Source organism: Orbicella franksi, chromosome 1 (genome assembly GCF_964199315.1).
Source record: "Orbicella franksi chromosome 1, jaOrbFran1.1, whole genome shotgun sequence".
NCBI lineage: Eukaryota > Metazoa > Cnidaria > Anthozoa > Scleractinia > Merulinidae > Orbicella > Orbicella franksi.
In genome coordinates this window covers 5,538,549-5,653,561 of record NC_138145.1, presented here as the reverse complement: position 1 = coordinate 5,653,561, position 115,013 = coordinate 5,538,549, and the positions used below count along the sequence as shown (strand labels likewise).

The 115,013-nt window shown below is 38.7% G+C and overlaps 4 protein-coding genes and 2 pseudogenes across 7 annotated transcripts in view; 2 read left to right on the top strand and 4 right to left on the bottom strand.

Annotated features, from left to right (window-relative positions):
* The window catches only part of LOC145468159 (neurexin-4-like), a 15,859-nt pseudogene extending 9,194 nt beyond the window's left edge, over positions 1–6,665 (bottom strand). Inside the window, exons 1-2 of the transcript XR_014042152.1 lie at positions 4,624–6,665; positions 664–917 (exon numbers count right to left, since the gene is read on the bottom strand). The product of XR_014042152.1 is annotated as a neurexin-4-like (transcript). The remainder of the gene's footprint in view (positions 1–663; positions 918–4,623) is intronic.
* A 5,312-nt stretch (positions 6,666–11,977) lies between these two features.
* Positions 11,978–15,220, bottom strand: LOC145468344 (neurexin-4-like). The gene is made up of 4 exons (XM_081452075.1): positions 14,520–15,220; positions 13,509–13,762; positions 12,952–13,066; positions 11,978–12,673 (listed from the first exon to the last, which is right to left on the bottom strand). The coding sequence occupies exons 1-4, from the start codon at positions 14,617–14,619 to the stop codon at positions 12,048–12,050; spliced, it is 1,095 nt and encodes a 364-aa protein (XP_081308201.1). The 5' UTR covers positions 14,620–15,220; the 3' UTR covers positions 11,978–12,047.
* A 1,413-nt stretch (positions 15,221–16,633) lies between these two features.
* On the bottom strand, positions 16,634–75,875 carry LOC145460859 (E3 ubiquitin-protein ligase UBR4-like). 3 transcript variants are annotated; one of them, XM_081445612.1, is made up of 109 exons: positions 75,483–75,875; positions 74,672–74,766; positions 74,109–74,212; positions 73,314–73,555; positions 72,519–72,722; positions 72,024–72,193; positions 71,653–71,801; positions 71,144–71,322; positions 70,188–70,431; positions 69,891–70,038; positions 69,098–69,270; positions 68,071–68,328; positions 67,430–67,661; positions 66,955–67,175; positions 66,418–66,663; positions 65,139–65,402; positions 64,696–64,788; positions 63,836–63,955; positions 63,099–63,325; positions 62,157–62,299; positions 60,949–61,189; positions 59,817–60,047; positions 59,138–59,343; positions 58,745–58,943; positions 58,047–58,253; positions 57,713–57,962; positions 56,998–57,216; positions 54,954–55,220; positions 54,419–54,616; positions 54,084–54,266; positions 53,022–53,333; positions 52,244–52,553; positions 51,637–51,851; positions 51,127–51,317; positions 49,723–49,936; positions 48,954–49,170; positions 48,385–48,580; positions 47,772–47,967; positions 47,183–47,462; positions 46,841–46,945; positions 46,079–46,200; positions 45,645–45,893; positions 45,255–45,546; positions 44,690–44,890; positions 44,044–44,240; positions 43,503–43,607; positions 43,073–43,189; positions 42,838–42,960; positions 42,166–42,261; positions 41,638–41,709; positions 41,068–41,145; positions 40,690–40,737; positions 39,640–39,725; positions 39,007–39,091; positions 37,923–38,001; positions 37,400–37,618; positions 37,099–37,125; positions 36,480–36,621; positions 35,941–36,085; positions 35,347–35,432; positions 34,873–34,960; positions 34,546–34,674; positions 34,264–34,328; positions 33,721–33,781; positions 33,549–33,620; positions 33,323–33,429; positions 32,804–32,942; positions 32,456–32,584; positions 32,006–32,173; positions 31,471–31,686; positions 31,068–31,250; positions 30,704–30,788; positions 30,287–30,414; positions 29,508–29,855; positions 29,077–29,117; positions 28,647–28,788; positions 28,482–28,563; positions 28,285–28,381; positions 28,077–28,153; positions 27,817–27,871; positions 27,576–27,642; positions 27,099–27,193; positions 26,648–26,706; positions 26,232–26,275; positions 26,039–26,119; positions 25,901–25,934; positions 25,117–25,170; positions 24,873–24,954; positions 24,541–24,625; positions 24,374–24,442; positions 23,949–24,125; positions 23,577–23,695; positions 23,197–23,269; positions 22,917–23,020; positions 22,264–22,375; positions 21,655–21,783; positions 21,351–21,440; positions 20,854–20,979; positions 20,513–20,584; positions 20,027–20,088; positions 19,727–19,817; positions 19,422–19,456; positions 18,935–19,129; positions 18,420–18,504; positions 17,971–18,110; positions 17,490–17,580; positions 17,216–17,308; positions 17,062–17,128; positions 16,634–16,886 (listed from the first exon to the last, which is right to left on the bottom strand). In XM_081445612.1, exons 1-109 carry the CDS (start codon positions 75,578–75,580, stop codon positions 16,819–16,821), a joined length of 15,627 nt encoding a protein of 5,208 aa, XP_081301738.1. In that variant the 5' UTR covers positions 75,581–75,875; the 3' UTR covers positions 16,634–16,818. The 3 variants fall into 3 exon arrangements, with proteins under 3 accessions (XP_081301738.1, XP_081301745.1, XP_081301755.1); XM_081445619.1 differs by having other exon boundaries at positions 43,073–43,186; XM_081445629.1 differs by lacking the exons at positions 16,634–16,886; positions 17,062–17,128; positions 17,216–17,308; ... (12 more) ...; positions 22,917–23,020; positions 23,197–23,269 and having other exon boundaries at positions 23,439–23,695.
* Positions 75,876–77,319: 1,444 nt separating this feature from the next.
* Positions 77,320–78,833, top strand: LOC145474715 (uncharacterized; annotated as a pseudogene).
* Positions 78,834–83,656: 4,823 nt separating this feature from the next.
* On the top strand, positions 83,657–85,213 carry LOC145472944 (uncharacterized). The gene is made up of 2 exons (XM_081455008.1): positions 83,657–83,984; positions 84,148–85,213. Exons 1-2 carry the CDS (start codon positions 83,657–83,659, stop codon positions 84,294–84,296), a joined length of 477 nt encoding a protein of 158 aa, XP_081311134.1. The 3' UTR covers positions 84,297–85,213.
* A 6,046-nt stretch (positions 85,214–91,259) lies between these two features.
* Positions 91,260–93,136, bottom strand: LOC145472791 (uncharacterized). Its single transcript, XM_081454992.1, has 2 exons — positions 92,715–93,136; positions 91,260–91,776 (listed from the first exon to the last, which is right to left on the bottom strand). Exons 1-2 carry the CDS (start codon positions 93,040–93,042, stop codon positions 91,625–91,627), a joined length of 480 nt encoding a protein of 159 aa, XP_081311118.1. The 5' UTR covers positions 93,043–93,136; the 3' UTR covers positions 91,260–91,624.
* Between the last annotated feature and the right edge of the window lie 21,877 nt (positions 93,137–115,013).

Genomic DNA, 115,013 nt, shown 5'->3' with positions numbered 1-115,013 from the left:
CACTCATTTGGGTTCCCTTTATCACTGATCGCACAAACGTTAATAAACTGTGCGATGGGTATTCTATGCAACTCCTCTATCTATTATTGTATGCACCACTAATTAGTAGAGGATTTGAACCAGTGGCTTCTGCGTAAGAAAATGGGGACGAAGCGAAGAATATAATCAAGTGGGGACACTTTTTATATCAATATGTTGACTTTAAATTATTCTTTTAAATAATGATGATAACAGTAATAATAAAAACACTTTGTCACTTTGTGTTGTATTTAGACTCGCTTGAAGGGGTTGTCGGTAGGTAGGGGAGGGGGGGGGGGAAGCAGACAGAGTAGCTTGAGTACATTTGTCCCCTCCCCTAAAAAATAAGCCTGAATGTACACAGGTTAGTACAGGCACAGTGAACATAGACGAAGTGAAAGTGGACCTCTGGACTATGTTTATTCTTTGAACTGATAGCTGCCTCTACTATTAATTTGATTTTGACTAATAGGTGATATCAAGTGATTAAAATGTTTGCACTGTTCACACTGGATAAAAATTTCCTTTTTAACTTTAAAATGTGAAAGTGGAAATCCGTAATGCCTGAATAACACATCTAATATAGCTACAATGACTAAACAAAACTAAGCTGTTAAAAAATAGCTGAGCCATGAAAATATTTACCTCGATAGCTAGAAAGGTAAAAGTTGACTTTTCTTCAAGGACGATCAAGTGATCTTCATCGGTGGCGCTGTTCAATTCACATCTGCATTTCCCGCCGTGTGAAGGTCCGAAATTAATGGAAACACAGTTAGGTTCCATATAACACAATACTCGGCAGCTCCCTTCGTTAATGACCTCTGCACTTCTGATGACATGATCCTTCATTACCTTGTTCTCTATTGGTTCCTTGAACTCGATGATACGGTATTCGTCATCTGTGAATGACGCAGAGAAAATTTGTACGAAAACGTTCACCATGCAGTAATCAAGTAAACTTATAACTTCAGTAAGAAAGATTTAAGTCCATATTAGTCGAAATATTTCCGAATTAGCAAAATTCTCAGCGAGCTACGACTCGCTTCAACGTTGACCGTTGAGGAAGAAGTCAAGGCATTAAGTCAAGTTACGTTTTATGTATGTAAGCTCAATTAAATGTGGCTGTTGGCAATAAAGAGATCATCAAATTCTCAAGTGTCTTCTGTGAGCAGTGAGTTTTCCCGGTTCAGCCTGGTGCTAGACTGTGAAAGAAGTGTCAGTTTCCCCCTGCAGCAGCTTTAAACAGTTTCCATCCAAACACTCGCGTTACCATCGACCAAACGTCGTAATCGACAAAAGAAATAGACGTCATTAACTGTTGACAGGAACACCTTTAAACACAGCAGGAGTTATCACAAAGAAAGAATGAATATTTTCCTCAGTATATAGTCTTCACTTTATTTTGACTTCAACTGCAGTAGCAGGTGATGTTTGAAAGAGTGTTCATGTCTCACTGTAGCAGTTAAATCGCAAACATTAAGCATTTTTGAAATTATAAATCAAGGACGGACTTCTTACAGTTTTTAATTTCATAGTCCATGACAAGGAAATATTTCTTCTTTCCTTTGCCCCAAACTGAACAGAAAAGAATGCAAAGCCATTACTATACATACACGCCGATATTTGCAAATTTGCTCCAGGCTACAAATGTTAAATATAACCTTAGCTGTTTTAAGAAGTTTGATTAAGACTTGCAAGAAAATATTAACAACAGAATTCCGGCTCTTGTTGAAAATTATGTCCTTTCTCCCTAAACCTTTTAAGCCGTTTACAATTGCAATGTAGGTTTTCTTTTTGCAATGAAGGAATTCAAATTTTATTGCACTCATATGTATGCAGACTGAATAACGTGAATCTACAGTCTGGCGCAAACGATTATACCATAATTAATGTACATAAATATCAGGCAATTGACAAATGACAGGAAAACAACATGACATTGATTGTTAAAGAAACTTAACATATTGACTTTTCTGAGTGGGTAATGTCGTCGACGCTGCGGAAATCTTTGGTAAAATTAGAACATAAGATAATGGTTATAAATAAAATATGAAGCTCGGAAGAAAAACATCCTTGTTTTGTTTTATAACTGCTCACAGTTAGCCTCGAACGCGAACAAAAGATGATAGGTTTTTAAATTGGGCGAGTGACTGCAGAACCAATAGAAACGAGTCGGTTCAGTTGTTTAACCACTCTGTGTGAGAGTAAAACAAACGATGCACAAACGTGGAGACCCAAAATAAATTTTGTTACTTGTTAACCTCGTTGGGGTTTGATGACCAGTCCCTGGAAAAATTGTCATTGAATTATGCATAAAACTTTATTTCAAGAGAAAAAAGTAAGTCAGGTCAGTGAAAAGCATTTATATATGCCGGGTCCGTTAGACTGAAGCGGTGAATATTTGCATCTGTGTTCATTACTGTTTTGAATTCATTATTTCATTTTTTACTTTTAGAACACGCGAGCGGTATCAAGCTGTTTTTAGTTGTGAAATATCTTGGAAGCAGATGACTGTCTCGATAATCCTCGAAACTTTATGTTATGCTAAGGGTATTTCATTCCAGTTTGTAATGTCTTTCCAGCAAACCTGTCATACAGTAGGCTCGATTTCCGCCGCTTTCTCGAGTCCAGTCTACGTTCCTCCCCGAGAAGGAAGGAAAGGGGAGGAACGCGGGCTCCTTTCCCGAACAGCGGCTGGTAATCGAGCCTAGTCATACAGCGTCCATTTTACATAGACAACGGTGTTGTTAGAACAGCCTTCCTTTATCGTTAGGGAAGGCAAGTACACCCGATCTGTCAAGCTGTTATCGTAAACGTTTTGAAGTTGATCTCCTGACCAGTTTTGTGAGTTAATCTGCTGACCAGTGGACTGCTAATTTTGCGGTAGCTTGAGCTTTCGCTTTCATCGATAAATGTAGCAAATGGCTGACATGCGCAATCCTTTTAGTAAGCCTAAATATCATTCACAATGTAAACTTTAAATACAAGCACTTTAAAATGTGTCGCTTCCCTTTTTTAAATCCAAGTTATAGTTTAACAGAAACTCCTAATTTTACTAATTTAAAACTTTTCAAGGTTAAACTTTCTTTGGTTGATTTAAAAATCAACTGAGACTGATCCTAAGTTAAGATATCTCGCTGCAGGCGCCTTTTGTGTCACGGTCTAGTTAAAAACGACAGTGAAAAACTTTAATGTATAGCGTTGTCTATTCAGGCAATTCCATAGCACTTGAACTTCCCCAGTGTAGGGTAGCCGCGTTCATTAAAGTCCTCTTGAACAGCATGATTCGTATCTCCTCAGCTCTTTAACTGGAGGATGTGTCAGTGAGGAGGCCACTGTCTTTACCCTATATTTCATCATTGGCATCACAGTTGCAAGGTCGTTCTGGCTTTGCACATGAGCTGCTCATCCTGCATGCGCACTTGTCACTGCCGGGTTCTGCTCCACCCCAACACGTCATTTTAGCACAATCACGTGAGACCCGCCAGGCATGATTGAGGAGCACTTTTCAGAAAGGAAAACAACGCTCGCGGAATTATGAGATAGAGAGTGACAAATGAACTCAAAGGAAAAATTCGAATAATTGATGAGCTAAACAGATTTTAAAATTTCGGACGATTTTCATTTCGGACAAAGAAGCTTGCGAAATTTTCAAGCGTCGGAAATTTCAAGCCTCTGAAATATTCGGTAGTGTATCAGCTCTCATAACCTGCTTTTGTTTGGTATCGTAAGCAGCTTCTATTGCTTTTAAGTCTAAGTCATTGTTTCAATTGTTTGGTCTTTTGTTTTTGGCTAGGTTAGCGAGTCAATCATATTATACGTTACTAGAGTTGCTACATCACCCGAAATATTTGTAGCACTGTATAAAACTTTTAATAGCTGCAAAGCCGCGCTCTAGTTTCCTTTACTTAACGGCTTGAGAGAATATTTTTTTATTTTCTGTCGGTGTATCTATAAAACTCCTGAGAGTGCAGTATAAAATATTATTTTCACAGATGTGGTTTCAGGCTAAAACGCGTTTTGTAGGTGTAAATTTTTGTTGGCTATGTTTCAGCAAAGTGTCCGAAATTTTTGTTCAAAAAAAGTGAGATATAGTGTCCGAAAATTAAACGTCCGAAATTTTTCTACAGGTAATGTACTCAGTCAAAGCGTTTAAAATTTTTATGAGCTGTAAGTTAAAAGAAGAATGCTTCAGCAAACTTCAACGTGCTTTAACGTGAGTTGGTAAAGCAGACTTAAGCCAGGAATTTTATGTCAATTTTGAATTAAGTTCTATATGTCATGTTAATTGAGCAAGAAAGCATTTGTAACTTTTGGCAGTATCTCTGAACGAAACGACAGCAAAAGGTTCAAGTGTCGCTGTTTGCTCAACTTCGTCTTTCCTGCACCGTAGGAATGTTTCCTCTTCGTCAGTTTTATTACTAATACTTGTTCAATTAACGAACAAGTTTCCTATCAAGGAATGAAGTAATCAACGGAACTCATGCCAATTGCAGGACAAATTTCATGTAGTAAAGAGCGTTAATGCCCGCGCAATGTTAAATAACTTAGAAAAACAATTCAGCAGATTCACAAACCGTTTAGTAACTCAAAAGTTACACTTACCTGTGCAATCAGGACCAAGTGCGAATATGCTTCCAAATGCAATGAGAAAGATGAAAGACACTACAATTGCACGTTTAAAACAACTGGAACGAGCCATTTTCTGCCCACCGTTTGACTATGCAGTTGACTCATACCATATGTAAAACGCCCGATGCAAAGATTCCACTTTTGACAGGAACAGCTCACATTTCAGCAGGTGTTTACAAAAAAATCGTAATGGATTTTATTCGGTTACGAAACCCGAGAGATTTCTAGTAGATGACATTTCAATTTCCACGCCAATTAACTGGAATACGACTCATTTAGATATGACGAGCGCAGCGAAAAGTTAAGAATTAAGATGCCTAGCAAAAGATACCATTTATTTTTAATATTTCTCCGAGAAAGGTACAGCCTTTATTCATTTATAATAACACTACTATTCGCTTTACTCAGGAATTTAATATCTGGAATCTACAAGGGAGGTTTAGACGTTATAATAAAATGTTATTTACCCGTGTGGAATGAATAAATATTACCGCAAACAGGATTAAAAGGAATTGAAAAAATACACAACCCATGAGCGAATAATATCCCTTCTAATCATTTCAATCATTTCTTGGCCATAATGCCCATCGGAGACACCAGAATATCGAATTTACAAATACTACACGGTAACCTCTTAAGGAAGAAAACCGCAAACTATATTTTATTTATATTTTCCTTGATAACCTAAAGAGGTAAAGGAAACAGCGGGATAGGTTTACGCGCAAGCTACGCAATAAATAAAGGTACCTGTATCCAATTGATTGACTGATGTCAATCTTTAAGCGACAGTCATAAATTATAAAACAACTATTTGGACTATAGCGGCTAAGAGGTTTACCTCTCGTTAACAAACACCAATAAACGTGACGAGGAAAGTGTTTTACTTCCAACGTTCTAACAACGGCCAAGTCTCTCTAAAACGGCAAAGAGGAGTTTTGGAGTTTAACGAGATGTCTCTGAATGCTAATGTGTTGTTTATTGTTGTAACGAGTTTCAGAGCTTGAACGATTTTATAGCCTATGTATTTAGATGGGGCATGTGAAAACTCGTATTTCGCTTTGGACAGTTTAGCGCGCAGTCGCTTTGTCATTATAGCTCTCTTAAATTATTATCAGCCGCAGTTTGCCTTCTCCTTTCTGACTTCGTTGCGGATAAGCTATTTAATCAGCTAGGATGCCATTTTTCTCCTTGACAAAAAGAGAAACTTCTGGTTTTGAGTGTTATACATTAAACAGACCGCAATAAGGTCTTGGCCTTTAACACTGGTGGCTCCTTAGGCGAAATCGGAGACTTGGGTAGTAGCATTTTTAATTGCGTCGCACTAGCGATGATGACCGCGGCTAAAACGAAGTCAGAAGTAAACAGTGTGCATAATGAGTGCAAAGTAAAGAACGGATCAATGTTGGCAATTTATAGTGAGCACGTTCACACAAGCCTGACAACACTTAGGGTTTAACTTGATCTGAGGTTAACATCTCTGCGTTACAGTCGCGATGCCCCGCTATACACTTAAGAACGTACTCGATTCGTACTAACTAAGAGCGATGCAGTTCAAGTGTACAACAGTGCAAAAAATGTAAAACAAGTGTAAATTACAACGAAGATTTTCGAGGTTAGTACGAAGACAGTCGAAGACTACAACGGTCATCCAAAGTATTTCAAAGGCGGTCTGTGGTCACCTCGAAGCTTTCCGAAGATAAGCGAAGATAACTAGACTTTTTTCCGAACACTTTCGAGGAGCATCCAAACCACTCCGAGTATGTACGTATTTATGAACATCACCCGAATCTTTTCTGAAAATCACCCGAACACTTCTGACGATCGCCGCACAATTCCGAAGGGTTCTGAAGATCATCAGACGATTAAGGAAGGTCATCCGAAGATATTCGAAGATTCTTCAACAGTTTTGGAGATTAATTGCGAATGTTTCGGTACTTTTCGAAGATATTTGGTGAAGCAAGGACACTACAGCCTGCCTATGTAAACAATTCATATTACGTCACAGTTAAAAGACCTTTAAGAATGGCTGACTGTTAGGATCGAGAAACGCCGGTCAACGACCCATTTGGCAAATCGCTCATATTTTGCCCAGAGATACCCTTAGGTGACCTAATTCTAAAAATCATATTTAAAGGTTCCAGCGAATTTTTATTTTTCAGAAATTCGCAACAATTTGAAAGCGCGGTCAAAGTGCGGTTTTTCGTGTAATAAAATGACAGAAATAAGGTGCGAGAACGAAGCGCTGCTTAAGTCTTAAAATAGTTTCAATTGACTTCAAACTTCACACAAATGTGGCACAACCACTCTAATTTATTCCTTGTTTTAAACTAATCTCAGAGATGTTGATATAGTGGTTTTCCGAATCATTTTAAAAACACCTATGAAGCGTGTGAAAAATAACGGCAAAATATAGGTCATGTTTAACAGCATCAAAATGCATCTGGTACCTCACTTTCCGATTATTTTACTTTACAGCCTTAAAATATCATTATTAAACATATACCATGCCAAGTTTCATGCTCGAACTCGCATTATTTCCCTTTGAGAAAATCGAAAATCTATGTCAATGTGTTGGGCGCAAATAACACAATAATTACACACGAACAAGAGACAAATCAATTTCAACGGCGAAAGTAAAAGGCTGTCACTAATTAAAATCCCGTCAATTCACTGCTATCAGTAGAAACATGATGTCCACTACATAAAAACTGTTTTTAGACGTTTTCGGAACATTGCGCGTTAACTTTGTTTGATTTCCTGTCCGCCGTCATGTCTAGTTTGTCATCGCGTGTATTTCCTTAATGTAAACAACACTGTGAATGGTTGTCATAACAAACGCAAGAGATTTCCTGGAACATTAATGTTTTCGATTCAGCAAAACGCTTTAAGTTCGTTAAGACAGAATAATGGGCCAACTTGGAATGCTGTTTAGCATTAAGGACGTTAAAGGACTGTAAATTAATCGAGTTGAAATATCTTGAAGCAAATCAAAATCGCGCCCTTATTCTAATTTGGTAAACAGCCGATCTCCGTTCAAGTTCAAGAAGTCGAGAGGTTAATCCGGCAATGTATCACCGGTGCAACAACAAAATCAAACCGAGGTCATCAAAAGTGTATGTTTAAAAGTGTAGTGGCAAGTTTCAAATAAATTTCACCTATATAAATTGGAAACAAGAAGTGAAACGATCTGACCCGAAACAAATAAACAAAATATTAATACGACTAATTTAATCCGAAAATGTTACAGAAAACATACCTAAAAGCCGTCGATTCCCCTCAATACCACTCCACATTGCCTTAAAGAGCCCAAGCTTTCTGCTGTAAGAATCAGGGGCCTCATGAATCTGTTTTTACTATATCGGCAACCATGCTGCGGGGCTGATATTCGAGACTTAGTAAATGTTGTCACACAACCGCACGTGCAGCCCAGTCACGCCTTTCACTGCTCTTGCGCAAATGTTCAACATTTCGCGATTTCCATAAACCGATTACAAGTTTAAAGTAGTGACAGTACATTGAAATGCGCTTTTTAAAGCTGTCCTATCCAGGAGCAATTATTTCTTGTTCTTGAATGGCTCTTAGCTGTAGCTACAGTCTGGCGGGGAGGGGGGAGGGGATACTCCGGGAAATTTCGGATATCTGTATGCCGTGGAAGATTAAGTGGTCTCCAGCTCTTAACGCCAACACTGAAACACCAGATGATTCTCGAAGTATCACAGGGATCACTAAGCTAAATAATTTTGAGTTTAGCTCCGCTGAGTCAATTACCTGTTGGCGCGCATATTGCATTGACCGTGGACAGGTGGGAAAACAGTTCAACCGGAAAAGCCTGTTGCACATTGTGTAATTTAGCATTGTCCAACACGCAATCGGTCTGGTTATAATGCTAATCGTATTTGATAAAATCTCAAGTTTTCTTTCGACACATGCTGGGGTGACATACTACTAGATGGGCGTGGCAGGGAGCCACGAGTCAAGTCAGTCAACTCCCAAAGCTTAACAGAAGAGTGATATTGAACCACTGGTGGAAGGACTGCAGATTGTCCCTACGCTTTACCCCGACAGACCTCTGTGTTATTCTAATGAACTGATGCTGTTACAATGATACTATGTAGCCTTATGAACACGCTAATGGTCAAGGGTTTCTTTTTGAGTATAAAAGAATCATAAATAAGTAGTTCTTCGTGAAAAACTATTTTAAGGAAAGTAGGCTGTTGGCAATATCTATGTTCTCCGATGTTCTAGAAAGATTAGTTTGTTAAGGCACTGTTGCGCTGGGTCTGCACGAAGGGTCGGAAACAAAGTTGATTAGATCATCTGTTTTTAAGTTGATAAAGGTAAATTAATCGCTTCAGCGAATTTGGAAAGGGTGACGATTCCAACCTCGTTCCCAGAGAGGTTGAGACGATTCGGGCGTTAGTTTTTCCTCTAAAGGGTCTTCCTCCTTTACTCCCTCTCCCTCTCTACAAAAATTTAACGATCCTCCTCTCCACCCCCCACCCCCCCCCCCCCCCCGCCGCAAGAAAGAAAAAACCAAACACCGAAAGTTCCTAAGAATACTTCAGGCAAGTGCAATTGTTAGTAAAATACTTCAGAAGCGCCGAGGATGGAGCTCTTCTGCGCACGAGTGAAGAGGTATATCTAGTTCCATGTCTTCGCAACCGCACCATAGCATAGTCAGTTTCAGGTTCTTTAGGCCAATGCGGAATTTTGCTATAAAATACGATTTCTGCTGGTCACTGACTGCCCTGAAAGCCTAACCCTCTTTTAAAGCAACAAGGACTTCTTGGTGACCCATTGTGGCTTTGAGTCAAGCGCCAACGCTTGCTCCAAGCAGGGTTTGTAGCACATTTTGGCTAAGGTCGTAAGGGAATGTCTCTCCACGGACTGAGTACATTTCTTCAGAGACTAGTGCCTCTCTAAAGTAGACAGTATATGAAAGACACGAATGCAGCCGCCTTGAAGACATTAAAACATCCCTGCCGTACATAGTTTCTATCCTCTATCCATGGAAACATCAGCAGACGCTTCCTCGGTCACACCCGTTGACAATGGCACTGATGTTAAGGTCGCAGTGTTCGTACCTTTTTAGAAAATGACCTTAAGTCTCCTTCAGAGAACGATGCTTCCAACAGAAATAAAGAAAGAGCGATGTCTGACTCAATAGCAAAAGAAACCCTTAACCATTAGCATGATCATAAAGCTAAACAGTATCATTGTAACAGTATCAGTTCATTAGAATAACATAGAGGCCTATCAGGGTAAAGCGTTGGGACAATCTGCAGTCCTTCCACCAGTGGTTCACTATCACTCTTCTGTTAAGCTTTGGGAGTTGACTGACTTGACTCGTGGCTCCCTGCCACGCCCATCTAGTAGTATGTCACCCCAGCATGTGTCGAAAGAAAACTTGAGATTTTATCAAATACGATTAGCATTATAACCAGACCGATTGCGAGACCACTTAATCTTCCACGGCATACAGATATCCGAAATTTCCCGGAGTATCCCCTCCCCCCTCCCCGCCAGACTGTAGCTACAGCTAAGAGCCATTCAAGAACAAGAAATAATTGCTCCTGGATAGGACAGCTTTAAAAAGCGCATTTCAATGTACTGTCACTACTTTAAACTTGTAATCGGTTTATGGAAATCGCGAAATGTTGAACATTTGCGCAAGAGCAGTGAAAGGCGTGACTGGGCTGCACGTGCGGTTGTGTGACAACATTTACTAAGTCTCGAATATCAGCCCCGCAGCATGGTTGCCGATATAGTAAAAACAGATTCATGAGGCCCCTGATTCTTACAGCAGAAAGCTTGGGCTCTTTAAGGCAATGTGGAGTGGTATTGAGGGGAATCGACGGCTTTTAGGTATGTTTTCTGTAACATTTTCGGATTAAATTAGTCGTATTAATATTTTGTTTATTTGTTTCGGGTCAGATCGTTTCACTTCTTGTTTCCAATTTATATAGGTGAAATTTATTTGAAACTTGCCACTACACTTTTAAACATACACTTTTGATGACCTCGGTTTGATTTTGTTGTTGCACCGGTGATACATTGCCGGATTAACCTCTCGACTTCTTGAACTTGAACGGAGATCGGCTGTTTACCAAATTAGAATAAGGGCGCGATTTTGATTTGCTTCAAGATATTTCAACTCGATTAATTTACAGTCCTTTAACGTCCTTAATGCTAAACAGCATTCCAAGTTGGCCCATTATTCTGTCTTAACGAACTTAAAGCGTTTTGCTGAATCGAAAACATTAATGTTCCAGGAAATCTCTTGCGTTTGTTATGACAACCATTCACAGTGTTGTTTACATTAAGGAAATACACGCGATGACAAACTAGACATGACGACGGACAGGAAATCAAACAAAGTTAACGCGCAATGTTCCGAAAACGTCTAAAAACAGTTTTTATGTAGTGGACATCATGTTTCTACTGATAGCAGTGAATTGACGGGATTTTAATTAGTGACAGCCTTTTACTTTCGCCGTTGAAATTGATTTGTCTCTTGTTCGTGTGTAATTATTGTGTTATTTGCGCCCAACACATTGACATAGATTTTCGATTTTCTCAAAGGGAAATAATGCGAGTTCGAGCATGAAACTTGGCATGGTTTAATAATGATATTTTAAGGCTGTAAAGTAAAATAATCGGAAAGTGAGGTACCAGATGCATTTTGATGCTGTTAAACATGACCTATATTTTGCCGTTATTTTTCACACGCTTCATAGGTGTTTTTAAAATGATTCGGAAAACCACTATATCAACATCTCTGAGATTAGTTTAAAACGAGGAATAAATCAGAGTGGTTGTTCCACATTTGTGTGAAGTTTGAAGTCAATTGAAACTATTTTAAGACTTAAGCAGCGCTTCGTTCTCGCACCTTATTTCTGTCATTTTATTACACGAAAAACCGCACTTTGACCGCGCTTTCAAATTGTTGCGAATTTCTGAAAAATAAAAATTCGCTGGAACCTTTAAATATGATTTTTAGAATTAGGTCACCTAAGGGTATCTCTGGGCAAAATATGAGCGATTTGCCAAATGGGTCGTTGACCGGCGTTTCTCGATCCTAACAGTCAGCCATTCTTAATAGTCCATTTTCAAGTATATTATTAAAAAGTAATCACATAATTAATCTCGTACAATGTGGAATAAATAAGCACTTGCAAATGTTTTAAGGACTAATATGCAAACGTGTCAGCCCCCAAGAATTTTATGCCATCACAAACACCAAATTTTACTTATTTAAAACTTCCCTGGTTAATCGTCCGGTGACTTTTTTTCACAACAGCAAAGATTTTCCCAATTTAACAAGCTAGCTGACCAGTTGGGAGCAAAGGCACTAAGAAAGAGGCTGGATGAAAAATATAATGGAATTCTGTATACAATCAGGCAATTCCATAGCACTTGAACTTTCCCAATGTATGGTAACCTTTCTCGGGGTCGCCTCCAGTATCTCCAAACCTCAGCTGTTTAACTGGAAGATGGGTCTTGTCAGTGAGGAGACCGCTGTCCTCTCGCCACTCATTGTCATTCTTATCACAGTTACAAACAAGGCCGGTGCGTGCGCAGGAATTATTCATCCCGCATGCGCAAATCTGCTTCCCATTACCAGGTGATGCTCCGCCCCAGTAATTCATAGCATCGCCATTGCGTGACACCCACCATCCGATTACTTTGTTCGATTCATTTTTAAACAGTTGAGAGTTTAGGCATTCATACTTGATGAACTGTTCACAGCGTGTGGAAACTCTAGCGAGCTTTGCCAGCTGCGGAAGACTTGCTTCTGTGTAGTTAATGTCACGTTTGTAACAACCTGGAGGTTCGCATCCATCCACCAGCGTTCTGTTTTCACTGTCGTGACTTATGACGGTCACGCCAACTCCATTCTTGTCAGTCATGTCACAGGTAACGTCATATAAAGGTGGCAAACCTCCTTTGCCGTCAGGATCAATGACGTAAGTGCCGCTTTTTAATGCTGGGTCGAGCTTCTTCAAGTCGCTACAAGACCTTCCTAACGATGGGAAAAAGAAAAGGTTTTTAAGGTCTCAAGTAATTCGTAGAAATTGCTATTATTATTTGACTGTTTTAAAGCATTTGAAATTTAATGATTCCAAACGAAAGAATCAAATAGTTTGAAAAGATAAACACGCTAATGCTACTTATCTCAACGATAAGAAATGACAAAGGAAAACAACAGGACAAGCGATATTCGATCGGTTTTAAACAATTAAAAGGAACATGTTTCATAAACAAGCCAATAAAACGGGATAGAAAGAAGAGTAATAATACCTGGACAGCAGTTTGTTCCCGGGAATCCAGTGCGACAGATGCAACGATAACCTTTACTGGTGAATCCAACTTGACAAATACCTCCGTTTAAACATGGGCTGCTACTACAAAGATTCTGTTGAAAGAGAAAGCTAATCATAAAGTTGGAAGTTCGAACGAAATTTTCTAAGATTAAAAAATTGTAGTCGTAATTATTTAACAGTTATTTTTTACACACTTGGAGTCAGTTTGATAAAAGGATAATAGGGCGAAGGGCCCGTGAATCCCTCAGTAAGATCGTTAGATCCGCCTCTTCAATACACCATTTCTGAATCATTTTTAACCTCTTTTTCAAAGCTAGTCTTGGTGCCCATCCTCTCATGTGAAAATGAAACTTCAATCACATGCACTGAATTAAATTCCTGGTCTTATGAATGACTGTGCGCCAGGCCTGGCTTTGATGGAGAGGCTTAGATCAACTCGGAAAAGAGCTATTGACCAGAATCATGCATGATTTACTCTGATGAAGACATTTATCTACACTACCCAAACATAACTTCATCATTAAAAAGGTTTACCTCGATGGCTAGGAAAGTGTAAGTGTCTTTATGCTCAAGGAATGACAATTGATCGTCATCACTGGCGCTATTCAACTCGCATCTGTATCTTCCGTTTTCAGAGGGTCCAAAATTAATGGAGACACAGTTGGGGTCCATATAACACATCACACGACAGCTCCCTTGATTATGGACTTCCGCACTTCTGATCGCGTGACCTCTCATGGCCTTGTTTTCTATTGGTTCCTTGAATATAATCATGCGGCATTCGTCGCCTGTGTAAGATTCCAAGAATTTTATATTGGCACGTCTTGATAATCATAGAACTCATCTTCTTATTGGTTGTACTGACCGTAGCTATGATATCATCAATATAAGTTCCCTGCTACCTACATATCAGGTGACTTTGCTTCAGCCATGTTTTTCTCGAGCCAAAATACCTATTGCGAGATCAAACCAGCCTTTTACACGGCTTAGGCCTACTAGAAAGGTACGATTAGGCATTTCGGTCATAAAGCCGGCCATATTTGGTCAATGCATTGATATCGCTGGATATCTGGACAGTAGACACGGCCTTTGATTTGCTAACTGCGAATCTGAGTACTTCAAAAAGTCATTCAGCCATTGATGCATGGAAATCTTTGGCGTGAAATCCTAACGACAACATCTCTGAAGAAACCATCGGTCATACTTTCCTTTACCCCGGATGAGTAGTGACTATAGCTGCCTGGGCCTCATGCCAAACTGTGATAGAAGGGTTCCCGCTTAAGCATTTTTAAAAAGTTTTCATGGAAACCCCACTCCCGCCCTTGACTGAACCAAGCTCCCTTTATCGATTAAACATAAAGATCCCGTCAACAATATACCTCTAGTGGGATTGAAGGACATAACCCCAGTTGCAATACAACATCGTTTAATCTCACTAATTTTAAATGGGTTACATTCAGAACTAATTAAACCGGTTTACGAAAAAACGAGCCATTTTCTTTGACCACGAAACTAAGAAGGAAGAGTAAACTGAATTCAACTTACCGGTGCAAGCAGACCCAAATGGAAATATGATTCCACATGTGCTGACAAGGATAAAACAAAGAATTGAAGTTTTATGTTCAAAGTGCTCGGAAGAAGTCATATTCTGTACCGCTTAGCACGCTCATTAGCACCGTATGTAAAACACTCTACGGTTCCGTCAAATATATAGTGTTCCCTTTAATACAAACAACGTCATCTTTAGCAGGTGTTTTTTTTCAACGAACATATGTATATGTCGTTGCAGAGTTACTGAAGTCTCTGGAAATCTTTAGTTAGTCAATGATCCACTTTTCACTATTTTAAATTTCAATATCCACCTCAATTAAGAGGAAGGAATACGGCCCAACAAGTTCAGCGAAAAGTTAAGACTTGTAATGTGATAGTTACGCGTGATGACCTTTCATAACTTGCCAGAGACTACTACTCTGAAATGCTTCCGTTCTTATTCTACGTTTCATGAAAAAACCAAAAGAAAATAGTATTTTTTTCGAATCCTGGTGCTATCGAAGCGTAGGTAATTTACCTAGTCAAGTATGGTTTGAACCAACCCTTCCTCAAACACGATAGAAAGTATAAAACAAAGACTAATGGCTTGTTTGGCGGACAAACCCATTAACTCCGTAACTCAATAACTTGACACACAAAGCATATTGGATATTGTAATCTCATATCGAAAAGGTTTTAAGCCTAAAAAAAAAACCTCTTTGTCCAGTTTGGAGAGCACGACAATAACATTAGAGTTCCTTGGGGCGCCAACTGCATTAAAAATAGATGATGGACAACCAAAAGCATGAATAAAAATGTTTTAAAACATTTTTAATGTAGATGAATTTTTCTCGCGAAGCGAAGATATCTTTGCTTAAGTCTTGAGCGCGCGTCATTATATTATGATGCACGCTTGCTATACTGACGTTGCCGGCTGTGCTATACAACAAGAATGGTTATCTCGTTAATTAATATTTTGTTTGACTACTTAAAGTGTTATCAACCTCGCTGACTCCTTGCGGGTTTCACTCACGCCTTAATCTTTTTTTTTCTCCAAACAGCTGCATATGGAAAACGGCAAACTGTGTTCCATGTACTATATTCTGTTTCCTGATTCTATTTTAGTTGAACCTACAGCTCTTACTTGGCAATTTATATTTTCAAACATTCGCAAAGCAGGTGGTGTAGTACATGGTAAACAGCGTTTACAGGAAGCTGAAGCAACGACCACGGCGACGCCGAGGACGATGCCTAGTCAAAATTGATTTTTTTTTTTTTACCTGCAAAATTAGAATTGTCTAGATCTGTTCAGTACGCCAATGGCTCCAAAAACTTGCCTAGGCTAAATATGCAATGACAGCGTTCAAATCCAAATGAAAATACGAAAAATTAGCGTCGTCGTTCGCGTTCCTCAGACCACGCAGAGCTCGGCAAAGAAATGCACAAAAATTTATCACGCACGCGCACAGCTACTATTTTGATCATTCACCGTTCGCTTGGTGACGTTCTCGTTGCCGTCGACGTCGACGTCGTGGTCTACTTAAGCTCCCTTGTGATAAGAAGTGAATTCATTTTCAAACAAGAGCTAGAAAACTATTCAAGTGTTAATGGTTTCGAGATGCAATTTGATAAGCAAAATGTGAGCTATTTTAATAGCTATTTGAAGCTTCAGTGTAGGTTGTAACCCGACTTTCTTTTCATGGTTTTCTTGGCGTTTTTGCTTTAGCCTCGGGCGTGATTAAATTGCAGAGGAAACAAGGAAGATCATTGCCCCTTTGAGGCTCCTTTTTTTTTTTTCGATATTTGCATATTCCGCCACTACGTTCAGGTAAATTGACCCAGCAGCCCTGTTTCTCGTCTTAAGTTTATCTGTTATGCAGCACCAGAGAAAAGCAGCGTTTGCCTCAAGGAGCCGTCCTCAAAGTTCCGCCTCCAGGGGGCATTTGAAGAAAGCAGGAAACGACTGTTTACGGTCAGTGCCTATTTTATAAACACTCGCGGAAACGGCACGACATTGTGTACTATTTTGACTTTTTCAAGGTGAAACTGCAGTTCCAAAAGGCTTATGCCACAGACAGTTTTTTAAACGCAAAATAAAAGAAAGGAAATTAGCAGAAACTACAACCTTCATGAATTACGTTTAATTGTGATCTCTCGTACTACATCACCTATTCTACATTAAATTTCTTCGCACCACCACTTTTGGAAATGGCTTAACTTAAAAACGATTCTATTCGCTATGTTTTCGGTAGTTATGTTAGAGTCAGTCACTTCATTCTTGTCTCTGAGTCTGCAAACTTTGACGCAGGGCGTTTCACTTTGGCAGCGAGGCAAGGGTCTCAGTAATAAACTTTTCCGGATCTGGGATGTCAGACAGCATTTCTGTAATTAAACAAAAAAGATAAGAGCTTAAAAACACGTCAAAAATCTCAAATATGAGGATTCTAAGTTCGTGGAATTGTGCACTAATGCCACACAGTCATTTAAAGCCTGCCGTTCTTACACTGAATCCAATCAATTGCTACTCCGTCACTCACAAATGCCACACACTACATACCTGCTACATCAAACAACTCGGAAAATGACTCCGATGGTAGAAGGTCCGTCTGGTAAAAGGATAAAATCTGCAAAGGAAAACACGACATCAGAACGTACACAAAAGAAAGAAGAAAGAAAGGTAAATTATGCGGTAAACAAAATAAAAATCTTGCCTTGTCACAACCCTTCAACACGGTCTCGTCACTGTTTCGAATATGATCCAGCATTCCCTGCGGCCAGCCATTGTCATCCGCAACCAAATGTTTCTGTAAAAGAAAAAAAGAATATAGACCAAGTGTTTACTGTTAAGATAAAACCTTGAAAATGAAGGTAACTGACTTTCAATCTTAGGGGCTTATCGTTCCATCTGGGAACGATGATGTGGTGAGATTTTATACAAATATGAAAGATAACGATTAATGTAGCTACTCTATCGCACTCACTTACCTTCAGTAGGTGGTGAAGTTTATCGATCAACACAAAAAACACAATATACGGCCGGTACACAGAGAATTCAGCTAGAGTCAGATCGGTGACCCTGTTTAACAAAACAGAGATGGAAGGGTCAGTTGTGAACGATAACTGTGTCATGTAACAGTGCTTAACGACCACTGAAAACTGGTTTCAGATCAGTTCTAACGTACGGGCTGCTAGAGCATTCAGTTGTTTAGTTTCTTTTTCACTGATAATTCTCAGAGATACCAAAAGAGTATTCACGTGTGATGTCTCCAGTGTTAATGCAGTCCAATCAGGTGAGGTAAGGCAGACAAGATAGGTAGATAGCTTTATTAATTGAGTGTTACAAGAGTAACACTTCAAATTCAATAACTGCGGCCCGGCGCAACGTAACTGTCTTATAATTAACTAGCTGTCGGACTTAATATTAAATCAAAAAAAAAAAATTCCAGGAAAGTAAAATAAGTCGTACTTGGTCGTCCCCGAGGGATTTGTATGACGTGCATGCGCAGTAACGAAAAGCCTTTTAAGGAAAGTGATCTTTGATTGGTTCCAGTGCTCCAGTGAATACACAAACAGCGACAGCACTGTCATGTACAGCGGGCTATCGACCTGAAATCAAAAAACGGAATCATATCCTTAGTCTCTTGATATAACTACTCGGCTAACCATTGGGACAACAGAAAAAAGAAAATTTACTTAGGAAAATTACAAAATATCTGCAGAGTGACCAAGGTAGCAGTCGTGTTCGAGCTGGTCGCTGTCAAATGCAAGGCTAATGGCGACTTACAAATAATATAATACTTGATTATAATTCAAAGAAGTTATACGGTTTTGATAAGTAGTGTGGCGCTTGTATTACGTGGAAATTTTATTAATACAAGAAATCACTTTGTACACTGCACATCAAAGGAAACAAACCTCGTAAGATGATTCAGCCCATTTGTCCGGGGCCATGTCCAAAAATGATTTCAGCGTCTTCTCCTCTCGACTCAGTTGGCGGGTCCTGCATGAGAAAATAACAAAGTTATTTCCAATTTGGACTGATATTAAGCCACGGTGACAAAGTACATTTAAGCGCTCATAAAAGAAGCTATGAAATTCTTTGAAAAAAGTCCTTTACTTCTCCCTCGCCCTCTTCGCGAGCAATGTTAAAATATACGTCTGGCCTCGTAGCCTGGTCGACAGAGCAACGATGAACTAATCCGAGGGTCCTGGGTTCGATTCCCATCGATGTGAAACAATTTTGTTCTTTACCTCTAGGATGTCCCATTGCCTTTCTCAGGCCAACACTCATAAGGAAACAGAAGGGTTGATTTCACCAATCCAAATTACATTAGACTTTTTTCACCACTTTCCAGCCTCTAATATCAATGCACTTGCATGTTTAACTATGTAGCATTAAGAAACTGGTATCAATAGTTCACGACTCTTACGTGTTTAAGACATAGAGTATCATGTGGATCGCATACGGCACAAATTTGATGTTCGAGTCTCGGCCCCCGCCACCGGTGTCCTCACTGAAGGATTTTTCAAATGCAAACCGCTGGAGCAGCAGACGCAGGTCGTGAATAGAAGCGTGATACGTAGGTTCCATATGACCCGTACACTCCTGAATGTAACTGTTGTGTCTGAAAGTAAAAAAAAAAAAACGATTGTAAATTTCTTTTTTGAAAGCGATAAAAGTGGAGTAAAATGGGAGTGCTACTTAAGCTGAAAGTAGTGTGTCATTCACATATTACAGAAATTCATACCCCATTCAAGAAATTACGCACCGCCTGTCAAAGGGCTTTGTGACGATATTACCAACTACATTCGATTGGCGGAAATACAATGACTACTAATGGACCTGAGAGCACTCAAGGCGAAACAAAGAGCTTCACCAACGCAACAAGAGCATTTGAGCAGTGGAAATACTCTTACCTTGCCAGACAACTTGCAAATGCAGACTCAGAAACCTGGTATGGTGATAGAAACATCAAGTTTAAACAGATATGAACTTCTTTAATTACCCCAGTCAGATGCGAAGAGTCGCCGACTTTTCCTAAACTAAATTCCATGCAGAAACCAAGTCTGCTTACTCCCAACCGACACACTTCAACAAACAGAGTTTTACAAACGAGTAGGTCTGCGTTAAACAATTTCTATTCTTTCCAAGGCGTCGAAAATGCCGGTGGTAGTTATTTGTCTCATCAAAAGAACAGCAGAAATCTCGTTCAATCGCTTACCTTTGAACCCCAGATAGGCAACAGACCATTGCACTTGGTGTTTGCATTCTGAAGGGCAGCACTTTCCCACTCATCACGACCTCGAGCAAGCCTAATAAGGAAAAACTTGACTTAGCAACTGCTGCAGACGTCACTAAGTGATCTAGATAGAGATTGATAGAGATATGAACAACTCAGCGGATAATGGCAGGATACAGAGTACACGTGTAGAGTCGTACTTAATCACGTGCATGGTAAGGAATCTTCGGAGTTTCCTTCCAACAGTCTTAAAGAGAGCAAAGAGGATGGTTGTTTTCTTACCTTACAGCCGCCATGTGGCAGTCATAATGCACGATATTAAAGTGGCTGACAGTGCAGTAACCCTGAGGAACACAACAAACATACATGCAAGAAATCATCAATTTAAAACAAGCTGAGCGTCCTGTATCAAAGCCTTACAAATCGGACGCTTAGCCTGATCAACAACACAAACCCTGTTAACGGCTGTTTTAAAGGTCTACAAGTCTCGCGGAAGTCTCACGGAGATTCCGAATCTTTTTGTTCAATCACAAAATAGCACAACCACCCCAGAGTGGTAACTCACGTTGCTTCATAGCTTCCAAACACCCTGCACAATCGTACTAACTTTGTGAAAGATCGAGAGCTGTATTAAACAATTGTTTCATCAGTCAACCACTCTATCACGTCAGGTAAGAAACGTGTCGTAACTCTCTCTAGCTACGCTATCACTCGTTAAAAGGAAATTCCAGACTTGATCATCACTTATCAACGAAACCCGGGAATTACCAGTGTTTTACGCTGTTTGTTTTCGTGTTCCTCCAGAATGCATCTCTTGGTGAACGTGTAGATACCCAGAACCTGTAAAGGGTTACAAAAAAACCTCCGTTAAAGCTTACCAAGGCAATTAAATAAACCACAGGAGACTTTGCTGTTACTAACAACAGCTTAAATGAAACCTGTTGAGAACGTGAAATGTTGCGATAGACTTAATAGAATGTAACGAGCCACGAATTCGACCGTAGGGTAGATGATGCAAGGGTGATGATACCACAAACAGGGAAAGAATGGAGCACTTGCTGAGTCGAAACACATGTTGTTCCTAGAAGTTATCATGAAAAACAACAAACCTTTTGAGGATGATATCTGTATCCTTCACGGCAAATACAACAAGCCAGTCCAGCCTCTTCATGAAGTTCTTCCATTTCGCGAAGTAAACTTGTCGGTTTGGCAATGATCTTTCCCCCGGATGTCGTCTGAAAATTATTTGTACATGATAACAAATTATAACACTAAACTTGAGAACCGTCACGGTTTTGTAAAATAGATTCTACAGATGTCATCACACTAAACTCTAGGAAAGTCATTTACTTCTTCAATTCCCAAAAATGATCAACACACAATTTCTCCGTACAAACGGAGGGCCCCTTTTGATACCAGCCAAGTGCTGATTGGGCCACCCTGCCTAAATAAAGTTGACCTTGACCTTGACGCGAGACATACTCAAGCACACCCGTGATGAGAATAAAGAAACAGATCAGTTATAGGATATTACGGATGAACCGCGCAATTCTCCTAACTCAAATGAAAAATAATGCGTGGAACATAGTAAGGAGAATACAAGCACCTGCATGCCAAGAGCTCCAAGCTGTTTTTCTCTCATAGCCATGGCCAGCTTCTTTTTTTCCATTCGTGTTGATCGGCGTACTTCTGACACCTGAGACGCAACACAACCACAAAACAAGGTAAGTAAGTTTGGTTGTGACTGACCAGATATGACAGGCCTGGATTCAGTTGGCACACAACACTAATAAGAAAACCTTTTCTCCTCGGCTACCGATACTCGACATGGCGGTATTAAATTGTTGGTAAACACTACTTCCATTAAGCTAGCTAGTAATAAGAGTGAACAATAAGACGCTTGAATTTACCTTTTTCTCGACATTAGGATGTTCTCTAAGTGCTTCCATAAGATTCTCTGCCAGCGAGCCAACTTTTTCCTCCGACGAGACTTGCTCCAGACGATGAATGGCTGGTACAGCTGTCTCACCGACCAGCACCTTTATCAACCAAGAAAAGTTTGTAATAACTTTTTAAAGTCACCTTAAGCATTGAAACGCGTACAACAGGGATGGACTTGCCTAGCTTTGTTGGCAAAATTACATTCTGGGTAAGAATATGCGTGAGGTACACAATTCCATAGTGACATACAGTTTTGAATTTTGAAGTTGGTAATGAGTTTATTGACTGTGTTAGTAAAGAGGTAAACTTTGTTGTAGATACTTCGTCGGGCTATTTATTTACATCAAAGACGCCTTTGAACGATGTAATTAGCGCGACTATCCAATACTGCGAAATTAAAGAAAGTGTTTGCCATGAATTTTAGGATTAAGAAACTTTCAAGAAATAAAAACAAGGTGAATCTTATTTGAAAAATACTTGCAAAGCTATAAGCTTTTGAAAATAGCTACGTTTGGTATTATGGAAAAGGAATATCTGCAAGTGCAAATTTGTAACCTTACATGCGAATCTAATCTCACCTGTGTATTGACATGTCCTTTACAAAGACCTGACAAAAGACGAAGAACATAAGGAAGAGACGGCCGGGCTAAAAACTCTTTCCACACGTCAGCTTCAAGCAGATTTGCTTTGCTGTTAAAGAACAAGAAATTTATTAACACTTTAAGTTCTACCTATCTTCCCAACCTTGAAGTTTAAAGACCAAGGCCGGTAGCACTTGTCTTAAAATCAATATCAGTATTGATATTCTGGAGCACAGAGTAAGCCTTGTCCAAGACAAAAACATTAAAAAATAGAAGGGCTGCAGCCAGAATGAATCGTAAAATTATAGATCTTACCAAAAAAAAAAAAGACATTTTCATTGTGTGAAGCAATAAAACACCCGATCAAACGGCTGTAATAGGCTGTAATAGGTGAGTTGCCCGAACGGCAGGAAAAAAAAAACACGTAAATGGAAATGGAAAAACGGGAGATTTTTCCAGTGACGATCATTGGGTTAATGTCGCTAAGATCACGTTGGATGCACGAGAAAGAAAATCTGATCAGCTTCCAAACACGTGTAATCTTGGGGATGGAACTGGTTTGAGACGTAGTTACATCCCTCACTTAAAAGAACTAATAAATAAACGAGTGCCTACAAATACCTAGTCACAAGCCGTATAACATTCGGTACCTGAAGGGTTTCTGAGGGGTTTGGTTTTCCAAGTATGTCAATGCTTTGGCTACAACTCCGTTCTCAATGATCATGTCCTTCAGCTTGAAACCATTGTGATTATTCTGTAAGATAATTGAGGATTATTGATCAAAAGGTTACAAGATCTAAAATAAGAGATGGGAGGCAAAACTACGAGGGGAAACAGACAGAGTAGAAAGTTGTCATCAGAGATCAACAAATACCCATAAGAACCACAGAGGCTTTGAACATGCAGATGAACTGCCTTTACGATGCTCACCTCGATTTTACTTGCTATACTACAGAAGCAATCAAAAAAGAGAGTTTCGTCACTTGAACGCTCGCGATCAAACCTGCGATGGAGAACAATCAAAGTTTGAAATAAAAATAACAGAGAAAGAAACCTTTGGTCATTTAAATTGTGTATTTAGATTTTACTACTACCTATCATCAGCAAATGACGGGTCAAGGAAATATTTGAAAAGGAGCACGACAACTTTTGCATTGTTAATATACAAAACGTTCGTCAAAGTCCTTTGAAACTGCACCAATATTTCACCCTTATTCTAGATACAAAAAGAGAACTTTCAATGGACATTTCCAGGAATCAGACACAGTGTAAACGGTTCAAGCGTTCGACAAAGTTGAGTGCCATCTTACTTTTCAAAGTCCAGGTAGGGCAGAAAGTGATTCACCAGCGTCCTCATGTTTTCTTCATCTCCAAACGTCAAGAAAGGAATTATACGCATCATAGCTTGAAGCACACTGCTGTGTGTCCTCTGCAATAAATACGATACAAGTCATTTAGCTCCAAGCTAAAAATATCAACTCTCTTTACTAGTTGCTACAGATTTCTTGTAATCGTAGTTCTGGGAATTCACTGGTTTAATCGAGACAAGATTGCTTGCTCAGTAGCAGTTGATGGATTTCACAATACTTCCCAGTAGTGTTCCTGATAGTGAATGGTTATTATAAGAGAAAGTTAGGTGCTGAACAGTGTTGGTAAGTAAAGTAAATACAAGCGTATTGTACCACATAAGGACTTGTTATTCTGTCCAGCAGCATGTCCAGTTGAGAGCTATCTCCCTGCTGGATGGGGATAGCAGGGGTTGGTGTACTTGTGGCCTCTTGTAGCACTGTCTCCATGATTCCTAACACGTCCTCTGCGATGCTGGCTCCACCTCCAGAGTCAGCCTCCAGACGCAAAGCCTACAACATAAAACAACAAGTTATATCTTAACGAACTGACCAAACTGACTCCTGAATAGTTTAGAACACTGCGCGACAAATTTTCCGTTGTAACCCAAGTATGGAAATATATTATTTGATATATTGACTCAAAATATGATTGTTGGAAATACGTTGAAAAAAGCGGCGAAACTGTAAAACAGTAACTCGTAAAACTATACTATGGAAGAAAGAGTAGTTAACCAATACAACAGGAAAAAGGTTCAAACCTGGTTCAGAGTTCCAAGAAGGACATTGAGTGTGTTAAGAGTAGGAAGGCAAAGGTATTGCCTGTTGACCTACAGAGAAATAACGAACTCTTTTAGTCTACAGTTCTAAATAATAACTTCAATACACGAGAAATGTTCAGAAAAGAGCGACGCCAGTAAAGCAATACCTTGAGTTTCACGCAATACCCCATGAGCTTCAGAATAACCGATACCAACTGCTTTCCACGTACAAGATCTTTTATTCCACTCAACCTTCAAATGAGCAGACGTATACATGTATGACTTGTCGTGAATCTCAGCTTTTATCACCAACCACAAATAGCATGATAAATCACACTTTCTGACAGTTTAAGGCCATCAAGCACACTTACCAAAATTGTCAAAATTGTGAACAGATACGTCATGTAGAGGTAAATTTCTAAGTACTAGTAAAAACGTTCTTTCAAAGAGTGGACTGAGTAGGAGCGCAAAGCACGAATAAGAGTGAAGTCTCAAATACCTGCTCAGCATGGCTTCCAGTCCACCGGAACTCGACATAATGGCAGCCATCTTATAAACCTCTTCCTCGTCCAATTCCTCCTCTTAAAAATTAATATGAAAACAAGTTAAAAGAAACACCTGGAAATGGAGTCTTACCAAAGGCACGCCATCAAAGGCAGTGAGGCACGCTTTGCCACACTCGTAAAGTTGCAGATATTAGATACAGTGAGTTCTTCAAACTTACAAACTGTCAGCAAACTAACCTTGTTGAGTATCCAGGTTCTCCACAAACTCCTCGGTAGCATCCCCTAACAGACCTGTGACAAAATGATGTAAGAAAAGATCAAGACTGGTAAAAAAGCTATATAAAAGTTTAAATATTGCACAAGATTACATAACTAAGTCCCCGGTTAGTTTGTTAAAAGCTAAATACCTTGACATCAATAATGTCCTACTACCACTACTACATAGAAGAACCCACTTGGGAGGTGAGAATTAATAACAGTGATCCAATATATCTTAAAGTGTATTGAGATCAACTTAAGCTTTTTACTACAATAAACGCGTGTTTATCCGTGTTAATCGTAATTGCTGTCTTTGCAATGCTGATATTATGAAGCGCTTGTGTCTCACATGAACTTCTCAAGAGTGGAAACATGTGCTGTAGAACGTTACCATGTGATTTCTCTTTACTCAAAATAAAGTCAACACCAGGCAGACATACTTTGATGTCTCAACAGATTTTCGGAAGTAAGATTTCAAGGATTGAATGTCACTCAGCCGCTAAGGAGAAGTGACAGCTGATCAATAAACAGAGAACCTCGTTCCTAAAGCTCCTGCGTTTTCGGTCAGTGGTGACCAAGCCTGGTTTCAGTTTGATAGCGCGCATGTGATAATGTTTCCTAACATGTGTGGAAGGCGTAAACACTGTCACGTATGCTGGGTCAGGTGCCCATATAAAAGGGGGCTAAGAATTCCTGTTGCCGAACAAGAGCATCGTGACCACTCGAAAAGAGATTGATCAGTAAACAGCCACGTGGTTCTTACCTCTCATTCTGTAGATGATCCTCATTGGTTCACCCTGTAAAAAAAGAATTGAACATATAAGAACTTAGTGTACTAATATAATAAGTAATCAAGAAAGCATAGTAGAAACATCTCTTTAATTTAAGAATATCTACAAACCTCTCCCTCTGGACACCATATTTTCTTGTAGACATCCTTGACTGGCAGGTCCAGACTGATGATCTTGCTGTTGACAAGCAACTGAAACAAAGAAAAGAACAAAACAATTAGTACCGCGTTGCCATAAAGTGTAATATAATGCGAATTAAACGTGTTTGAGTGCAAAAAAGAAATTGTAAATATCAAGCGTTACCTCCATGCCGCTGTCATCCTCGAGTAAAGCCACCAAGTCACAATCTTTTCAAATAGAAACAAAATAATGTTTACATACATGCTGCATTTGCATTAAAGTAAGCTAAGAATAATTATAATCGATGATACTGTAAACCTTAAGCACTGGTAATGAATTGCGTTGAAAGGATTCATGAATCACCGCCATGAGATACGTAATTTCAGGAAGCTCAGGACATGTTTTAATCAAATCAATCTCGGCAATAAAATGGTCTGAATCTCCACAGTAAGGTGCAAACAACGGGAACCCTCAAGGAGACTAACTATAACACCTTCTTGCCAACTTCATATCACACAGGGTCCGTTGGTTATCAAGACAGCTCATGACCCGCTTCAATGAGAACAGAGTACATTAGATTAACTTGGATGTTTTCTTACCAGTGCAGATTTTGTTCTTGACGTTTCGCATGAGTGGACCCATCCCGGGCTCGTTACAACTGTAAAAAGACAGAACATATGTACAACGTTACTAACTCTGTCCTGTAAAGCTTGTTAATCACTCACTTTTGGCTCGTCATTGACACACCCTCTCCCTGTCCCCGGTCCCAGGTAGCTATTGCGCCCTCAAACCATACTGCCAACAAACTATACAACTGCTGTTGTATCGTTTAATTCTATTTACCCTGCTACGTTTCCAGAAAAGATGCTCAAGTCTTATGTAGCTTCTATTCCCGGCACCAGTGAGTCAATTTAATGTATGAAGGTTTTTTTTACGATTTCATTCCCTTGTTCTAATCATTTTAAAACTAAGTACAACGAAGAATAAGGCAAATATAGAAATAATGATAATCCTGTGTATCAATTGCCCCATATTGTACTCTGTTCTGACCTGTAAGGATTTCCTTGCATGCGTCCTTGCAGGAAGTCTTCTTGTTGAGGGTCCTTCTCAAGTGTAAGGAAGAACTCACCAACATCATTCTCCTCCTTTAAAAACAAGTAAAGATGATGAGATATATAACACTGTTTGACATAAGCACATGGCAAGAAATTTAGGCTGTTGAACAAATACATAATCTTCAAAACTACAAAAGGATATTATTTTAGAAAACTGTTTTTGCATAGCTTGCACTCGACTTTGCTCGAATACAATACAAAACAAACGAGGATATCTTAGCTTTCAGATCATTACATTTCGAAAATTCTTTCATGAAAGAGTGCGTTTCAGACCTCCCACTGTCCAAGCTTTCCATGCAAGGACACTCATGGACCAACTGTCAGCTGTCCTCACGCTAGACGTGTCAAATTATCAAACTTAGCATAAAAAGGAACAACATGTCATAACAACCTCACTCTACACTTTACTTACTGGGAAGATCAGGTTGCAAAGCCGCTCAAAAATGAACACGGGGGTCCTGAGGTCATCCAGTCCATACCTGCAAACACGTGTTAACAAACATCGTACGTTAGCTGTTTCAACATCTAAATGTTATAAAAATGTAGTTTTTGATAAATATTTCATGCTCCAGGGAGGGGAGCATTTTGCTTTTGGTAGTAGCCAGCTTTAATCAGAATCCTGGAGACAAACAAACAGCTGCTGTCAAACAAACCTCTTGAGGGTCTCCACACAAATAGCCATGAATGCCTTGGTTTCTGTCTCGGTACCTATTAACAGAATCACAAGAGCAGTTAACTTTCTCTTGACTGGTGCAAATTATTTCGAATGAAAAACGTCGCAACCATCAGCAATGACCTGTTCTGCGGTTGGCATCACCTCTTGCACTGAATGGTTTAAGTTCTTCATGCGACAATGATTATTCTTTATCTAGCTAATGGAACATCAGCTCAGCTCTTGTTAAGTAACACCTACCTGTAGTCATCTCCTCCAGTAGTTCCAAAAGAATCTCCTGAGTCTCGTCAATCAGTTTTGTACGCTGAACTACCAGTCTGACAACAAACGAGTGCAGTTAGTTGACAACTTCCAACAATCAAAGATGATACAATACAAAACTGTATGTCACTTGGCTGTGGTAATTCACTACATTTACAGAAAATAAGTACGTAATAAACCAAGTCACCTTCGCAAGGACAGGTAACCATTAAGCACTGTGGCTACAAGCTTTCCCTTGAATTTCTGTTTGATTGCTTCATGCTCCAGGAAAGACGACATCAATTCTGTCAAGACAAAACAGTTGGTAGGATTCTTTTGGCTCTTTGGTTGTCTTACAATTGTTTAAGAGTTGGTAACAAAAAGTTCTCAACTTTGATCACTTACCAGCCAACATTTTCAGAGCATATCCCTGGGACAGATCCGAGCTGAGGGTGTACTGCTCCAGGTAAGTCAAATGCTCAATTTCCTACAGACACGCAAAGAAATGCTCTCACAAATTACATGATTCTAGAACAAAGTAGCACGGGAAGTTTGCATAACACTGTGTACCTTGGTTAAAAGCTGTCCGATCTGCATCAGAGCTCCTTGGAGAGCTAGGTAGAATTTCCAGTAAGTAGGCTGAGTCAATCGCTGGTACAACTGGAAGAACTCAGCTGCATTCTCTCCTGCAGTACGGACCTCCTCTAGATAACTGGACAAGTAGAGCAAACATAAAAACCAGCATCAATGCAAGGCCAGTTCTGTCTACAAGTTGCCGACTTCTCACTTAACCGGACACTGCATGTAATCATTAAAACATTAAAAACAAATCACAAAACCATTTTAGAGCGACCACTAAGTTTTCATTTACATTGGTGTAGACGTTTTATTTATTTAAGACAACAAAAATGTCATAACGGGTTTACTTATTATTATTAGTTAGCGTTTGCGTCATTGTTTTACATCACAGCTTCATGCTTACTATAAAAAAGACACCTACCTTGTGAGCAAGTCCAACATGTGTTGCTGTCGGCTGGGTATCTTAATAAGCGAACAAAGTAAAAATCTGTAATGAGCACCGACTAAGGAGGGTATTGTCTGGAAGTTAAGGCCGTAATCACTACAGTAATTGCAAATGAGACAGCCTTTGGCAAGAGAATGAAATCTCTTCTGGAAAAATCGTCACAATTTCAGAAGTTCAATGCAGAAGAGTTTGAAGGTTTGACCTTTATACACTTGAAAGTAATCACTAGATGATGCAACATACACATCCATCTCTATCCCACCAACTAATCAAGTATGTACGACACATCTCAGAACGGATAAAACAGTCTGTGATTACACCTCATTTCATTGCTCAGTGTACGTACACTCTGAATGAAAAGCGGCTGTTTGCACATGCACAACACACTTTTTTACTTGTAGGTATACCTGGCATAAGGACTCTATCATGGTACAGGCCATCTCGCGAGCTGCTCTGTTCGATGGAGTGAACAACACCTGCCTAAGCCACTCTTCCTCACGGAACTCTTGGTCTTCAGGCGACTCCCTCCTCTTGGTCCTCTCACGCCACTTTCGGCCATACTTCTCCATCAAGTGTCGTTTCCGTGCTTCAGTGCGACTCTCACCAGTCACGGATTTGGATGCAGCTGATTTTGTAGGAGCCATTGCTTTCCATTGAGAATACGTGTGGCTAGCATCACCATCCATCCACTGTTTGGCTTTAATACGCACATCACTGGAACCCTGAACAGAGCCTAATGACTTGCAGTCTTTGTCCTGTGAAGAACAACGTCAATCAATAGCTTTGTAAGCCGTCGCATAAAAAAGAAACAAAACATGTAGTGTTGAAAGATAATACGGCTGCATCTGGTAATGTAGTAGGACAAGAACACTTGTATTACAGTGTAACTTGTCCATGGGTTTTCGAAGTGCTTATAAGTTTGCCCCTCAGGTTCAATAAAATGTGACTTATAAGGAAAAATGTCAAAAAGTCCCAAAACTTAAATTTACAAAACAACAAACAGCATCAAATAAACATGCTGTTGAATCGTCATACACTCCACAGAAAAATATCAGACTCAAGGTTAAACTCAGAGTTGAAAGGGTGCTACTTGGTAGCTTTGTTCAGGGTAGAACGAAGCATTTCATCACCATAACGTGTAAAACAACCTCTATAGCAATCTTAGAAGAGCCACACGCTAACATACCTTGTTGGCTTTACTGCTGGGTGGGGGTGGTTTAACAAGTTTAAGCAGAATCTTCAGACATGGTAAAGTGATGCTCTCCATGATAAGTGGACTGCGTACCTCGACAGACATCATAAACAGTGTCATCACTGCGACAAAAACACAAACACGATTGGCGAGATAGTCGTTTAGACCAGTCAATAAGAAATCCTGAAATCTTGTATATACTTACATGGACAATAAACTATTTCTGAGTGCTTTCCTAAAATTTACCAGCTGGCTAGCAAACAAGAATAGTAAGTTTCTTTTCTTGATGCAAAATGCAAAATCATCTTTACCTCTGCAGCTAAAGGTTAACGAGTTCCAAAGACACTCAGTTCATTTTATTGATAACAACTACATGTCTGAATAGAGATTTCATACTATATAAAAACATACCACATCTCAGACGCATCTCCCAACAAGTGTCTTCCATCTCCACCGCATTACTCAAAAGTAACATTTCTCGACTGATACCCGAGACCTACAAGGAAAAAAAAATTTGAACTGATTTGATTGAAGTGTCCGTACAGAAGTATTTCCAGCAGTTTTGAGGTTCAAATTCAAAAACCACATCATATGAAAACGGATTTTCAAACCAAACAACAATACCAACACCACCCCATTACCAAAGCAGCCATAACAAACCACAAACGATGGCATTCAATAGAACATGGTCACAGAAAGACAGTTTGCAACTATTAAGGTGAAAACAGGGATGTGGATTTTCACAGATTTCAAAATATCACGTAGACATACTAACCACTGCAGGGTTGGACTTGTGACTGTTTACAGCCTCGCCCACTGCGCTGATCAGGATTTCATTGAGTTGTTTTGTGGCTTGTTCATTGTCCTTGGTCAACAAACACAACAGATGTCTTACATCACTTCTCATCTGCGGAGTACCTTCATGCAAGTTAAACTCCACCAACTCTTGTATCAGGCCCTAAAGAAACAATGAACAAAAGCACGAGTTCAAATATGCTTTATCTGTATTGGTTGTCTCTCAAAGCCTTGTTGGACTTTTCCATTATCAAAACGCTCAAAATACTTCAACTGAAACACTACTAGATGCTGTCCATGAACTATTCAAAGAGATGACTGCTTCATTAATGCTATTTATTTGACCTTTCTGACACAGTAATACCAAAGACAACCAGCCTCACCTCTTCCACCAGTTGCTTTCGAGTTCCGGGCACCATGGCTAATGCTCTCAAAAGTGTGACACAATGTTCTATGGCAGCAGAAGCACAGCCATAACATTCTCCAGGCAATCCCTTTGAACCAGACGTCAGCAGCAAGGAGCTGCTGCTAGAGCTTTCCGGACCTTTACATTCGCGGCAGTCATACTCCAGTAGCTCCTTTCTAGAGGCCAATACTTTCTGTTGAGCAAAGGAGAGAGCAGTTGAAATACTCAAGAACTGAAGATGCAGAGTGAAAAGTGCAGTTTCTCACGTGTGATCGTGCGGGTGTGGATAGCCCTGAGAAGGCCTGAAAAGGACTGTTGTTGGCGAGAAAAGTTTCGACAACCCCAGAGTAGGGGTCAAGTTTAATGTTGAAATAATGACGAAGCTTCACAAAATATCCACGAGACCACTGGTAGAGAATAAACGCAGCTTGTTTTTCTGTATCAAATAGTTTATCGAAATGCAGTGGCAGGTTAGTCTTTCAATAAATGGACAACAAGCTATTATTCCAAACCTGAGTGATCTTGCTGAGCTCATCAAAAGTTCCCTTGCACTCAACACAATAGCGGTGGGCTAAAGCCTGGATGGCCTTGTTGACTCCAGTGTTTGCAGAGGAACTGCTTGATGTTGAAGACCCTGCAACTGTAGAGGCCACTGGCTGTGTCGCACCATACGCACTCTCCTGTAACACAAGAGATACATGTAATGGATGATCAGTAATCTCCTTTGCAGTTACTTTACATTTACATCTCCTAAGAAAGAACAGACATTTCTACTTCGTCGTTCAAACATTAGCATACCTACTATTTGCGGAAATTAAAACAAAGGCAGCACTTTAGATGATGTACATAATAACTGTAAGTTTCTTTTCAATTGCACATCTATTCACGGCCTCGCAGTTTGACTCGAGCTAATCAAGCCAATGAATACCATTAACAAAGCCCAAATGGCAACGACCGTTCACCTGCAATGGTTCTTGCTGTCCATGTTCCAACAACCTGTTTAACAGCAGGTCCAAGGGCTGTCTGTGAGACACTAGCTGCCGATACACTCTGTCAGCTCGCTCCAAAAGAGAGTTGATGTTGGCAACCGCCTGTGGAATGAATGATTACACAAACATCAACGACGAAACCAAGCAAATCTGCATTCCTAGAAACACTAACCAACTGGATACCTTGTACAACAACTTTCCCGTCACTTTACCATGTTCCATCATCTCTCTGTAAACTTCCATTCATCCCAAAGCCTGGGCAAACAGATTTCCCCACCGTTACTTATTGTTTGAACACTATCTTTTAGGAATCATGACTACCTTCTTGCGATCCTCTTCATTCTCGATTGGATCAACAGCACAGCACGGTCTGGCTGTTAGAGTGTAGTCAAACTTGGCATATTTGCAAAAACCGCAAGCATTGCATAAGAATGGATCTCTCTCGTCATAGTTAATAGACCTGCCAAAAAGAAACATTGCACGTGTGTTAGACAGAGCAAGCAACGAGACAAGGTATCCATCGAATGACATCGGACTTTTTATATACGATTAGACGGTTCAGTTTAAAGATTATAACAGGAAGGGAGAAGCACTCATGAACAAACACATTTGGAGGACAAACAAAACAAGGATAAGTAAATGATTCATCAATTTAAAAACGTTTTGGTAAGACATTTTGAGTTTCGGCCAACTAAATTCTTTCTGATGTTTGTCCAAAGGACAAATGAATCGTTAATTTTCCCCCTTATCCTGGGTACTGTGCAGTGTGAATGAATAATACTTTAATATTGCAATGGATAAATGAAGCCATCTTGTAAACGGAAGAAGCAACAAACAAACCTGCACTTGTGGCACTGGTAGACATTCTCTCCACAGTTGCTGCAAACTCCAGGATTAGCATTCACAGAAGCACTACAACGAGGGCACTGAAGAGTTTCAGATGAGGCCTGCAGGACAAGCAAACAAAGAGAAAAAGAGAAGTTCCCTCCGTCAGAAAATTATTGTTATGAAAACGTGAAGTGGCAAAAGAAAAGCATTTTACTGAAAAAGATACTCAAGCATGTACCTGAAAGTTCTCGTAGAAATCAGCATACTCAATCATCAAGTTACAGGCTACTATCGGCAGTGGAAAATCAACCTGCAAATGATCGAAAAAGTCACAAACAAACAAACAAACAAACATCAGAAGAGATGCCTTGCATTAAAGAACTGGGAATAAAAATCTGAGTGAAACAAACCTTGAGTTCTGTTTGCCCAGGGGTGAGGTGGCATTTCTTTGCTTTGTGCCACAAGGATCTCCTGCAAAAGAACCATGCGTCACATGCTGTACAGTAAATACACTGAGCTCTAACAAAAGCTAATAAAAGAATACACCTCGTCCCAATTTCTGGGGGTTTAAATAGATGACTTCCTAATATAAACAAATTTACAAAGGGTCCTATACTCAAGGGAGGCGCGGTGGCCTCATGGTTAGTGCGCTCGTCTCCGGATCGAGTGGTCCGGGTTCAAGCCCTGGCCGGGGACATTGTTTTGTGTTCTTGGGCAAGACACTTTACTCTCACAGTGCCTCTCTCCACCCAGGTGTATAAATGGGTACTGGCGAACTTAATGCTGGGGGTAACCCTGTGATGGACTAGCATCCCATCCAGGGGGGAGTAGAAATACTCCTAGTCGCTTCATGCTACAGAAACCGGGATAAGCTCCGGCCTGATGGGCCACTTGGCTCGCATGCAGACTTTACCTTACCTATACTCAGCAATAGGACAGTAATCAACACTTACTTGTTCTTCAACTCTACGACTGCTTGCACGGTGCGATTGTTGTAGTACAAGTTAATGGTTCGAACCTGACAAAAACCAATAATTATAGTCTTATTATCGTCACTCTGTCACAATCTGTATATACATTGTAATCTAACACATAAATGGTTAGTGTGTGGTTTGCTAACAAAATTGCCTTAGTACCTCTGTCGTATAATCCAGTAGTAAATAAACTATAGCAGTTCTTAGACACTATTCCCTAGATGCTAATCATTCTTTGGAAAGCAGTTAGCAGCATACTACCATTTTCTGCCTTTTAAGATCTGCAATCCTGAGGGTAACTCTTGAAATTGTGTGACTCCCTATCAGCTTTACAAGTTGACATGTTGTGGTGAAGCGAGAGTCTCCTTTGATGGCAGATAGCTTCAGGTTCTGCAAAATACAAATTACATGATTCAAATCCAGATGACCTCTGCTACTAGTGCAACACAAAGAACTACTTGAAGTACCATATTATGATGATCTGAGCAGAGAAAACATTGTTGAGCTGTAATTTATTTCAGGAATCACACACTGAAAAGATTGTTCAACAAACCGGTAATTAAGAATTGTTAACGATTTGCCACTCACCTGGAATGGAACTTCTGGATTGTTGCAAACGAGGCAGGGATCACTCTCCAGGTAATATCCATCAAATTCAACAAACCCTGACAACATCCTAAAGCAAGAGACAAAAAAGGCCTTAGCTGTGATCAGTCAATTTACACGCCACTACATACAGTGCAGCCTGTTTATGCCTGTACATATGACTTTCGTTTCTCCAAAGAAAGAATAAGAGATATTATGAACCACCAGCCCCCCGCCACCCCCCCTCAAAAAAAAAGAAGTTCAAAAATGTTGTTGTTTAAAATGGACAATCCGCTAACCTACACCTAACCAGTTTACAGGCATGCCACTTAAACTGAAAGAAACAAAATTAATATATCGACTAAACATAACGGGCTTAAAAAACCCAACTGGTGGAAAGCACACCAGTTAAGAGCTGCGGAGGGATTAAGATTTTACATGAATCTAATTAACATGCACCAAAAGACATGTCCTGACCTGTACACGTTAGAATTCGGATGATTAGAGAGAACATTATTCTGAATCATCAGTACTTGAACTGCTTTCACACAATAATCCTGCAACTGTAGAAAATAAAATCCACCTATAAGTACTACTATTACTGCTGGGCTGTATCTTGTTGATTACTGTTTATCTGGTCAATTAATAAGTCATTATCGTACCACAAAGTTTCTTCTCTTGCATTTCATAAATATATTCCGTGTATTTAAAGTAAGAGAAATAGTATACATAAGTTTGTATTGCTGAGAGTAGGAGCTAACCAATTACTAATTTTGTTGAATTTCAACACTTCTTCAAGTGTAATGGTACTAATAATGGAAGAATGATGGGATTTCAATCAGGTCGGGGCGTTTTCTTCTTAGGCAAGCCTGTCAGATTGCCTCTGCCTCGAATGTGTATTTACTCCATCTTATATTTTATCCATATGAAGTGACTCTGTCCCAGGTGAAATAGTCAGTTGTTACAGATTTTCAATTTTTCAAACATACACGTTAAGTGTAGAGGGTCCATTGTACTCAACGAAGTAGATCAACATGTTATTTTGCAAAAAACAGTGCAAATAAAATGTACCTCTTCAGTATTTGATTCACACTTGATCGCAAAGTAACCCAGAAGATCAACAAACTGTGCAGCTCGTCGACCATAGTCTGGTAGATAAGGCCAGATTTTCCACATCATCCTTGATAGCTTCACTTGCTGGCTGCTGGTTGAATACCTACAGACACAAGCAAAACAACTTTTTAGGTATGAACCAGTACTTTTCCACTATGTGTGGTACAACAGAACTTATACAATACGTCTATAAAACATGACAAAACAGACAACTATCAAGGTGTGAATTTTCACTCTTCACCTCAGGACAATGAGGTGAAGACAAAATATAATGTATAGATATTCTTAGATGTTTTAGTTCATATTCTTTTTATATTTTATATTTCTCACTTTGTTGTTACTTTTATCCAGGTAATTTTTTTCAGGACCCTTCTGTGAACCACTCTACTGGGATGTTGGTATCCTCACTGAAGATTACTACTACTACTACTGATTTCCCCACATAACCACAGACCGGAGATTTTAAAATACAAGTGCAATGAGTGAAGTGGACATACTTATGCATGCTGTAAAGCAGCTCATGAGCCTGCCATCGCACAGCAGTAGAATTAGACTCCAAAAGGAAGGTCTGTACAAACTGACTCATCACCTCATCATCAACAGCTTCATGCAGCAACTGAACCAGACTTTGGGCAGCAGCTGTATGTACAACGTATAACAATCCAGATAAATTAAATTATATTTGATGCATTTTCTCCCACTTTTCATTGGCTGAGACACCACCACGTGACCTGTCTACTCATGCGTAGTACTGTCTAAAGGTGTTTTGATGCAAAAAAATATTCTGTCCAATATTGGTTAACTAATTTAATGGAACATTTACATAAATAAGCCACGTGGCCAACCGGAGCTAAGCGTGCATCTGAAGTTGTGTCAAGGATGATCAGTACAATAGAAGGACAAAAATGTAAAAAAAAGACTGTTTTCTGATAGGGTAAGGGTTTCAAATTTCTCTGACACCTTTAAACTGAAAGTTTGCATCAAATCAGCACTCTTTCAGCAACAAATCAACAAAATCGTCCAGGGAGCATTGTAATAATCTGGTTCGTGGGAATTCACAGGGTAAGGTACATGTAGAAAGATACATGTATAATGCAATATGAGTGTTAACTTTACCTTCACTCCTCCCAGTGTCTGCTGACCCTGTAACAATAAGAACAATTAGTTACAGACATTTGAATCACCTAATCTAATGTTATACATGATACCATAGAATATCTGAGACCACATGGCCCCGTGATGAGGCTTAGAACTCGAAAACATACTCACTAAAGAAACTATCTGTAGGACAGTACCCGCTGAGGCGATGCTACAGTGTAACTACTTCAGCTATAAACGAAACCCTACTGAAAGTTATTGACCAGTACTTCCATGTGGTGCTGGGTGTTTGGGAATACTTCGAAAAGCAAAACTATACCTGAAGTCTTCTCTTTGTCTTTGTGTTTTTCTTTCTCCTTTTCAGTGTCCTTGTCTTTGTTCTTTGATTTATCTTTGTCCTTGTCTTTCTTGTTCTTTTGCGGAGAACTTACTGCCTGTGACTTGAGCTCACAAATGGCATAACCCAACAACTGTAACATCAAGGGCGTCACTCCCTCTTCAAACAAGAAGCTGCTTCTCAAGAGGAACGGCAGAGTGTCTGCAACAAAATATATACCATCACTCTCCTCTCAATTGTGCCATATTATATAGATCATGTACCAACTGTTGTTTATTGTCCTACAGGATTCTTAAAAAGTAATATTTCATGGAGGTAAATGTGAAAGAAATTGTACCAAAAATTTACCAGTTCACTGCTATGTTATAACAATTATTGATTTCGAGATTACAAATTAAACAATCTTTGTGTTCAAATATGCGCTAATGCTGCAAGTATCAGGAATACGCTTCGACTCCAACTAAAGAACTATTATTTAAAATCAATGAAATCCGGCGGTAGTTACCAGTTTCTTGCAGGCAGAATTCCTGCCAGTTGCTGATACGACTTGATGCCACTTCAGAACAAGCTTTAAGGTGTTCAATCTGTGAGACATGGAAATCGTTAATCTTCTGTAAGCAAGTACCAACTCAACTGGGAACCCTAGCAGTTACTCTTACACAAAGTTCAACTGCGGTAACAGTAAACCATCTACTAGCGATATACAAGTATCAAGCCATTATTGGAGATGCACAAGGTTATGTTCAAATTGAAGGAAACCTTGCAAAAATATGTTTACATGATGTAGAAAACAAACACACTAAAGAGATATCAATAAACAAAACAGCAACAAGGATGCTTAGCTCCTTTATGATTACTGAAAACTCTGAATTTACAAGCGCATTAGTACCCCTGAATTAAGATTAATCAGCCAGCATCTCACTATAAAAGATAACAAACCAGTAACTCCGTATTACATGTTGACCACTGGCATTTACTGTTTCCAATCCACACAGTGTAGATAAATTTGGAGTACATATTAACTTAAAATATCTCTGATAAGGTAAATGAAATGCCAAAGCAAATTTGAAATGAAGGACGGTCCGTTGCGTATTCATTTATTTCAGTAATACATCGGAAAAAGCTTGGCACCGTAATATACACTGCAAAGTACCGATCTAAAACATATAGCTACGTTCTAAAATTTGAGTCTTTTTGGTATCGCTTTGATGAAAGGAAAGGTTTACAAACAACCACGTTTTCAGATGACCACTTTAAGACTACTTTCAACGGTTAACTCACGTACATAGCTAAGTTGAAAGAAACAGAGGTATAAGGTCTGTGATATCTTAATTGGGACTCCAACACATTGATACAACGTAGATGTACAAGAATAATAACCTCTCTGGTGTTCATTCTCTTTCTGACAAAAAGTGAGATAGAAAATGGACACCAAAAGGTCAATTACTACCAATAATAGATTTCCCAAACAACAGCGTTGATAGCTTTGTTCAATGTGTGGAAATTAACCAATGCTACCAAAGAGGCTTGAAATAATGTAAGGCATTTGCAAGTTATTTGCATTACATAACGATGTAGAGAGCACTTACCAGTGTGATAAGAGTGTCATATGGTAGATTGACTGGTGGATTGGTCACATCCTCGTACCTAAAACCACCCTGCTTGCTAAGTTCCCTGTTGATATTAAATACCGTCCATTAGAGAACATTAGATCGGACGACGAGTGGGGGATTGAGTACGACTTTTTCAATCTACCGCTCAAGTTTTCAATAGTCGTGTTTCACATCAACCTTCTAACGACAGTCTCCTATTCAACACGGGGAAGTAAAGGCTTTGGGAACTTAACTGGATTAAAAGTCAAAGTTCGTATTTGTCTTGCTACCTTATGATCCTAATTAACGAATCGTGCATAAAAGCTGATGCTTCTAGGTTACAATCCTAGTTTCTGAAGCCTCAGTCATTTTCCTAAACTTCAGAAGTTTGGAACGCTCCCTCACAATGCCAAACAATTTCATAAAGTCCATGCCATGTTTTTTTGAAAGGACGACGACAAAAACGATTACACGTAACAAGTGTTTTCAAGGAAATGCTTGGAAATGTTTCAAAATTATGTCTTCAGTCGTCCGCATTATTTTACCTGCTAAAAGTTATTTTCAATGCCATCTCATGTATAAACTCTGAAATTCGACTTGACAAACAAGAAGGTAATATCCGAACTGTACCTGACAGTCTTCATGTGTGATTTGAGGGCATGCAGGTCCCTCCGACTCCGATAGCTTTCCTTTGATCCACATAGGAACAGTAAAAGCTACAATGTACAAGAAAAATAATAAGGAGAAAGTTTTAGTTATCAGTCTCCTCTTTATCATCGCATTGATAATCAATATCATTCTTTTTTTAGCCTATACTACACACTTTTATTTCAATTTGGAGTTCAATACGATTTTTTACGATAACTGCAGAAATTCTCGCGCGCTCCTTGGATGATTTTTATTGTCAATAAGCAGACAGACACATGAATTTATAATTTATGCGATGCGTCAGCGAGCGAGGGCGGACAATTCGCCAATTTGTTATCGTAAATCGCCTCGTGGATCCACAGTTACTTTAAAAATGTTATGACGAAATTCATGATCAATAACAGGACAGACGCATGAAAAACTGACGTCAATTTGTTAAGTAGATTGTTCCGCATTCAATAACCTGCCTTTCAAGAAATTTTAGTTCTGCAGTTAACACCAGAACAGAATTTTCTGATTATAAAACCACTCATTTAAAGGAAATTTCCAGAACAACTACAGTGTACATGTATGCTACCACAAGCTTGAACGTTTTTTCCAACAGCAAACATTACTAAAAGGATAGTCAAACAATACCAGCCTCGTACTGAAACAAGCAGATAAATTCGGCCTCATTTTCCATTAACGGTAGTCAACATGGCTGCGCCTCGTTGTTGATTAGATAATAGGGGACTTTAGATTTGAGTACGAGTGCGAGATCGACTTTTCAATTCTAGTTTGCAGGCGTCACATTATCACATCAGATACCCATCTCATCGCATGAGCTACGCCCCCTACATAAAACATGAAGAACGAGAGCTCTGGAAACGTCACTGGTTTGAAAATCGAAAATCGTGTTCGTACTCAATCTCGCACTCGTAGTCCAATCTAAAGCTCCCTAATGACTCTTCACTATTAATAGTGCTTGTAAATTACAACGTTTCTGTAAAACGAAACTTGTTGCACTGAAGCAAAAGAGATTGGTTACTGTACCTTCCTGACTTGTCGTCGGACAAATGGGGTTTGTTGGATCAAAAGATACTGTAAAAAAAATATAAAATCTTACAATCAAACTGAAACTATAAACATGTTGTGTTGTCAAAGTGTTATGTTAGACTATAAAATAAGCCCTTCGTAACCACAAGGAGATTACTACTAAACTTAGTATTCTTTTCGTCAGACTCAAAGTAGTGAGCTTTTCTCGATTGTTAATTTCTACACCATATTGGAAAACAATGCCCTGCTTTAAAACGACAAATTTAAACCATTTGATCATGACCGCTACATAACCATAATGAAACTAAGAATATCACAAACAGCAAGTTTACAGGAGACTAAATCAAAACTTTGAAATAAACTTGTATTACAAACCTCACACAAGAAGTGATACCACTCGTCATCAAACCGTGGAGAATTGTCAAGATGAAGAGAATCTGCAATTTTCTTCACCTGCAAACAAAACTTTCACATCACAATACGATATATAGCCGTTGGTTAAAAGATCTTAAAACTACTGGTGTCTAGATCCACTAAATGTGCAGTTACTCCTCTCGGCTCTCTAGCCGATACATGATAAAAAGGATCCACTTCACGGACCGACAGTATTGGGGCAAGGGCCTAATACTAGATATGCAGGTAAATGTTCTAAAGTAAATCCGTGGCATGGTAATTAACCTAATAATAAGCTCCAAGTTGTTAAACTAAGAACTTTTGTTTGGTGGCTAAAACAAACTATTAGGGTATGTCAAATAAAGCAAACAACAAAAGGAATACTAATTAATAGCGCTAGCCAATAACATAAGCGTTTGAAAGAGCTGTTGAGTGAAAGAAAACTAGTTGCGGGCTTGTTGACGGCATTTCGTTCGCACAGTATGATCAAACATCTTCAGATTGAATCTATGGCCACAGGAACTTGAAAGGGGGCATGAATATCACATTCACCTGATAAGGAAGCCTCAAAGCCATTTCGGTAAGCAGTTGTGGATAAGCTTCAAATACATCTCCTGCATGGCCCTGTTTGCAAAACAACATTCACAGTTAAGCGATATCATAGATATTATTTGGTAAAACAACACACTAGGTTCATAACGAATATAAAGCCCACAGACAGTAGACACTGAATGGTGCATCCCACAGAACTAAACATATTGACAAGTCAAGAAAGCTTGAGAAACAAAGAGGCTTCAATGGGATTTGTTACATTGCCCTTTTGTGAATACTATTAGTAATCCTCTTTAAAAAAACATATCAAAGGTCGGTCAAAAGCGATGTCAACTAACGGTACACTGTACTTATCAGTATACAAGTCGCTTACATGCTTTTATCATGGGCTCCTAGTTTTTGGATTATATCATTTTTTGCAAAAACATTTTTTTTCAAAACCTCAAAGGATTTGATATTTACATTCTAGTTAGGAGAAAGTCCTCAAAGAATTATCACAAACCACAATTCTTAAGAAACACGACACACCTTGACATACTGTCTGAGAAAGAATGGTGACATATCTGGAGGAGGGCTGGTGGGGTGAGGTTTGAGCAGTGCACCGCCAATCCCTGACGGCTCCTCCTGGATAAATACAGGTAATTAGTAAATATTTACACACATTTAGGCAATTTCATTATCCTCCACGAATCAGCCAATTCTACACGTATACAGTCAACATCGGTGTCATTCTTTTTAATCATATGCAATTGTAAGCGCATTGAGAATTCTAAATGCGCAATAGGAATCTTATTATTATTATTATTATTATTATTATTATTATTATTATTTCTAATCATTATTGTATGGGTGGCTTGATTTATTACAGTTACTTTTCCTGTAGACATCTCTTTTAAACCAAAAAAGAATATTTACCCGTTAAGAATTTTAGCACAACTTACTGTTGAACATGCAAAAAACATAATGAAATACCTGAACAACTTGCCCATATTTTACCATTCACATTTTCTAGCAGGCGAAAATCAACGATTGCAATAAATGAAAACGTAAAAAAAAACAACATGTGCATATGTGGATGACAAACAACTTTCACACACAATGTTAAGCACAACGAATTTAACAGTGTAAGGAGAAATTCATACATGGAATTATGGTACAGCTTCTGGTTTGAATATACAGGGAAAGGAATGCAGAGCTTACTTCTTCATGGCTTGCAACCTCTCTCCAGTGCTCTAACAGGGTCTTGAGAATTTCTAGACAATTACTTGTGATGCCCACATCACATAACGTGGCTGCTGTCTGCCTACACACCAGCGAAGAGGCCTTGAGGAATAATACAAAAGCTCATTATGAGGTAGAGCTCGATACATAATGGACAACAATGCGCAAATATTTCACCACAGCTGCTGTAACATTTCTCAAAATCAATCTTTACCTCAGATCCACTCTTGGAATTAGTCTTGGTTCTTGACATCAGTACACTCAACAGCCTCATGATGATCAGCCAGACTTCATGTTGTTTGGTGCGTGATGAAATGTGCTTCACATCCTGCTGAAATACAAATAATTCTTTGTCAGTCCAAGGCAGTGAGAGTAACATGCGCAAGACATATGTTTTCTGTAACAATTCTGTTCCCTTCACGTGCTATACGGATTGCATACTTGATCTAGACAATGACCTAATATATTACCGACTGAGGTTAGTCTGTTATTGGCAAAAAAATGGTCATCAAAATTTCTGACGGGCGGATGCTACACATGTGTCCTATCTACTTTGATACATAAATTCAAGGAGTTTACATTCTGCTATTGTGCATTATTAAATTGGAATTATATTCCATCCAGCATGTTGAAAACAAAGTTACCATCTGATCCAGTTTCAGCTCTTCTAAGCACGTAGACAACACTTTACTTAACGCTGCCCTGTCTCTGTCATTGTCTTCCAGATCAGAACTCAACATCAGCAAGACCTGAAATATAGCCATATATCATATACATGTTGATCACTAATGGAAGTTTGCTGATAGATCATGATAAGAACACACTTGTGTGATTTTGCACTGAACGTTTCATCCAATTTGCTTGTAAAGAGGCCTTATGCATGTTGACATCAGACTGGCAAATTTCACCAAGCATCGCTTTGAAAATGCAAATGGTAAATTGTAGCATGCACACAAAGATGATTTGAATACCCACGAGTAGAGGTGCCAGACGTTTGAGAACATTTCATGCAAACAAGGCTAAGTGGTAAAATTTTGAGCATATGATGCAATCATGTACAAGACTTATTGTCAGCGGTATTGCATAAAACAAATCAACCACATTGTTCCACTGCTGCAGCAACACCACTCACTTAATTTATAGATCGAAGAAATCAATCTTAGGTATCAAAAAAGAGTGGCAAACCTGCATGAAAGGTATAGCCTGTACACCACCAACTTCTTTTAACTTTGGAAGATGAAGCAGCAGCTCATCCAGAAGAAGCAACTTTAAGGAATGCAACTTTTCTTGATCCATCAGCGATTCTTTGTCTCCTGCAGGATGGGCTCTTCCCTGCTCTTCATCTCCATTACTCCTACTACCAGGCTGGCTCTCTAAAGTAGCTACAAACAACAGCAGTCATTCAACCAACAACCAACTCAACCATTCAATGTGCACAAAATGTTCATCTGTCTGTCATGCCTAATACAATGATACACATAATGTAATTTCCCAGGAAGGTTGGTTTCCATGACATAGAGCGGAGTATAGCTTCTTCTCCAGGCCAGTATACTTCAGTCCACTACATCCCCCAACCCTGCATTTTGTCTCACTGATCATTCACACATTTTATTTACCTGGGTATAGAGAAACACCCTATGGGTGGCCATTAAAAGTGACCAGGCATCGCTAGATCTGGAATATAACTAAGTATATATTAAGCCATAAAAACTCCTCATTGTTTTAGCAGCTGAACGTAGTTGATGATTAACCAATTGGCATGAATCAAGGATTTAAGGAAAAAGATTTTATTAAGCAAGATTTTATTAAGTTTTTCTGTTATCATTCTAACCTGCCTGCTTGCTATCCATAACAACAGTTTCCATGCTGGTCCCAGTCTCAGCAGCAACAGAGTCTACACTACTTCCACTTTCAAACTCAGCTCCCCCATGCCCAGTATCAGGTGGCAGAGGAGACCTGGGGGCACTGTGACCTGCAGAGGAGCCCTGAGCACTACCGGGAGGTACTTCATACTCATCCTCACTCCCTTGACCTAAGGAAGAATTGCACATTGCTTATTCTTGACTCTGAAAAGGACAAGACACCTTCGAAAATTATCTTTTTAACCACAAATTTATGGAATTTATGTCCACTATTGTAACTACCGTGATAGCTAATTTGGTTTGAAATTTGCGCTATTCAAAAAAAGGTAATTTGGAAATGTCGTATGACAGAAAACATGTAGCATGTCAATTTGATGCAGGTCCTTGAAACAGAAACAATTCAATGTCAACGTCAATATAATACAGCCCTAGATCTAATTTTAGGTTCATGTACATGTGCATGTGATATGCAGTTTCTAGTTTTCAAGCCTGCATTGCATCCAAGTTTTAGTCAACCTACTTCCTTCATCATACCTGAAGCTGTATCTGAGGACACCCCAGCCTCGACAGGCAGTCCAAGTGCCTGAGCGCCAGGTAATGGCAAGCCCTGAAGGCTAAGACCTTGTGCACCAGCTTGTTCCTGAAGACTTAGAGCAATGGCAAGCTCCACCATGGCTTCATCGTCTGCATCAGGAGGAAGATCTAGCATACCTGGCAGACCACCAGCACCAAGTAGCAGAGCCTCAAGATGACTGGCAGCACTTGCTATAGAGGGTACTCCTACTGATGGCTGGCTCGGTTCTTGAGCAGGCACCTCTGGAGCAACCTAACGTAACATGAAGAAAGATTAGTTTGGATGATGTGGCCCATTTCTAATACTATATAGTAAAAAAAATAGGCATAGATACAATGTAGATGGGTTACCTCATTGACTTCAGCATCTTGCTGCCTCCCTGCCTGAGCTCCCTCTGCATCAGTTCCATTTGACTCTTCAGGGGGAGTTTCATTGGCTCTGTCCTGGTCTCCATCATCATCTTCACCATCAAAGTCATCTCCTCCAACTCCTTCCCCTGTGGGGGTGTTGCACCGAGGAGTGGAGTTGCCCATTCCATGCCAGTGTTTGTGTATCAGGCGCATGAGGGCTTGTTTACATGCAAAGCTCACTGACTGATCCTGAGAAAGCATAAAAGCAGCGATTTTGTGATCCAGAATAGTTAAATCCCACTTTCATAAACAAGTAGCGATTTCATTGACTATGGGAACCAGCCAGTGAATCTGGAGTAATGAGCAACAACCATTCCACGCTCTTCATTGCACTTCTAGAAAATCAATAAGTCACATTAAATGAACCCACATACCTCACAGAGAAGCATTTTCACATACTGCTTGACGGCTAGTCCAACTTTGGAGGGATCTGCTATTGCAAAGGCATGTATGATGTCCACAAGAGCTGTCACTGTAGACTCCACATGTTGGAACCCTAGGATAAAACTTTCCATTATCTTCAATACCACTTTTTGGAGGCAATTCAAACGAAGTTTAATAACAAAAATGCAACCTTATACAATATGTATTGTCTTCTTTGTCAATAAAAATTTTATCTTCAATCTATAATACTTGATGACCAATGATAATGATTACTTGTGGCAGAAACAACTATTTTGCCCAGGCATTGAGAGTAACGGTGTTTGCAATTGTCCAAAATGGTCGAACGGTACTCTGTGCTTACAATTCCTGAAACTGCCATATCCAGCATCTAATAGACCTCTTTAGCTTGGGCGGTTTGTTTTCCCATTGTAGACCACATGATATTGTCTAGAGAATTTTTCTTTTATCCATCTTAAAATTATTCATCCCTATACATGCGACTATTTAAAAATTTGAAAGCAGGAATTCTCAAGAGGATCATCATGTGGTCTTTAATGGGAAGACAAACCGCCCAAGCTAAAGAGGTCTATTTCTCTTTACTGCTTTAGATTCATCAATTATCACTATCCTTACTTGAATTTGCCAGAACATACTATATGTAATTATTGTTTGGGAAGTAAGAAATGAGAGCATAAAAACAGTTTTCCTCAAGGTTACATTTGAGTGTTCTGAGTTTATCAATCATCTCTCACCAGTGGAAGACAATGGGGATAGAACTGGGTTGACAGGCTGGCAACTGTGAAGCTTCCAAAATGCATTCATCAGGCACACAGCAAAATGATGTGTATCATCACTCTCTGGCAAAAAAATAGCAACAAACCTTTATTACTAGTCTCATGATGCACTTTCGGTTTACAGTATAGCAACAACACAGTTATGCCATATAATACATGGCATATTACATATTATGTAAGACATTTCTTGTATAACTTTGTCAAAAATTCTGAGGGTGCCAGAGTTCATGAGTAAAAAAAAATAATAAAAAACACACGGGATCCTTTACAAAAATTTCAGTGGCCGATTTACTGACTTACCCTCTGCTGTTTGCTGTCCAGGCAGGGTGGTATATTTTGCCAAATTACTGGGTCTTGTATTGGCCACAGATCTGGCACTCACCACAAGACGCTGAAAACTCTCAACATCAAGTTCACTAACATTTACTAAGATTTCTTCAGTTTCTTCTTTCTTCTGTCCCTCTGCTGCTTTCTCTTCATCTTCCTCTGCATCTTTTTCTTCTGATTTTGCTTCCTTTTCTTGGCATGGACCGACAATTTTACAAAGGAAGTTTACCACTTGAGAAAGCTGTGCCTGATCCTGAGTGAATGGAAACAAACATCAGTAATCATTTACAAGTTACTCGTCTAAGATATTATAAGAATGGCCTGGCACATTTACACAAACAATACACACCAGTTAAAGTGGCCCTTGGTGCAGAGAAGATTCTCGAAACATTTTGTCTTTCACCATTCTGTTCTATCAGTCTTACAGTCAGAGAATGCGCCAAAGATCTTTTAATTCATGGCCTTATTTCATTTAATTAGCTTCACCAAATATAGCAATTAGGATCAGAACACCCTTACAGGGTGGGTGCAACACCCACAGCCAATTGCTGCAAAACATCACCTTGTGGCTGTGGTAGGACATTTTGGATGGATGTAGTGTGGCAAGCAGTGCCTGTGCTTGATGCTGAACAGTGGATGGCATAGCACTGGTCATAAGTGATGTTGCAGCATCAAGTGCAGCCTGCCTTGAGACCTCTTCCTGAGATACAAATGTAGAAAAGCAACCATCTACGACCTCCAGCAGGTGGACTACCAGTCTACAAAGAAAACAAAATAATTATATGTTACATTTTTAAGCTACATTTTGTAAAGATAATGGACAACAGACACTTCATGTTTACACAGGTTGATTGAAAAACTCAAGTGAATTGAGCAGAGCTCAGATCTCCCCTAAACTCTGTCTTTTAGCAATAGTTCCTAAACATACTTTGTAAATTATGTACTTTATTAAACTTACATTGACAGAATAACAGCATACATGTTAGAAATAAACCGAGTCATACAACTGTATGTTAGACAAGAATAGAGCTAAGTGTAATATGGGATAGATGACATCAGAAAAAGAGCCAGTGGAAATCTAAATTGTCATACAAACTTGCTGTTGGTAATAGCTGAGAGGAAAACATGAAATTGAATAGCTTTTGTATTGCAGTAAGTGAAAAGTAACGACATACTTATCAACGGCTGTCAGTGGGGGAACAGAATTGACAATTTCTGTCTCTGTGTCCACAGCAGCTGCAGTTCCCAGACCAGGCGTAGAAGGTATCTCTTCCTGAGGATCATCAGGCCAACCAAATGCCTCTTTTGTCTTGGTATACACCTTCACTGAATCCAGCATGGTCACTCCTGATGGGTCTAAAGACTGGCCAACTGACAAAAATTTTAAACTAGTTGTTAATTACATCTATTATACATGTATGGCTTGTGTTTGTAGCCAACATAACGCACACTCTGATTGGCTAATTCTAGAGCATTATTCTCCCATTATTAGCCATCTTGTGACTAAGTGAAACACCCCTAAGCAATGCATAAAAATAATTGGCCGTGTCATTCCAATTGATGTGAAAGGTAGAACCTGACTCACTGATTTGTTGCCAGGTATGTTCATTTTAGGGGATGCTATACTAGACAAGTTTTTTCTTGCAACTTGTGCTGTAACAAAAATTTCCTTGTGCAACATTACCTTTTTATGAAATGTATTTGATGCATTGCATATGGTAAAAAACAAATGATGTGCACATACTGAACAAGGAGAATTTCTTGTCTGCAGTTAATGACTCCTCTCTTGTAAATGGAAGATCAAACCATCTGTTTCTTGTCAATGTCAGTTGAATTACTCTCCCAAAGATTTCCACAAAGGACGGGGCCTTTTCCACAGACTGACAGCCGATCTGAATTCTCACTCCAACCATGACAACACGAGGATTAGTGTTGGTGATCTCAATATTAAAGCCATTTGGCTGCAAATAATAATAATAATTAATAACAATTAGCCAACTGGTCTGCCTCCTGCCGGTTGAAATTTCTAACTATGTTACATTTATTTGAAATATGTTTCCTTTGTTTGAGTGTCATGCCTGTAAACTAGCTAAGCTTGGTGCTTGTATAGCTAAGTGCATGACCACTATAAACAAGATTTAAATTTTATAGTTACATTATTTTACATAATGGTTTATGAGCAAATTTTAGTGAGTTAGCTCTTCTATGCTAATGTACGCTAAAAAAATACAACTAGCTTACAATGAAAGACTAAAAATAAAATTAAAAGAGTTATACATGCTGAAAAACATTTAAAAAGAGCTAAAATTAAATAAAAAGTCCTTCTTCGGCTTTTCCTTTAAAATGTATGTTGGATCAGCAATTGAACTCATGCATAAAACAACAGAATAAAATACATCACACAATAACACCAAAATCTATCATTGTTACTACAAAAAACGAAAACAAAAAACAAAAGCAGCTCTTCTTAATGAGCAAAATACGCTATCCATGCATATATGCATACACTGTACCTTGGTACTTGCAATATACATTCCAGCAGTCATGAGTCTGTGCTTTGCTTGTTGCACATTATAGACTTGGAGAATGTCTCCACCTCCAAACTCTACCTCATTTAGAAGTGGTTGACAGTGCTCAAAGAAATCAACTGGGAAACTAACAGTGGTCGATTTTACTCTGGCTTTACTGGTTTTCTTCTTGCGAACTGGCTTCACTATACTTAGGGGCCTGTATATGGAAAACAAATGATTTAGGTTAGAATAATTATAATAATATCATAACAAGCAAATTTCTTTCCCAAGCTTTTTCTGATTCAATGGATTCATTTGCCACAACAAACACAAGGAATTCTTATAAGATTAAATTTGGAAATACAGTTAACAATAAAGATTAGCGAAAAAACTGAGCAACGACGTTTCGGTGTCATCCTGGCACCATTTTCAAGTTAAAAAATATTTGTGCAAAAAGTAAACTAATTTATACCAATGGTAGAGGTGCGAAATTGAATAAATTAAGATTAAGATAGCTGTTCAATGTTCATGTTCATTCCAATGAGGTGTCAAACACTGGTAATGAGTTCAGTGTCTGTTCAAAGCCTAAACAAATACTTTTGCGCGAATGGAGTCTGACTGTGTGTTAAGACTCGGTTTCTTCTTGCGAATCCACAACATTTCGTGGATCAAGCAATCGAACTTTCCCTGACATTTCTTTAGGATCTTAAAGTTGTTAGTCAGGTCACCAACTGTATCAACTCGGTGTTCATTTTGAAGGTGTTTTCCGATGGCGGTAAATCGGTGTTCCTCAGTGCGCTTGTAAAGATGACGGCTAGTGTAACCGACGTATTCTGCATCACACAGATCACATATATAGTTATAAACAACGCACTGTTGATTGATCAAAGGTGGTTTTGGCTCTTGTACTTTGAGATCATCGCCAATTTTACGGCTTCTGAACACCGGCTGTAGTTTGTGATCAAGTTTATTACTCAAGTCCGAGAGATGTTTCTTTACTATGTCCGCTGATTTCTGGTCTTTAAAAGGCAGGACAATGCAGTAGATATTCTCTGTTGGAGGCGTCGATCTTGTGTCTGGTGACATCACTGAATTAACGAAACGGGTGATGGTGGAGGAAAGGAAACTTCAACATTTTAATTAATTACCATAAACTGCCAGTTACAAGCCCTGGGCTTATACAACTTCGTAGGTCAATTAGGTTAATTTAATACCCAGATTCACGACGCTAAACTCTAAATTGTTACACATATGGTAGTTGTGATTTAAGACAAGCACTTAGCAGTCCTAAAATCTATGTTCTATATTAGTGTAGCAAACATAACAATTCAAGTTCTGATCAAACATGGAAACCAAATCATAGCAGATGCACATGCCTAAGCTTGTGTGTATAAGCAAGCCACTGACCTCACAGGTTGGAACTCGGGAGCCATCCAGTAACCAGTGTGTTCTGCACTGGCCATGAAAACACGGAGACTTCCATCTTCACAAAGAAGAATCATTGTAGTGCGTTGTTGGTCTGATGTGTTCACAGAATGCCGGATGGCCACCATATCCTGGGTTTTTGCTTTGGATGATGTGGCTTTAATCTCTTGAATCTGTTAAAACAACAAATAAAATAGTCTAGTTACCACAAACTCTCTGTTACTTGTTAATGCAGGAAGTGAAAGAGTTTTCAGAATACACAACAACACTGGTGGTAGCTTGTTTCCCTATTGTGATCGAAGATGTCCTGTGCAGTAAGAACGATGCTTAAGTCAGAACATTTCACCACTACAGTAATTCATTACCTCTAAAATAATAACCAACAATAACTGGCCTGTATCATTCCCTTTCAATACTCATATTGCTCCATGTGAGCCATGTAAATTTGATAACAACAAAAACAATTGAAACAGATAAAGGTTTTGGTTGTACCAATATTTGATGGGGCTTGATCATCAGCACAACGGGAACACCAGCTGTGTGTGTCAGACAACATACAAGACCAGGGTGCTGTGGCACCTCACTCCACTGACACAATGCAGCAGACTGCGAGTTCTTATTGCTGCCTGAGCTACTCTTTAAGGTCACTGGAAACATCTTCTTGATTTCCTTTTGGTCTTTACCCCATGGAGCAACGAATGTTTTACCTACAAGAAAAAAAAAAACGGTTAACTACACAGTCAACCTTTGTCATTAAGCAAGGTTTCCAATAAGAGCTAAAGGGTGGCAATGCACTTTACATTTTGCTTGATCTACTTTTAAAAATTAACTTAACCTGTACAGTCACCCTTTCTATCAACTTGATGTGTAATTTGTACTGAAAACCTTTGATCCATAATAATCACCAATGGTCAGGCAAAGTCCAAGACCACATTTGGACACAAAAGGTGCATCCCTTCTGATTAATAGCAACCATGGACTGTGGTTGAACATTACGCTGGTTGGATCCCACCGACTTGTTAGAGGTGCATGCACATGTCTAGCCCTTGCAGGGTCTGCTCCTTAATTCTATTATCTGCTATTGTTTCCATCACAGTACCTTGACTGTAACTGAAGAAGATCAACTGCAAAATGTGTGAGTAGTACACAGACACTCCACCACCAGCTACTTGGCCATTGGAGTCTTGTAGATCAGGATGTTCAATGGGTAATGTATTTGTCAAATAAAAAGGACCATTTATTGCACTGCTGGTGACGTCCATGGGCTGAAGATACAACTGTCCTGCTGAAGACATTAGTATCAAACTGTGATCTCCATCGCCAAAAATGAAACTGACATCTCGGATCTTTCCACTTGGAAGCAGGAAGTAATAGAGAGGACTCAAGGCATCTTGGGACAGGTCATAAATCTACAGCAAAGAGTACATTTAGTAATTAAACAGTGAAATATGTTGATTATCTCTTCAGAGAAAATGCAAAAGAGAACCAACTAGAACTGCAACAACTTGTATAAAGCCCAGGAAAAATGAAAGCAAGAGTTGCACATTATTTTCCAAGAGTTGAAGAATGAGAGCTAAATGAGTGTTTCCTCTATTGGCCTCTACCCAGACTCTCTTTGGGCTCATCACGCAATCTTCCTTCGCATGACGAATGGAAGGAGTGTCTGCATAGGAGACTAGGTTTCCTGTGACTTAAAATGAGTATAGCCCAAAAAAGACTCTTAAGATAAATAATATTCTAGCATATAATAATTGGATGAGAATACACAAGAGTTTATAAAGGTTGCCATGAGTTGACAAGAGTTTTAGTCCAAACAAGAGTGAGACTTTAAATATTTCTTGACCCTGGTCTTCATTTGGTTAGTCCCAAAATGTTACCTTGACAAAGTCAGCAGTGACAAGAGCCAGTTGTGTTTGTGATCCAGGAAGCCAGACAGCCTTAATGATAAAATTACCAGTCTCCAGTTGAGGATGAAGGGCAAGGTGATCCACCACAGACCCTGAACTGCTGAATGTCAACACATGACAATCCTTCAACCCGCACACTGCTAGGAAGTCCTCATTACAGGGGTTTCCTGCAATAGACAGAACTGTGAAGGGTACCTGTGCCGTGGCAAGGCGCGTCAGGGTTAGCTTTCTCTTGCTAGAGTCAGCTTGCTTTAAAAGTGCTGACAGCTGGAGCACTGTAATCTAAACGACAATTGAAAAAATGTTAGTATATATTACATTCAAAGTTAATAAGTACTGTTAATAACAGTTAATATTGTTTATTCAGTTGGACCATGGAATATGAACTTGGTTATTTTGAACTTCCTGTTATTTCAAAACTATTTCCCTTGGATTTGTCATTGGTTTTTCAGTCATTTACAAGAGTGTATTTAACTCCCTGCTACTAGACATGAATTTTTTAAGTGATCTCTGTTTCTGTTGGCCTTAAATCAGCCTGTTCGTGTAGATAATGTGACAACACAGCAAAAACACTTCAATTTGACCTGTTCATCGCATGTTATTCTTGTATTATGATTAACTGAATGTTCTCTTTCAGCCCTTGGTCAATAAAAAATTACAGGTAACCTTAACTATAAAAGTGCACTATAAGACATGTTTTGCCCTCATATTACTTCAAATAAAGACTGTACTTGTACAGTCTATAAGGCTTAATGCAATACTACATGTACATGTAGATATTAGTTTCTCCCAAGTGGGTTTTTCACACCTAATTTACATCAATAAATAACTGATGAAAACTTATCAAAATCACAACAAAGTATTAAGGCTAATAAAACAAGGCTTTTGCAGATGGCTGAAATACAATGCTTCAATGATGAAGTCATGTCAAATAATGGGAAGCATCGTGAGTCATTCAATCATGTCATGACCTGGTCATTTCAAACCCCAATATTTTGAAGCTTCAAAGGGTGTTAGGCCGCAGTCATTTACCTTGCCCTTTTCATGGCTAACAGCAAGATGTTGTCTGCGTCCCTTTGGTGATGCCAAGCAACACATGGCCACACGTCTCAGAACATGAGCACCAATCAACTGCCGGATGGTTTGACCCTGTTCTCCACTGAATGTCATTCGCACATTTTCAAATGCTCCTTCTTGAGATCCTAGAGTTGGAACCTGAAATGGAATAAACAATTTATTAGAAGTCTGCTGTTAGTAATGGTGAAAATATTATTTAATAAATTCTAACAAAAACACAAAAAAACAAAAAAACAAAAAGATACTTAAAAATACTTAAAGTGGGACACATGCACTAGTTGTGAACTTACCAGAAGCTGATCTGTGTTTTCCACAATTTTCTCCGACACATGTAGTTCAGTCAAAGCATCCTTGATAGCTTTAGATACTCCCATGCCAACACTACTGGATCCTCCAGCATCAGGCCCCATCAACCACTGAAGAAGATCCAGGGTTGTTGTTATCACTGATGACTTCTCCAATTGACTCACCAACTGCAGCTTGTGTTTCTGTCAAACATGGATTGTACCAAACATTTAATAGTGACATATGAATGTAAAAAGACAAATTTTATTAAACAGGTTATTACTTGGTTTACTGATACATCACATTCATGACAACATCAACTCTTAACATACAGTGTAATGATCAGTTTTTGGAAGAAAGGTAAGATTCAAAGCTAAGAAGCTCACTTTCACTCAGTAAACAAATTGTCAAGGTTAGTTAATCCCAGCTGTGCATTTTAATAGCTGACACTTCCAGTGTCTGCAAAACTGAGTTACTTTAACCCAGCACAGGATACCTACATGGAGACCTTCATTTGACAAGAACTAGCAGTCCTATTACCTCCAGTTGCTTGGCCAAGGCTTCCACAGACTTTGATGTAAGTGCTCCTGTGTCCTCTAATCCTCCTCCATTTCCAGTGCCACTTGACCCTGCTAACCCAGCTGCTGAAGCTGAAGAACTCGTTCCACCTGCTAATGATGATAGTTTACCAGCTGAGGATCCTTCTGTGTCATCCTGTCCTTCGTCCATCTCTCCTGTAGCAAAGGGTGATGGTGGAACAGCACTTTGACTTTCTGCCCCACTACTTGGTGTACGCTTAACTAAGGCCTGGCATAAAATAATAACATTGCACATTATATCTCACAAAATGATACAAAAACATATCAACTTTTAAGTTAAAATAACTTTGTGTCTTAAACTACCAACATTGTTCAGCAAAACAAATAGTTTCTTCTGTTTGCATTCGATGCTGCTAAGTAAACTAATGTTTTTGCGTATTTTGTATCTCAAAAACAAAGCAAAATCCACCCCCCCCCCAAAAAAAATACAGGACATTGCTTAAGTAACACACCAAAACATACCCACATGCAAAATTTGGAGCTGTTTTAGCAATGTTCAATTTGGGCAAAAATCGCTAATACCCTTTTTCCACCCAACCTTTCAATTTGTGGCCTAATATTCAAACACCAAACATATGGGATGTGTTTGGTGAAATAAAATAAAAAATTATGCTGGCTGCCATTTGGCACAAATGTCATTTGCCAGTGATTGACAGAAGCATAAAGCAGAATGTGCTGTATTTTGAAATATCAAAAAGATGTTCTGTTTTACTTGGTGGTTCCAGAAAATATCCATATCCACCCTAAGGGGGGTTATTGGAAATTCCAAGGAGGAGGGGGTTTCAAATGCGAAAATATTTAATGGAAAGTATGGTTAAAAACTAGAATTTCTAAGGGGATGGGGGGGGGGGGGGGGAGTCCAAACCAGAGACAGGGTATCAGGTATGGGTATGTCCAGGAACAACACATTATAGATTTAAAACAAGAAGAAAGCTGTGTTGCGCAAAGTTTGTTAGATAAAGAAACTTAGTAAATATTCATTATTGCACGAAAAGTACGTGAACATCCATACGTTTAGAGGCTGCTGCCTCTTCATCAGTGGATAAAAAGCTACTGTAAACTGTGCACGTGCGTATTTATAGATTTGTTCACTTTCAAGAATTAGTTTAAGACCCCAAGAGTTGAAAACTGTGGTACATTAAGGATGGCATTGTTCCTTTCTAGTGTACAGGAGGCCTTCCAAGGGTGGTAGCCGTGTTCCAATGTTGCATCCTTTCATTTACCGATGCCACCTAACCAGCGGAAGTAATTTCTTGGGGATGAAGTCATATGTCATTGTCGCTACAAGGTTAATTTTTTTAGAGTTTATTCAGTGGAAAAGCAGACAAGTTTCTGACATTTACCAGACATTGCAGAAGAATACAATTTCGAAATAGGCAAAAAGTCCAAACAGGTCAATGTTGCTCTCTTTTCCAGTGTTTCTCTGTGTCGCTGTCGAATTTTAACTGCACATTCGATTTGCTTGTTGCTGCTTAAAATTTCCCATGTCGCTGGGTTTCGGGGTTGTGTCGCTTGTCGCTTTTACCCTTTGGAAGGCCTCATACAGGTGGTTATTGTCAAGAGACCATGAGACTATGTCTGATATAATTTATACTGTGTATGTGGTCTAGGGGAGGTGCGGTGGCCTCATGGTTAGTGCGCTCGTCTCCGGATCGAGCGGTCCGGGTTCGAGCCCTGGCCGGGGACATTGTGTTGTGTTCTTGGGCAAGACACTTTACTCTCACAGTGCCTCTCTCCACCCAGGTGTATAAATGGGTACCGGCGAACTTAATGCTGGGGGTAACCCTGCGATGGACTAGCATCCCATCCAGGGGGGAGTAGAAATACTCCTAGTCGCTTCATGCTACAGAAACCGGGATAAGCTCCGGCCTGATGGGCCACTTGGCTCGCATGCAGACTTTACCTTACCTATGTGGTCTACACAAAATAATTTCCTTACTCAAAATAGCTATTAATGGTAAGTTTACATAATGTGATAAACTTACAATACAGCTGCCATCTTCTTTAGCTCCACAGTCACAAAAGAATGAACCATACTTGGCATATGAGATGTCATGGTCTTTGTGGCAAACCTTTGCACACACTGTACACACTCCTACCCCATCATTCATCTTGCAAGTGTGGCAGTGGTACCAGTGTTGGTTCATGAACTCTTTCTGTGTCATAGTGAATGTGCACAGTTTGTTGCAAAGAGAATCCTCATCCTGTAAGAGAAAATGACCACAAGAATAACATAATCGTACCTGTGCAGAGGGGGCGTGGTGGCCTCAGGGTTAGTGTGCGCATCTCTGGATCAAGCAGTCTGGGTTCGAGTCTGGGCTGTGGGTAATGTGTTGTGTTCTTGGGCAAGACACTTTACTCTCACAGTGCCTCTCTCCACCCAAGTGTATAAATGGCTACCAGTGAACAATGCTGGGGGTAACCCTGTGATCAACTAGCATCCCATCCAGGGCAGAGTAGAAATACTCGTAGTCGCTTCATGCTACGGAAAGCAGGAAAAGCTCTGCCCTGATGGGCCACTGGCTCGTATGCAGACTTTACCTGCCTGCTCGTATGCAGACTTTCACAAAGCAAGAGGGGAAGATCTCAGAGTGGAAGATACTTGGCAATACATGTATGAACCTGCTAGTTATAAAATTATGTGGAAATAGTGATTATTAAGCTCCAAAAATATTTACAACAAAACTTCCTTTCACTTACAGACTCTTCCCCACCAGAATCCTCATCATCTCCACCCATGTCATCCATCCAATCTGATTCTACATCTTGAAGCATTGAATCACCATCAACAGGGCACAGTGATGGGGAGGGAGGACACTCCTTATCTGAAGAGTATTTTAAAGCTGTCATCACCTCTGCTAAATAACGAAGAAGAGGCCCTGCTGCATCAACCATGCCACTCTCTTTTCCTTTCTCACCATTTTCGGCCACCAGGAGAAGTTGAGTTTTACTGAAAGAAAGATAGGCACAGTGTACACTTACATGTATGCGTGTTTTAAATGCTCTCATTGTAAAGCCAGTCTATTACAGTTACCATTTCTCAAGCCACTGGATAACAGCAGTACAAAGGGTAAGATGTCCTGATCCATCCCCTGCACCAGCCAATACTGCAGCGATATTCAAGAGGTCGCCAAACTTAGATCCAATGTTACTCCACTCTGCAGGAACATCTGGCAGTAGCTCATTTCCAAGGGGAATTAGGCACTCTAACAAGGCATGGCTGACTTCTTCACCAACAGGACTGTAAACAATACAGTGAAAATGATATCATTTGCGATCATAGCTGACTGCAAAATTTTCAGACAGTTTGGTATACTTGTTAATTTAAGTTTATATTTAAACAGTAAGTACAGTCAGAAGCATATCACCTTTTCAAGGTGATATGTTTCTGGTACAGTATAATAAGATTTTACTTCTTTTTGTTGCCTTTTTGGAAGGAGTGTGCATGTGGGTGTTGGGGGGGGGGGGGGGGGGGAGGATACCCCAACCTCCAAGTCAGTACACAGTCACACATAATATCACTATCGTATCAGCCATGTTCAATTCCAGTATCAATCCAGTGGTTTACAGCTTCACAAGAGTTTTCTGCAACATCTGATAAGGCTCTTAAAATGCAAGGACTCTATGAGGTGAAGCAATTAGGGACTTGCCATTTATGACAATAAGGACCCAAAGGGGCAGAGCTGAGTGGCCACAATATGAAGGCATCCATATCATCATTGAATACTGTACCTTGCTTCCTTAACAATGTAAGTGGCAAATGTCTGTAGAAGAAGTCTGTTATCTGCCATCTTTCCTGTGTTTCCTTTGTCATCTTCTACACCAAGCATAATCCTTCTCAGCCATCCCTCCAGGGTTGCATGGTCTAAATGGCAAAGCTCTGAGAAGCCAGAGCACAAGAAGTGCATCCCTAAGTTCAGAGGCTTCTCAGCTATGAAAGAGAACAAAAACAGTTACACATGTCACTACTGAACTCTTTAATATGAAGAAAATTTTTTTGCACTTGCCATTAGCTTAAAACTCCTCAAATTATGAACAATTGCATGTATCTTAAACCGTTCCTTTCAACTTTGTTCAATGATTACTATTCTTCATTGTACTTAACGATATATCAAAGACACTTACCAAGCTGCAAGAAACGGACTGACAGTTTCAAAGTCCTGTTAACATATCCCAAAGACAGTCTTTTGTTTGCAGACAGCACAATAACTTTACAGAGTTCTTTGTTCTTTGAGTACAACTGCTCCAGAAGGCGATGGTCAGATACTTTTTCCAACAAAGAGTCTATGTATTTCAGACAGTCTACTAGCACCTCTTCACCAATATCAGACCTGGAAAAAAGAAACACTATCTGCTATAATCATGTTTTGCAATTGAATATATGGGAATTAGCTGCATGTGTCACAATTATAAAATATAGATTAATAAACTACGATACACCATGATAGAATTGCCTGAAAGACATTTTCAACTTATTTGTCACCCTACACATACATCTGACATTTACCCAGTACACTGGAACAACTGTTGCAGCTTTTATAGTTTGCTTTCTATGGTGATGTGTAAGAGTAATTTGTTACTTCTTCTTAGCTGGGATTATATTTATACTCAATAAGTACATCTCAGTTTTCACCTGGAAAACAAGCAGTTACAGTGTAACTCATGGAAAATTTAGTTACTGCATGACATTTATTAATATACAGTGCCTAGAAGGGAGTACTTCCTGTATGTGTGGTACAGTACAAGTGTATAAGATATCAATAAACCATTTTGTTTAATATTCTGAAAAACACAAACACTGTACCTATCTGCTCCCAACTGGTCAACAAGAAGTTTGTGACATTTTGACAACACGTATGCCTGAACACAGTTGGCAAATTTGTCACTGTCTGCAGGACCAACAACTCGCTCTAAAATGGTGTTGCATTGCTCTGAGAGATACTCCATAGTGGCATCCACCATGACAGGTACTACATTATCACACAGTTGTTTACCCAGGGCAGTCTCCATGGAGTGTTCCTCTTTTGGACTCCACCTTAAGCATGATGGTGCAAAAAATTGTCTTAAAATAATGTATATGCAAAAGCCATGACACTTTATTTTACATAAATATTACAATATTTAGAGAGGAGGCCACATCAGCCTTAGCTGGTTTTCATGCGTGTCCTCTATCCTGGTCAAATGATGATGACGATAATGAGTATGTACAACTACAGTCACCATTACTCTGACATTTTGTGTTACTTAATAATTCTTTCAGACCCAAGCTAAGACAACAACAACAACAACAACAACAACAATCTTTATTTTGTGCCCAGAAAAATTTTACAATAAAAATAAATACATGCAATGTGAAAAAATAACAATGAAAAACAGAGCACGGCCACTTAGAAATAGCTAAGGCTAATCGAGCTAAGTGGCTGGGCCAAGCGGAAAAAAATATTGCAATAAAGTTACAGAATATATATATATAAAAAAAAAAAAACAGGACACGATTTCATTCACACACACACGCAGACACACACACACACACATACAGAGAACGAAAAAAGAAAAATATGAGTGTGCACACAAAAAAAAAAAAAAAAAAAATGAAAAATTAAAGTACATCAATGTACCAGTCAGTAGTTGGAGATAATCAATTCTTTTAAGAGATTTTTGAAGCAAGCACGACTCTTAGATTTAAGTGAGTCATCAATGCAATTCCAAACTTAATTTAATTTAATCTTAATTTACACAATTCTTCAATGGTAATGTAAGTCCTAAAGATTTACATGTAGCTTTAATTCATGAAGTTACATATTGACACTACACTATTATTTGAAGACTTTCTTGAGCTTTGTCAAAATAATGATCACACGTCCATCGAAAATCAGTGGCAGTAAAACATTTTCAGGAAGTGCATTACGAATGAAGTATTTATCGACATGACTTACGTTAGCAACTCTGCAGTTAGTTGAACTAGTGAATGAAGAGTGTGTTTAAGGGCTGGTGCTATCTCCATTGAGCCAGCACTGCACACAGCAGACAGATGTGCCGACACGAGAGAGTCCAAAAAGCTTTCTGCTCCAATTTCAATCAAACAAGCTGATGTTTTCCATGACGATGCTGAGGGAAAACTTGTCATCACAATATTGTTCCATTTTTCTAAAGCCTTCTTCACAGATGATGGAAGACCTGCAGTGAATATGTAATATGTACAGCATTGTGAACATGCATTAATTAGCATAGAAAGTTGACTTCAGACTCTGTTGATTCAGCTGTACATTCAGAGAAGAGAAGCATGGCTCCCTTTCCTGAACAGTGGCTGGTAGTGGAACCTACAGTAACTCTTCATTAACTATCCTCAGCTGATGTAATGATTTCCAGTACGTGTGAATAATCAGTGTTTGCACCAGCATAACAAAGGTCACATCTTTGACTCTTGCTGGAACCTTAAGTTTTTTTGGCATTCTATTCATCAGGTTATAAGTTGATATAAAACTGCTAAGACACCTTCTCCAAGGGTAACATGACCAACTAGTTATTTTTTAACCACTTTTTCTGCAGTCAGCAATTTTCTTTATTTAAAATGTACAATCCCTAAACATGGCAACCTTGTTAACCTAACTGGAATTTGGCGGCCCAATGTTGGTCAGATTACTATAAGGTTCTGAAGGTAACAACCCTGCAAAAGTTGAACACTAGAAAGTAGCAACAACTGGAATGCCGTGGTTGCAGGAAAATCCCGAAAGCAGCAACACTCATAAGAAGCAACATCAAAATGTACATTGACACTAATAAAAAACAAATGATCTGATATTGGTTTTAGATGGCCATTATTACAAACGCGACATATATTACTTCATTTAGTGTGACATAATTTCTTCTCAACAAGATTTATCTGTTCCTTCTTTCCTTCTATCACAAACATTTTTCTCTTGTTAGGATAGATCAGCCCACAAGCTGTAATTGTGTTAGCTGTATGTACCAAACAGTTGCAACCCTCTTGAAATCTGCAGCCCTTCAATAATAGCAAAATAAAAAGGCTCCTACATGTAAATCTGAAATGATGTGGGTCATTATTTTTATTGTAACAGTGCTCCACTCTAAACTTGCCAGTATTACTGCTTTAACATCTACAGTAACCAAAAACCATACACACCTGCCAGAAATGTTAAAGAAAGGCAGGGGTGCTTAGGTAATCGCATGTATCCAATTTTAATGACACTGGAATATGCCTGTAAAGATTCTGCACCCTCATTGTCACTGTTCTTTTGTTTCACAGCACCAGATAGCAAACAAAACCTGACAATCAACAGTTAACAATCACCTTAAACTTAGTAACAATACTTTTGAATAAGGAAAGTCAAGAACAATTGCTACTTGCAAACATGAAAAAGTAATAATCATTTGTGGGTACATTTAGTAGTATTCCTTCTAAACAATCGAAACCCAGATTTTGCTATTGGAATAGATTTCCTATTCCATTTATGGCCAAACTAGTCTTAGGATTGCAAAACAAACCACGTCTGAAGGAGGATCACACAGATTGCAAACCAAAGCTGGTTTTTGATTTTCGTTCCATTTAAGCAAACATTTCAGATTTTGTCTACATGTAATTTGTTTTGAAAAAGTCATTTCCAGACCCCTTGTGGCTGTGGCTCAGTTGTGGGCTCAATATTCATTTTTTTTTTAGATTTTTTGTTCCAGTTTCCATGCACATTCAAACTACATGTACAATGTATCTGAATAACCATAACTAAATCTAATACTGGATTGGTTAGAAGAAATACTACACACCTGTACCTCACTTTAATTTTGCTCTTCAAAACTAAATATGATGGTCTCATAGATGATTGTTCCATTAGTTCCCATATTCTTGACTTTCAGTCACTATTTTTCACAATTTGCTCTTCTGCACAAATAACATGAATATTAAGTAACATGTGCTTTGGAGACTTTTAGGAAAATCATGTTTTTCTGGGCAGATAAATACAGTAGACCACTTAGTCCAAAAGCAGTTGTCTTTTACTTTTAACAAAAATGTTTCCTGATTTCTAGAAAAGTGTTAATTATTACACCGCACTCCATATAAATCTCTTACCCAGCAAATTTCTGATACAGTGGAATCAAATCAACCAGCACAGGGAGAAGTTCATTTGCATTTTCCACGATCATTGTCAAATCAGGATCTTCATCTGAGTTTCCAAACAGTGAATTCAGAGCCACATGAGTTTTTCCTATCACAGCATCAAGGGTGCAAAGGCTCAACAGTCCTGGCAACTGGGAAGGGTTATCCTCCTCAAAAAGTTCAGTCTGAAGTTTGGTCATCTGCACAGAAATAATAATTATTACGATACATTATGGATTGCCTTCACCAATAGCACTCTTCGATTTCCTTCATTTTTCCTGTCTTTCTCGTTTCACACAATAATTTTGTAACAAATTGTTACAAACTGAGACTGGCAATTACGTTTTTACATATGCTAATGAGAAATTTGAGGTAACATTAATATTGCATGTAGATGATAGTATGAAAGCCAATAAGATGAGGTTTTTTATTCAAAACATCTGACAACATTCATTGTCATGAGGAATCTACAAAGCTTTCACAGATCTTTGCTACAAATCGTTTTACGCCACGTTGAAAGGAAAGTGTTTCGAGAAGTTTGCCTACTGATTCCAATATCTCACGGGGCAATTTCAGATGTACATGGTACTGCATGTGTACGTGTAGTTATTAAACAATTTATTCCTAAAGTGAAAAAGTTTTGAATTAATCTTGTTTCCTTCTGTTTCAGAGCTTATGACTTACATTCATTTTACCACTGTAACTGTTACCTCTTTCAAGAACTGTTTTGCCATCATGACACTGTGATGAAGATCTCCACTTAGTCTTGTGACGTTATCAATTATGCTATTAGAGTCCTCCTTGGACATTCCCTGATCAACAAGACTATTCTGTAGAGGTAAACAAGACTACACGTGAAGAAGGTAGAACATCTCAATATTGCTGTTCGTTGAAGGATGCTATGGTGCCTACATTTCAACTCAAAATTGCTTGGGAAAATGTTGCTAGAATTAGCTTTGGAGACCCTCTTGAGTTATTGTGGAGCATGCTGGAAAAAAATTCGATTGAGGACAAATTTTCATGGTACATGTTTTATTGCACATATCTCCTGACATGTGAAAATCTGTGCAGAACAGTTCGGCATTTTACAATTCTTGACCCTCCCAAGAACAACAAGCCATGATAATGTTGCGTGATGCTGGATCTAGATTCTTGGGTCTGTGAGAACTGGGTTTGAACATGCACAAGAGCTAGCAAATATGTGTAATACCACCATGCATTTAAGAACTTACAGAATTACAATACAAGTGTGGTATTGTATGGTCTCCTTGTGTGCATTAACAGATGATTTCATTAGTAGATTGCAGCATTTTGTATATTTGTTTTCTTGTTTTCCCAAGGCAGTTAAGACAACAGTACTCTCAAGCCTGTATTGTACTCAAATACTGTATGACAGATTGACACTCATTTAATCTTTTCCATGTGCATCTGATAATACAGTACTTCGCCCTGAAAATGAGTATCTGAGGCACAAAAATATCTCCAACACTAAGGATATTAAAATGGTTATGGGACCATACAATGGCAATACAATTAAAATTAACATTCTATACAATGGAAATTGACAAACCTTGAGTGTTTCACAGAATGTAGTGTCTGGACTTGAAGAGCCAAGTTTGGAAACAAATTTCAAACTACACAAGAGTTTGGCAAGGTCAGGATCCTTTCATATGGTGGAAGAAACAAATATTGTTATACATGTATTTTTGTCTTGAAACTAAGACTGGGTGAAACAACTAAACACGTATGCCCCGCACCCATAATTTTTAAGGGAGGTGTGTGAGATTATAAAACACAGCCATGTATACTGTACGGTACAAATTCAAGAATTCAACTGAGTTCAGGTCAGGAGGCTACCAAATAATGCAGAAATTGCTTAAATACAGGTTAATTGTCTAACTCTCAATGACTTTATGTGACAAACTAAATCTCCCTACCAAAGCTAGTAGCTGTGTGTCAAGCCACGTTTGTGTCTATCTGAGCTAACCTGGCTGTGCAATGTGTTCTACTCACTGCGACTTGGATGTGCTGCATCTCAAGATCCTGCTGTAGACTCTTGAAAAACTCAACTGATGGTGGTAAACAGTCTAATATCCGCCAAGCAAGGTTAAAGCTATGCTTCACCACTGCTCCATCCACAGGCATTGAAGGGTGGCTGTCGCGTGAGGAACTCTTCACTTCTTGCCGAGATCCCACCATCAGAAGTTTGATTACTGCAGAGTGAAAGTCTTTATAGCTCTGCCCTTCCTCAGACAAACTAAGTAGTGTAGAACAAGCCTAGAGACAAATTTATAATTATTATTTAACCACACGTCGCAAATCAAGTACAACTAACACTCAGAAATTATTTGCATAGAACTTAAAGGTTATTTTGCCAAGAGAATCTTTATTTTTCAGTGGGAAAAAAAGCACATACTTTTTAATTCATGTTATTTCAAGATCCAAAATCAGCAACTAGTAAATGGCACAATTATTGACCCCAGCTAAGTTTGTGTCAGGTTAATTTATTTAACCCATTGACTCCTGTGCCGGCCGTAACTGGCTGTGACGAGCCTTGGCCTTTCTTCCACTTCTGACGTCATCACCTTTGACCAAAATTGGCATCATCTACGCTCAACTTCTGCAGGAGGAAAAGATCTTTCCAATGATACCCAGATCAGAGTGATTGACCCAATGGAGCCTGCGATATGCACAAAAATGCTCAAAAAGTTGAGTGAAAAACTCAGAGCAAAATTTCTTGCCACTACACGTGGCTACTCCATGGCAAAAATTGCCCGTCTCAAAGATGCTTTCTCAGAATGTTTTAAACTTGAAACAAGCTCAGTAGAAGGTCAATCACTGCAGCAAAAAGAAAAGAAAAGGAGAAAAGGGAAAGGCGAAAACAAAAAATAATAAAATATATCAAAAAGCCTAAAGACATCTCAAAATTTTGATTTCTGCACATGCCCGAGCAAAAATGTCATAAAACGCGATGCTAGAGGAAAGAAAGGCATACTGTCATGTTGCAAATGTGTTTTCGGGTATGTTGGAGCTTATGTCCAAAAAATGCGTTTTTGGCAAAAAGCTCCAGGAGTCAATGGGTTAATCAACTACATTACAGGGTAATTAATTCAATGGTAAATGGAAACAAATTAATTTTCAAATATCATAAGTTGTGCAAGTTAGATTAAATCATGATCGTGCAAGTAAGAAACAATAGAAAAGGGTTATTGCAAACCCCACAATGCATATGCTCTAGGTCTCAATCAGGAAAAGAACAAACCAAATGTGGATGATTTTGTCACGAACACACCTCTTTGTCCAAGTTATCTTCTAGAAGAACAGGTCTTATCTCATAAAATCTGGGTCTAAAACTATGACACTTGGTTGTGACACATTCTTCAGCTAGCAAATGAACTTTTATGCTTGAGTGTGATAGGCCCTCATCTTCTTCACCATTAGCAGCATAATACAAAGGTTCATGATGGTCTGTAGAGCCTTTATCATCCAGCAATCTTGAGCTGGGTGCTGTACAACTCTGAAATAGGTTATGTTGAACCTAACAGGGAGAGTAAGGTCACAATAATAAGAGAGAGTACATGTAGGCTATTGAAAAGGGATGTTATCTGCATTGGTGTAATGAACTCTGACGCTAACAAAAAATTACCTTTGTCCTTAAAGACATTTTCTTGGTCTGCATGTACATGTACAACCATAACACAATATGCATCTTCCACTGCGTAACTTGACTATTATTAGTCAACCCAGAACTCATGTGTTACGGCACATATACATGATTTTCTACAGTGCTTGTTTAAGAGACAGTAGATAGATTATTTTAACCACAGACCTGTTTGAAGAGCTCTTCTGGTGGTGTTGACAAATGGTGAAGAAAGTAGTCCAACAGCAACAAAAGGTGATTCAGTGCCATGGGAGTGGAGTGTAGTACAGATGCTGAGTTAGCAACTGTTATGATTACCCTTGCACAATACGTCAGAAGTCTTTTACGCTGAGTCACAGGGAAGTTGTGAAAAATAAACAGCAAAAGCTGTAGATGTTCTACATTCAAATCTAAAAGAAAACAAATTAAAACAATTTAAAAAAAAATACCACCTTACATGTACAATGCATTTCCACTGAACCCACACACAAAAAATGATTACAACATGTAATCTTGGCCTTGTAATCACTACAAAGAAAATTTTTCACAAACAATTTCAACTCCCTTGATTGGTCAGAGCCATTCAAATCAAGCACAACAAAAATGTTAACTGGTGGTAAGACTGATATGACAATGATGCTAATAAAGATGAACTACTACAAACCTTGCGTGACAGGAACAGCCTCTTCCATGAGACAATGATCTCCAAGTGTGTCTATGAGCCTGTTCCACACTTTAACACATTCAGCAATGTCCATTCCTGTGTTTGTTTGTAACCCCTTCTGTTGGCGGGCCAGTAACACTCTGGCGAGGATGGAAAGACAACGCTGGCTTACCTTCAGTGGCCAAGGTCCATCATCCAGTGGGGCCAGGCTAAGATGACTCAGAAATACATCCTTAAGGTAATCAGAAGAGTCAAAAATAACATTTAACCCAAAAACTCTCAAGCACAACCAAAGTTTTAAATTTATTTAGACAGCATCCTGAAAAAAGAGTGCCCTAAGCTGTATTTCTACATTTGTACATTAAATACTGTATAAAATGATTAAATTGTGAGCTCAAGATTTATCATAGAAAAATCTAGTTGTTTTAGTATAAATCTATTAGTCATTCAGAACTTAAATCTAAATCCTCTAGTAGACACAGACACTTTGAAAATACAAAGAAGTGGCTGCCAGTTTGTTAATAAGCACACAACAGAGTAGATAGTGACTAGCATAGCCAACCAGAGAATGGCATTCACAAAAGAACACTAGTAGATTTATATTAAGACAGTAAGACAGTAATTTAAGCGATAGCCTTTACCTGTTGTTTATTTGATAATAAGTCTGAAACTAAGAGCAAGTGAACAGCCTGATCAACTGCACCACAGAGCTTATCCATATCAACATAACTGGACATGCTGGTGAAAGTAAGTTGGTCCAGATCTTTTACAACTCCCACAAGACCAGATATGTGTTCTTCTGTGAAGGAGCGGCTAATGTATTCTGTCATTTCTGGAACAGTGCTACTCAGAAGGTGCTTGGTTAAGAATTGTAGGGTACATGTTGCCAAGTAGATGTACTGCAAAGATAGAAACTTAAAATAAAGCATAATTCCTGGTTTCATTGTTACCAGCCTGCCTGTTGTAGGGAAATTTTGATTGCATGTGTGTCTACATAACTACCCTGCTACAATGTACTAATAAATCTACTCTGTGACAAGAGAAGGGGAAATACTTTTACACCAGAATATTTGATTATATTGTCTGACCCCATGCAGGTCTTCTTTATAATGATACCCAACTATAACATAGTTTGGCACATGGGTCTTCCCATCAGGGCTAAAAAAAAACTTGAATTCCAGCTTGCCTTTGGGACAGGTAGCTCTCAAACTCTCACGTCTTAGTTTTCCCTTTTAATGATTTAGTCTGGAGATGACTTGCCTGAGCCCTTGTCCATTGGGCAAGTGAGAAATAAAAAGCCACTTGCCCAGAAGGAAAATCTACTTGTCCAGGAGAATGGGACAGCACTTTTTTTAAGCCCTACCCATGAAGAGAAAGGGTGTGCCTATCCAGACCCTTGTAGTGGAATTTAACATGCATTTGCCAAATTAATCAACTGAGCTTTCATAGTCCATTATTGTAGTTGATCATTACAATTAAATTTGTCAGATGAATATATTCAGGACAGGTTGTTGACAGTAATTTACCTTTGGATTGTCATGAAATGCATTGTCTATAGACACACAATATAAAGCAGCTCAAGATTCCTTCTACCTCTCAAATGTAGTGGTCAATAATATGGTCAAGAGTGAATGTAAAATGAGTGTGTATGAGCATGTGTTTGCTGACCTCCTCTGGAGCCATCTGGAATGACCGTCCAGATGGGGTCGATTCTGTCCCACTGTCCCCCACATCTCCACTTTCTGACTTCTTCCTTGGTGGGACTTGAGGACTTGAGGTTGTGACAACTGGCATTGATGATAATGTGTCCTGAAACCACTGACCAAGCAATGACTCCTCATCTAAATCAAGGAATGGACAAAATTAATTATCTCTGATGTTAGTTTCTTGAAATTCTTGCATTCTGCTTAAGTGCAGTTTCAATGTAACTTAGCTATTTTATTGCCGGTATCTATAGATACAAGTACACTGTACACAAGAAGGAAAACTGGGGACTCATCTGATTAGTCTCACAAAATTTCAGTCAAAAAAATAGTCTATTGCCCCATATGTGTATCAAGTTTCAAGACAAGCTATTCACATTTGGAGGTGAACCATATAAGTTGACTTATTGTGCAGTTCCAGAAATTATCCAAACCCACCGCAAGGAAGACCATTTAAAATTTTGAGGGGGAGGGAGTCTCTAAGAGCCGAAGATTTTAAAGGATAGTATGGAGCTAAAATTGAAATTTCCAGAGAGATTGGAAGGAGGTGTGTAAGACCAAAAATCCTTCGTGAGGCTATGGATGACTTTCTAAGAGGAAGGTGCAGATATTTTCTGCAATAACAAATTCCTTCTAGTTCTTTTTGACTGGTAATGTACACATACAATTTCCTTCATAATTCAAATTTCTAAAGTGACCAAAATGATGTGATAGTACTAATTAAGTTAAAAACAGTTCCTTGTCAAGATACAATTTACCTTCACTACTCCCATCAGAGTAAGAGATGTATTCACTGTCCCCTTCATCTGATGATGTCGCTGGAGATTTTGAACTATCAGATTTTCCTGAACTGGGCCGGGGAGATTCTGGCCCAGCTGACACTGTGGGGGTGATCATGGCAGTTGCCTAGGAAAAGAATAGAGACTTCAGTGCGTAAAAACAGTACAATCTACACATAAGTGGTTATTTATGCGTGTTCCTGCCCTTACATATGTGAGCTTCCTTTTACAACCTTTACATGTTGTAGATGCTGAAAAAGAAAGTACAGGTCTTACCATTTTGTACAGTGTAGAGAACTGAGCAAACAAGTAATTCATGAGGGGCAAGTCATCCATCAGCTTCTTCACTCTCCTCCATGCCGAGCAGCGAGAATTGACAGAGAAGTCGGATCCCACAGAGGCTGGTTCATCTTCAGCATGAGTAAGGAGTCCTTCTACCTGAAGCTCTTCCAACAATGATGACAAAAGAGTGATTGCACGCGAGGCAAGTGCCACCACTAATGTGTTCACACCTTGCAACCTGCCACAAAGATGAACCGTAGGTCAGACTTAATTAAGTCAGCAACTGTTACAGCAGTGTTGTACATGTATAACAAGCACAAAACATTACCCATGTCTGCAACCATTATCCCACTTCTATGCAAACTTACAGTAGAAGTCTGTGCATAAGTCAAGGGATGACGAGGATACAGAAATTTATCATGAACTAAAAGAAAGGATTTTTTTCCTTGATGCACTATACCAATTGATATACAGAAAACATGTTTCACTCACTGAAAGTGGTGTGGTCATGGTGATCTGTATTCAATTCACAAGCATGTAGAATACCACTGAAAACTGATTGCAATTGAGTTCATAATTTAGTTGGTATCTCTACTACTACTACTACTACTACTACTACTACTACTACTACTACTACTACTACTACTGCTACTGCTACTGCTACTGCTACTGCTACTGCTACTGCTACTGCTACTGCTACTGCTACTGCTACTGCTACTGCTACTGCTACTGCTACTGCTACTGCTACTGCTACTGCTACTGCTACTGCTACTGCTACTGCTACTGCTACTGCTACTGCTACTGCTACTGCTACTGCTACCACTAATAATAATAATAATAATAATAATAATAACAATAATAATAAAGTTGTTTGGGCACATTTAAAAAAAACTCAATGCGCTTACATTACTATAAAAAATAATGTGACTGCATGGTTATATGGCACTAACCATTTAAACTTAAAAGCAGCACTCTCTCTGGACAAACTGTCCTCAGGAGTTAGTCCCAAGACTGGAAGCAGGCCGTGTATTATTCTGTGAGCTGCCAACATGTGAATGTTTTGTAACACCTGCCCTCCTGCTCTAGATGATGATTGTATCACTCCACAGATCACATCAAACACATTAATCTACCAAAAAAAAAATCAAACATTTAATTCCTTTTAGCACATCTATACACACTGCAGCTTTGGGTTAGCATGTACATGTCTATTGTTCTGCTTAGAATGGTGTTTTCTTTATTAACAAAGGTAAAATACACTTTTGAATGCATGTATTTATGCAAGGGCTGGAATTAAAACCTAATTCAATATGGAAAATTTATTAGGACTATACTGCTGATTTCAGGGCATATTCATGTACATGTACAGTATACTGCAGATTTCAACTCACTGAAAGTATATTAATTTGCAATGTGCAATTACAAACTCCACATCCACAAATGACACATTGCAACTTACACTGTTCTCTACAATACTTTGAGCACATTTTTCCAGGCTTTCCTCATCACCAGATATTTTGCTGACAGATTTAGCTCCTGAAGCCTTTGACAAGGAAGACCTTCCAAGCAATGTCTTCACTGACAGTGGACGACTCAACCCTGTTGTTCCTACAAAAACCATACATGTAGGTAACTGGGTTTAGCCAATCTTCTAAGATCATGCACTTCAACTGTATTACGTGTAATAAAGTAACATTTTACATGTACAACTATATCGCACAATATCTTACATTGTAAAACCTACAAGTACGGGTTGTCACAGTATCATTGTCACAAAGTCACTAGCCTGCCAGATATTTATTCTAAAGTAAATGGTGTGCTTGTGTTCACCTGCGGCACCTGCAATGTTGAAATTGCCAGTAGCAATTGTGAGGGCAACATCCAAACAGCCTAATGCCAGCTGACAGACCTTCTCCACCCGACTTGCTGAGAGTGGTTCCAATATTGGGATGGATATTATGCTTGAAACAACTAACAACTCAGAAGACAATCCCTGGACACTAAAACGAAAAAAGAAGTATACAGGATTAAGGATCTGATCCGCCATACATGTATATGTGTACTTGTAGAAGACTAATTTTAAACAGAATGCAAAATAATTTCAAAATTGTGACAGAGACAAACATGTCTGTTTAAAAGTCTACTAAATCTATGTTTACATTTTAATGTGAGTATCTAGAAAAACATTATACATGTACAAATAACAATGGCCTTGGATAATTTTATTTGTAAATACAATGGCAGGCTAGAATTTGCCTCTGAAGTAGACTGTAACAAAACAAACTCAAGAAAAGTTCATGTTAAAAAGGTTACTGCAATGCCCACCTTGAGGAAGTTAAACTCATCAATGAGGAAGATGTAGCTTGTTGAGGTGTAATAATCTTGGAAAATTCAGGCAAGGAAAGACACAGGTCTAACAAGACTCTTCCACCTCCAAGCTGTCTGAGGGCTGCAACATTGCAGTTGGAAAAGAAGCTCTTCACATCTGTGCTACTGGTATCAGAAGACAAAGTCTTCTCATTTTCTGCCCTGTAAATAGAGAAAGAAATGTAACAAGAAGTCTTAGACTAACAAGGATGGCAGATATTCTTTCAAAGGAGAGACAAATCTACCAGTAAGTCTTTCTTAAATTCCCGCAAGCTGATACTGAAATGAACAGGAACTTCAGAGGAACATTGCCACATGGACAGGAACATTGAAACCCTCGGATGGGAGGCTGGACAATTACACATTACCCTCTAACATCTTATCAGAGACTTTAATATTCATAGCTGGAGAGAGGGATTGTGGACTTAAACTGTCTTGTTCAAGAACAAAATACAAGAACCCTGCTGGGACTTGAATATGTACGTGTATCTCACAATCTTGGGTCTACCTAAACCACTAGGCCTGTACTCTTCTGGATCTCACAAAGCTGCACATCACTGTCATTTACACAAGTCTTGTTACAATGTAGAACCATAACTTGATTTTGTATCAAAACAAAACTCGGTCTAATATGCTAAAATAAAGTACAGTGCATCTCAGTTACATGTACAAAACAAAATTTGAAAAAAATAATTAACTGGGAACAATCGTTAAAATATTCCATATACGTGTACATAATGGAAATCAAAATACCTGGTTTTGTCTTTGATGAAGCTTGAAGAATCATCTCCAGTCTCAGTAAATGCTGTTTGAAGGCGTTGAAAGAAGTCCTCACCCTGACTGAGGGAGAGATCTTTCGGTTGTTCCGATGGCGCACTGACTGTATCCTTTAGCACACTAGCTGATTTCAAGATGGCTGTCAAAGTTATAATTTCTGTTCTTTTTAGACATCCATGTCCTTTGCAAAGTCCTTCAATTATGGATACCAGCTGTTTCTATGTATTTGAAAATTGAAATGACATGTATTTTAGTGTGTGAAGTGACATCACATTAATTTAGTACATAAATTGTATAAGTTCCCTCCCTCTTTGCTCTACAACTAAAATATCAAGCTTAAAAATTTCAGTCTGAAACCTTGACTTGTAGGTCACCAAGTAGGAGACCCTTCTTTGAGGGGAGACAAAATTTTGTCCTGGCAAAATGCAAGCCCCTATAAATATTCATACGTATCTACATAATGTGTATTCACCTCTATCGTGGTATGTACAGATGCCAAACCTTTTCTTGTCTCCATCAGAATTTTCAGGTCAAATTTGTTTAGGGACAGAACAATGTATATCGTTGTGCACACATGTAGGGGAGTGGAAACTACAGAATACTCGATTACCCATTGAAGGGAGGACTAGCTACATACACTGTCTTCAGTTGACTGTATCAGAGTGGATTCTTTTATATAAATAAAGAGAAACTCAGTTTCCAAATTTGCTTCCCAGAAATTTCAGGATTTATTCAAAAAGTTAAATGTAATTCAAGTTATTTTCAGAGTACCTTAACCAATGGTTCATTTGAATCTCTTTTCTTCTCTAATTCCAGAAGAGCAAATTTCAGGAGCACTTTACAGGCTTTCACAATTATTTGCAAGTTGGCACCACCTGTAAATGTGTTTCAAGTAAGTCAACAGACATTTTACAAAACCTGCAAATACAGAGTACACATGTACATGCGTGTGTATACCGGAAGATAAGGATTTCACTTCCATTCAATGATTGTGCAAGGGCAGAGCTTGAAATATATTATGCAACAGAGTCATTTCTAATAACAATTGTACAATTGATGGCCAAAGCTAGTCAATTGATTTTCACTTCAAGCAGTAATGTTTCACGGAATTGATTTTCAATTTCTTAGCAAAACGCTGAGTCATGATAACCAAAATGGTGATGGCAAGCATTTTCTTGGGAGCCATCTCTTACCTGATTCCAACATTATCCACATGGACTTTTTTAAAATCTTGGGGAGAACTCATAGACACAAAAGAATCCTATATTATTCCTTTGCATAGCCAAAGACTTGAAAGCTTGAGGAAAAGTAAATTGAGCAACAAGAGCACTTACACTGAGTAACATTTAATCCAATGTAATGAGCTGACAGAGCCACAAATGAACGAAAGAACCCATCACGATCCTCTCCTTCAAGTATAACATTTTCACTAGAAAATGAGAAAAAGTATAATTAAGGAGGAAGTCAGCCTCATTAGTCATTGATTTCTCGGTCCTACAATTATCATACTAAGTACATAGTGTAACTTACACTTCTTAATCTTTTTAATTATTAGAAACTAGTAAATACATTTTTGTGCAGATGTATGTTGACATTTTTGTGCAGATGCATGTTGACATTTTTGACACAGTCATCCTGACATCAACCTCCCATATCGAAAGTTTCCGATAAAATACTTATTAATTTATTTTACTTGCTGGACAAAAGAAGTTACAAAGCTTAAAAAAAAAGCTTAAGTGGCAAGGAGACCTACAAGAAATTAGAAGGTTCTCAGTTGCCATAAACAAGCGCAAAAGTACGGACTTCTCTTAATCGATAACAACAAGCTTTACTTCGTGTTGGCCTTGCATGTGCTACTGTACACTGTAAGCTCCTCGCTATTTGAGTTACACTCGCTATAAAATTACTTTACTGTGCTAAATAACCCTAACAACTACCGTGAATTGTCGAATACTAAAAGAATTGAAAGGCATGCAGTGATTAAGCCCAACGTAAGGACAGCTTACTCCAAAACATTGAAAGGCCAAGCTCAGCTGTTTGCAACCACTTTCGCTTTCAAAAAGTATTGACGATGCTTTATGTCACCGAATTTTCTAACACATGCCACCAACACTTGGCCAGTGAATAAGCAAATATATCACTTACCTTTTGGTAATAACTGTACATAACGGAGGAATATGTGTTTTGGAAAATGATGAGATTGTCGCAAGAAGGTGTTCGACACCTTCCTGTAACGCAGCCATCTTGGCTGCTAATTTCCTTCCCCTAATGCATTGCACAGCCTTATTAGTTACCAGTCCTAATACCTGGTGAAACGTGCGCGGCCAATAAATTAGTCCCACGATCTGAAGACGGCTACAAACAATTTGGGAGAAACTCCAAGCCGTTTTCGCTTGAAACAAACCTGGTTAATACCGACACCAAAGAGACATGCAAACGAATGAACGTCATAGACGTTTTCTTCTTTTCTATTTTTTAATCCATGTAAAGACTAAGGATAAGCACAGTAACTTTAACTTGAGTTCAAACTCAAGAATCAGTGCGCTCATTTAAATACGTGGCAGCTTAAACACTCCGAAAAAGGCAGTAATGCCGAAACGTCGGTTGATTTATACCGACATTAAGCGTTCTTTTAACAATACTTTTAACATTTACTCGCTCATTTAAATAGTCAAATATCTCGCACTAAAATTAATGTTGTCTTGAGGGTTCAAAAGTAGCAAAATCATAATTTATAGAGTCCGCAGCTTTAACAAAATCGGCACACTTTTTAATTTATAACCTGCAGAAAATTTTGTCTTCGAACAGGTACCGATTACAAAATGATCGAGAAAAATAGAAATCTACAGCCTGCAGGCAACTCGAGTCCGTAAAGCGAAAATTTAGTTTTTTTAGCACTCTTATCAGTACTAAAATTTTATATACGATAGAGAGCAAGAAAAGGTTTCTGATTCGCTTCCGTTAGAACTAGTGAGAAATTGCCAACTCTTTGACCAAAGCTTAGGCTGCTATCGTTTATGAACTGTACTGTATTCTTTACCTGACCTAACTTGGCTGAAAATTATGTCAAGTCGTGTGAAATTAATCTTATAGGTAGAGACAAGAAAGCTGACTTCTCTCGCGAAAGGATCGATTAACCTAAAATCTCTTGATTTTTTAAAGACAAAAATCAAATATTTGTTAATTTTTTCTTGTAACTTCGACTTGTAACAAAAAATTTCAACCATGCAAATTTATGAATGAATGAATGCGTGAATGCATGAATGCATGAATGCATGAATGCATGAATGAATGAATGAATGAATGAATGAATGAATGAATGAATGAAAGACTTTATCACAGTGTCAATGGTATTTGGCTTAAAGAAACTAATTAGGACACTAAAATATACCTTAACTATGCTGGTTTTTCTAATTATGCTCGCAGGTGGCTTCATTGCACTCGCGGTTAATTTGTATTGTTAATGCATGAACATAAGTATTGGGGGCTTTGAACAACAAGTTCGACCTCCGACTGAACTAGCCCCAAAACAGGAACTTTAGTGTAGGTTCTAAGCAAGGTCAGCACGGCAAACACAAGCATGACCCCCCATAATATGGAAGTTATTTTTTGATTATTGAGACCTATCAACCGTCAAGGACAAACAAGTTGAGGACAACTGAAAGCCATGAGACGAGCAAGCCACAATTGTAGACTTGCGGGCACGTGGATGACAAGACTCGTGCAATGACTACGAAGCCTAAAATTTTCGGTAAGAATTTTATGTCAGAAACACATTTATAATAATAATAATAATAATAATAATAATAATTTAATAATGATAATGATAATGATACTGATAATGACTTTGCTAACGTGTCAAGAAATATATCTAAAATACAAATGGGTCAATTCAAAATCGAGTAGTGACGTAACTTGTTCTTAGCTTTATATAATTTTTTTTAGGAACTCAATAGTTCTTGAATTAAATGAGGTCATGCACATGGCCTTGAGATTATCGACAGTAGCTGTTTATCTATACTTGATATCCTTATGTTAAAGCCGCTGGTCAATGCAAGTCGCAATCATCAAATTAAAGCAAAGCTCTTAAACGTCACACATTTGACAAGTTCATAGTTAACAACCCGGATGTTTGCGTCGAAAGATGTCAGAATGAGCCAATATGTCAGAGCATCAACTATGTCATGGAAGATAATATCTGCGAGCTTTATAACCCAAGTAAGGAAGTAAAACCTGAAGATTATGTGACAGACCCAGGAAGGATTTACATGACCGTTACCTTTAATAAAGGTGAGTGTTCACAACGAGAGTTCTGAGACAACATGAGTTAACATGAATCAGTTATGTCATTTTTGAGAATTTAGTTGTAATCAGGAGACCAGTCTTCTTGAAAAAAATTAAAGAACTGAGACGATCATTCCCGCAAATCAAAAGTTAATAGAGTTTTTATCATTATTATTCTGATTATTATTATTGCTATTATTGTTATTATTATTATTATTATTATTATTAACCATTACTATTATTTTCCTTATGGGTGTGCGATGTTAGCTGTAGAGAAGTGAAAGAATGATGAAAAATAATTACATTTTTTTCAAAAAAACTTTATTACACAATACTTTTTAAGTCTTAACACTCTTAAAAATGAAGTTTTTCTCGGTGTTTAATTTTTAAACATGAATTTGCTCATTAGCAAATGTAAGCTTAGTTTTTTAACGCCAGTTCTCACGGTTGTTTGTTACCCTGCAACTTAGTATTAGCAAGTGTTTTACTTCATCGCTTTATTTGCGCCTAGTCCCCTCGGATCTACACCTGAGGTGCCATCCGAATCTTGGCAGAAACCAAGACTGTCCAAGGAGAAGGAGCGGTCAGCGGTGATTACTGGTTGGACCTTCAAAACACTGGAAAGGCCATTCAGATCTTTTGTTTGGGGGCGAAAGGTCTTTTTAATTTTGCATTGGATTTTATATGTAATGAAAGGGAAGTAAATTTTGGCATACACCGGCAGACTTGACGCAAAGTTGATCCCGGTTTTCGGAGCATGAAGCGACCAGGAGTATTGCTACCCTTTCCCCCGGATGGGATGGTAGACTTCCCAGTATTCTGTCATTTATTTCCCTGGGTGGAAAGAGCAACTACGAGGTTGAAATGGCTTGTCCAAGCTACAAGGAAAACACAACAACTCCGAGCCACCTAAGCGTAGCCCTTCAAATTCATCAAACTCTGAATATTTTTGGTGCTAAGTTCTCCGTGGGCATGTTTGTCAACTGATGTATGTCCGCTTATTAAAGGTTCTACTGTACACTTAGAAATAAGTACAAACTTCCCATCATCAGCTTGAAATGTTCATTTTTGCAGGCTCTCCCTTTCACTGGGCGCTCAGTGGCTCGGACAAAGAGCTAAAGTAAGAAAATTATTTTCTTACATCTGTGTGACGACTACCCATAACTTGACTAAAGTAATTTTTGGCTGAAGCTCAGACATTTATACAGAATATCCGCCTCAAATGTCGCTAAAACTATCATTTTGTGTTCCCTCACGAGCTGAGCTAAGAGCAACTTTTGTTGTTTACAACTGTTATTTACAATTGTAATTTACACTTGCATCCTGAGTCGGGATGTATCTGTAATGAATTACGGAAATTTTTGTTTCTGAATTGTATTTACAACTGGGAACTTAACACGTGTAAATTACAAGTGTAAAAACTGCAAGTGTGATTGCTTTATTAAATTAACCCGTTATTTCGTGATGAAATTACAAAACAAGAGTGGTATTTGTAGCCCTAGTCTTCTCAATAATAGATCAATAATTAATTTTCGTCGTTTGACCTCTTCAATGCTGAGCGGTTTCCCCAACGTAACAGGTATTACAGCCCACACGCAAAAATATATCCACGACACACGAACGGAGCGCGCCAGCGAATCCTTTTTCGTGCCTCCTTTTCAAGCGCTATTGTAACAACTTAAATATCAAATTAGTCTTTTCGTCACCTGTTTTTAATTTCTCAAGCACTTGTATTAAAGATTCTAAACAATGCCTTACTGTATAATGTTCGCATACTTGTTTCATTTTCTGTTTTCAGCTAAAGATAAAGTAGGCCGATGAAGTATGATCTCTGAAAAAGATGTCTTTTAGTATCAAATCTGTCGTCGTTTTTCGTAAACTGATTAATCATTCATTATATGACTAAGAAAATTACGAAAGCGCCTGTGTTAATTTTCTCCGCAGCGTAAATTCAAAATTAGCGATGAATTTGCCTGCTTTCAGCCAATTACAATGTGGTGATTTCCCTGCCACATCGAGCTATTTCTTAAGCTTACTTAACGCGGTTGGATCGACGAAGATAAGAAACAGGTAAGAAGTTATGTCAAAGGACATTTTAAAATTAAATTTTTCACAGTAATGGAAAAGGAAAACTTTGAGAATCGTCCCCTGTCATAGAAAAAAAATTAGCAAGCCCGTTTCCCTGAAGAATGACTATTTGTTAATTAGTCGCTTCATCATGAATTTGATTCAAATTTGTTTTGCTACTATTCCAATCCTGTCAAATACTCCTTTGTTTCAAATTGACTGACATGGTAAAGTTAAAAAAGTTGACCTAACACAGTTAGATTTGGGACGGGGAGCAAAGTGGAATGGTAAAAATATATAGAATTTCGTCACAGTTTCATACAAACCTATAAGCTGGTCTTCGCCTCCTTCTATTGCAGGTGTTTTCATCCACTACCATCTATTTAACTCTTTTTTAACAAAGCGAAATCAAGACGAACATTATATCTGAAAGGTAATCAAGAAAACTGAGTGTGAATTATAACACGTACACTGGCCTACACAGGGAAACGTTGACTGAATATTTATTTGGATGACACCAAGAAACTTTGGTTTTAACATTAGGTGTGGAACTCAAATTTGCCTTGAAGATAATACAGAAGACAATAGTTGACACTTCGGCTACCACAGATGTTAAAAAACTTCTGGCTCTGCATTCTGTCCTCGACGCCCATTCTGTGACAGTGGTTCCAGCCTGTTTGAGCCTGTTTTCGTCAAGGTACTTTTGAATAGGTAACAAAGCGACGAGAACGAGGATGTTCTCGGCTAATTATTTTACATTGTAGCAAGCGCTAATTTTTACACTGTACGCGAATCAAAGCTAAGCACTTTATTTGATGCAGGTTTCCGGCATTACAAAAATCATTAAAAAAGTGTTAAGCAATATTTTGTGTAGTTTTTTTATTGAAATGCAAATAATAAGACTACTTTTGGTAAATTAATGGTATGGAATCCTTCGGAACTCTTCAAAGACCTTTTCTTGGATTCGGCCGGCTAAGTTTCAAATTCGAAATACAGGAAATGACATCTGCAAAAAATTGCCCTGTAACATGATAAGCCAACGGAATAAACAAACAAAAATTATTATTATTTGTTATCAGGAGCCATAATCGGGGACGGAGACCGTAAGTCGGGATCCACGCGCACCTATGATATGAGACAATTTTTCTATTTCTAGAGCAAATTACGCCACCCTGACGACATGTATCCGCGCGGATCCACGCACATGTCGCGGGCTCTCGCGTGGATGCTGTCACGTTGCGTGATCAAATGGTGAGAGTTGCGAGATTCTCTTGCAGATTTTTCACAGCGATGGCAGGGAATAAGAACCGGGGCTCTTATTTGTAGTTTTATTCTCTGAGCTAATGGAAAAGGTGAGTTTTTCAGGGTCGAAAAGATGACTTCAATTTCGCGCTGTGAATGAATAACATCTGCTCGCGCTAGTTGTACGCGTAAGCTTTTGCGTTTGTTCTGTAAAGAAAAGTTATGTACATGGAAAACTCTTGACTCCGGTATCGAGTTAATTTGTGAGTTTCCCAAACGATGAATCATAACCAAAACCTGTTTCTGATAGCTTCTAATTGTTTCTGCTTGTTTGGCGAGTTTGCAAAAGCTTTTGAAAGGAAAGTCTGACGCGTACATTAAGTAGCTCATTTGCATAGTGTAGCACGTGCACTTTCAAATCCAAGTCGGTGTTTTCAATTGACAAGAAATCTTGACAAAGATTTCAGTCTTTCGCTGTCTTTTGTGCCCAGATGCTGCAACAATTTTCACCAACACCAAAACGCTACTAACATCATGTGTGTTTCTTCAACACAGTAAAATTTTACACCGCGAAAATATGATAGACAAGGAATTTTGATAGCTCAACCAACAAAATCGAAATCGTTATTCCGCAGGTCACCCAAGCGTAGTATAAGTATGGGTTATTGACCAAGTGTGAGGTCAAGATGGTTGGATATTGACCAAGTTCTTTTTTTGCGTGTTTATGGACCGAGACGGAGTTGAGGTCCAAAAACACGCGAAAAAAGAACGAGGCCAATATCCAGCCATCTTGACCGAACAAGCTTGGTCAATAAAGGATTTATTATATGGCTTTCGGGGAAATTTTTCTTGCGGGACACTGCGGGTAGTCCCGAGCGGGCAAGATAGCTCCATCTTGCCCGCTCGGGTAGCCAATCACAGCGCAGGATTTGATTCATCTTGCCCGCTCACGGAGCTAGCCATATAATAAGAGTTTTTATTATATGGCTAGCTCCGTGAGCGGGCAAGATGAATCAAATCCTGCGCTGTGATTGGCTACCTGAGCGGGCAAGATGGAGTTATCTTGCCCGCTCGGGACTACCCGCAGTGTCCCGCAAAAAAAATTTCCCCGAAAGCCATATAATAAATCCTTTATTGACCAAGCTTGTTCGGTCAAGATGGCTGGATATTGGCCTCGTTCTTTTTTCGCGTGTTTTTGGACCTCGACTCCGTCTCGGTCCATAAACACGCAAAAAAAGAACTTGGTCAATATTCAGCCATCTTGACCTCACACTTGGTCAATAACCCATACGTATGGAGAACTGTGGCTAAAATATAAGAGTTTGTATGGAGATCAGGAGTTGACATTAAATTTGTTCAATATATGGGTAATTTACCGAATACAGACTTTTGAACATTCAATGGTATCATTTTTTCTCACCCTGGAGAGTTAAAACGAGATTTGAGCGAATTTTGAAAAATTTGTCCTAACGCTGTTATTGTAACACCGTAGGACAAATTTTTCACCGTGGGACAAAGTTTTCAAAATTCGCTCAAATCTCGTTTTAACTCTCCAGGGTGAGAAAAAATGACACCATTGAATGTTCAAGAGTTTTTATTCGGTAAATTACCCATACATTAAACAAATTTAATGTCAACTCCTGATCTCCACACAAACTCTTATATTTTAGCCACAGTTCTCCATACAAACTCTTATATTACGCTTGGGTGACATGTGGTTATTCGAGTTGAAAGAAAGCGTCATCGTAACTTTGCTGATTATTTCTGCTGTATTCACATATTTTCAGCCAAGCTTTTAATATGTTCTCAAACATTTATCAACCTTAAACATATTTAAAAACTAGAGATATTATATGAGTTCGATGTACGTTTTCATACGAAAGTGGGGAAGTCCAATTTGTCATGAATGTACAAAACTTGCTTCGGCGGGCGCTCTTTATTCATCGACAACGGACAATTTATTGGATTTTTACACAAACAAAACCGAGCAGCATCTACAGACATAAACTTTATTGTCACTCATCGGGCCTTGATAAAACATCAAGCGTTGCTTACAATTCAGGCGAAACTCGAACTTGCCATTTTTTTTTTTTTTTTACTTTTCAGTCGACATAGATTCTGGCGAAATTCTCGCAAGCGTGTGGCAAGAGTAGGGAAACTTTGAACTCCTGAGACGCTGCTATATCCAAATATATCCAGCTAGTTTTTTGCTGTGTTTTGAGAAAGGTGTTAATCTTCAACATATGTGAAACTTAGAGTGGAGTAATGTGGAGATCAAGTAAAAGAAACAGCGGAACGCAACTTGGTCAGTGATATAAAGCGGCACATAACTAAATTCGACACTGTCTTACTTTACTTAAACTGGAGCAGCTTACGACAAAAATACTGAAGTAAACTTCCGACAGACATGAACGTATTGAGTTGTGGGCCAAAAGCATCAAACATTTCGCGAATTTCGGACGCCATTTCCCCGCGCTACATCCGTAAAAATCCTCGCAGCATGTACGCCCGTGTGCCGCACGGGATGGCGCAATTTGTTCTAAAAATAGAAAAATTGTCTCATATCATAGGTACAGTTCCAATACTAGAAATGGCGCGCGCTTACGGTCTCCGTCTCCGATTATGGCTCCTGTTGTTATCTAAAACTATAAGGCAGTGACATAACATAACTCCATTTATTTCAGAACCTCCTCTATACATCACTAAAGGCTGCTTACATCGCTTACATGAAGTATCATATCTCCTTAAGCCTTTTGTCTGTTACAAATGACCTCTACTTGGTGTCCCGGATTCAGAATAGTGATGCCGCTGGCCAATGCAAGTCTCAAGTGTCAATTTTCGGGAAAGCCCTTAAACGTCACACGATTGACAAGTTCAAGGTAAACATCCTGGATGTTTGTATCAAAACATGTGTGAATGAGCCAAGATGTCAGAGCATCAACTATGAGATGGAAGAGCGTATCTGCGAGCTTAATAACCGAAGTAAGGAAGCAAGACCTGAAGATTATGAGACAGACCCCAGTCGTATTTATTTGACCGTTTCCCTTAATAAAGGTAAGTGTTCAGTTCAGCAAGTGTTCTGTTTGTCTCGAGAATTTGGTGGCCTCTAAAAAACTCTCTGTCCAGCTAGTCCAGTATCATATTTATTTCAGAGATTTAGTATTGACACGTGTTTGTGCTGTGTGTGCTACATTTTCGTTATTTTGACTTTCGGTAGCCGTCGGGTCCAGTCCCAAGGTACCAGCTATGTCGTGTTTGGAAATCAAGGCGAGTGAAGGGCAAGAAGCAGTCTACGGTTATTACTGGTTGGATCGTGATAACACTGGTGAAGCCATTCAGACATATTGCTATATTGGGAAAGGTTAGTTGGGTGTCTCAGTGAGATGGTTCTCAGTTTTTGTGGTTATTGTGGTTAATGATGGATGATACTCCCCATGTAGGCCAAGGGCTGCATGTATGAGGTTCTGCCGGCTTAACGTTTTATCTCATTTCGGACAAATTTCGGACAACAATTTAGGACACTTTGCTGAAACATCGTTAAAGTAAATTTACACCTACAAAACGCGAAACAGCATATCAATCAAAACTCCCAACAGTATCAGTTTGAGATGAGTTCTCTAATGGTGCATAAATAAGGTGGGCAAAGCAAAAACTGACAATTCTCAAACTTTGTGTAGAAGATTACGCGGTTCACGAGGATAATGGTTTCACGCACGTTGTGTAGAATGAGAATGGATATATCGATGTTTGGCCGTTGTACTCCTATTAAGACCCTCTCGGTCCCTAGCTTATCTGACATGTAAATCGTGAAGTAGCACGAATTCTTCAGCGTTAATCAAGCTGGAAGCGTGAGCCAGGAGAACAGTGTCAGGAAACTTTACCATGGTTTTTAAAACTTTTCGTTGGATTAAAACACGATAAACATCAATGGCCGTGGTCCACGTTCTCGCTCGTAAAATTCGTGATCTCAATTTTGGCGGGAACTCCAACACAACGTAGCCCCGCTAGATCCAGACTTCTCACGTTGCCGTTGCCGTCGCCGTTGTCTGACCGTAAGGTCTCTAATATTCGCGTAAAGCCTCTTGGGCTGTCCACATGAGTAATTGGCGCGTCACATGATGTACTATGTCTAGATCCCCTGGAATGAAAAACCAAAACGGGGAATTAACTCTCCAACCCTTCATCCTGTCTTTTTTTAACTAACATTTCACCTCTTTACATTACGGTTGACAGAAAACTCACGAAAATGTTTAAAAAAAATTAAAAATGAATCCCCGTTGCTGTAGAATACTGGGGTGCAAAAAAAATAAAGTTAATACCGCAAGAACAGAAAAAAACTACTATTGCAATTTGTGGAAGTAACATACGAAAATTTGCCCGTTTGGTCTTTCATAAACACGACAGCCATAGCTCACTCACATACTAGGTGACAAAACTCAAGAACCAAAAAGAAATAGTTTAAACGGAGACTTTCGTACATTTTTTTTCTTCATTGTGTTTCTTACCTTGGGAATTATATCCATACGACCCGCAATTTTTTTTATGTATTGTTTTGCATTTTATATATTAAAATTACACCTTATACTTTTTCACTTTTTAACTTGATAATGGCGTAACGCAGCACCGAAACGTCGTTCGCTTTTTTAAATGTCTTTTAAAATTCTTTTAGCGTTTAACTTATTTATCAATTCATTATACCTTTAACGACTAAATGTTCGGCCATTTTACTCCTATCAAGACCCTCTTGGTCTCTAACTTACCTGATGTGGAATATTAACAACCTCGGAAGAATTGTGCACCACGTCTAAAAATAACTCAAGACGGATTACCCTGGATACAAGGCCTATATGGAAGATTTACTCTTTTACTTTGATCTTCTCTTGTTTATAATCGTTGCTATTTCATTTCACGCAATGATCACTGAATATGGAAGAATCCATTATCCATTATCCATTATCCACTGTGTATACGCAACTATTCTCACTGCATATATAATTCACCGTATCGCGATAGCGCGCTACATTCCGCTAATCCCGTGGGTCTAGGTTAGTGGCGTCTAGTATGATCCTTTGCGGCCTTTCGAACATAAAATCTGGCCGCGTAGTGCGAGATCTCGCAGTTTGACGAGATTACCGTGGGAAGACGCTTTGCGCCCCTGCCTCCTCCCCTGGTGGCGGTGACCACCTCTCATCCGGCCTTGCTGCATATCTTTTGCTTAGGCGGTCGCGGATTCCTCCCATAACAATAGATATGCAGTGAGGATAAATTACTAACCTTAGCAGTCATTTGCCGGCTGCCGAATATTACTAGTTTTGTTTTAAGCTGGGTTGAGTAATAGCTGATTATCAAAGCACCAATTCCGAATACATAACAAGTCCTTATTCATTTTTGCTATCGCTTCGTGCTGATCGTGGAGTTGAAATGACATGAGTAGTTTGGTATCGTCGACGTAACACTGCGATGAACAATTTTCTGGCGCAGAAGGGAGTCATTAACATAGATGTTAAAGAGTAATAGACCAAGGATGCTCCCTTGTGGAACGCCAGAGCTAACAGGTAGTTTGGTCGACAGAGTCTTCTACAACAATGGAAATTAACACACGGCGAAACCTGTGGACTGTAAACTTGTCGTGACATTGCAATGGCAAAGCTTTTGAAAAAGCTCTTCAAGTCTTGGCCAATATTTTACAGTGCGTTATCGCGTAATAGGCCTCACCAGAAGTCGAGGGAAAACTAGAAAGGAAGAATTTCCCGGTACAAGAATTATTATTGTTGTTATTATTGTTAATATAGTATAAGCTGTAAGTGTTGTGCGCGCGGCATGACTTATTCAGCATTATTTTATTAAAAATTGATTTTTTAAGCTCTTAAAGCTCGTAGACCCAGTGATAGATACTGGTAGAGAATTCCAGATATTAGGATCTTAATAGAATAACGTATATTGCTTAACATTTATAGAATAGAATAGAATGGAATAAAATAGAATACAATAGATAACTTCATTTATACAAAATGAAAACATCAGGCGTTGATTACAAAACTCTAATTACATCCTAATACCATTATACAGTGGAACCCGCCTTACGGCCACCCCTTTAATACAGTCACCTCGATATTACAGCCACTTTGCTCTGGCCCGAATAAAAGCTCAGTCAGTCATCCTCTTTTTTAAAGAACCCTTAATACGGCCAGATTTTTGTGGCCCGTTGGTGACCTGGTTAACGAGGTTCCACTGTACCTCTAAAGAATAAAGTAACCTTTGATGATTATTTGAAAACTGCGCATATCTACTGTTTGTTTTCCTCGTTACAGAACTAAACAGGAGTTCTGAAAAATTTAAACAATTCATGCCATCTTACCTCACCTTACACCACAACAACCTAGAATAAATCTTAAATCGTCGTTCTGAACCGATATGTTCTAAAAATAGAGTTATCTACAAAACTATTGTAAAGGCAGCCTTAATGTGTAATTTAGGTAAAACTGCGAAGTGGATGATTAAAAAACAACTCGTTTTTCAGATCAGTTTCCGATAGTTCATGGGTAAAGATTATAAGATCACTGAAGTATGCGTGAGTTGTAGTGCCACTGTCCCTCTTCAAGCCGATGTCATAGACTGAATGACCTGAATTCTTGAAGTCAAGCACTGGATTGTCAGGGATAATTCGATCCAGTTTCACATCTCCATTTATGTAGAGTCTCACTTTACGATCCGCACGTCCCCAAGTCATTGCCACGTGACGCCATACATCTGTGTCCACGATGACGCTACAAGAAATAAGAGAAGTCAACAACGTAACTAAATCAGATAGCCTGTCACGTGGTCTTGTCAATCATTAAAGTAGACCTCGTGCTAGATGCTAGAAATGGAAAGGGCGTGATGAAGCTTGTATGAAGTTGCAAATTTTTAGGCCGTTGATGTGTAAATGAAGTGATTTAAATTGACGTGTACACCTTTTTGTAAAGGTTTTCAAGTTTTGCTTGTTCCATCAAGCCTTTATAAACAAGCACAAAGCAGATTAACGAAGGAAGGAGGGTTTTTTGTTTGTTTGCAAACAATCGATTCTCCTTATTGCCCGCCTAAAAATATCTTCTTCATTGCAAGTAAAATTTTTCACGCGTTGATCTCTGAAATCCTGACCTGAAATCTTGTAACAGCGAAATATATTTGGTGTACACGCATATTAAAAACCTGATTTCAAGTGTTGAGACAGTTCGCAGACTCGCCCATGTACTTTTCTGTAAACGACATTTAGAGCAAGCAATTAGGGCAGCAAATCTGGCTCGTTAAACTAATGCAAGAGCGGGTGTTAGTTTATTTATTCACTGGCTACGCGTTTCGCAGCTTTAAATAATAAATTATATCTTGTATCTTCAAAGTAAGGACAATGACTCCACTATTAAACAATATATTTTCATCTCGGCAGATCTTAATTTCTCTGGCAAAAGTAGTTTACACTCTAGTGTTATGAGGATGTCCAAACTCTGTCATGTGCCAGACTTTGACCCTACCCTCCTGACTGATGCAAAGATCAAACGCCTTATAAATTTGATGCAAAAAAAGTAAATCGTGTATTGGCAACATACCTGGCACTTCATGAAAAGAGAATTTTATGACCCTCAAATGAACGACGATACATCATATTATTTAGACTTAACAGGCAAACTAAACAAAAGAATGAATAAAACTTCGAATAGGTAATCACCAACCGATAACTGAAACTATAGTGCATATGATAAAATCCCAGGGGTTGATAGACTCTGTTGTACCTGTAGATCCAGTCAAATTAAAGACAAAGTTCACTTACTTTTCTGCTGTCCTAAACGCTCAATTCCTAGAGACGGTTTTAACACGAAAATAAAAAAATCCAGCAAATATCAGCCAATTTTCTTCAGCAGTAACTACCAAAGAATTGGTATTTTCAAGATCACTAGTCTGAGAAAGTACAATCATATTCTATTATAAAAACCAGACTGATTTAACTTGATTAATTAGTACTACATTAGTATTTTTATCTGGCTTTGTTACGTTACATGCTTTTGCAATACTGTTAGAATTTATGGTCACCTAAATAAAGCTAGTTGTTCTTGTCATTGACCCTAAGAAAAATGGCGTATTTACCTGGATCCTGTGCTAACAACTATCATATCACTGGACCCTTGAACGTTCCGTCTTCCCTGGAAATACAGTCTACCATCTAGCAAAATACCAAATCGAAACTGCCAAGGGTTTGACCAGTCAGCATAAATTTCTTGTCTCTTTGTTAATGGTGACACCAGTTTGATCCACACTGCAATGGTAAGGTCAGTTTGTTGAAATGGAATGGCTGATGTCTCAGCATATGTCCCTTGAGTTCCATCCAAGTACAGAACTGTTTTACTATTTTTTACCACAAACTTTGCAGCTCCGTGTAAACTATGAACAAGAAAAATATTTTTCACTTCAGATCTGAATGTAACTCGTAGGTAGCATGACTGAATTGAAATAAAAATGGAAATCTCTATCGGGTTCCACAAGAAGAAATATAACCTGAAACTTTGGAAACAATAAAACTGTGTGCATAGTATTCTCGTTCCTAACTGAAGATTCGCTTTTTCACGGACGAAATGAGTTAGTCATTACTGAGCCATTACGCCAGTCAGAATTAATCATTAAAATAGCAGAAGGGTGGTAGTGGGGACAAGCTTCCACTCCCTAGAAAGTGCTCTCATATGGCCTGCATCTCAGATAACCTCTGAAAACTGTCCAATTCTTGGCCTTCTCGCGTGGCTTAGTTACTAAGCCCAGCGGAACTGCAACTACTGGCAGGAGAAGTTTTGAAGGCGGGTCTCTGGCGCCTTAAAATCAGTTGCTTTGGGTAGATGGAGCTCGTCAGACTGGGAAGGCAGTCCATCTAGGAGAAGGAAAACTCTTATTTTAAACCTCCTCTGTCTTACGGCCATATCCAGACATGGAAAAAAGGCTTCAGGAGTCAACCTCGAGGAAAAATCTGGAGTCGAAGCTATAGACAGGCACGTCCTGGTAACTCCTGCGATGGGGCTGGAACCAAACGTATTGGCTTCTGCTTCTCCACTGGACCATTTCAGTAACGTGGAGAGGGGGATTTGCTGCATGAGAGGCAACTCCAGAGAAAACGTGTTTGCTAAAGAAGCACTGGATGCAACTGAGTGCTTGCCTATGTTGGAGGAGATTGACAGAGAACCAACCCTTGAGGAACTCAACAAGGCCCTGAACTCGCTTGCCTCTGGAAAAGTACCTGGAAAGGACTGTATTCCTGCACAAGTTCTAAAATGCTGCAAACTCCTCCCCAAGATCGGATACCCGCCCAGGTTCCTCAGCATCATTAGATCCATCCATGAGGACATGAAGCGCACCGTGGCCTTTGACGGCTGGACACCTTACCCTTTTGACATCCTAAGCGGCGTGAAGCAAGGTTGCGTCCTGGCACCGACTCTGTTCGAAATCTTTTTTACCATTGTCCAGAAGCATGCTTTCGGATCTGCAACAGAATGCATCTACTTCCGCACCAGGTCAGACGGGAGGCAAATTCCAAAGTCCAGCCAAAATGTCTGGGCGATTTCCTCTTTGCCGATGACGCGGCAGCTACCGCCCACTCAGCTGAAGGCACCCAACAACTCAGGAACTGCTTCAGTGAGACCTGCCGAGACTTTGGACTTACCATCAGTCAGAAAAAAAAAAAAAGTTATGGGACAGGATGTGGATTCCCCATCCGACATTACAATCTCCGATCATGAACTGAAAGTCGTTCACGACTTTGCATACCTATGCTCCACCATCTCAGACACTCTCTCCTTAGATTCGGAGCGAAACCAACGCATTGGCAAGGCAGCTACCACCATGTCCTGGCTGACAAAGAGAGTATGATCCAACAACAAACCATAGTTTCTCGAGACTGACGGTTGCCATTAGCAGAGTTGAGCGACAGAGAAAACAATTCAGTGTTGGCCTACATGTCTAAAAAAACCTTTGTACATACCAAAGTTTTAACAAAGAGACTTTTCATTTCATCACAAAAACTTAGAAAGAATGAAAACAACATTCTTACTTTAACAGGTTATCCGTGCTACTGAGCGTCCAGTGAAAAAGGGAGTCTGCAAAAATAATAATTTAAACTTAATGGTAGAGGTAAAAACTCCTACAATACAAACTGTATTTTTTTTTTCTACTTCTGCTTATTACGTTTTCGCTGTTTTACGAGTACACAGTACACAGTATATAGTGCAAAATGGTTTTCCCCATATTTCACGGATCATGGCTTGAATTAATGAAATAAAAGTGGTCATAAACTAGCCATAAACTATTCCATATATAAAAGATTAGGATCTTACAGGGCTTGAATACGGTTAACCGTCTTTGTTCTTGGCTAGAGTAATTAGTTTCGTTTTGGTTTATCGACATAATTGAAAACAGTTCTACGTCGTAGAATACTTGTATGAGGTTGCGTCATTAATGCTCTATTACTATGTATCAAAGTATCAAATAGCCATTGCCATCCTCAGACAAGAAACGTGTCTATAAGAGTGGATGTCAAGTTTAAACCTCTTGTAATGGAAATATTTTTCATGTGTCTTGCGTACCGAAAAGGATCAAAACTGTGGCTGTTAGCAGTGAGAAGAGAACGCCAAAATATCAGCCGCAAATCGCCAACATCAGTAACCCACTGAGGTGCTCCACTAACCTTTCTCAATATGGCAATATGTCTGAATGGCTTTACCAGTATTATGACGGTCCAACCAGCAATAACCGTTGACTGCTTCTTCTCCTTCACTCGCCTTGATTTCCAAACACGACATAGCTGGTACCTCAGGGGTGGACCCGAGAGGTACTGAGAGTCAAAATAACGAAAACGTTAAACGCACACGAGTTATACCAGTAAATCAAATGCACGCTAGCGTTTCTTAAGGGAAGTTGAAGATTTCGTTATTCTGCTTTCTTTAATAAAGACTAATTCAGTTACAGCTACTGTTCCTGCTGCCACTCTTGCTAGAACTACATGTACTGATACTTCACCTTTACATGCATGGTCTAACGTACAAGGTTACATACTGGTAACCCTCAGACTCATCGATGGATACCGCTACCGTAGTACATGGAACCCTTCCTTTGGGTTTTCTTTCCAGTAAGACATATTTTACAGATAGCTGCTGGTACTACTACTCCTGCTGCTGTTACTGATGCTGGTTCTACATACCATTGCTACTTCAGCTTTACGAAGGTCAATATACAAGGTTATATACTATTTACGCTGTTTAGGGTATAGATAACTTCTAAATAAATGTCTTCTCAAAGACGCACCAGCTTCTGAAAACGCAGAAAACTGATATTAAGGAAGAATAGGAAAAACTGAGCTACTAGGCACAGTGTGAGTAGACTCCCTTGTGACAGGCCACCAAACTAAATAAATAAAATAAACCAATAACTTTATTTAAGTGCCAAATGCATTTAGCACTGTTTTGCTATTTGGTGACACTGTAACTAAATAAACAATTCTTGCAAATAGAACACAAACTATTAAGAATCCCAACTGGGAGGAGGCTGAACAGTTGGCGAGGTCGCTGCGGTCGAGGAGTTGATGTCTGGACTACCGAGAGCAAATCTAGAAAGCGGTGGGGTGAAGGATTTGAACCAGGGACTTCCAAATTTCAAATCCAGCGCCCCAAACCGCTTTGCCACGCCACCGCCTCCTCTCGAGCCAATCAATAATTAACTTAAAAACAAAACTCCAGTACAGTAATTGATAAAGATAATCAAACGAACACTTACCTTTATTAAATGGAACGGTCATGTAAATCCTTCCTGGGTCTGTTACATAATCTTCAGGTCTTACTTCCTTGCTTCGGTTATTAAGCTCGCAGATATTTTCTTCCATCACGTAGTTGATGCTTTGACATCTTGGCTCAATCTGGCATCTTTTGATGCAAACATCCGGCCTGTTCACATGGAACTTGTCAATCCTGTGACCTCTAAGAGCTTTCCTGAAAATTGACACTTGCGACTTGCATTGGCCGGTAGCGTCACTTTGTGGGATCCGGGACACCAAGTGGAGGAAAATCACGACAGACAGGAATCTCAGAGAGATATGGGACGTCATGTAAGCAGCAGTGAGTTTTAGTGATGTATCGGCGAGGTTCTGAAATAAAAGCAAAGTTCTGTCACGTAACTACTTCACAGAGCTCTACTCACTAAGCAATGGTTACCTGTAGGCTTGGCCCGGGGGTACTCCCTTATATGAGCTATATGGGTATGTGCAGCCCCAAAGGGTAGGGTTTTTCAGCCGTTTTGGTCATAAATAGGGTATCGATTTTGGCAATTTTGGTCTTGAATAGGCTATGGTTTTAGCGCTCTAGTTTTGAATTGGGGATGTTTCTTGGAAGAAGCTACTTTTTCATCATTATCAATAAGACCGTCAGAAAAAGCTCTTCATAACTTGTTTAGGGCAACTCTGCCAGCTGCAACGGTCATAAATAGGGTATCGAATTTTCGGCCAGGTCATAAATAGGGTAGCAAAAATCGCAGATTTTCGTCATAAATAGGGTTACGGTTTTGGGAAGTGGGCCGCACATCCTCACCAGAATTGAATAGAACCTACCCAAAAACAGAATCAATAAGTTAATGTTCGGACTTCACCAGAGAAAGAACCTACCCGAATAAAAAAAGGTCAACAGCATTAATTAATTAATGTTCGGACTTCACCAGAGAAAGAACTTACCGGAAAAAAAAAGCGTACGGGCCTGAAAGACCATTTATTATCTGCATTTCGATTAATTTATACAGAGCATATTGTTTCACACGTCATCATTGAACATTGTCTCTCATGCCAGAAGTATTCAGCAATAAGAGCTTCGTGCTTCGCTGTTAAAATCCCCTGCAATGCTAAATAGTAATAAGCAGACCAAACAGAAAACGTTGTGACAGAAAGCCCATCCCGGACAGAAAGCAAAGGCAAAATTTAGCGGCCAAATTTGTCTTTAATACCTAATGTAAAGAAGCAAAGTTGTTTAGCTTTATTCGAATGAAAATTCAGTAAACGTTTTCCGATGAAATATTTCGTTTCACGGTTAGAGTGTAAGCCTGTGCGCGCATTATAATTCTTCATCCTTGTCTGCCTTTCAGATATAGCGTTCATGTTATAAATTATCCAGCATTGTTTCAAATAGGGGACTGTTAACACCTGCAGGTATACGAATACAGGTTTGTGTGAATTTTTTTTAGTTTTAAATAAAAATGGAACCACTCGATCACGGTAACGAAAGTCTTCATTTTTATCGTTTCAAAGAAGTTTAGTTCTGCTTCTTTAATTCCACCTTGTAAGTCATATCTTTAACGAAGCGGATTTGGAATTAAACATTCATGATTATAAATTGAACAGAATTCATTATGAAGAATTTGACTGCAAAGGAAATCTTTGAAGGAACAGCCTTAGAAATTTCTTTCTGTGACAGGGAGCGATTCACAAACTTGTTCTTCCCCAGTACTATTAAAAGCCTAATTCTAAAATGTCCCTTTGCGTAATCTCTTACCTAATTCTTATCTTCGTCGATTTTATAGCTACCGCGTCAAGCTAGCTTCCAGGTGTTCTGTAAAAAGCTTGATGAAACGTGTTTTGGCTCAAATTAAGGGATTTCTTCTGTGTATTTTGTTGATGTAGTCAGGCCTTCAGTCAATATTCATGGTTAAATCGCATTCGAAGGTGTTACGTTTTTTCTCACTCTGCATGTTATGAAGTCTGCACTCAGGTTATATGAATGTCATAAAGGATATCGTATTGTATACACTCTGATGCTATTGGTGGAATGATCATGAGAGCATAAACTTCATTGTTTAATCCTTTTATGTCGTGTGTCGAGTGTCGTCTCCTGGCAACAGGGTTTCTGTTTTTAAAGTGCCCTTTTCACGCTGTGACAGATGGACGATGTTTCAGACGGAGATAGTACTACGAAAACGTATGGAAATGAATTTAGATTACTTCCTTTTTTCAGGTATTCTCACGCATTTTGCCCTTAGCATGAAAACAGGAAGATTACAACGACCAATGTCAACAAACAGCTGAAAAGGAACATAAACAGTCTTTGAAATAAAAATATATTTATTTTGTATGCTATTCACCATTTCCTTTCCTTTTTTGCGTGAAAAGAAATAGTGCACGTCTACCCTAAGGCTAACCTTTACTACGATTTCCCATTCAAACTTTGCACCGGGCTTTTTGAGCCGGTCTTATTAACGGCGAAGTGGCTTTCAAACCAAAAAAACTAATTGCTTAAAGTTTCTATCAAAACGATCCGAAAGCGTGTGCCTTTAAATCTCAAGACCAATTGCAAATAATATACAATAGGGAAAGTGTCGGTCTCTCAGTACCGAAAAACAGACCGAATTTGTTCTCTGGCCGCTTAAGACAATACAGTTGACATAGCGGAAGGCGGCGAAGCCGTCAGAAAGGAAATAGAAGAGCCTAAAAAGTCAAAGATATTGACCTAAATAAAATTAGCAGTGATCAAAGATTGTTTGAGCACATTAGATTCATCCTCGTTTATATTACTGAAATCAACCAGTCCGGTCAATTTCATTGTGTTAAACATCACAAAGCAACATCATAACCAGTTAAACCTCTCTGCCATAGAAACTATTTTTTTGTTATATTTTTCTTACAGTCTTACTATTATTGTAAATAGCGTTTTATTACCATTTTTAATATTAAGTGCCTTGTAAATAGCTTATATTATATACATATATGTAATTCTGGGAATCGCCTCGCATGGGTACTCTCGAATTAGTGTCTTCTATTTCCTCTTTTTTTTGTTTTTGTTTTAATTTTTCTTTTTTTTCTTTTCCTTCATTCCCAATAAAGTTTATTATTATTATTTTTTTCTTCTCTTTGGCTTTTAATTGAGTTGTAAACCACTTCTTTTAACTTAATTAGTTTAGCTCTCTTGTATTGTCACTTAAAAGCCCCACCAGAGGAGTGTCAACTGCTACTATTACCATTACCATTACCATTACCATTACCATTACCATTACCATTACCATTACCATTACCATTACCATTACCATTACCATTACCATTACCATTACCATTACCATTACCATTACCATTACCATTACCATTACCATTACCATTACCATTACCATTACCATTACCATTACCATTACCATTACCATTACCATTACCATTACCATTACCATTACCATTACCATTACCATTAATTTCACTTTACTGCAGTGAAATTTTTAAGCGTGTAAACACAGTAGCAAACCTCGGTAAATGGAGGCAAAATTAAAGGTAGCCCAACTAGGTTTGTCGACGGTTGAACGCCTCATCAGGCATGGTTTAGCTCAGTAACCAACGGTAACCAAGGAAAATCAACGTTGTCGCGACATCTTGGCGGCAAGTGTTCACGCGTTCAGCGCGTAAAGAAGAGAAAAATAGACAAAGATTCCTCCTAATATAAGTAGGTTTCAAGTCAACGGGCAAAAAAAAGCTAACTAAACTAATTTTTAGGCAAAGAAACCCGGACTGCTGTTTCCCGTTCATCGTCAAGTGCCGTAAGCGTTTCTTTTCTGTAGCAGTGTACGGGCAGGCGCAACTAGAAGTAGACCTACCACAAATAGAGAGGAAAAAAATCATAATGGAAGTCTATGGAGAAAAAGAGCAAATGTTAGAATTCAAAGCGGCCCCGAATAAGAAGAGGTACAGGTAAACATTAACGTAACGTAGCCCGGGCTCCGTGGCAGATACCGTTTCAAGTTTTTTTGCGGAAAGAGGCTTAGCGAGATATCAAAATTTTCTTCTCACTATTCATCTACAAAGCTTTACATTTAAGGAGAGTTTGGCTCGACATCACCGCAAGCAAATTGTCAACGATCTGCTTTCGGCATTGGAGTAAAGTCAAATTTTATAATTTTCCAACAGTTTCTGAGCAACATTGCAGCACTTACTTTCCGAGAAAACCTCAAACCGTCCGTTGTATGCGGCCTACTTTAGTTAATTAGTTTCGTGTAAACAGCTTCTCTAATAACTGCGGTTTAGTTACGAAACCTCGGTAAGAAGTAACCTTATTAAACCTCTCTCGTGAAAACACGGCATCAGTCTTCAATATCTAAACTAAAATGCTCGCTATTATTACGAGAGGGTCTATCAACAGCAAGGCCTATCGTTAACCGACCTTCGCAAGAGAAGCTTTAGTTTTTAGTCATCGTTAAAAGGGTTACGCTAAGAAGGGATGTTATCGGATAAATCGCTTTTGGCAAATTGCTGTTTAATTAAAGTAGGTATCAGGCAACTTGCGACGTCACCTCTCTTAGGAGTGGGAAGGCGCGAGGGGGAGGATGGGAAGAGCGTTCCATTACTCCCTCTTCCCAGCCTCCAAACTTCCCGTGTACACGGTCAAGGCAGCACGAAAGAGGCCTCTGCGGAGGAGTGACATCACCGAAATAGTAGCATCACGCTTGTAACGCTATTCTGTCGCCAAAATGTTCTAAAAGGTCAGATACAGTACACAGGCCTTGTTTTGGCACAAATATTGATATTCCCACGAATCAAAGATGACCGCACGTCAAAATTAAACTAAATTTAGAATTGGACCGCAATATTCAATAACCTTTCCTTTCTTCATTACAAAAATTAGCTAGCAACACTGATAGTTTTAAGCTATTGTTATTATTGTTATTACAAAAAATAAAATATCACATCTCAAACAATTTAAAAAGACACCAACTAGAGTTAATCCACACCAATAAAAAGTTAAGTTTCTACTCTATATTTAAAACAGATGTAAGCAAATCTGATTATTTAGAACAAGTAAAGAACCTAAAGCATAGACAAGCTGTAGCTAAACTACGATCAGGCAACCACAGACTTAGAATCGAAACTGGACGACACTGTATCCCTAAATTACCTGAATCTCTTAGGATTTGTCAATACTGTCGTTCTAACCAAATTGAGGACGAAAACCATTTCTATTTCATTGTGATCGTTATAAGACTATTAGACAACAAATAACAAATAACACTGTACTAAAATACCCATCATTCGATCTTTTGAACAATACTGATAAAACTCTATTCCTATTTAATAATGTTGACCCGTTTATTTGTAAGAAACTAGGTTATTTTGTATATGAAGCATTGCATATAAGAGAAACTTGCAATCCTATTTAATTCAATGTGATTGGTGGTATTGTTATCTTTAATTTCTTTCTTTTAATATATTTAATATATTGTTATTTAAGGTAATCCCATCCATATATATATGGGAATACCAATAACATTGTTGTTGTTGTCATTATAATTTACATTCTAGCGAGATAGACTAGTGTCCTAGGAGAGTAGATGCCGTTCACCATGAAAAATATACTCCCTCTGAATGATCAACACTGCTAATAAGCTGACTACTCAAAAATATTGATCGGCCTTCATTGATGCCAAGGCTTGAAGAAATTCAATTTCCTCATTACAAGTCTCTGTATTCTATCAAGTTTTTAGTTGTGACGCACTAACCATTCTAACCAAACGCATTTTTATTGTTCACAAACTTTGGGAATGATCGTCACAGGAAATAAACATCTATTTGATAAAAAGGCAGCAAAGTTAGACAGGTGAGAGAATTGAAAAGAAAGTTTCACCTTAATTTTCAAGGTTCTGACTCTTAATTTAATTACTGATACTGTGAAAAAAACACACACACAAGGACAGCCAAATGTTGAAAAAAGAAAAATATCTCCCACCATAAGCGAACAAGCAAGGCGCTATCATATTACACCATCAACGAAGGACCGTACTCACCGGAGAGGGATGGGTGCATACGGGCCAACTGTAAATTTTGATGGTGTTATGCTTGCAAAATTAAAAAAGGGGACTTCCTTTCAAATAAGGAAAACAAGCAGAAGTTTATCAACCTACTCGGAGAGCGGCTGGAACTATCCGGATGTACAACTATCCATGCTGAAGGAGATGCAGATCTGCTGATGGCGTATGTCAAGGTCAGGGCAAAAATTCGGCCGCGTCATGGCCAGACCTTGATACAGGTACCACAAACGATGTCAAAACCATGAACAACTTAAGACCCAGTTTGCCAGAGGACCAGGCAGGGGTGATATGTGCCATCTCTCCTTTTTGAATGAAACTTTGCTAGATTGAAGGTACTACCCAACAACTCTAAAAGACAAAGTGGGCCGGCTTTGTGATTTTTCGCTTAGGAGTTAGACCACCCCCCTTGTTTTTTGCCCAAAATCCCAAAAATGTCACTAAAATAAGCATCAAATTCAAACACCGCTCCTGCTTACAGAATACATTAAATTTTATTGGTATTTCACACAAATAGAGATTCGGCCTATCTTAGTTCACATCAGGAATTTCAAGTCATTTGAAGTGACAGGTGCCTATCAAGGAATGTCATTTCCTACCCATGTCACGCAACATTTAGCTAGAAGGCAAATTAGCTCAAATTCTGACTCAAATATTGCTAAAATCCAACTTTCTAAATCAAAACTAATTTCATCACAGTTTAGAGTCACACTTGGCCTAATGAAATCAAGAATAAAATTTTTGGCATCTGTTATTTTTTGGTAACAAAAGCTGTTCAAACAGCACGACAAGAGGCTAGTTTTAACAACGAGACAAGGGCGAAATCTAAAAATATTAGATATTATAGAATCAGTTTATCAAAGTTATTTCCATGTTAATGTCATCAACAAAGTCTTTGGATATTATTTAGGGCAGTGGAAGCTCAATGAATGCAAACCTCTTTGCAATATCCCTTAACCCTCGGACGTACAAGGGAGGGGGGGTGGTGGATGCCATCCCCCCAATAAAGTATTTTCAAAATTTTGAAAAGACCATTTACTCTAAGGGGCTGAAATTTTCATTAGCTGTTCATTCATCCCTCGCGGATATTTTGATATTACAATTGTGTGTCCATCATTTTTTATGTTTCCATAGCAACCACTAGTTTCATGTAGGTTTGGCCAAAAATCAACTTTTTTTGACATAGTTCTGTATTTTTTCCAGTTTTCTTCATCAAATTCCAGAAATTCTCCTATTTGTACATTTCATAAGCATTCTGGCTTGATTTTGTATCAATTTTCATTATTTCTTGACTTTTTAAGAAAAAAGTAAAATCCAAGATGGTGGATCCACGATGGCGGGGCAAATGACGTCATTTGACATTATGACATCACAGCCATTGAATACGGTATCATTTTGTAGAACAAGCTCAGGGCTATCTAATCAATGTAAGTTTAGTACGCTGTTGCGTTAACAGAACAAAACCCAGAGGGGCTCCATCCATTTCCCCCTTACACCACGGTGGGGGTACGAGTTAGCTGGTACGTCCAAAAATAACAACGCAAAGCACCTAAATTCTATTCATAAAATCTAAATATGGAAATGAACGGCCGTGATGTTTGAATTCTAAAACACTGACTAATTAGATGAGAGTTTTTCTGGGCATATCTTGCTATTTAGATTACTCTTGAAACCGTGCTCAATCATCATTGTTCAAATACTTGATCTTGCAATTGATTGTTGTCAACTCTTACTTTACACTCAGCATACAAACTCATCAATCCTTAGAAGTATTCTTTGCTGAAATTATTGTTTGCCCTCATTCCGAGTTCAAAAAACCCTTGAAATTTTCATTTTTCTGCACCAGGCATTGAAATAAATCTTGGGAAACACGTCCAATTTGTATATAATACTTCAACTGTAAGGTTGAGCTTTAGCTAGCTTTTATGACAATGCGTTTTTCTTCTGAAAGTTCTTATACTGAATTAACCGCAGATAAAGGTTATACCTCAAAGATGTTAGCAAAAAACATTGTAAATAATCGTATGTCTGCGAGTAAGATGTGTGAAAAAAATTGCCATTCTGAGGAAAAATTGAGCCTCGAGAAGAGCTAGTAGCTGAAATTATCTGAAACCTGGGGTCCAACCGAGCACACATGACAACATACACGGCAACAGTGCCTTAGGTTTAGCAAGGGTTGGCCCAGTTGAAATTTTTAAATTTTTCTAGGCACTCGAGAAGCTTGAGTGGCTCTTGGCTATCGTTTTCTTTTCTGCTCAATGACCTCCTGTGTATATCCGTAGCTCCATGGCACTGTGAAATAAGTGATTTGTTTTTTCTGGTCACAAGACTGTATTACATATTCTATATGGTGGATGGTAAAGTAGCTGGCAAGTAGTACTGTCTTCGTACTGCAAGTCTGATCAAGATCTCTTCTGCTTCATCCTGAGACGGACTCAGATCAGGCTGGTGTATGGCTAGTCGGCCACCTCTGTACATTACAGACAACATGCTGAAGTACTGGGCTATTTGGCCTGCAGCAAGCTACTAATCTCTGCTGGACATTTTCCTGCAACTACTGTCTTGCACAGTCTCATCTCGTCTCGTCATTTACGGATATGTGCTCACTTTCTCAGAAAAGCGGGTTCCTCTTCGTGATGTTTTCAGACCCATCTCTTTGAGATTTCTCATGTGGATCATGATCACTAAAGGACGTTTGGGATTTCAACCCATTTTATTTTGATGATGTCTAAGCCGTTTCTCTCTCTAACTTCATTAGGTGTTTACCCGCATCCATGTGTCTCTGCAGACTGCAAGACTGCTATGGTTTTGTGAATCCCTCTTCGGGATGGGAGGAATACACTCTTGTAGCTTTGACAATTTGGGACTCTTCTTCAATAGATTGCGAGGCCCTAGACCATAGTTAATAGAGGGGAATGGTTATGAAGCCCGGCAAGCATCAAAGGAGCAAACAAAGATGCCAAGGTTTGTGTTGGAAGGTCCACGACTGTGCGAAATCTTTTTTTTTTTTTTTTGCGCTCATACACTATGCATAAATTACGTAACCAAAACGTTTCTGTTGGTCAGTTACTCGGTCAGTAGTATACAACAATCATGTTTTGTGCACGGTCAAGGCCAAAAAAGAGAACAAAAACATACAACAAAGAACTTCGTTGAGTTTCCGAATAATCTCCCTCTATTAACTATGCCTAGACTGAGGCTGTTGGAGCTGACACTTGTCAAACTCCTGGCTATAAAAGTAGCAGTCTCTCTTGCAGTACATTTAAGGGCTGCTCTATGCATGAGTCTGTAGGCCCTTGAGGTGTTCCAAATCCATTCGTCATGTGCAGGTGTAAAACGTTTACCAGGGCTCATATGATAAGCCTTCTACACTTTCAAACCTCCGTACTTGAAGCTAAAAAATTTTAGAGACAGGATCGCAGACATTGTGTGCTTCAAGGTCTGGCCTGACTCTTGAGTCTTAACAATATTATTGATGCCTGACACCCTTTAACCCGCCATAGGATATCATTAGCACTTTTCATGTCGTGGCCTTCATTTATGTTACAACGTACATGGCTCTGCACTGTGGCAATTCCTCTGTCACAGAGGTCCTTTCTAGCCTGTGGATCGCTGAAATCATATCTGACGATTTTAATGCCTGTGTACTCTCTATGGCTGGGAAGTGAGTGGATGAGATGAGAACAAAGGTAACATGCGGTATTGTCGAGCTTTTCTTTCAAAAATGTTACAATTGAGCAAAACATTGAAGCCATTCTTATCATTGGAGTGTACACATCTATAAATAGAGATTGAAATCCCTTACGCAGTGGTAGTAAATAATAAATAATAACAACAATAAATATAAATAAATATAATAAATAATAATAATAATAATAACATCAAAAAACTATTAATTATCACTTAGTGATATTATTTGCTGCTGATCAAGGTCTTTGGTTCTTGTTCCCATGCTTTCAAAATTATATGCACAATGTTTATCTTTATGCTAATTAAGATTTACTTGCCTACCTGATGCAGCAAAGTAAAAAAAAATTATAGATGTTTTTTAACTCGATTCGCATGAAATGAATATTCTTTGGGTGAGCTCAAGAGTTAATATATGAGGGCAAACAATAATGTCAGCAAAGAATACCTCTCAGGATTGATGAGATTGTATGCCGAATGTGAAGTAAGAGTTGACAATAATCAATTGCAACATCAAGTATGTGACCCGCCCGTAATGATCGAGCAGGGTTTCAAGGGTAATCTAAAAAGTGAGATTTGCCCAGAAAAACTCTCATCTAACTAATCAATGTTTTAGAATTTAAACATCACGGCCCTTTATTCCCATATTTAAATTGTACAAATAGAATTTAGGTGTTTTGCACTGTTACTTTAACCCTCGGATGTACATGCTAACTAGTACCCCCACTGTGGTATAAGGGGACCCTCTTGGGTTTGCGCTCTGTTCAGGCACAGCGAAATAAATATACATTGATTAGATAGCCCTGAGCTTGTTCTACAAAATGATACCGTATTTGTTGGTTGTGACGTCATATGATGCCAAATGACGTCATTTGCCCCGCCATCGTGGATCCACCATATTGGATTTTACTTTTTTCTTAAAAAGTCAAGAAATAATGAAAATTGATACAAAATCAAGCCAGAATGCTTATGAAATGTACAAATAGGTGAATTTCTGGAATTTGATGAGGAAAACTGGAAAAAATACAGAACTATGTCGAAAAAGTTGATTTTTGGCCAAACCTACATGAAACTAGTGGTTGCTATGGAAACATAAAAAATGATGGACACACAATTGTAATATCAAAATATCCGCGAGGGATGAATGAACAGCTAATGAAAATTTCAGCCCCTTAGAGTAAATAGTCTTTTCAAAATTTTGAAAATGCTTTATTGGAGGGATGGCATCCACCACCCCCCCTCCCTTGTACGTCTGAGGGTTAAGGGATATTGCAAAGAGGTTTGCATTCATTGAGCTTCCACTGCCCTAAATAATATCCAAAGACTTTGTTGAAGACATTAACATAGAAATAACTTTGATAAACTGATTCTATAATATCTAATATTTTTAGATTTCGCCCTTGTCTCGTTGTTAAAACTAGTCTCTTGTCATGTTGTTTAAACAGCTTTTGTTACCAAAAAATAACAGATGCCAAAAATTTTATTCTTGATTTCATTAGGCCAAGTGTGACTCTAAACTGCGATGAAATTAGTTTTGATTTAGAAAGTTGGATTTTAGCAATATTTGAATCAGAATTTGAGCTAATTTGCCTTATAGCTAAATGTTGCGTGACATGGGTAGGAAATGACATTCCTTGATAGGCACCTGTCACTTCAAATGACTTGAAATTCCTGATGTGAACTAAGATAGGCCGAATCTCTATTTGTGTGAAATACCAATAAAATTCAAAGTATTCTGTAAGCAGTCTTGAAAATGCTGCCCGAGGTCACAGTTTTTCCTTATACGAACCGACCCTAAGCCGGCAAATAACATGTTTATTTTTTTTTCCTGCAGTAAATTGGTTTTACAGATTACAAATGGGTTTGTTTACGCAATTCGTCATTGAATCGGCTTGCGCGCCGTCTACTAACGATTTGTAAAAAATCTTGGCAACGAGCGTGTAACTCAGATAGTAGAAAAAGAAAGATGTATTAAAGAACAGATTTTTTTCGAACTACTTTGTGTTAGTTGCATTTATTTCACCTGTTAAGTCTCCAAATTGTTTTTGAGGTGTTAAATTTCGTGCGAAGTTTGAAGTTTTACTACAAAAACAATTTCTGTCAGTCATTGCTTTTAAAATCACTTGAAATCAGTTCTACTGTAAATTGAATGGCAGAAGGCGAGGAAATTAGTTAAGTGAATTCCACAGAAATTCTCCTAAATACAACAACGATCAGAGAGGTAAACTCAACCGAAATTGACTCAAATTTTACGGCAAGAGAAACACAGGATTACGCGCCATTACAGCGCCAAGCCACAAGCAATCAAGCAAACTCTCACAACTTCAAAACACTGAATTGAATTTACTTACAGTGACTTTCCTTGCCATTTTAAAGTGAACAGAGATAAACTTGCGTTGACTAATCGTCGATGGATGTGTAAAAAAGGCAAAAGATTGACGATTACCGCTAACTTTTACGGAGCGAAATTTAGGCAGCGGGGAAAAAATCCGGCCCGTGGGCCGTATCGTAAAAAGCTGGACCGGTCACGTGCGCATGATTAGCCAATCAAATTCGAGGATTTAAGATTCCGGCCCGCTCAGATGCTTGAGAAAAAAATTAAGTGAGTTTATTTCAATGGGCTTCCTGTGGTAAAACTTAAAACTTAAAAGACGAAATTTAGGCATGTTCCACTGAACGAATTTTTAGGGATTTTAGTAGCGGAGCTCCCGTGCGCCGAAGGCGCGCGAGCGGAGCCCCATACCTTAGAAAATTTGGTAACCTCATCGATCTGAAAAATTTGGTTGTCACGTGACTGTCCGTACGTCCGTCCGTCCGTCCGTACGCCAATACCTTGAAAACTAAGAGAGTAGCACCATTACCACAGCTCCATCTTTGATTTTGGGCGTCCACGCTATTGCTAATTGACAGCTGTCACAACGAGCTATCCGCTGACCAGTATCAAGTGACTATATCGCGGGCTCAGGTTTAGAGCTCATCGAGGTTGCGTGTTTTTTAAAGTTGACCACTGACCAGTTACTGGTTTACCGTTTGGATTGCGGGCTCAAGTTACGTTACTTCTTTAGGGGAGAAGGAAGGAGTACTCGCAAAGGCAAAATTTCGGCGCAGATTAATCCCTGGCGCGTTGTTGACCTTTCTTCTGACATATTCCTTGTACAATCGTCTCTTGGAAAGTCCCTGATATGTTGCGTACGTAATTTCTTCAATCTTGGTTAGGCTTGTTGGGTACTACACGTTGAACAATTACGTGCTCACAATTGATCATTTTTTGAGTTTCTGATCTAAGAAAAAATAATTCTCCTTTTCCTTTATATATGGTCAGTTTTTGCAATCAGGAGCTCCGCTTTTAGGCTTGGCTAAATCTATATATTATGTTACTATTTAGATCACCCTCGAACGCATGGCAGTGAGGAAAATTTTGTTGCAATTTGTTAGATCACAAACCATAGATTGACTGGACTAAAAATTGATTGCATCCTGATAAAACGTGATTTTTCATTGTAAGTTTGCAATTGCCAGAATTTGATAGTTCGCATATTCTGCAGGCAAAGGAAAAACAAAAGTTTCTTGAATTCTCGCGAACTTCCTCGTTTATTTACAGTTTTAGTGAGTGAGTGCTTGAGTGAGTGGTTGGGTGGATGGGTTTGTTTGTTTGTTTTTTTGTTTTTTTGATTGTTTGTTTGAGTGGGTAAGTGAGTGGGTGGGTTAGCTATTCATTTATTTCTTTTTTTAATATTTTTTGGGAGTGCTTCCTTTCTTGTGTGTTTGCATCAAGCTATTTAAACAAAAAGGGACAGAATTTTACTTCCTCTTTTAAAGTAAAGATGGCAAAGTCCATCACTTACTTACAATTATAGGAGTACAAAAAACAAAAGTGAGAACTTACGAAGAAAAAAAAAGAGGTAAAAGTAAAAGAAGAAATAAGTACGAGAAAGAAAATAAGACGGAGAACAGGTTCCTTTTTCTAAACTAATAGAATTAATATCTACAATGGCCAGTAATGTGGCTCCTTTTTTTTTTTTTGGTTTTGTTGTTATATCCATTTTTGATATTCTATTTATTGTTAAGCGTTACAACTTTATCTGTTTCTTAGATTTGTGCTTCTCTATTTGAAGTTTACTTGCAAGGATGGCCATGAAAGTTTCCCAGTAGTATTCTTCTTCTTTTCTAGAGGCAGTGTAAATATAGTGTTTTGCAATAATCAAGCAGAGGTTTAAACCAAGTCGACGAGAGAAGTCATTGGTAACACCATATATTATGCTGTTTTCATCAAGAGTCATTGGCTCAGAGTTTTTGGAAATCCACCAGTTAGTAAACTGAGACCAAAAGCTCTCAACTTTCAAGCATGTTGCGAAAAGGTGGGTTAGTGTTTGTCTTTGAGAGCATAGGTGACATTTATCGGATTCTTTAAGTGCGTCTCTAAAAAGTATTGCGTTTGTTGGCAGAATGTGATGAATAATTTTAAATTGAAAGATGGCAAGTCTGGTGTCCTTGGTGACTCGGAAAGGAAGGCTGTAAACGAGTTGTATTGTTTTCTCATTCAGATTTGCTTTTACCATCCTTTTTTCAGCAGTAGGCGTTACAAACTTATTTTTAACAAAGAATTGTGTTACTGATTTGCAAGAGAGCTTATTTAAAGTTAGTTTATCGTTATCTTTACCGTCCAGAGGCGCCTGGATATTTCCTTTTAGGATATTAATCCATTCTCTAGGGATTGAGTGGCATATGCCATGATACATAAGAAAGTTAGCTTTGATTTTAAATCTAGAGCAGAACTCAGGAAAAGATAAAAAGGCATTGTTTTGGAAAATATCTTTGAGTCTAATTACTCTGGCTTCGTGCCATTTTTTGTAATAGACAGAAAAACCTCCGATTTTAATGACGCGATTGTTCCAGATGATTTCATCCAAAACGTGCTCTTTGGTGTTAGGAGAGCTGCAATTTATTTTCTCCCAGGCGTAGAGAGCTTCCTTGTAAAAGGCAAGTGGTATTTCAAATTTAAGTGCTTTTAAGTCAAAATTGCATTGAAGTAAAAATAATCCTCCGACGTCCCTTAGGTAGCTCAATGGTATGTGGCTCCATTTTGAAGTTTCGTTACTGTCGTTAAGTCTTTTTATCCAAGAAACTTTAAGTGCAGCGTTGATTATTTCGAAATCAGGCATATTCAGTCCGCCTTTTTCTTTCGGACCGATCATGGTCTTTTGCTTTATTTTAGCTTTTTTGTTCCACACAAATTGGGTAATTGCTTGATTTACCATTGTGATAAATTTCGAAGGAAAAGTGAGCACTGATGTGTTATATACAAGTTTAGAGATCGCGAGAGATTTTAAGATCGTTATACGACCATATAATGTGAGGTTTCGAGGGTACCATAAGTTAAGAAGGTTTTTCATTGAGTTCAACTTTTGTTCGAAGTTTTTCTGATATGCAACTTCATCATCATGTGAAAAGTGAATACCTAAAGCGAGTACTGAGTTGGAAGGCCAAGCTATTCCGAGGGGATCTGTTGCATTGTTTCTGTTCGCGCCTAGCCACAATCCTTCAGTTTTGCTGTTGTTAATCTCTAGACCTGAACATTCCTGAAAGTTTGACAATAATTGGAACAAGTTAGTTACAGATTTTAAGTCAGAAACAAAGGCAGTTGTGTCGTCGGCATATTGAGAAAGTTTAAATTCTTTGTTATGTATATTAATTCCTTGAATAGATTTATCATTTCTAATAGCAGTGGCTAGAATTTCAGCACATAGAACCAATAAAATGCCTGAGAGTGGACAGCCTTGACGAACGCCCCTCTCAGGTTTGAAAAACTCAGACGCATAACCATTGTTTATGAAGCAACTTGAGCAATCCGTGTAAAAGGTTTTTATCCACTTTTGAATGCTTGGACCGAAATTAAAAACTTGTAAGGTCTTGTGAAGAAAATTCCAGTCAATAGTGTCGAAGGCTTTCTTGAAATCAATGAATATTGCCATCCCAGGGATGTCGTCTAATTCAGTTACCTTAATGATATCCATAATGAGTCTAATATTTTGACCAATATAACGCTCTTTGACGTAGCCGGTCTGATCGTCATTGATTATTCTGGGAAGAACTTTTGAAATCCTATGAGCTATGGCTTTAGTTGCAATTTTGTAATCAACATTAAGAGTGATTTTCTGAGAGTGTCGAGAATCGGACGACAGTCACGAAAAATCGATTTTTCTTTTATTTCGCCAAAACATACCTTTGGGTGAACTTATTCATGGGAAAATAGTTTAAAGTTCCAACGATTTATTTTACGGCCAAAATTTAAGAAAGTTCGAAATTTGCATATAATGACGGTTTTCGCGGCTTAAAATGTTCAGAATTTCACGCTTCTTTACGAAATCAGCGGGAGCGTAAAAACAATCCTACGAGAACAAAACTTGGCATAAATATTATTCCATTCTTATACTTTAAAATCGTGTAATAAGTTTCTTGAAGTTTTGTTTGTAGCTTTTTAACGAAAGGTATTTGTACCGCCGCCATTTGTGTCTCTTGGCAAGGAACAAATAAAGGCCAACTTTGACTAGTATAAATGACCTCTGGCATATATCATTTGGTCAAAATATCTACATTTTAGGAAACCTTGGTTATTGTTTTTTTCACCCAAAAAGTTATAGCTCTGGGAATTAAAATGTTCTCCGTCAGTAAAATAAAATGTTATGGCATGTAAGCGAGTTCAATTTTATGCAAATCATAAGGTTTTTCTTTGGAAGTCAACGGTTTAAAACAGGAGACAACGACTCACCGTTACTTACGTTCCTTCTGCTGTTATAGAGACGATTTTAACTTGCCATTGTCCTTGCGAGCTGTTCTGTAAAATATTTCCAGTAAAACAGCGAGCATAAACGGCCATAAAATTCGACAAGATCGACAATGTTTTATATATTTGAGATGAGACACTGAGTGGCACACTCAGTCCTGGCTGTTTTCATCGTCTTGCTCAGTCGAGAGTCCTTCAAAAATGTGATGGAATATACGCTTCAAACCGTAGTAAATAAGTTTCCCATATTCATATACCTTATGTCGACTCATGGGTAAATAATTCAGACTCCGTACACTGAATAAACGACTCGAATCACCTCTGAGGTCAGGAGGTCACCTGATATGTCGTTTTGTCACTTTTCCACGGTTTCATATTACACGCGTAACGCCGTATTGAACATCAAGGCATTTAGTTGAGTTACGGTACTCAAAATCTTTTTAAAGAGACATTTCGATTTAAAAAGAAAATTGAAAAAGCAACATTTTGACATAATTGTTAGCTTCTAAGATATCGTTCATAGATGCATGATACCCTGACATAATTTCAACACTGGATTGATCTCTTTGATGTCGACGTGATTTATAGTTTTGCGCACATCTAAACGTGTGCAAAGAAATAAACTCAAAAATAAAAAACTGTTTATCTGCAGGAAAAGCTGGATCGCCGAAGATAACAATGTTTTAAATTCTGCATATTATTTATTCAAGTAACGCAAGCTACCTGCTTTCAGTAACGCTTCGTGTCGCTTACCAAAAGTGACAAACCTACTCTATGTAAATATAAAGGCTTAGTTACATTTTTTTCATTCTTTTATTTTCTAATCTGAAATTTCTGTAATATAGGCTTAAGATTTTCTTTCCAAATCTACCGTTCAATTTCTTATCCCTGCCATATTTGAAGACATTCCTTCTCATTTGATTACTGTAAAACTTTGCAATCACACATCTTGAGGAAGTTCAATATTTGCCTGTGTCGTTGAAGGCGTGTCAGACATTTATTATTTACTTGTTGAAGTTGCACTCTTAATAGTTTTAAGATGCGCTTGTTAATACAAATCAAACATGTTCACTTCCTTATAAAGTTATTGCGATATCTGTCAAGAGCAGCATGACATTTTGTGTGAAAAATTAAACAAACATTCAATACATGATCTTCAGTTACAGCAGCACAGAGTTCATCCGTTTCAATGCTAATATTGCTTTTTAAAGTATGTCCAGGTAGATTCTTTTACGGCGAACGGGCTTGGGTGTTCAAAAACAAAAACAAAAAAGTGGCACTTCTAATTCCCTTTTTCCTTTCCTACTTTCTCTTCTCCAATATGTAGTGCCTCTCAATACAAATGCAGATTGCGTTCTGCTTTCGGGAGTATTAGCCGTCACGACTTTTGAAATTACTTTTCTTGGGAGAGGGGTGGGGGCGGATTAGCGCTACTTCTAAAACCTAATCATAACAGCAGAATTGAGCGTCATAAGTGATTGAAATGACTAAAACACAGAAACAGACTGTGCCGTTTTAGTTAGCAAAGGCTGGTGATATACGAGCAGCGAGAGCAAAGCTTATTTTTTTCGCGTGAGATTCGCGTTTTCAGCTCGTTCCTTTCGTGCCTCTTAATCACGCATTCACAGCTGCCAAGGGCATTATTTATCTCCACTTATAGTCCGTGTACTGACGATGTCTGGAGATCTGACCCGGATAGTCGCTGCTTTAAAAACCACAGGCAGTGGTGCTATCCAGTAAGATCGTTTGCCTCCTTTGACTCACATTCGATACTTTTAACTATGAACCCCTGTAGACCATGCTGAATTTTCAAAATCAGGTGGTTTTCTACACGCTTTATCTCTAAAACGGTGACCCCCATTTTTTTTTTTTTTTTTTTTTTTTTTTTTTGCATTTCTGACATAAGAAACTCATTATCTGACTGCTGTAAAAATTAAGAAAATATCTATCCACTGGAAAATTTTCACGCGAACGTTCTTAAGTACGGCGTTACGCGTTACGCGTGTAATGTGAAAAGTAACATAATGACATATCAGGTGACCTCCTGACCTCAGAGGTCATTCGAGTCGTTTATTCAGTGTACGGAGTCTGAATTATTTACCCATGAGTCGACATGAGGCATATGGATATGAGAAACTAAAAACTACGGTTTAAAGCGTATATCCTATCATATTTTTAAAGGACTCTCGACTGAGCAAGACGATGAAAACAGCCAGGACTGTGTGCCACTCAGTGTCTCATCTCAAATATAAACATTGTCGACCTTGTCGAATTTTATGGCCGTTTATGCTCGCTGTTTTATTGGAAATATTTTGCAGAACAGCTCACAAGGACACTGGGAAGTTAAAATCGTTTCTATAACAGCAGAAGGAACGTAAGTAACGGTGAGTCGTTGTTTCCTGTTTTAAACCGTTGACTTCCAAAGAATAACCTTATGATTTGCATAAAATTGAACTCGCTTACATGCCGTAACATTTTATTTTACTGACGGAGAACATTTCAATTCCCAGAGCTATAACTTTTTGGGCGAAAAAAACAATAACCAAGGTTTCCTAAAATGTAGATATTTTGACTAAGTGATATATACCAGAGGCCATTTATACTAGTCAAAGTTGGCCTTTATTTGTTCCTTGCCAAGAGACACAAATGGCGGCTGTACAAATACCCTTCGTTAAAAAGCTACAAACAAAACTTCAAGAAACTTATTACACGATTTTAAAGTATAAGAATGGAATAATATTTGTGCCAAGTTTTGTTTTCATAGGATTGTTTTTACGCCCCCGCTGTTTTCGTAAAGAAGCGTGAAATTCTGAACATTTTAAGCCGCGAAAACCGTCATTATATGCAAATTTCGAACTTTCTTAAATTTTGGCCGTAAAATAAATCGTTGGAACTTTAAACTATTTTCCCATGAATAAGTTCACCCAAAGGTATGTTTTGGCGAAATAAAAGAAAAATCGATTTTTCGTGACTGTCGTCCGATTCTCGACACTCAGAAAATCACTCTTAAGTAGTGTTAGCGGTCTCCAGTTTTCAAGGTATGATTTATCCTTTCGTTTTTTGGGTATTACTTTGATAATTCCTTGCTTTTGCGTTATATTTAAATGTTGTGAAGGTGAATTAATCAACATGACACGAGCGTGGGACAAAGAAAAATTCTGAGTCCCCGACAGGAATCGAATCCATGACCTCCCGATCACCGGGCGGGCGCTCTATCCATTGAGCTACGAGAACTCATGGAGAGCGGGGCCATTTAACTGAGTTCATATATGACAGGTGTCCTGCATACTGCTAGGATCAACGCTATCGAAGTCATCGTGAGTAGTGATAAATTAATAAAGATGGTGAATTTTAAGCTCGGTAATGAAATGTGAAGGTGAATTAATCAACATGACACGAGCGTGATAAATTAATAAAGATGGTGAATTTTAAGCTCGGTAATGAAATGTGAAGGTGAATTAATCAACATGACACGAGCGTGGGACAAAGAAAAATTCTGAGTCCCCGACAGGAATCGAATCCATGACCTCCCGATCACCGGGCGGACGCTCTATCCATTGAGCTACGAGAACTCATGGAGAGCGGGGCCATTTAACTGAGTTCATATATGACAGGTGTCCTGCATACTGCTAGGATCAACGCTATCGAAGTCATCGTGAGTAGTGATAAATTAATAAAGATGGTGAATTTTAAGCTCGGTAATGAAATGTGAAGGTGAATTAATCAACATGACACGAGCGTGATAAATTAATAAAGATGGTGAATTTTAAGCTCGGTAATGAAATGTGAAGGTGAATTAATCAACATGACACGAGCGTGGGACAAAGAAAAATTCTGAGTCCCCGACAGGAATCGAATCCATGACCTCCCGATCACCGGGCGGACGCTCTATCCATTGAGCTACGAGAACTGATGGAGAGCGAGGCCATTTAACTGAGTTCATATATGACAGGTGTCCTGCATACTGCTAGGATCAACGCTATCGAAGTCATCGTGAGTAGTGATAAATTAATAAAGATGGTGAATTTTAAGCTCGGTAATGAAATGTGAAGGTGAATTAATCAACATGACACGAGCGTGATAAATTAATAAAGATGGTGAATTTTAAGCTCGGTAATGAAATGTGAAGGTGAATTAATCAACATGACACGAGCGTGGGACAAAGAAAAATTCTGAGTCCCCGACAGGAATCGAACCCATGACCTCCCGAACAACGGGCGGGCGCTCTATCCATTAAGCTACGAGAACTGATGGAGAGCGAGGCCATTTAACTGAGTTCATATATGACAGGTGTCCTGCATACTGCTAGGATCAACGCTATATTCGATATTCCGCAATCGCGTTAAGTTCAGTTCTAAGACGATAAAGTTTTAAAATGCTTTCTTTTGATCGCTCCGTCTTCAGCAAGTTCATCAAATGGTCAATTTGGGCTTGAAGCTTTTTTTCTGTATTTCTGCGCTCTCTATTTTTCCGTTTTGTATATTGGACACAGAAGCCTCTCACTTCCATCTTTATCATGTCCCAGTGAAGACCTTTATCGTCTAGATAGTTGTGCTTTGTTTTGAAATCTGGTATTCTGAGAGAGAGAGTTCCTGTATGAATTTTTCATCACCCAGCGGAGAGTTGTTTATTTTCCAAAATCCCGGGCCTCGTTGAATATATTCCTTTCATTGCAGATTAAGAATAATTGCGGAATGATCAGACAATGTGTAATTAACAATTGTACAGTCTTTCACAGAGTTTGACAAGTCTTTGGAAACCAGCCAGTAATCCAGCCTGCATTGTATTTTTAGAGAATTATTACGCCACGTGTATTGTGACTGATTGGGGTTTTGACACCTCCACACATCTTGTAGGTTGTAGGTTTTGCATAAATGTTTGATTTCGCTAATTACTACTTTTTTCCTTTCAATAGAAGTTCCGCCGGTTTTGTCTATAGGTGCTAGGGCGCAATTAAAGTCGCCCCCTAGAACAATTTGCATATCAGTGTATTCTCGAAGGGTGTCATTGAGCTTCGAAAAAAATATTTTTTGACTGTTATTATCGTTTGGGCTGTAAATATTGCAAAGTAAAAACGTAGAATCATACAGCGAGACTTCTAGCAGTATATACCTTCCTTCTTTATCAGCTATAACGTTTTCAATGCGAACATCTAATTTCGGATTAAAAAGGATTGCAATCGTTCATAGTGCTCTGAGTGTATCAGACGGTCAAAATTTGATAATTACGCTTGCAGGATAAAAACTGCTCGAAATATCCATCAAAAATGGAACGGAAGAAATCTTAATGCCTGTGAAAAAAAGATTGACAGAAAATAGTCGTTTCAGAACGGTATTAATCAAAGTTACTCAGCAATATAAACCCATCGACAGCGGTTTAATTACGAGGTATTCATTATTCATTTTTCGATTGCTTTCATTTCCTCAAGGTTCATGTAAGACGAGTATAATAAAGCGCCTGCATAAATCGCCATGTTAAAGTCTAGACTTTAGTACTTCGCTGTTGTAGGTTCGGATGAACTCAGTTACATCTAGATCTTTCCCATCAATATCCCAACTACGATACAATGTACGGTTCTGAAATGTTGGACATGTTAGGATAAAGATCAGTCACTCATGATCGAAAAGAAAGTAAATAGTTTGTCTCATGGCCGTAATTGTGATCAGCATTTCGGCTAAGTTCAGCCGGAGACTCGCATGTGAAGTCGTAAGGCAAAAGGGAAACTCGCGACAATGAATATGCGATTCATTCCCATACGTGCACGATTTTACGCTAAAAGTTAGAATTATCAT

What these genes read in the sequence shown, in the direction of transcription:
- LOC145468344 (XM_081452075.1), bottom strand. Translation starts at nt 14,619, where the DNA reads ATGACTTCTTCCGAGCACTTTGAACATAAAACTTCAATTCTTTGTTTT. An exon ending in ATTTGGGTCTGCTTGCACCG is followed by an intron (nt 13,763 to 14,519) that starts GTAAGTTGAATT and finishes AATCTTACACAG; the next exon opens with GCGACGAATGCCGCATGATT. An exon ending in GGGAACAAACTGCTGTCCAG is followed by an intron (nt 12,674 to 12,951) that starts GTATTATTACTC and finishes TCCCATCGTTAG; the next exon opens with GAAGGTCTTGTAGCGACTTG.
- LOC145460859 (XM_081445612.1), bottom strand. Translation starts at nt 75,580, where the DNA reads ATGGCTGCGTTACAGGAAGGTGTCGAACACCTTCTTGCGACAATCTCA. An exon ending in CTTCTTCAGTTACAGTCAAG is followed by an intron (nt 51,852 to 52,243) that starts GTACTGTGATGG and finishes TTTTTCTTGTAG; the next exon opens with GTAAAACATTCGTTGCTCCA. An exon ending in ATGCAAGGAAATCCTTACAG is followed by an intron (nt 26,707 to 27,098) that starts GTCAGAACAGAG and finishes GTCTTTTTACAG; the next exon opens with TTGTAACGAGCCCGGGATGG.
- LOC145472944 (XM_081455008.1), top strand. Translation starts at nt 83,657, where the DNA reads ATGAAGTATCATATCTCCTTAAGCCTTTTGTCTGTTACAAATGACCTC. An exon ending in GACCGTTTCCCTTAATAAAG is followed by an intron (nt 83,985 to 84,147) that starts GTAAGTGTTCAG and finishes GACTTTCGGTAG; the next exon opens with CCGTCGGGTCCAGTCCCAAG.
- LOC145472791 (XM_081454992.1), bottom strand. Translation starts at nt 93,042, where the DNA reads ATGACGTCCCATATCTCTCTGAGATTCCTGTCTGTCGTGATTTTCCTC. An exon ending in GACCGTTCCATTTAATAAAG is followed by an intron (nt 91,777 to 92,714) that starts GTAAGTGTTCGT and finishes TTTGACTCTCAG; the next exon opens with TACCTCTCGGGTCCACCCCT.